This window comes from Folsomia candida, unplaced genomic scaffold (genome assembly GCF_002217175.1).
Source record: "Folsomia candida strain VU population unplaced genomic scaffold, ASM221717v1 Fcan01_Sc001, whole genome shotgun sequence".
In the NCBI taxonomy this organism is placed as follows: domain Eukaryota; kingdom Metazoa; phylum Arthropoda; class Collembola; order Entomobryomorpha; family Isotomidae; genus Folsomia; species Folsomia candida.
Window position 1 is genome coordinate 1,944,741 of NW_019091193.1, and position 117,240 is coordinate 2,061,980.

Genomic DNA, 117,240 nt, shown 5'->3' on the forward strand with positions numbered 1-117,240 from the left:
GCAGGAAATGGTAGGCAATAAAACTTAATATTTGACACTGTTCCATAGATTGTTCTATGCACGTCGTGCTGAGAGTTTGATTCGTGGCTTCTTGCCAAGTTATTGGACAGCTATGTAAAAAAATGCACGGACTGGTTTCCATGATTTACACCATATAAAAACGATTAAATATGGTTAAATTGTGTCATGTACGGAATACTTTTCCCGTTTTATTAACTACACTAACCAATACGGCAAAAATGGTGCCGTGTTTATTGGGGTGGTATAATGTGCTGAGAAAGAATACTCTATAGCTAGAAAACTAATGTACATATGTAGGTATGTAAAAACAAATACGGATGAAAATATTTTGAAACGAAACGAATCCTACCAGCCTGGTTATGATCCTGCCCTGAAAAAAATGAGTAAACAAATATTTGTTAAGAGTAACGAAATATCATTAAATTTAGTATTTTACTAACAGTATGCAAGTTAGTTCGTTCCGTGATTTACAATCTGCTGCTTTTGCTGTTATGCACTTAGCTTCCCCGCAGTGATGTTTTTGTCTGGCTCGAGTTGAAAATTCTTCGCAGTCCAACTCCATTATTGCTCCGAGTTGTCCATTAACGCATCTGTATGCCGCATCATTCAAACAAGTCCCGCCTTGTTTTGGGCGCAAGTCTGGTCCACAAAACATGTAGTAGGACCCCGTAGTATTGAGGGTTTTAGGACACATGCAGCCAGTGTAACTTTCCGGATTTTCAGTTGTTTGGGGTTTTGATTTCCTCTCTAGAGTTTTCTTATCAAGTGGCTTAATTTTCACGTTACTGAAATCCTTATCGCCATGCACGCAATCGGTAATTAGTGCTAAGATGATGACGAGACTCATCCGCGGGACCATTCTCCGTCTTACAAATATATGTAATGTAAAATCGTAGTCATTCACAGGGATTAAATGCAGATATTTCGTCTAATTTGATCAAATTAGACCAGTAAATTTAATAATGTTTTTGTTACCAGCGAAAACACTGTCGCACAAGAAAAGTTTTCTAATTTGATAAATTATTAGGCAACTGAAAATTTGGTAGATATATTTTTCTGGTAAATAGATAGTTAAGAAAAACTGCTTCAAATAGGTTGAAGATTTCACAAGCCTTATTGAGAAAAAATTTTGAACAGCTAAACAAGATGCAGGAAATCATAAGCTGTGAAAACAATTAATATTCCATTGTTTCTTATTGTTCCTGATCGTGGTGACGTTTGCGTATTTGCTCCGGATTTGTTATATTTATTGCTAACAATGCAAGTCTTTTACGTGTACAACTCAGATCAGGTTGGGACCAATTTTATTTTGTTCACCACAAAAAATAAGCCTCCCTGTATTTTTTCATTTTTCATAATGCGCTAATTTGAGCACGAGGCGCGAATTTTAAAACTTTTTTCAGCCAAAACCTCGGTTTTTAAAAATTCTCTAAATTTTCGAATTTTAGCGCGAATCCAAAAATTCGAAAACATGTCTCTTCAGAATGACTTACTTGACTTGTAAAAAATCCACATGCATTATTTTTTGAAAATTTGAAAATTTGAAAGAGCTTATAATTTTAATGAATTTCAAAAACTGGCAAAAAATTTTGAAAATCAAATTTCGAGACAATTGGATTTTTCATAAGTCATGTAACTCATTCTGAAGAGACATGTTTTCGAATTTTTGGATTCGGGCTAAAATTCGAAAATTTACAGAATTTTTAAAAACCTAGGTTTTGGCTGAAAAATGTTTTAAAATTCGCTCCCCGCGCTCACATTAGCGCATTATGAAAAATGAAAAAATACGGGTATGCTTATTTTTTGTGGTGAACAAAATAAAATTGGTCCCAACCTGATCTGAGTTGTACACGTAAAAGACTTGCATTGTAAGTGTTGATACATGCATGTTCATATATATATTTGATATACTTATCGTAGGTATTGTTACGTATATATACAAAAGACTTATAATAGGTGAACTGCAAAATTGTCCGACGAAACGAGGCTTCTAACTATACTTAAGTATAATTTAACGCATACATATGTATACGAATATGTACTCATAATTTTATCTACGTACATATGTATGTATAAATGTATGTACCTACATCGATAATACATAATAGATAGTAGATTTACATATTACATAGTATAAATATAGCAGATTTTAATATCTTGGACAATAAAATTACCATGATACCAAAATTTCTCAAAACTTTTTCTTTGGTTTTTTGTGGAAAACTCTATGGTCAAAGTTGAACATTTTCTTCTCAAATTCTGGAGTTTTCCCAATGTTAAACAGTGATTTTATTTGTATTTTTCATAAACAAACTCAAAAATATGAAACTGATTGAATTATGTGTTTGTTGTACATGACAATTTGAATTTAAATGCGCATTGTAAATACCCAAAGGAAATTTTATTAAAAAATAAAAACTAGCAAAGAGGTTAAATATGTATCTGAGATACTCTATTCTCGTTACGATAACGATCTTTATTGATTATTACTTGCGTATTTTTAACTCCCACATGCCAATAGCAGAAAATAACTTTCTAAAACCAATATTAATAAGAATTATGCATTAAAATATCATCCTATTAAGATCTCATTAAGTTCTGGTAGTTCAGTTGGTACTTTTTGGAAAACCATCCACATTATTTGGCGGTCCTCTTTACAATACTAAACCGAGCTAAAATTCAGTATTTAAATTATTATTCCAGTAATATTGGTCAACAGTACGATAGTTGGTACGATATAAAATATGGAAACAACCTTGTTGTAAGAGGTTACGCGCCAACCCTGTAACAAAAAGAAATATTTTCCTTCAAATAAGTAATGACTACATTTAAATTTTATACTTCACTAACGGTAAGCATGCTTTTGTTTTTTGTAATTTGCACTCTGGTTCACAAGACTCGTTGTCCGCACAGCGAAGTTTTTTCCCCTGCCGAATTGATTCATCTGGGCAGTCAAACACCAATATGGCTTCAGCGTGCCCATCAGTGCAACGATATCCACCTTCCTCTACGCAGGTACCGCCTACTTTTGGCTTCAATTCATGTCCACAGAGCCCATAGAAGGAACCCTTTGTGTTAAGACTGGGCGGACACATGCAGCCTGTGTACCTCTCGTTTGTATTAGGCTGCAATTTCGAATATCTGTCCAGGAATTTCTGAGGCTGTGTTTTTAACTTGACTTTACTATAGTCCATGGTCCCACATGTGTACTTTGCAATCGTTGCAATGATAAGTAATCGAACCAAATACTCCATCTTTTTCTCTAGACAGATATAATTTGCGGTTATTTTCCATGATGCAGGTTATCTTACAATACTTAAAAGTGAGAATTATACATACGACTCAACAAAAGCTTGAATTTCAATAGTAATATCAACATACACATGTTGATGCTCTCCATGTGGTAATAATAAGATTTGAGTAAAAATCAACACCTCTAACAATGTAGACTAAGGAAATTATCGCAGATTTTGACCGGACTAATCTTAAATTGTTCAAGACCAGAAATAAGCGGATCCATATTTTTTTGCGTTTTGCAGAATGCGTATACCGCCCGTAGCGGCATTTTACAAAAACTCGCTCAAAATCATGATTTTTCTAAACGGTGTCACTTTTCGAATTTTAACGCGATTTTAAAAAATAGATAAACGAAATTTATGCTTATAAATTTACTGTCCTCGTACTCTGCTCTGTCACCTCATTTGCATATTTTAACGCATTCGTGAGAGTCATAGAGTTTACTCAACATGGAAAGCCCGTATCGCCGAAAATGGCCTATTGAGATTTATGCAAATGAGGTGACACGCCTAAATGCGAGGATACATGTATGCTTATACAGTTGTATGGGCTACATATAACCTCGCTGCCCAAAAAGTCCTGTTTTAATGGGAATCGAGCGTGCACGCGCTCGTCCCTACTTTTGCACTTATTCATGTGAAGTTTTAAAATTTGTCCTAGAGATGCGAAATCTGGCATGCACATGCACCAACATATGCATGCTGCATCATAATATAATATCAATCCCCGTTCCGTTCGCTATAAATTTTTCAGGAAAAATCAAAAACCAAATATTACCCCTATTCCATTTGCTTAGCTCCCAACCCGTTCCGGTTGGTGAAATTACACCCCAATGACCATATTGTCATTGTCAATGACTTCAATAAGTCTAATAACCCCCAGGAGAAATTCCAAGTCCTACTCAAATCTCTACTCAATTCGTTTGACATGGCGAATACAACATAACGAAACAGACAGATTCTTCCCTATTGGAAATGCATTGATGCCTTTGTCGAGTCCTATAATTCCTTCCCTTAAGCAATTTAGTTATTCAAGAACAAAATATTCCATTACCCAATACAGACAAGGTACAAAGGTGCCTTTATATGGAAAGGTTTCTTCTACGAGAATTAATGGAAGACTGAGAATATGCACATCCAAAAAATCTTCAACAACTGTACGTTGGGATATAGTGATATGAAAATGAAAATCAATATCACGGATAAATCTATTTTCCAATTAATTCGTACATATAAACCAGGAAACCGTATGCCATAAAGTTTTTATTGTTCTATTGTTCCAGGTTGTTTTACGTAGTGATGACGTTGATAGGTTTGATTGTCGGCTTCCTGCTAATTTATTGGGCAACTATGGAGACCATAGACGAACCGCTCGCAATGATCTACGATCCACAGGAAATCGACACCGGACTCATCCTTTTTCCAGGGACAACTTTAGTTCCACCTGGCAGTTTAAAACGATCAATGATTAACAAGATACCATGGTTAGCAAATCTATTCTAATTCATCTCATTAAGAATATTTTTAGTATCTACACTTCGGCATAGTTTATTAGTTTCCATAAATAGAGCATGATCTTTAAAATGTAATATCATCAATATCATGCCCATTTGAATGCAGATTTTGGCTGATTTGTTTGCATGTAAATGTTGCGTAACTAATAGAATTTAAATTTGAAAATAACGATGTCTATTTAATAATCTTAACTTGACTCGAGTTTAGGAAAGGGTAGCCTTGATAATATCTTAATCAGTCCTTTTAAATAGTCCGTGTTTGTGAGTTGTTTATTGCGACGTATTTGTATAGAAATTTTTGTTCCCCAACAATATGACTCACAACGCAAGTCTTTTACGTGTACAACTCAGATCTGCTTGGATTATTTTTTAGAGTTTATAATTTTAATGTATTTCAAAAACTGGCAAAAAATTTTGAAATTCAAATTTTGAGACAATTGGATTTTTCATAAGTCAGGGAAGTCATTCTGAAGAGACATGTTTTTCTTAGATGAGGCCATAGTTACTATATCGAAAAAAATCATCTAAGTAAGCATTCACAACAGGTTTGAAAAGCTTAATTTTTTCAGATCTCGGTCGATTTCCAACCGATTTTAATGAAATTTTGACCAGAGTTAATTATGGTTATATCGAGTATAGCCCTGATTTGGCCGCCTTAACCATCCAACGGTTTATGAGATATTCAATAAAAACCCCACCAATAGTGTGTTTTTTGGTGATTAGAAAAAAATTAAGGCATATATGAAAAATGTACACGGATAAAAAGTTGATACATACTTTATATAAAAATACAAAATAAAAATTTTCCAAATCGGTTTAAAACTGAAATAGTTTTGATGGTGGTGAAATGTTACCACATCCACCGCCGCCTAAAGTTGCTAAGGTCGGCCCAGCAACTTTTCAATTCAGAACACGATTGTTTGAAATTTAATATCTAGGCGACGCTTTCGTCTCTTGAACAGTGATATAGAATGATGAAGTCTCAATGAATTTCATCGTTGTTTGGGAAAAAGTTGTCGGAAATGTAGGGTACCCAGTCTGATTTTTGGCATATGACATGGGACCTTCGACCTTACTTTTCAATACAAATAAAAACTAATAAATAAAAGAAACCCAAAAAAGGAAAGCTTAGATGAGGCGAAGAAGTGCGATAAAAAGTTAGTTAATAAATTTCTTCTCCAGTCAAGGATATAAAATTTTAGTATTTCCAGCATCAGCGCCCCATTTCACTACCATATACATACAAATATGCATCAAATCTCAAATATGATGCAGAGATAATTTTTAAAATCTGGTGTTCTTGTCATTAAAAATTATCAATGCTTGCAACTACCTGCCTGGTAGGGCCAATTGTAATGACCAACGATTTCCGTGTCCAAAAAAAATGAGTAGAAGTTAATTTAGACAGTTGTACTATTTTGTATTGAAATCCCCATGCGATTGAAACCATGTTCCGCTTTTTTGTGACCCAAGGTGCCAAAGTGACAGAGTAGGAGAAACAACGTGTTGCAATTTTTGAGCAACATTTTGGTAAACAAAAACATCCGGCATTTTTCAATTGCTGAATAATAATCGGAACTGAACGCATGATGGTCGACCGTACCACAAAATGATCCACTGACACTGGCAGTGACGACTGCTGAAAAAGAAGTGGAAGAAATGAAATTCGACATTTTCACCTGGATAGACTATATGGGGTGACCCATACCAATTTTTCAAATTCGTCAAATCGGGCCGAAATTTGGTAGACAAGTTGGTAATAGCTCCTAATGGAACAGTATGAAGTAAAATAAGAAATTTTCATCTGGAGGACCTTATTGGGCGACCCAATAAGGTGACCAGGGAGAAAAATATGTGTGCACCAGCAAATGTATACAAACCTAGTCACCCGCGCGGCTGGAATTTACATATGTTACGTCTAGTATTACTAGGATAATATCCTGAAAGTTTTAGGAAAAACTATACACTCGTTTCAAAGTTATGTATGGTCATGGTCAATACTGGTGACCAGGGAGAAAAATATGTGCACTAACAAAAGCATATGGCCCTAGTCACCCGCATACCTCGAATTTACATATGTTACATCGAATATTGGTAACATAATATCCTGAACGTTTAAGAAAAAATATACACTCTTTTCAAAGTTATGGTCACATTTGATTTGATTTGGTAACCTTTATTCATGTGTCATTAAATATATGTATGTATACATATATGTATGTATGTACATATGTACATATGTATGTAAGTGTATATTAGATAATAATATTCCATAAATTAATCATCACGGCAACAACAATATAGATAATTTAATTAATCCATTATCAAAAGAACATGCAAACCTAAATATCTGTCATAATACCAGCCCGTAATCTTCCTTGTTCCCTGTAATGTTTAATTTAGCTCTACGAATTAGTAATCTGGAGTCCAGATTCTGGACTATGGATAAACAACTAAAATAATTTTCTAGCTGAAAATATAAATCTAACACAATCATCTTAAGTTAATTAACTTTACCAAAACTAATTATTGCCATATGTATTAGAAAATAAATTAAGTATGTAAATACCAAGAGCCCATCATGTTCTCTGGAATGGGAGATAATTAAAATATATTACAAATTTCTGTGGAAAATAATATATTTGAAGGGGCATGGTTAGGAAACACCCGGGGTGTTACCTTGAAGACAACTACCCTTGGATTTACTAGTTTACTCAATACCTTCCGTAAAGTAACATTAATTACAACAGCGTAACTATTTAGGGTTTAGTCTTATTTAAAGATTTACCATGAAACCAAACTGCAAACCAACAAAAAGACGCAGAATAATACTATCATAAATGAGCGGCAGCTTAGCTGTACATTGCGATTTTCAGATCATAAAGAAAGTTTCATAAAGAAAGATAAATTCAAAGAATACGACTTGAATAGAGTTACTAAATTCTACTTGAATTTTAAACGGAATTAAAAAAACCTCACCAGACCTCAGAAAAATTAAGGTTCGGAATTCCTGGTTATTGCGTTATAATAAATACCTGTCAGTATAATACCTGAGCTACATGATTTATTGGGACCACATACATACACAGACGTGATAATAGACGGGTAAACTTATCCTTAGCTGTAGCACAGAATGTTATTTTGCGTACGCCTATGTTCTCGCCATGATAAATGAAGAGATAAAGTTACTATAAATTTTTTAATTAGTCTTCTGTTTTACATAATGTTCCTCTTGTGTTAGATCGATTTATAGTCTAATTTGGACCGAAATCCGATTTAACCAGAAAATGTACACAACTCACTTTATGCCTTTTCTTCTGCGTCATTTAAAATTATGCCGAAGACTGAACTCCGTTCTGTTTGATTTTGACCGAAAATCTGGAAACCTTGTGATGACCAAGAATCCCGCTCAGATACGGATGTTTCGTCTACAAATTGTTTTCCATTTAGCGTACTGCATTATCATCGTGGGCCATCTCAGCTTTAGCGCATTAACAAAGGCTAAACAGTTCCAAGGTTTTGTCATCTTGTGTATGTACATTATCATTTTGTGTGGGCGCTGGAACTATGATTTGGACGTCGCGATTGTGCAGATAATCAATTCAGCTATAACATTTGAAAATAAAATCTTTCAAGGTAGGAGAAATTGAAAAATCCTAAATTCTTCGAAATTCTAGCATTAATGAAAAGATACCTCATATCTAACCTGTGAATATACTGATTTCCTAGAGACACGTGCTTTGGGGGCAAATATAGAGACGAAACTGATGAAACTGTTCCTTCACGTCACCTTTTATAGCGTAATTGCAGTGATTGTTGCAATTCCTGGACTAATATTGTTGGATCCTTGCTCACCTCCGTTTCTTCTCTCGATAAGAGAAGATTGTGCCTCTATGACCTGGACGACGTCCATAGGAGTTCAACATCTTGCTGTCCTTTACGAAACGTGGATGCTTATGCATGTCATAATGGGTGGAACGATGGAAATCATCTACATCCTGTTCGCCGGAATTGTCAGCTTATTGAACTACTTTGCTGAATTGAACCGGTAAATCCAAATACTGGGTCGCCATACTGCAGAATAAGTTTAAATTAAGGATCTTAGAAACCTAATTTTTATTCTGTTTTGTAAGAAAAATTCGAGTGTCTGAAACAGCCGCCGACTTCAAAACATGCACCAAACTCTATCGAAGTATTCAAATTCTGGAAAAAATGTTCAACGGATTTCTCATGGTTCGCCTCGTTCCGGTCTATATGCTTCTGATGCCGACATTACAGATTCTTACGCAGTACGTGTCCATTATGATGCATGACGAAATACCAATGCCAGCTTTTCTTATTTTTCCCCTTGTTTGGGGGAATGTCTTCGTCAATAATATTTTCGTCTTCACCCTAGCCTCCTGGGTAAATAATATCTCGACTAAGATTTTGAGGGAGACGGTGAACGCTATGGTACGCTATGGATGGGGTGGGAGGAGATCTGCCATAATTAAAGGGGCTAAGGCTTGTACTGTTCTAAAAATTAAATTCTGCTCCAATTTCATCGACAGCGGGACACCGCTTGTAATTCAAAATTTTTGCCTAGCCCAAACGATGTCCCTCATTCTGATCAGTGGGTCACGGAAGGGACGCTAATGCTAATGCTCCTAGGGGAAAGTAAAATATCATTATTTACTGTTTTTCAATATTTTCACCGCAGATTTCCTCGATATCAGATTTCTGATTTTCTCATTTGTACATATTTCTTCATATGAGTATACATACCTACATACATATGCACATACACCGCAAATGATATTCATTATTTCCATTTTATTGGAATGACGATCATGTTGTCCAGGCTAGTTTCTCCATATTAATCTCCAGTCCATTCAAAGCGGGCAAAGCGAAGGCTATGTATGAGTTCGCGTCCCCCTGTCGGGGCTGGAAATGTGTTTTTATATACTTAAATGTGAACAAGTTGAGACATGGGTACCTTCCACAATATAATTTCTATGTACATAGGAACTATTTATCTCAATAAGTACCAAGCATATTAGGAAACTCTTTTGTTGGTCGCCATGCGATATAAAAATAAGAGGCTTGCATACTTATTACATTAATCATTTGCTGGGTAAAAAACTAGCTCGTCTCATATTTCTAATGTAGGGAAGTGAGCATAAATTAGGTTTTAGCTTCTTGAGGCTGACTTGCAAAATTTTGGATTAGAAAAAAGTGCTCATGAATAACCGATTATCTGTAAACACGTATGTACACGTATGTATGTACCTACTGAATTTCATGCCAAACGAAGACGTACTTAGATAATTGCGTTTTACATACATATTGACACACCTGTTCGAGTGATATAATTTAAAGCAGATACGGCTCGTACATAGTTTATAGTTGGTGAAGGACTCTTGGCCGTGTTTCTGTGCCAACCTACATATGTACAAATTTGCTTAAATATTTATACATTCATTAACAAAAACATGCAAACTAATGTAATACTTGATTACTTTAAAGCCGTAATGTTCACGAATGACGCCGCAAAAATAATATGTATGTAGAGTTTCTCACTTGGCCACAGTGGAATAAATCCATTCTCATCACTTTCAATTTAATCTAAACATTTTTATAACTCCGTGTATAAATTATTATATTTGTCAATCTTGCGGTAATTCCGCAAATTTAAGTTCAGAGAACTGCACAATAATGAAATCAAATTTCCTATCTGCAACCTTATTGTTCCTGTATTTTACCGGAAATTCGACTTTCCTTCCAAAAACTATAGGGTTTTCTACCGTAAATTTGACGTCTGTCTTAACACCTAACGATCCTTGTCGATACCACCTCGTGTTCAACAATATTTGCCCCTCGAGTCTACCAACCACTCGGAATGTGCCCCTCAAACTCACCAAACGGAACTTTCTTGACAATTTTGGCGCTCAAAGCGACGACACCGTTCGTTTTGACATCTCCCAAGATAAAGGCTGGCTTTGCGAAATTGTCATTCTATTTGTCACCATGAGTTCACAAAATTTTACAAAATCCGACGCAAAAGGAGTCGCACATTGGATCACTACTCAAAGTAGGAATTATTTCAGGCTGAATCAGGAAATCAAATTGGACATTTATCCAGATAATTTGTACTTTCTCTTAATTCCAAGGCCATCCGGAATATTGTTATCCCACATTATTTCACCCCTGTCTTTAGAACACTACGCATTTATGATAGAACTACCCGTCAAATTTTCAATTTTGTTATTTCTCGCGGAAACCAAGGTCGAATTGTGTCACAAAATTGGAGGAAGATCCCCAAACCTGGAAAATTTCGTGTGTCATGTTACACCCTCCACCGTTGATATAGTAATTTTCTCTTCTTTCAACTACCCGCCATCCACGGAATCGAATTGGGTCCAGTTCACTTATACTCAACACGAATTATCCGACATTTTAGCATCCTTGGTAATAAGTAGACTTAATGCAACCAGACATTTAGCAAGCGTTATCGATGCATGTTTAACTTATCCTAAGGAGCCCTGTTTCTACCCGTCCTTTACTTTCGAAGGTCTTGTCGATGGGATATTTCAGAGCCAAATTGTCATAACAACTATTCCCGGGTTGTCGTTCTTCTCGTGCTATTTGGTTTCGAGAGGGGTTACGTTTTCCCTGTATTTAGCTCCATACGACGCAACCGTGTGGATCGTTACGGTTATCATGGTTCTCTTATCTTCCTCCCTCCTTTATCTAAGATTTTATCTTTTAAACAAGAAAATCTATCTGGTAAACATTCTCTTATACTTTTTCGGTTGTCTGATTGACGAGGTTTGCCACCTCCCGGCAAAATTAAGCGCTTTCCTTCCCTTCAGACTCTTAAGTATTCCGTGGCTCGTCCCAAGTAGCCTCTGTGCAGATCTTGTGCAAGTCACAATGAAAATTTATGCAGATTTTGTGCAGATATTTTAGTACAATAAAATTTGTGCATGAAAAGTAAACATTATGCACTAACACATATTTACAAGTCTATTTGTACAAAATGTTTACCAACTTTGTACGTATTTCTGGGCATCTACTTAGTAATTAAATATATGTATAAGTTTTATGCAAACTTATCTACATTAAAATTGTACCATAAAATCTGTATCAAATATGCACCAAATATGCACCAAATAATATATGAATTCTGCTGCAGATTTCCATGCACCAAACTAGCATCAAATATGCACAAAGAAAAAAAGGGTGATCAGGCGCCATCTTCATGCTACACAGTTCTCTACTCATTTCCTACAGCCGTCAAAACGTGGTTTTCTTCTTTCTTAAAATATTAAATAATTAATTAATATGGAAAAATTGGTTCAAAGTGCAGACCAAAGTGATAAAACTTTCACGGTGGTCGAGTTTCACTTAGATAATGGAGTAAGTGTTGTTCCAAGTTCTTGGATATCGGAAAAAGTAGGAAAAAAGTTTTGTCCGTTTCCTGATCCGATTCCGAAGGATTTTGAAAGTATTCAATCCAACCTAAATAGTGTTCCTGGCCAGGATTGGATTACTTATGAAGTCACTTGTGTCAGAGTTCATGGTAAATTTATTCTAGTCCAACCTACTGAATTAAAATTACTGGTAAATTTTCATTCTTAACATATTTTGTTTATCTAATTTTTAGATAACTACAAAAGAGCACAGGGAAAAGCAAAAAAGCACATTAGGAATCAACAGGTTGACTCGACTGATGCAGAATCAGGACGAGGAAAACGATTTCGAAAAAATGAAGAAGTCCTTGTCACCCCGGCCGTATCAGAACCACCTCCGTCGTTGCTTCATCAAATAAATAGTGGTGAGAACTTTAAAAAAAGTACATTTTATATTGATCTTAAAATGTATAAAAATATCAATTGTGGTTTAGGCTCGAGTCGGCAAGTGAACGGTCCTGCTGAAATCCCAAACGATCAACAGCTGCAGACCCTACAAATTCCATACATACGAGTTGAGGCGGATCAGCAACTCTCAGAGCTATTTTCAGAATTTAGAAGTACTTATTAAATAATATTACTTGGTTATATTTTGCATTGTAAAAATACTTTTTCTGAACTTGCAGATTTTCAAGAAGAATCATTACGAAACCAAGCATTTTTACTGGAACGAGTGCAAAATTTGGAGAATCTTCTATTGAACTCATTACAAAATCGAGGTGCCAACTCCCGCTGGGCTGGATGGAAATGGCCAATTAAAACAACAGCTGACGTGGATGCAGTCGAATTATGGTTATTGGACCCACGCAACTACCAGGAAGAAGTATGTACTATATATGTTTTTCAAATTCTATTTTGCTTGCTTTATATTGATAACTGTTGTAGGAAATAAGAATATATATTGCTTATGTGTTTCAGGTTTTGATATTGTCAAAAGTTGGTGGTAATTCCGGTGGCACAAAGTGTGTTTACGACACCCTTGATTGGATGATTTGTCATCAACTGGCGCTGACCCTTCGCTATACCAGTAAGAGTGGAAAAACAGCTATTCGTAAAACTTACTCGTGGTAAACAAACCAAGTCATACACATTAGAATACAAATTGTAGTATTTTTTTAAATAATAATAATTATTTTTCACTTTCAGAGTCCGTCAGACTATCAAATCCTGGATTAACGGATCGCCAGATCAATCGCTTCATTGCTTCCTGGTTTCGACAGTCCTCACAACGTGATAAATCGAGAAATGAAAACAAAACTGGTCACCCCACGCAGAACACTGCAACGGCGAGCGGAGAGGGTGGTCACCGCGGCACTCAAGAGAATTCGAACTCAACGAACTCAACGTACGACAACGATTCTGGCAGAGACGAGTAATGAAGACGAATCAAACAACCAGCATTCTCGTCACATCGCTAATTTAGAACATGTAGAAAGTAATTTGCAAATTGAGGAAGCTGAAAATCTTATGCCAACTTGTTCTGTTATCCCACCAATTAATAATAAGTCTAAATTAATTCAGTTAGGTAAATGGGCAACCGAGTTTAATATTAGTCATATCGCTCTGTCAAAACTATTATATTTAGCCCGTGAATGGCTGCCTCATGAGGGGTTTCCAATGGATCCTAGAACACTTTTAAAAACTAAACGGGTCATAGAAATTAGGGATATTGAAGGGGGAAAATTTTATCACTTCGGAATCCTCAAACATATTAATGAAGTAATAGAATCGGGGAACTTATTAGATTTTACAATTCCCAATTTGAGCAATTTTCTAGAATTACGGAATCTTTTAACACTTAAAATTGGAATAGATGGGTTGCCAATTTCCAGAAGTTCAAACAAGCAATTTTGGCCAATTTTAGGGAAGCTGGATCAAGATCCAAGATCGAGAGTTTTTATAATTAGTTTATTTTATGGATCTCAAAAGCCACAAAGTTTAGAAACCTTCTTGGGTCCATTTGTCAAAGAAATGCTAAAATTGGAGCAAAATGGTGTGCACGCTAAAGGCTGTCATTATTCAGTTAGGATTCGCTGTCTTGTAGCTGATGCGCCGGCTCGCAGCTTTCTTAAGCGAATAAAAGCCCACAAGGGAAAGGTATTACGCCAGGCATAACATGGAGGAAGGCAGCGTCGCAAATTTAGTCATTCCACACTTCGTAAAGGAATTAGGAGGATTTTGTTACACAGTTTTGTCCCGATTTTATACATTTATTCCGGTAAAGTTTCACATTTTGAATTACAAATCTTCAGATTATTTCCACCCAGAAGCTGCCTTTTACGCCGACAAATTTCCACAACATGTACAACATTTATTATATTCCGTGATGAATCCAAGGGTTCGATGGAATCCGGAAAAATTGCCGTTGTCGGAAGATTTTACATAAAAAGGAGTAAATCAGATGGTCGAGGAGGAAATTTTAAAGTGTCATAGATCCGCTTATATCGGACCATCGAGGGAGGTGGATGTCTACTATGAATATTTGAAGAGACATTTTCCCACCAAAAAGTGGTATCGTGGAGGGAAAACGATTTTTGAAAGGCGGTTCGGATTTATGTTCACCGTGTGGCGGGAATCGCGGATGGTCCGATATTTTAAATTGTTCGTGGATTCTGGGATTTACAACCGGGTTTCTAATCAGGTCGCGCTCAATGCGAACATCCTTCGAGAAAGGGAGGCGAATTTAGGGAAAAGTGAGAAATTTCGGTATGCCGAAATGTCCTTCAAGGTGGTGCAGCTTGGTGATAGTATTCAAACTGTTTTCATTCTGCTCGCCATCTGTTTAGGGGTCTCTTGTTGTGTCGTCGTTTTCGAATGCGGGAAATATAATCGGGCAGCCATTGCGAAAAGGGGTGCACTAATTTGTGCTAGAATTATAAAAACTGTGCAAAGATGTCGGAAGAAAACACGGCCCGCAGTGTGATCCCACAGTTTTTAGCATTCGGTGCAAGATGATTACCATGCGGTTTACATGAAAAATGTTTATATATGTATCCTTAGGTAACATGTATCCTTAATATGATAATTTTTATAATAATGTGTGCATAATAATAATATGATAATATGTATCCTTAGATACAAACATATATTTGTATGTATCATCCTGCCCATCCATATTAGTAGTGCACACTACTACGTTTGGTTTATCAGCATGGCTGGTTATCTAATCATGTGGAAAACCGAGCCACATTTGTCTCATTTTTCCACCTCAGCTTATGCATAAGCTGAATTTTGTATAGTATCGTCGCCGGGCTATTAACGTCTGTGGATCTGGCAAAAGTCCGGCATATCTACGGATAATTATATGCTCTTAAATATGTACAGTATCCAATTCACGAATAAGACTAACTCAGATCTTAAGTTTATGCTTAAACTCCACGAAGTAGAAATTAGATATTGCAAATTTACACTTGCAGATTATGTAAAAAATTTTGCATAATAATAACTTGATAATTCGCACAGTGTTTTACAGTCAAATTTTTATTGTTTAGTTAATATGCAAGCAAAATTTATTTTGAAATAAATAAGTTCATATTACTTATAAAACATTGACTTTGAATTTACCTGTCGCGTAAAGTATTTAAATATTTAAAACTATTAAAGTCGAACTTTGTAATGGAAGTGGTGTGACCAACAATAATTATGCAACATTGCGTAAGAACCAATGCAAATTGGCGAGATATACTTTTATGCATGCACAAATGATAAGATATGATGACAGAGTGATAAACTAATTAACTTCGTCTATCCCTGCTGATTGTGAGCATTAATTGCTAAACGGATCCAATTTGAGGAACATGCTGACTTCTACGTGGGCAGTTTCTTTGGTGGCCTGCATTGTTCTGGTGGCCCTGTACAAGGCCACACAGGCCACGGTTTACTACGTCAAGTGGATCGGGTTCGTGCTCCTCTTCTCACTTTTGGCGTTGGTCTCAATTCCAATAAATATTTTGAAGGGAGGGAGACGACCAGACGGGACGAATGTGTTGTAAGGAATTTAATACTACCGTAATTAGAGAGAAAATAATTAACGTAAGCTTTGCATATTTAGTGATGTATGTAATAGTATGGGCGTACAAAGTTGGAATAGAGTCAATGTATAATTTAGGATAGAGATTTTGAAAAAAAGTGTAAAACTTGAGACCTTACTCATAAATATGCAAAAACTTGTGTGAACTGTACGTATAAACTTATGTACATACGTATGCAGAATTGTGCGTATAAAATTGTTGATAACCACATACTTATACACATGAATTAACGATTACATATAAAGTGAACGAAGTAAGCTTAGGATCAGATTAGCAAGTGTATTAAGCTTACTTGTATGTATATGCATGTATGTATGCATGTATTTAATTTATTCATTGGAATATAAATTGTACTCACAGAGTGCGCATTCTTACATTTTACTTTTTTTAAGCGAAACGACCAGCGTAATTTCCCCTATCTGAAATTTGAAAAATTATGTACGCATGTATGTATATACATATGTACGTATGTATCGTCATCGTCCCTGGTTAAGCAATAGGCGTGGATACCATTGTAAAAATGAAATGGAGTATATGTACATATATTCCATTTCATATACATATATGTACCTCTAGGTTATTTATTTCGAATCAAGATATTATTTTTTAGTCAGTTTAGTTCTGGATAATTTGAAATTTAGTCAAATATTTAATTTCCAAATATGCATAATTATTGACAGAGGTTTCATCCCAGCCATTCGAGTCATATCGTGGATCGTGGGAGTCGAGTGGGTAATTGAAGGAAGGGAGCGTCTCGCCAAAAATGGGGGTTGCGTCGTAGTAGCAAATCATCAGAGTGCATTGGACTCGCTATGTAAATTAATGAATATACATGGCTATAAATTTATTTTGACTATGTAGAACGCCTCAGTAAACTAAACTCTATTAAATCCAGTAATCGCCGAACTATGGCCGACAATGAGGAAGACAAGCGTTCTCGTGAAGAAGAGCATCTTGTGGGTGTTTCCGTTCGGAATTGGGGTATGGTGAGATTCATACGAATAAATAGACATTTAGCAAACGAGTGTGGTATTTAGATTAGACAAGGTCATGACCTTTTACAAAGGGGTCAAGGTTAACCAAGACATTATTTGACACGTTCACATAGAAGACAGTTCATTTCTCCACAATTCTACTAAATAAATAAAACTCAACTATAGCATATTTTTGGCCCTTTCTACCAAAAAATGCTTGATGCACTGTCCTTTATCTCCAGGTGTGGTTAGCCGGCTACATTTTTATTGACCGTAGTAGCGCTGCAAGTTGTCGGGAAGGCATGAAGGAGGCGGGACAAGTAATGACAAAAACCGGAACAAAAATCTGGATATTTCCGGAAGGAACTAGATCAAAAAAGGGGGAACTGCAAGTATTCAAGAGGGGAGCATTCAAACTCGCCTTGGAAAATAAAGTACCAATAATTCCCGTAGTTATCGGACCCTACACTTTTATCCGGGACGAGGATAAGTGGTTTGGTCGAGGTGAGTTGGTTTAATTAAATTAATGGTTGATTAATTAAATTCTTACTTAAGTTAATTCAAATTGGTGTGAATTCTTGTATGCCAGGAAGAGTACACGTCTCTATCTTACCAGCAGTTGAGACTGGAAGTTATCAAAGAAAGGACGGGACACTGGAAATTGATAAGTTGTCCGATAACGTGCGAGATAAGATGAACTTGGCTTTTGCCCAGTTAACAAAACAGTTCGATCCGTTAAATTGCAATAATAATAATAACAATAATAAATGAACAGGAGATTCACGATTGAAATGAAAATATCCTATTCTTTTATGATGAGTGAAAAATTTTATTTATCAGAAATGCTCGTTGGATAATGTATGTACATATATTACGCATTCATGCCATTCATGCGTAATTTACACAGATATATATACTTATCAGCCTCCAAGTTCAGGCTAAAGTTTACCCCCATAGAATTTTCACGTTGTACCTACATAATGAGCAATAGTTTTAATTTAACACGATGACTACCTAATTTTCAGCAAACTACACACAACTCATCGAGCGTTTTATCATTAAACGTATGCATTTCTTACATAAATAATTTAGCTCGGCCCATCGGTCAGCTTATCATTTTATAAATTGTGATAATACCAGATAACACATTGACACCTCTCTCCCCAGCAATGCAACACAAACTTAACATAAGTTCAGTCATTCACCTAAAATCCTCGCAAAAAATCCTCTTCATCCAAACAATTTATTCTATTTGATCACCATGGCAGCAGGCCCAGATTTTCTTGGAAGTATAACCAAGTACAAATCCTACTTGGGCCATGGTTCCTTCGGATTTGTATTAATGGCAGAACACAAAGACAAAACTTGCACCGCAATAAAATTCATCTATCCTTCAGTCGACGACAAACAGAGACTTCAAAACGAACGTGAGTGCGGTGTAACAACCAATTTTCCCACACATGAGAACATCGTCACAGTTAAGAGTTCTATGGACAAAAAGACTCTGGACTCCACCACGCTAAAGACAATTTTCAGCCTTTGTCCAAAAAAAGTTCAAGCTGAATGGGACGATATGCCAAAACAAGTAAAAGACGTGGGATGGACTTGTATTCAGATGGAGCTCTGCGGAAAAAATTTGTCAGACTGGTTACGCCAACCGGAAACCACGATGGACTCAATATTCATCCAACTTAAGCAACTCCAAATTATTCAGGATTTAATTTCCGGTCTGAAGTTTCTACACACAAATAAAATTATTCACCGCGACTTGAAGCCGGGTAACGTCATGTTCACCTCGGAATACAAGCTCCCCATAAAAATAGGAGATTTCGGCCAGTGTCGCATCGTTCCGAGTCACGACAACCCTACTTTGACCGGAAGTAGCATAGGAACTAGATTTTACACCGCGCCGGAAGTTCGAAGTGGAAAATATTCCTATCAATCTGACCTGCTCTCGTTGGGATTAATAATTTGGGAAGTGGTCGCCTTAATTAAACCGGGTGAAAGAAGTACTCTATTCGACAGATTAGTTTTAGACGGAGAGACGCATCTAGTCGCAGAAAATCATCCCCTCATCGGAAACATTGCTGACCAACTTGTCATAAATTTAACTAGAAAGAAAGTTGAGGAAAGATTAAAGAATATTTATGATGTCGATAAAATTATTGATGTCTGGAAATCAGTACAAATTCCAGAGAAAACATTAACATGCCGGAATGGGGAAGATTTAGAGCTCTGTTTACGATTTGTGTCACCGGATTCAATCATAATCTTGGAAGAAGGTGTTTACGAGGGTCGTTTCACCCTTTTCCAAAGTAACGTAAAAATCGTGGGGAAAGGAGTAGGCAAAACGGAGATTAGAACAGCGAGTTATTTTGTAGGAAATGGAAATGACTGTTCAGTTTGCAATTTATCAGTGCATACAACAAACTCGGAGGGATTTGGCCTTTACATCAGTGGTTCGCGTAACGAATTGGATAGTATCAGTTCTAATGGAATCAATGTGCTTGGGGATGGTTGCAGGTTAACAAATATAAGTGTTAACAATACTACTACTGGAATAAAAGTGAATGGAAATGACAACCGTATTAATTGCGTAAAATTGACTAACATTGTGCATTGGTGCATTGTGCTGGAAAAGAGGTCAAGGAACTGTACCATTTCTGATCTAATTAGTGAAAATAATAAGCGAGGAATTTTAGTACGTGGAGAACATCATACTCTGAACGGGATAAACTTTGCAAATAGTGGTGAACCCAATAATCGCTACTTGTCGTCTGTTTGCTTTGAGGGAGGTGGCAATCACACAATTGATAAATTGACTTGCACCGGATACAGGGCTGACACTGGTTGGAATTTAGAAATCAAATCTTCCAATATTACTGTTCAAAACTGTACCTGTTTCGACGTGTTGGTTTTGGGAAGCAGTGTGACATTGAGCAAGGTTAACAGCAGAGATTTAATTAGAATTGAAGGGAATCCTAAAAATGTTGAGTTGGTGAAATGTGAGTCTAAAAAGTTGGAGTCAAAGGGTACCCTTACAATGACCGAGTGTGACTTTGGGAGTGTCAGTAGTAAGATGCGTCTGAGAACGGGGTCATTATAACTATGATTTTTGTCATCATTAAATTAAGTAGCTGTGTAGAAGACAAGAATGATAAAATATTTAAAATTAATAAATATTTAATTAAAGTTTTGTAATATTTATCTCTGATGCAAATATTTAAGTGAATTTATTTAATTGTGTATTGTGTATTATGCAATGCATGATATGTATATTATTCATATGATGCCTAAATATGTTAATACATACGCTCGAATAACAATTTATATAACCGAGCTGCATATAGGTGGCAGATAAGGAAGTTTGATATGATTAATCGATATTGGAGAATGAATTAAGTAACTAATTCTTTGTAACGAGTGCGGTAATTAATGTATTTAACAAATGCATGATGTAACAGGATACAAGTTATTATTACCAAAAAAGATTTATCCAGTCATGGTGATGATATCTGCAATTTACATACGTACTTAGCAATTCCAAATATATTTATGCAGTTGTGCTGCTTGTGCGATGATAAGAATTATTTATCTTCTCATTTAATGCAGTATAATTTACAAATGATGATTTGATCATTTTAATGTGTTTGAACAAACATGTTGTCATAAACGTTTAAGCCTGCCCATGAAGAGTAATAAGTATGATAGAGGGTGTTCCGGAAGTAATGCAACTTTGGTCAAATGCACATATAAACTCAACGAATGAATTTTTTAAAGCGAAATTTTGGCCAGAAAGGGACAAAGGTTAAAGCTAATTAAGTTTTGCTTCCAATGGTCCGTACACCCCTTCCGCCAAATTTGGAGACGTTTTTGTTGGGCGCTCACAATTAGTGCTTCGCCACTGTTTTTGGTCACCTTTTTTGAGATTTTTGACCACATGTGTTGAAATAAGTTCAAATTTTTGACTGAAGTTTTTCGATTACAATATTTTTTCTAGGATAGGAACTAAAATTTTTCAATAGGTCTTGTATTTGGCAAATTTGGGAACGTTGTTCACCTATCCCATGTTAATTGCATTTGATCCGTTTTAAGGCGGAGCGTGATACTTTGGCTTATATTTAATTTCCAGTTTTGCATAAATGGTTTTCTTGAAGGTGGGAGAGTTGTACTATGTGCAAATAAAAGCATTTTGATAATCTGAGCAGTAAATCGTCTTGTACAGGACGATCAATTTTGGTTAATTTTAATTACTTCAGGTCAAGGATTTTTTCTGCCCTCCTGCTTGCTACTTTTATTTTACTCTTGACTATATTTATAAGCTTCTAGAACCTTCTAGGATTTGATGTCCAACTTCTAAGCTTTCAAATAATGTATGGTGTTCGGTGAGAACTTGAAGTACTTCAGCGAATTTCGCTCCGACATAACAAATTTCTATCTACACGAAGTTTATTACTTTCGGGGCTGCCACACGAATGTACCGACCAGATATTTTTTGCGATTAGTCGTTTTTTGCAGCTCATGCCTTAGTATAACACAACAAATCGTCACTTTTGGAATTTCTTATTTTTTAAAGTGAACACAGCTCAATTTCTTGGAGCGCGTAACCACTTTTTCGAGGTAGTGGCAGACGATGGTTGCGAGTTGCTTGGTGGTATTTGACCTCATTTTGGAACGGATAGAGATATCGACTTCTGGTTTTCGGATTCTACTAGAATGTGTGGACTACAATATTCACCCAATTTCGAATTTGGGGCAAATTGATACCCTTGCATATATGCATTTTACCAAAGTTGCATTACTTCCGGAACACCCTCTAGTGTACAAATGAATAGTTTCGTACCTGTGATCACCTTTAAATATTTCGGACAATCTATAATATGGAGGAAAAACGCTTCCCATATCGAGTATCTTCGATCACCTTATCGACAGCAATTTTAGTGACATCGTGCATCCTAGCGATCACTCTATTTGCTAATCAACGGAGTTCAAACGTACTTGGAAGTTATTTTGGGTAATTTACTAGTTCAATAACTAATCCTAAGAACAATTGTAAATCAGTTAGCTGATTGCTTGTATCTTCCAGCACCTTGATTTATCTGGGGAGCTGTGTTTTGCTAATATTCGAGCTATGGAAAACGGACATTCTTCCAAAGTTTCTGGAAACATTGAAGGCAAAGATAATTCCATGTACAGGAGTGGAAAGGGATAATTCATTACTTAATTATGAAGTAATTCGACCCAGCAAAATCCATAATTATCTTGCATGGGGTAAGTTGCGACGAGTAGAATAGTCTACAGCGGAATTGTTTGCGCGTGTAACCTCATTTGCACATTAAATCTGCCATATTTTGACCAATTACCAAGGGACATAGAGTTTATACAACTTGGAAAGTCCATATAAAATGGGGATAGTGAGATTTATGCAACATTCGCAAATAATTACACTGTACGTTAGTTAATATAAGTCATATTTAGTGTCTACAATTCTTAGGTTTTTCCGTTGGCTATTTCCTCTTCCATTCGTGGCGAATTGCGAACGACTTTTATTACCTGTTCGATGACCGAATCGAATGTTTCAATGTATTTAATGTACTTCAAGACATAGCAAAACTGGTAATAGCGGCTTTAATATTATTGGCGATGGTTAACAAGGTCCGTAATATTTTTAACAATCGGAATTTAGACAAAAAAGCTAAAAACATACAATTTTTCAGGAACGTATATCTCAAAGCAATAATCTATCGTCATACTTCGTCTGGCCCATCGTTGGCGCGACCTGTTTCTACGCCGCGTTCAGCTACATCGTTGAGGAGATGGTGTGGGCCTATATCAGCATAATTCAAAAGTCCATAGACGACCCTGGATTCGGTTTGGACATTCCCGCTAACATTACACGGGGGGAGGATTATATTGAAGAGCTTTTCAAAATGAAGGCAATCTGTTTACAGCACAGTTTATGGGCTCGTGTATCCTTCAGGATTCTGACCATGGTGCCCTTCTCGGCGCAGTATTTTTCCCTAGCGTGCTTCTTTTCGTATATGGTTTGGCGCAATTTGGATTACGAAGGTATATACATATGCAAATTTGGAACGGCAAAAACAATTATTTTTCATATTGCATATCATCGTTGAAGAACCAATGGGGTATTCACGTTAATTTATTTATATGCGTCGCTTAGGAACATATGTATCTCCCCAACTGCGAAGAAGAGTTGCTATGCCAAAAACTATGAATCCTTGACTTTTAAGGAATATCAGACACAACAAGGCATCTATTATCGCCGTAACTACTTTTTTCGAAAATTCATTGTCAAGAGGAATTTTAATTTGCTTGCTCCCCTCATTTTCAATTCATGTATTTTCAATGCAAAGTATGTACCTAAGTCGTATGCACCTGATTTCGCAAACACCGAGAAGCCTTTTTGAGTGACGTGAATATCCACATTATCAGACATTAATTTTTTCCTCACAGATTTTTAAATACAGAATAAATATATTGAACGTGTATTTGAAAATCTGTAAGGTTGAAAACTTGTCTGATATTGGTTCTTAAACATCTATAATGAGGGTATTCATTACGAGTTCGCATGTTCGCATCGCAACATAACTTTTTCGAAATTGCGAATTTTGCGAAGCAACGAAGTGAAGACACTTTGCAAATGAAAAAGTTCGTAAAATTTTATTAAAATGTCTCGAATTTTGCAATGGGAAAAATACGTTAATTTCCATTAGTTACCGAAATTTTGCATCTGAAATTTACCAAATAAGAAAATTCAAAAATTTGAATGGCACAACTTTGGTAACTAATGGAGATTTATGGACTTTTCCCATTGCGAAATTTGTGAAAAATATTTTGCGAACTAAATACTAGCCTTGGAGATGCGCAAGTTCGCAAATCAATTTTCAAGCCAAATTGTTTTGCGAACTTGCGAACTTTATTTTTTTGCGAACGTTGCCAACGATGCGAACTCGAAATGAATACCCTCATTATATGTCAGTTCCAGAATTTCATGACCAACACGACTTGGACAGTCCACTGCTTGATGATAATTCTAGTCAAGAAAACAACGAAGCTATCCAAGATAGAGATGATGAAATTCGTCCTGCGACAAGTCTTCAACGACACAACTACCAGAATTTGCCACAACCACAGGATCTCTTACTATCATTTAGTGGTGCCGTTACAATAATCTTCTCTATTTCCTTAGTTATTATTGCAACTATTACCATATTCCATATCGGCATGGAAAAGGGATACAGATCTGAGTCAATTTGGCTGTACCACGGACAGGTTTCGATACTCCGTCTTATCATATTTATAATAGAGTGGACTTGAGTGGAGGCTATCCTGCTGGTGTAATGGGCAAAATTTAAGACCTGATCCATATCCGCGAGACATATTCCGATGGGATGTAACCTTACTAATTTTGCCTTTAATTCCGCTCGGAATTTTGTACACGTTACGGGCAGCCCCAGAACTAATGTTTTTGTCGGAAGTACCAAGAGAAAGTGTAATATCGATAGTTTTGAATGTATTTTTGGCCCTGCTAAATTGGGGTTTGGCTGCAAGTCATTCTTTTTTTACTGCACAATTATTTTGCAGATTACATTACTCTGTGCAACTTGAGAGAATCAAGTATATCATTTTGACATTTGGGATACTCAACTTGAGTTTGTGGTTTTGCTGGATATTGGAATGCAGACTGGTTACGATATATTTGGCAAGTACTCGAATTTATGGGGTGGTTAATTGGAGTATCATTGCATATTGTACGATTCCTTTTATACAGTTTGGCATAGCGCATAGTGCCACTTGTTTTTTTGAAATATATAGTAATATTAGGCTAGTACATACTCGTAGATAAATTGATACCCAGCCTATACAGTTATGTATGCATATACATACTTATCCTTCGATACACAATAAATAGATTTCAGAAGATGTAGTATCTAACAAGAATTTCCACAGGGATATTTATACTACTTTAATGTAAATATGTATACAAGTACATATGTACATACGTACGTGCATAGGTAACTGTTAAATTAGACAAAATAAAATACATAAATTTTTATTTTTATAAAAATAATGACTTTTAATTTAGACATTATTTTTTTAATGCGTGTGCACTTTTACATATGTATGAGTATTAAAAAGTGGAATTACATAGAATTATGTATTTCATATTAAACTGCATACTGATTAATGTATGCAGGGGAAAATCTTCGTAACTTCCTCCTCGTCGTCCGATTACAAAAATATGTTTCTATATTTAGTCGACATGATCATTATTGTACGTAAATACAATAAAGTATAGTAGCTACTTAATTTATATTCATGCCAGCGTTGGGAGCCGCATTTCCTTTAACATGGCATAAAATTTCTATGTCGTCATCCTTATTTTCCATCGTTTTTTGTGCGAGTATTTTAGCGGCTAAATTCCCCAGCAGGGTTGACACCACGCCCTCATTGGTACGACGATGTCGTAAGACATGCCTACAAGATTTTTAAATATCCAAAGTTCCAAACCAAAGGTTTAATTAATTGAGATACGTAATTAAAAAATAATGTCCTTAAAAATCGCTTTCCTCACCTATCTAACTCCACTTTAAGTAAGAAGACTCGAGTACATTCGGGTGAAATGCAGGGGTGCAGTGTAATATCCATTTTCTGCAATTCGTTCTTGCTGTACGCTATTTTGCAAATTTCTATTTCGTGTTTGACCAAGTTGAACTTTCGAGTAAACAGATTTTTGCAATTAGAGCATCTAAATTCTAATGGTTTCCTTAAACTGAGACGTGCTTTGGAATTTAACTTCTTGCTTGACTTTTTGGTGTATTTTCTGTCAAAAAAGGATAATTCAAGTAAAGTTTTTCTAAAATTGGAAATTTCTGAAGTACAAAATGGTACAAAGATTGCACTCACCTTTTGGGTTTGGTAACGGATTTTGAATTTGCTTTAGTTGTGGGAGGAGTTAAACTGGTTTGAATCTGGGGCTCGACATTGGCGTCATCCTCGGTTACCATGTCCTCCGTAATTTCTGTATCACCATCCGTTTCCCTGAATTCTGAAGTGCAATCGGAATCGAAATAATCTCCGGCGGAGTAATTGAATTCTTCGTCTTTGATGTCAATCATCGCCTCACTCTTTAAATCGGTTCTCTTTTTCGCGAGATTTTTTGAAGAATTTCCCGTGAAAATAATCGGAGGCAGTTGGATCTCACAGTTATCGTCTTGTGGGAGTTCCTCTTTAATTAGCTTTTCACTTTTCGCCAGTGCTGTTGTCGACGTAATGTCGGAGTTCAAATTGGATTCAGAATAATGGTTGATTACTGTAATAACGCCTTTTTTCTCTTCGTTGATGTCAGTCTTAACAATTTCGCTCCTCGTTTTCACCAAATTTGGTACGGAAGTTTCTGCGATATTCGGCACCTGAGTATTTGTAGATTTGCCTACAATTAATCCATTTAACTTAATTATTTCTACAAATTATTATCATTTTTATAAAATTCTCCTCACTTTTCGAAGTCACACTCTTATCTGCCGTTATCATACTTTCCCTCGCCTTTGTTATCAGATCATCTAGAGATTTTTGAAGCCAGACTATTTCATAATGCATGGCCCCCGCCTCCTCCACGATGGTTAAACAGGTCACACAAGTCTGGATATTCTTGATGAAATAGGTGTACGACTGAGGGGAAACTTTCTCTCGAAAGGGGGCCGTCATCAGTAAGTCCTTAAATGTGACTGCGACCTCCTCGTAGTCGGGAGACGACTCGCTTTCCGGTGCGATGTCGACGTTTCCGCAGACGATACATTTCGCAGGGGAAGGTTCGAGATCTGAGAGGTATTTTTCCACGACGGGATCCCGTTCCAAGGAGACGAAGGGGGAGCCATTTTTTGGAAAAGTTGTCATTTATGGGGCTGAAATAAATAAGACTTTCAAATTTCAATATTTATTTATATACTAACTTCAAATTATAATGCTAAAGGTGAACTAAAAATTCGAAAATTTAACTTTACCTTAACCTTTACCTGTGATTCAATCACAGATGATTGAATAATTTCTAAACAGATGTATTACGAATTACAATCGAATTTTGAATTTGAAGACAATTTTGTGAAAATCTGTAGAAAAACCAGTAAGTACGATATTTTCGTACTTGTGAAGTGAAAAAGTATACCACATCTGTATGAGATTTCAATTTTGAAATATTAATTACCACTGTGAACTAAAATTTAATTGGGAAATTAAAAATTAAATATGCGAAATAAATTTTCATAACAGAAATGATTCATTCGAGTGACATTTGTTTTCTTGCCGGGTTAAATCTCAATTCATCCTGAATCTTTGTTCATTTCCATGCAAAATGTTACAGTAGATTTCCATGCGTCCGAGTTTGAATGCAAACGTCGATAATATATATTTTTACTAAATGTATAAATAACTTTGAATTGTAGTTTGTAGTAAGTTGATAGAAATATTAATTTATGATATGATCGTGATTATGATTTAGTTATGAGATATGTAAATGTGTTTTGAGATGTTGTATCATATTCATCCTCAGTAATGTTGAACATTTTAAAAGTTTAACTTTTCAAACGGCAATAACGTAATAAATCAACACAAGTACACACTTAAAAAAATGGTATTGAATCATTACCGTTAAGTAATGTTGTGATAATTTTAAAAAAATCACTCAGAAATATATGGGTACCAATCCGGTAGTAAGTTATTACCAAATCAATACCAGTATAGAGTATACATATATACGTATTTATGTGACTCTACAATATTTTTACAGTGTTTATGCATACTTGATTTGAATTGTGGAATCTTATCGCTACATATAAACCATCGTGGTGTATGCATGTCTGTTGGCTAAAATTCTGTGAGGAGACAACTAAGCACAAAACTTGTGCCAATAAACTCGTCATATGTGACAAGATATAGTGCTTGATTATACGCTTTACTGGAGATCGACTTCGTATGAGTTACATATAAGAGCTCTTGTTTCATGAGGTCCATGAGAATTTCAGCTTGAACTTCGCACAAGAACCTCATCTCAATAACTTAAACTGTATAAAAACTCGTTGTACACTCATACATTTTCATGAACCCTCATGAAATGACTTGATCTTAAAACCTATTTAAGCCGCTTTCTTATCATTATTATTACTGAGGGTATTTCCATTTTATAGTCCGAGTCACTAACCTTAAGTTTCTGGGCGAAATACGTGTCGCCGAATATTTTACGTATTTTCATCGTAATCCTCACCCATTTCTGCTGAGGAGTGAAGTTCTAAATTCTAAGAAGTGATTTTTCAAGCCGTCAGCAGAGTTTCTTCGAACTGCTTTTTATCTGAAAGTTTGCAAAACACATCGAAAAATTTTGATGGCAATTTACAAATAGTGTGAATCTGAAGGTGGAAATCAAAAATAATGCAATCAAGGCACATAATTGGACGTAACTAGTTTGGATTTATGTAAAATAGCTCAAATTCCGAATATTAAAGAAAAATTGGCTGCGTACTGGGTGATGATTCAACCGGCGTCGGAGAAAAAGTTTCATGAACAGCACATATCTACTGATTCTCGCCGAAGTAGTGCATATCTTGTTGAGTAATTGACTTCAGTGTACGCCCATGGACCGTATAACTCTTTGCGAGTTGATTTTTGTTTCAACAATTTTCAATTGCCGTGTCCACATCAATTTTTCTTACGATCATCAGTTTTCTGATTTTTCGGGGGGCCTGCTTTGGGCGGCCATGGCACCTCCAGATTTAAGGCCTGCTGCCTTTTTACAACATAATTCTTTATTGCAGACACTATGGCTTTAGAAACAGTAATTCTTTCATCCCCGAATTGATTTGCTACTTTTTTATATGCCATTATAGCCTGGCAAACTGCTTCCACGCCATGTAACACTTTGGGGTAAATTTTAGGATCCACTTTTGGAATCTCGAAATGGAGCAAGCAGGAATTGGTTCAACTTGAACTAAGCTTTCCAAAGCACACGCAATATTTTATTTAGCGCTGTTGTTTCAAAAACTACGAGAAATTTGCGACTCGGACTATAAAATGGAAATACCCTGTATTAGAGAACTCTCAGCAGCCGAACACAAAGTTAACCATACACACACATAATAATCGTCAAACCAAGTAAGTAATACAGATTGTATCCAGTATTTTACGTATAATACCTTTAATTATTTTTAAATATCATTTTACACACATTGTAAAATTACAGCTAAATTTGTGAATTTGAATTTTTTGCAGGTATCAAACTCGTCAATTTTAATTTTCATATTTTTTTAAATGAAGACTGGAAACGGATATTTGGCCCTCATCCTGGCCACTTTGGTCCTGCTGACAAGCGCCCCAAGTCAGGTTGAGGGCGGTCCCGTCTCGGCCTCCCTTTGCATTGCGGGATGTAACGTGGCGCTCGGTGGGTGTGCCACGTGCGGCGTGGCTGCCGCCACCGTGACGGGAGGCGCCGCTGCACCAGCCGCTGGTTGGGCGTGCACGGTAGCGTACACCGCGTGCGTTGGGGCTTGTACTGCATCCACCGTTTTGCCCACGCCGTAAAAAATGGCAGCTCTAATTATGAATCGAATTGGAAGAGGTAAAAACTTAAATTTGTTGTATGTATTGCTAAACAGGAATTTAAAGTAATGAGGATAAAATTCATCCTTAGAAATCCATCCGTGTCTTCAATTCCATCGTCATTGTTATGGAAACAAGTCGACTAGTGAGGATCAGAATTTCGAATTACATATTTATTAATCAAATTTTATATTACTTACAAAATTCCAAAGTAGCAACATGCAGTTTATGCAACGAATCGTTTACATAGATGTGTTAATAAATAAATAAAACCTAGAAAATCACTTTTCGACATGGTTCATTTTTTTATGAAAATAATAAGGAATAAGTAAAATTTATTTTTTGAATATTTTATTTTATTTCATAACGTTTTGTGGCACGTATTAAAATATGACAAAAATACCCTACGTTAGCATCTCGTAATAATTCATTCTCAAATATCCACGATAGCCGAACTTGTTTCTAAATCAAATTACCAATCAGAATGAACTAAACTCGATAACAAACTGTCAACTTTGTGTGTAACATTACTACCAGCCTGGTAAGTGAAGAAACACTTGCATAATTGGAGTAGTGAGTTGTTGATGAATTAATGTGTGCAATTATATATTAATGTCAGGCATGGGATTGCGCTACAGTTGATTATATTCTTCATTATGTACATAAATATATGAGCATACATATATAGTACAATATCACATATACGCACATACATGCCAGCGTATCTACATACACATGCATATATTAACCAAATATTTAAAAAAGGTACATTGCCTACATAAAAATATTTTGAAAATTTTGCACCGTTTTTATAGAAACTAAAATTTTACAAACCTGTGTCCCTGCCCGTCATACTTATTTACTTAATCATGTCCCTTAATTAATATTATCATCACGATGTTCCATATCAAACTCGAATCTGCTTGATTTGCAAGCAAATGATAAATGTCACGCCAATTAAAAATTCATTAACTCTGGAAAATAAATCATAGGACTCTTTAATTAACGTTGAATCTTCCCAGTCTGACCTATTTATCTACATAATACGTAGTGTTTCATATTCCTGATATCGATATGAGTTTTACGTCGAAGCTTAACGTAATGAATATTATTTGAATAATTACATCCATATCTTCCGAAAATTATTCTACAAAGTATTTATGTTTCTAAATTTAACAGACACACTTTGTTAATATCGAATTGATTTTCCCTCCTTAATTAATGTGAGCGATGCAGTCTGATTGATGCAGAATGTCTGCACGACCAATGGAGTCCCGCGATCGATATAGTTCGACCCAAATTTTACCTGGAGGGCGGTACAGCCTCGAAGTTGTCGTTTCATCAAGGCTTTCTTCCCCCTTAACTGGCTCGATTTTTTCCTCAAGGTCGCCATGACCTTTTCCGACCCTGAGTTAACGAATGACGCCAACGTGAAGGCGAGCACATTGTTCGCCCCACAATTCAGCCCGATAAGGGGAAAGATCAGAAAGCCAGGCATCGTGATGTCCGAGTGGTGATCGATCGTCACGTACTGCGCGATTACCTGGATCCCTGGGACGAAGAGCATCATCACTGGAAGCAATCGGTCACGGAGGAAGGAATTCATTAACGTTTGCAGGATTTGGATGCGCTGGTAAAATTTTATGCAGGAGTTCATATTCGCTTCGGTTTGGATTGTCTTGATTTTCCTGGCGGAATGATATAAAATTTTAGTTTTTAAAGATAGTAGAAAGTATTTTCTTGTTGTTTATAGGGTAGAGTGGAATTTTTATAGCCGGTCACCTTATTTGCATATTTTGACGCATTAGCGAGAGACATAGAGTTTACTTATTAGCTCACCCTGCGTAGCATGAGAGCTATTGAATTCCTCTTGTCCGTCCGTCTGTCTGTCTGTCCGTCTGTTAACGAGTTTTTTGCATCAATTGATGCTAATTAATAAGTCCCAAGACTATTTTAACCCTAATTTGTAGCACAATTGGTATCAAAAAATCGTTAAGGCAAAATGGTACGAAATAATTGGAGAAATCGATGTATTCTGCACCAATTGTTAGAATTAACTGAAAGTTCTAGTTAGCGATGGACTCAACCTCGAAATCGTGTCAAAATTTAGTCCCAATTTTTACCATTTTGGCTGCACCATTGGTACAACATTATAGCAAATTTCTTTTATTTCCCGTTTATTCTGTACCATTGATGCAAAACTATGTAAAAATTATGCATCTATTTTGTCCGCTTATTTTGCACCTTCGGTGCAAAATTATAACCAACACATTATTCCAGGGTGAGCTACTTCTAACGTTACCACGGTTTATTAGCTCGCCCTGCGTAGCACGAGAGCTATTGAATTCCTCATTTCCGTCCGTCTGTCCGTCTGTCTGTTAACGAGTTTTTTTGCATGAATTGATGCTAATTAAAAATCCCCTTGACAATTATTGAATATGTTAGGCGCACCATTGGTATTGAACAAACCGAATCAAATTTTTTAATAAATTAATAGCACCATTGATATCTAACAATCGGGAACACAAAATGATGCGAAATAATTGGAGGCAAGGACGCAAAACGCACCAATAATGCAGAATATCCGGGAGAAATGATCATACAATTTTGACATAAATTTTTCAAAATTATCGTTGATCGTTGGTAGGTAATTCTGCACCAGTGATGCACAATTTTTGGACTCTTCTCGATGCATAATACTTATTGATCTATTTTGTTTAATTTTTCTGCACCATTGGTGCAACATTGCATAAAAATTATTGATCCACTTTGTTGGATTTTTCTGCACCATTGGTGCATAATTGCAAAAAATTATGTATCTATTTTGTTGCATTTTTCTGCACCTTTGGGGCAAGTTATAACCAAATCATTATTACAGGGTGAGCTACTTCTAACGTTACTACGGTTTATTCAACATGAAAAGCCCGTATCTCCGAAAATGGGCAATGTGAGATTTATGCAAATGAGGTGCAACAATAAGTGTACACAGTCCAACCATAAGTTCTCGTGAATGCATTTCCGGTGATAGATTGCAAAGTACTAAAGCTATCTGATAGAAATTTTTGTGGATGAACAAGGTATTAATATTGTTTATAAATCATAACTTCTTTTTCACAATTTCCTCCTCGGGCTTGTACACAACGCATAAGTCGTGGCGGAAACTGCTCGATCTCGGCACGCGCGGATTTCGTGGGAAAAGCGCCCAGATCTTAAGTAAGTGTGACCTCAGGCCTTGCACACTTGGGTGAGATTTAGAGCATATCTATATCTATTATTTTGATCACCAGTCATAATTTAGCGCATGAAGATCTGCAGATGCTGAGCACCGTTCTACGGATAAAAAAAGTCATGAAAATTCGTCTGAAGCAAGTTTTGGACAATTTTGGACCTTGCGCAGGAACTTAGTCTTATTGAAAGGTCCAATGTTGATTTTCGGAGGGTCCAGGGTACAGATTATTAACGTTTGGCTCTAGGACACTCTGAAAATAATTCTTGGCTCCAACTTTTACACTTTGCGGTAAAAAACAGAGATTTCCTTTCTCCAGGCAACTTGCTCCCATTCACACCATGGTGATGACTTCGTATTGACTTCCGCATACTTAAACGGATGTCAGACTTCCGTAGAACAAATATCTGGCCATTTTTTCTATTTAATTTTTCGCCAACGCTGAAAAGTCTGAAATACTTTTGGCACGAAAATTGGCGCGTACCACGATCGAGCAGTGGCCGTCACGAGTTATGTCTTATCTAAAAAGCCCTTGGACGAAATCTTGAAAAAGAAGTTATGATTTCTAAACAATATTAATACCTTGTTAATCCATAAAAATTTCGAACCGATAGCTTTAATACTTTGATATTTATCACCGGAAATGCATTCAGGGGAACTTATGACCCCACTATGTACATATACATTTCGCTTAACCGTCTTATTTATAACCTTACCCCTCCAGGATCCCGACGATGCTCAATATGGCCACGACTCCGGTAAGAAATGCGTAGATGATCCAGGTCCCTCCAGCCATCAGGATATGCCAAACCATCCACGCTTCGAATAGATGCAAGGTCAACCGTACTGCACTGAATTGCATCCCATTGTTGCAGTATTGTTGCATCGACACGATGAATGGAGCCGTACAAGGGGCATACGTCAGTAGTGAGAATAGCAGGAGGACAATTACAGGTAGAGAGAATTCCGCCGTAGGTATGAAAATCCGCATCATTTTAGCGCCAAGGGTCAGCAGCGGGGGTTGGTTGTCTAGTAAATAATTCGAAAATTGTACTGCACTCTTAGAAGTCCAATATTAAACTAATATGACGCTGTAGTCATATGTGTATTACTCCGCCAAAGCGGTATGACAAGTAAAACTAGGTACTAATAGACTGGTATTAAAGTTTTACCGCATCGGTGGTAAATTTGTATCGAGCGGTATAATTTTCATACCAAACGGTGGCAACTTTAATACCGAGAAGCCAATACCTGCCTAAATATACCAGATTTCTAATAGTGCATCCGATTTCATAAAATTCGGATCACCTTACCCACTAAAACGTATTTCTCATAGTCCAGAAACGAGTTGAACATTTGAATCCCTGAAATATCCAGGTTCCAATTCCACCTTTGAATGCAACAAAAGAAAAACAGAGAAAAGAAGACGAAGCCCTGAAATTTTTCACTTAACGAGAGCCACCCGAAGCAAATATTGACAAACATTGCCCCCACATAGGTAAAGGAGAGTACACATTGGAAACGAAATGTGCGAATTTGACGTACATTTTTGGTCAGAATGACACGTCCCGACCTCTTGTCAAACTCTAGCGGTAGACATTGTGTAAATTTACAAGCGCGAAGATGGAATTTCAGGAATTTGAGGTATGCTGTGTACATCTTGGGAGCTACGGGCGTACTGCAAATTTAGAATTGGTGATGAACTTTTGTTGTACGTACGTAGTTTTTGTCCCTTTAATTAAGGATACTTGGTGTTTAATTCGCCTTATTTTTCCCGTTATCAACAAGTAAATATACAATCGTAACGAGGTAGACGGCATAAATAGAGTAGTGTTGATTCTATAAGTGATTGGGTGATTATTCATAGAGCCAATTTAGCTGTTCGTATGTATCGACCAAGGAAACAAAACACTTATTTGCATATTTCAAACGGGGGGAGAATTTGCTTGTAGAATTAATGTTATAGGGATGTCGTTGTGAGAAACTTCGGGTTTTCGCGAATCGCAAGTGATACTCGGACTAACGAACGGATAGATTCATTTATCGATCTTACAATTTAATTAATTAAGATGGCATCGACCTAGGATTAAATCTTAGACTTTCTTAGAATAGAATCGCCGCAAAAGCATCTTTTTGCTGGCAAAACAACTCGGGATGTTTTTATTTCACAAAATCAGCCTCTCCATCAAAAGCGATAGAAATTACAGAACTATGTAAATACATCGAAATAAAATCATAATATCATAAAAGGACTGTGATTATTTTACCTTTGAGAAACAATATTTACAGAATACTCTCACCACACAAATGTTAAACCTTCGCTTTGTATCATCAATAATCATTTTTTACAACTTTTCAGAAAAATTGGTGTCGTCTTTAGAACATGGTAAACATTGTATATATACTATAAAAAATATTAAATGTAGAAAAACCAATATTCGGAAATCGCCTTAGCAATCAGTAAGATTATTTGTAATTTGTATAACAATATGTGCATGCCAAATGTGAAGATTCTTTATGTATATTAAAAATATCCTAAATAGAAAAATATGTAGTCGCATTATGTCAAGGAGCAATTTTTCACTGTAGGTAATTACAGGAAAACATGAAGTAATTGCATGAAATCATTAGGGCTTCATGCACATTAAGGCACTACAAGATACCTACTTAATTTTGTATGACACGTCAAGCCATAACTCAAAAGCTCTGAGGTTTATGTATGTCCATGCAATAAATTGTTGTGAGGACAAAGTGCATGCAATGTTGCATAGGTACATATGTATGCAAATTAAATGCATATATAAGCTAGTTTGGCTGCATACGTTTAAAGACAACCTGTTTGATTTTTTGATACCTTCAAAATTGGAGAGCTGGAAGCTTGCATAACCTAATTAAAATCGTCAAAAATTACCTTGATGAGTAATGACTCGAATATCTTTAACGATATCATTAATGGATGGTCAAGATATTATAATTATCTAATATCTAATTCTTATATTTATATATGTATAACTACAGATAGAATTTGTATCTTGTATATTTATTAATTAGATCTGTCGGTCCTTCATTGTTTCTTAAAACTACGCACGTACACACATACTATCCTCGCATTTAGGCGTGTCACCTCAAATCTCAATAGCCAATTTTCGGCGATACAGACTTTCCATGTTGAGTAAACTCTATGACTCACGAATGCGTTAAAATATGCAAATGAGGTGACAGAGCAGAGTACGAGGACAGTACATACATACATAATTGTGTTATTTGATCGAATTAAATTTGAGTACGCATTCAAATTGGGTTCAAATAGGGAATAAAGTTTGCACTGAGGTGTCTAGATCCACTTGTCTAGAGATTCATAGTACACAAGTGTAATTTTGAAGGTACATACATACATAGAAAATAAAAATGGTGGGTAATAAATTGATGACCATAGCAGTAAAGTCACGTCAGATATGCACTTCGGTAAGTCCTTAATTCTCTGTTACTGGATTATTTAGAGTATGTATACATACTCATTAATGATTAAGTAAATAAGGTGGCATGATATTTTCATGGGACTGGTATGCAAATCAGGTACCTGTATTTCTACCACAAGTGCTCCAAACTTAGCAATTAAGCCATACATATTTCCAGAATATACATTTCCTTAATATATATTTGTATATCCTATCTAACACTTTGTTGGCAGTTTTAATAGAATTCAGATTTACAGTACTTTCTGGGGGTACATACAGCGAAATAATTGGACCCAATCCCCTCGTTGAATAATTAGTCTCTATGAATGCATTAATTAAACCTGATGAGAGCATAATTATTTACATAAGTTGACTTTTCGGTACCTTAAAATGCGGAAAACATTTAAGGGGACGTTCATAAATTCGAGAGGGGGAGGGGGGATATAAAGCTCCAATGATGCCTATGTGACACGCGTTAGAAAGGTCTAGAAAATAGCCATTTTTACGTTTCATAATTTATGAACGTCCCCTAATACGTCTCACGTTGTCAACCACATTTGCATACTGACTGACAAGGGACACTCACGACCTGTCGTTTGAGTCCAGAGTACCCACTATGTTTTTTAGAATCTAGTAGGACCCCAGATGAAGGATCCATTCATATTTCCGTGTAAAACTCATATTTGGCGTCGTTCCGTGGCGCCAAATTCGCCAAATTTGAATGTTTTTATTTTTGAAACCGCCATAACTTTTGAAATCCTGGACAGATTTTCAAAATTTTTGGCAAAAATCATGACAAGGAGTTCAACTTTCTTACCCCATGAAATTTTTTCCAAAATTATCGCTTTTAACTTTTCGCAAAATTTCGTAATTTTCATAGAAATGGGCCCAGCCAACAATTCGGCCAAAATTCTTTGAAATAATTCTGTACGAACAGGTCGAAATTACACCGAGCTCGAAAGCTGCCAGAATTCTTGACGAATTCGATACGATTTCACTGCGAATTCGCACAGAAAAATCTTCAACGAATGTAGGCCGAAAGGTGACCGAAATTCGTTCCGATTTCTTTGTGATTTCACTCCGAATTCTTAAAAGAAAATCTTGATCGAATTTAGACAGAAAGATAGCCCGAGTTCGTCACGATTTCTTGGAGATTTCGGTAATCTCAATTAGAGTGTACGAATTTTTAAGGAATTCTAACTAAGGCCGCAGTCTGTTCTTCGAGGTGGCCATGAGGCCACGCAATTTATTACTGCTCTCCATCAGACAGAAACAGGATTTTAAAGAACAACTATAATTTGGAAATTTATCTGAATAATAAATCCTCTCTCCAAATTCGGACCTGGTAAGTATTTGATTTTGTAAAATGTTGTAGCAAGTTTTATCTCTATTTCGTTTTGCTTTTGGTAATTGTTCTCTGGGGTATTCAGATCACCATCGTCTCTGGAGGAGTGAGAGGATAAGAGGAAGTCGATGTAATTTGCAAGATGCCGAAAAAATTGCTGACTGACGATTTATTGCCAAAATATAGTCTACAAGGAATGAAGAAAAAGCTTTCGCTTTCTACGCCGGCAGATATCAAAGATATCCTTTACAGTAAGTAGGAATAACTAAGGAGAATCATATTATGTGTATATAATTAGGATAGATTTCTTCCCTTGAATTTATTACAATTTTTTAATTATTAGGGGGTGCAGCAAATCTGATGAGCCCTTTGCTACCTGACTTTGCAAAATTTGATGACGGAATCTCGAAGGAGTTGACTTAGGACCGTGATCATATGTATAAAAGCAATAAGTGAGTTTTATGTTCTTTGCCATTAAATTTTGCAATAAAATTTTGCTTCAAATTTTCAAGTTTTTTGCTATTATCAATATATTGTGCAAAATATTTAAAACCTGTTTTAATTTCACAGGAAACAGCCAGTCAGCAACAACCTGTCCTCGCCATCATCACAGAATTAATTTACAAATAATTAGCTTATTTTTTGTTATGGTCATCTAAGCAATAAAATAATTCAAAAGAACAAATCATTTATCCAATTTTTCATTTCAATGTAAATCGTAGTGATTTCGGGCAGAATTCGTACAAAATTCATTAGGATTTCTATCAGAAATCAACACGAAGTCTTGCAAGAATCGCAAAGAATTCGTACAGAATTCGGCGTAAAAATTCGTGACGAATCGTCAAGAAATCTGTAAGATTCTGCGGACATTTCCCACCGATTTCTTCGGGATTTCTGCACGAATCGTCAAGAAATCGATCCCGAATAGGTCGAAAATTGTGGCCGAATTGATCCCGAAAACACAAAGAATTGTTGGCTGGGGGGGTTCGTCGAAAAAATGCTAAAAATATTTCAAAAATTGAAAATTTTTTATTTTAATTTTTTTCTCAAAAATGTCGACTTTTGTGATCATTTTAAGCATAAAATTTTGAAAATCCGACATAAACTTCAAAAGTTATGGGGGTTTGAAATTGGTCGAAAATGCAAATTTTTAAGTTTGGCGCCGCGCCATGGCGCCAAATATGAGTTTTACACGGAAATAAGAATGAATCCTTCATCTGGGGTCCTAGTAGATTCTAAAAAACATAGTGGGTACTCTCGACTCAAACGACAGGTCGTGAGTGTCCCTTGTGAGACGTATTCAACTGCAATAATTGAAAATTTTTGAGTTTCTTCTCCAGTCAAACTTTTCCGATGCATTCTATTTATAATAACGTTAAGCATGCCGTCTTGTTAGGTAGATGCATACGTATGTATTTGCATATCACTTACATAAACCTTGTTAAGGTTACATTTTACTTAATGTTATACAATTTGTGTAGGAATTTTCCACACATCTTTGGCATATAAGGACCTCTAAATAAGTAAAACATTAACCAAAAATCGCATTACATATTAAGTTTCGGTGTCGGCCACACAAACAAAATGGGTCCGTCCAACTCAATTTTACAATTTCTGAACACCATTCCAACACCGACGATAGTGATTGCCAACTTGAAAAACTTAGTTGTCAGAATTACGACAGTTTTAGCCTTGTTTAATCACGGTTATGATTCCGTGGTGAATCCCAACCCATTGCTTCGTTCGTGTAATAATTATGACTTCATTGTTGGTTTGTCTTAAATAAATATGTTCAAATTTAAAATTATATATTCAGAAATTGAGTGTGATCTTAATCTGTATTTTTTAAAGTGGGAGGAAGTTCAGCAGGAGCAGTCGTGGCGAATCGACTCTCAGCAAATCCAAATTTCACAGGTAGTCTTTAAAAAATACACTCCGGTAGCAAAGTACCACCTGGATTGTATATATGCGTCGGTATATGTGACTCTATAGTTTTAAATAAAAATGTGGTGCAGCCACATATATCCTCCGTACTAGTATTGATTTAATAATAACTTGTTACCCTATTGGTAATGGTTTCGTTTCTGAGTGGTGAGTTTTTCCATCGTTAATGGACGTTATTTAATACCAGTGTTGACTGAATCATATACCTAGTACCGGCTAAAGTTCTGTTATAAGATTTCCCGGGTAAATTAAGCAGGCGAACAATTTTTTTTAGAAAGTTGTACTATTTTTTATTGAAATCTCCATGCAGTTGTCCTTCAGAAACTATGTTTCAAAAATTTTTGCGACCCAGATCTGAGAACTTGGCCTGTTTCTATTTTTCAGCAACATTTTAGTGAGCATGACAATCGACATTTTTAAATTGTTCAGTAAAAATCGGAATTGATTGTAAGATGGTCGACCGTACCATAAAATGATGCAGTGACACTGGCAGTGTCGATGACCGCAAAAGAAGTGGAAGGGGACGGCCAAAAAGGTTACCAAAATTAACCAAGGCGCAAAAAACTGGATTCGTCCGAATCTATGCCGAGCCCTAAGAATATTTCCCTCACAAATGAATGGATCAAGTAAAAGTAAGTCCCGGGCCCATAAACTGGACCTTGGACTTATGCCTTCAAGACATGAGGAGAAACACTTCCTAACTACACGCCAAGTATAAACAGACCCATCAGAACCCGGGCGCTGATCATGCGGTACGAGCTTGAAAAATGGAAACGGATATTTTCAACAAATGAGCCAAACTTTATGGGTGAGGCCAAATAAAATAGCAGAAATACCGTTTCTACACCCCAGCAGTCTAGACTATTCGTTAAAATTTCAAAAATGTTCACCGTACCTACCATTCTGGTTTTACGATTTTTTGATTGGACATGCGTTGGACTGGGTCGAAAAAGTGGATTTTCTTCCTCTGGGGGTAAAATGTCGTATCAAAAATTTTTTTTTCAGTTTTCAAGCGAGTTGCGAGACCCGTGAACCACAACCTATTCAAAAACAGCGAAGTGACATTCAAGCAGGGCTCTCGTCCTATTCATGAGGCCAAGATGTTAATTGGGTGGTTGAAATCAAAAATTCCTAACTCCAGTTCGGATCAAGAAAAAAAATCACTGCCGCCGAAGCTTAGGCTTCTGAACTATGACATATTTTCCAAACTGGAGCTAGGGGTGTGTGTAAAACTCCACACAAGTTTGGAATCCATAAAAAATTCAACGGTCTAGAAATAAGGCCAATCTCCCCTGGAACGCTTGCGTACTCCGATCGAGTGGTTGATACCAAGACTTCTGGCTCGTGTAGCCTGAAAGATTGACATTTTGAAAAGTGAATAGTGTTTCTTATACGAAATTTCATTGGCTTTTCAATTTTATACTTATTTTTTCGAAATTCAATAAATTGGGTTAGCTACAATGGGTTTTCCTTATGACAGTTCTTTTGCGGGTACTGGGTATGTACATATGTACTCCGGAGAGTAATGATTCAATACCATTTTTCTAAAAGAGTATACAGCCATGGCAGTAAATTTATTATTGACTGGTTGAAATTTGTTACCAAACTGAAAATATTTTGAAGTCCCATACATTAAAAATCAACTTATTACCAGCGTGGTAGTAAACTTATGTACTACCACAAATTTATTTCCATGACGGTAGAGTCACATACACACACATATACTCTAGCTGGTAATACTTTTTTACCGGATTATTTATAGTGTAAAAAATTGTTTTTTGAGATTATGAAATTATTTATCAGTCCTGCTACTGGAGGCTGGTGGTAATCCCACCCTGTTAAATTCAATCCCAGCCTTGTCGTTGTACAACATACATCATCCTGCCACCGACTGGCTCACGGCTTCCGAGCCATCAACTACTTCCTGTCAAGCGTGCAAAAATTACGTAAGAAAATTCAGTATTTGCATCTGATGCGTGGGTTCGATTTATGGTACAAATGCCTTTGCTGGGAAAGCGGGGGACGAAAACAAGAAAAAAATTGCGTCAGATATCCTGCGGAAATTTGTTTTAATTTCCGAGACTTTCCGAGCATATTTTTTTAGGAAATTACGAACTTTTTTGGGAATTTTCGAGGACTTTTGATGGACCTCGTTTGGGTCTATTTTTAGGAATTTCCCGGGATTTCCCCCCGCGTTTTCTGGGATTTTACTTCCACCATTATCTGGAATTTTATTTCCCCATTTTCCGGGATCTTATTCCTCCCATTTCCCCGAAAACAAATCGAACCTACGATTTGAAATGAAATATCATAAACAGTTCATATGTGGCACGCATTATTTAGTCGGTCCAAATGCCGAGGGGGAAAATGCTGGGTGGTACGAGCAGCTTGAATGTCATGGCGTACATGAGAGGAAATCCGAATGACTTTGACAACTGGGCGAAGCTTACCGGAGATCTGTCCTGGTCGTATGAAAATGTGCTGCCATACTTCAAAAAGTCGGAGGATTACAGTGGAAATTATCCTGACCGTATGTCCTTAATTCTACGCTGGGATGAGACGCGTAGCTCACGAAGAAATTTGTAATCCAGTAATCTCTCAATTTTTCAAAAGTTATTTTTTTTAGTTTACAAATATCACAGAGTTTACTGGGTTACAAAAACCAGACTGAATTAGAGAGGGTATTCAGAATTTCCTTCATATGTACATATCCTTCGTATCGTAAAATAGTATACGAAGAAAAACAAGGGGTAAAAATCGTAACCTTTTTAGTGACGGAATTTTTCTTACATACAAAATCTCGTCACCATCGTAACTTCATATTTTACAATGGGAAAAATACTAAGGAATACTGAATACCCTTAGAGTTCGTTAAAGTGATAAATTCAGATATTTATTTATCCCCCTAAATTTGTATGTAGCCAAGTACCATGGAACTGGGGGACCCTTAGCGGTCACTCCTCCACTTGATGAACCCATAATAAAAGATTGGATGTCCGCCGCGAGAGAGTTGGGATTCCAGAATTCGGATCCAAATGCGTACCAGACATCAAGTGAGTTTGAATAATGAATCAATTGAGGTATTGACGAGTTCGCATTGTTACATAGTAACATAAACGTTTGCAAAAAAATTGGCTTGAAAATTCATTCACGAACTTGCAAATTTCCAGGCCTAGTATTTACAGTGGAAGTATTTGTGCGTGTCACCTAATTTCCATAAATCTTACTTTGCCCATTTTCGACGATACGGGGTTTCCATGTTCAATAGCATATTTCTCTTGCGTAAAAATGTGCAAATTTTTATGTAGGTGACAGACACAAATAATGTCACTGTTCATTTTCAAAAGTAAATTTGTTTGTTGCTATACTAACATGCCACCTCGTAATGGACACCCTCAGTAATTTGCATAATTTCAATTTACTATTATGTAAATATAATAAATGAATTTGTTACTCAAGCATTTACCCCTGTCGACCGAAACACATGTATAGGAAGTTAGCCCGGCCCAGCCCAGAATTTAAATTTTTTAATTTTTAAGCTTTCCCGCTGTCGCTGGGGATGATTTGACGACTGAAATGTGTTCCCTAACACTTCTAAATAATTCCCTAAAATTTTCAGCCAAATCGGTGGCGGGAAACTTTTGAAAAATACGAAAATGTCGTTTTTTGCCCTGCACCCTCGATTTTAATGAATTTTCATAATTTGTAAAGTGCGCGCGGGCGTGTTCTGATTGCTGAAATATCTTCAGGGATACTTGGAGAGTATTTCCTGAAAGTTTCAAGAAAATCGAACGTCGGGGACCCCTTCCAAAATAGACAAATGTCCTATTTTTATCCCCCCAAACCCTGCTTTCTCTTTTCTAATGAATTTTAACAATTTCAAAAGTGCGTGTGGCCGTGTTCGGATTTCTGAAATATCTTCAGGGATAACTGACGTGTATTTCCTCAAGGTTTCAAAAAAATCGTACGTCATGGACCCCTTCCAAAATCGACGAATGACATTTTTATCCTCTCTGTCCCAGCTTTCTCTTGTTTAATTTATTATGACAAAAACTATGCTAATAATTGTTTCCCATTTTTTGAAATAGTTACATCACGGGCAAATAACTTCAGAGCTAAGCCATATTTCTTTAAAAATGATGTTGTTAACGTAATTTATATAAATTTGTTCAAGCTGTAATATATAGTATTTTACGATTTTGGCAGTAATGTTATTTGAACCCTTTACCAACAGCAACGCAAAATTAAACAAGTGTTGCCCGAGTTGGAACTTGACAAGGTTCCCAATGGCAACGGGTCGTCATGTTTAGGCAATCTATTAATGCTCAACTCGGGTTTTTGACTTTACATATGCATGCACGTGTATGAAAAGTACATACGTAGTCCATTAACGTTGTCATGGAGACGGACTGACTTGGCTGTTTACCGTCTTGCTGTTATATTTATGGTAGATTTACATATAAACAGTCATCGTAGTATTATGCATGTTGTAATATTTCACCTACCGAATTGGCATTCTCTGGGTTCTGAGTGGTAAATTTTTTATTACCACGACATTTCTACACGGTAATGTTCGTTATTGTCCTGCGGATAGAGTCATACTGATAGGTAGTGCGGTGAGTAATGATTTATTGGTTCTTTTTTAATAGTGCGTTTAGGTGTGGGGCCTTATATTAGTCATGTGATCTATTGGGAAACTATGACCACTACCCCTTGTGTGTGACCTCTGTGGAGGGGCCTAGACCCTTGGTTTCTCCACAGTACTCGGGAAGAGATATAATAACTATTTCTCGCACGTACAAGGATAACCACCCGGATATCCAAGCTCAAGATGGAAACACTTTTTACGTATTTTCCCAGCTTGCACGTTGATAATCACATCGCTGCTATTTTTTATAATTTTGAAAGTTGCTTGCCTATATGAATTACTTTGCCGTGCTTCAGAAATTATGCCTGCGTTTAACAGAATTAAAATACTTAATTAATTTACAACTTAGATAAATAGTTACATACATACATAGTTTATTATTATCAATAAAATTTTCTCATTTATTTAAGTATCATTTTGTCGTGTCAATTTTATTTGTTTAATATTCTGAATTTAATACATACACTATAAATACTATATAATATTTAGAATTCTTTCAGAATAACTGTAAATTAATAGAAGAATTTTGGCGAAGGAAACAAAATCACGGCAAGGATGCCTGAGCACTATGTATTTAATTTAGACAAAGCTGTAAAATTGAATACAAATAAAAAGTTTGTGACGATATCAAAAGATCCAATTTAAACTCTAAATTCTATTATTAAGTTTGGAGCATTTTAGAAGAAAATTCTTCAGTGTGACTAACTGAATTTAAAATGTAATTTACAAAATATAAAACTTCATGAAACGATTTTATAATGGCATAAATTAACAATATACATGTTCAATGTGTGAATAAAACGTTGACGTGAATAAAATGTTGTATAAAACTATTATCTGCATATGCACATATTCATATGTAATTTTTTTACGCAAGTAATAATTTTAATCCCACAAGAACGACCAAACCTTGAGAAGGCGACGAAGGAACCGAGGTGTTTTCTTCTTCCCATATTTCGTGCACCTCTTGCACTCGACCTCAACATAAATAGGGTCCTGCAATTGAAGGGGGTCCACTTGAAGGATCCGAAAAATTTCTTCTGAATTTGCATTCAGGCGAGAAAGAAGCTTTGTCCTACTAGGTTCGCCTAATATGGAGAGGTCCGGACGGATTTGATGTACTACAAGGTAAATAATGTCAGGATTAGGATTTGAAATTATTATACAGGATTTAAAAATATCTGTCACATGCGAAATACAGTTAGCCAACTTTTATGATGTATGCAAATTACACGATTTAACTTACAAATCTCGAAGCAGTCCATCGCACTTGATGCATGAAAATATTTTAGGAGATTCCTATGAGCCACATCGTAATGTGAAATAAAATGGTACGTTAAAATCCCACATAATGCTTGTGTCTGGTCGTCTAGGTCAGACAGGTTGATCGCAGAATTTTGGAGGGAGAATACAGAATCCATATTTAAAAAAACTGGGACTGAAATCTCCAATGAGTGCGTGAAAAATAATTGCGAGTCGTCAGAAAAATTAATCTGGATGTGGCTACTCCGTAGCTTAACAATCTGTAAACTCAGATATTTTCTTCTTACAACCTACATACATTGTTAGCCGAGTAATCGTAAAATATATTACGTGCCTGCCTGCAAAATGTGCAATTGCATCACATATTATTAAAACTAATTTACCGTGTGCTTGAATCTGAGACATAAAACTGATCTAATTTTAGTGGTAGCATGTATGCATATCAATATAATTTCATAATAATGAAGATGATGATGACACTAATGTAATGGCAGATTGAGAATGTATGGGTAAGTTTGCTTGCAAAACATTCTTAGAAATAATGTTGCCCTTTTGAAAAGTGAATGCACTTTGCATTCTATATTAAGTAACCAACACTCTAAAAAATCCAGTAACAAGGCAATTGCCAGTTGATCATGATGACGTTACCGCCATGGTAATAATTGAGAGTGGTAGTAAATTTGTTACCGCGCAGGTAATGAGTGCACCCAAAAATATTACCAGAGTGGTATAAATTTACTATAACCTGGTAACAAATTTATTGACATGGCAGTAGTCGCATCTGGGTTATGGCAGAGTTTATTAAATTTTACGGGATATAGAACTGAGGCTCTGTTTTAGTTTGAAAATTGTGACATTGCTTTTAAGTGTGCAGGGATGCGTCACACCAGACTATGTGAAATCCTACTTTAATAAATGTATTTAATGTTTGCTATGTTAGATACATATGTATATGTATGCATATATCTTTATAAACGGATTTTCGTAGGTGAACCAATTTATAAAATAATCGCTACCGGCGTACCCTTGTTAAACAGTCCAGTGAACTACAACCTCCAAGGTAAATCGCCATTAAATAATTACAAATTCTAGTAAATATTTAAAAGAACATTAACCTTTTCAAATATGACTCTAATGAGTGTGCGATTTCGACCTCCATAAAACGGCTTCAAACGGAGATGTGAGCAATGGGACGAACGGATTATATTAGAAGGATCCGTGTCATCTCTAAATTAATGAGCAATGCAATTTTTGAGTAACCAACGAATATTGCACTCGGATGCAATAATATGAAACTTCTTATATGTGTATAAACAGCATGCTACATAACTCCATTTAAGCAATTTATGCAAGGAGAGTTCCTATCCAGTCAAAAGTTGGCATCTACATTAGAATCTTCACGTCAAACATGTTTTCGCCAAAGTCCCCAAATTTTAAAATTGATTTTCCGGAATTAATTTCCGAGAAAAAAATAATATTCCCACAAGTTTTCATCCATCGTCGGAAGGAACAAAGTGGATTGAAGAAACATATTCTAAAGTGCCACGTGGAAAAATCAAACGTCGAGAGTGAACTTCAGGTAAGTTGAAATATGAAATAATGAGCCCGGTTATTCCTTCTAAGTTTATAAAATTTTGCCAATAGATATCCCATAAAATTTCAGGGTTTTCGAAAAAAAGTGAAATACTTTGCAAATAATGAGAAACAAAATTTCAACTATTTTTCAAAAACATAAAATAACATTTCGTATTTTTTGTGTTAAAAAATACTTGGAAATATTGCTTTACTCTTTAATATTTCACAAAAACTCGACCAGCCTGAACAAAATGATTTTTATTACATAGATACAAAATAACAAAAATTTAACAATGAATTAAAAAAAAATATGCAGGTCCCTCAGCCAGCTACCGAAGATATACAATCGTATACAGGACACCAACCAGTTAACACTCCAGGAACTTTGAAGTCACCGGAGAGACGTTACAAAGTAACGCAATTAAGAACCCATGCACCTCCATTTCAAGCCCCAAAAATACCAGCAACCACTTTTAAGACGCGTGGTTCCTTCAGTGCTTTCGTATCAACAGAAAGAAAACCTACATATGCAACCAAACAATTGCCACCAGTTTTTGGGTGTGGCTCAGAATCTGCCAAATCAATGGCATTTTGTAAATCCCATAAATCTACAGCGTACGCCGACTGGATTTCGTCCCTAAACTCCCCTTCCAATACATACCAACCTTTGGAAATTGTGGACAAGCCCAAAGAAAAAACTCTCCCCAAGATTCACCGATCCTTTGGCAAAATGTCGAAGGATCGGTATGACGACGACGTTGAGTCGTATGTTGACTACAAGGGCAGGTTCCGACAGCCAGCCGGATTGCCCTTCCCTTTCTTATTCTACGGGGGCTGTCCACCTTCGGGCGCACCAGACGACGCTCCCGAGAGGAGAGGCACAGGACGATCTCGTCCGGGCGGTGAGCCTGCTGCCAGAAACTCCGCAAATGAAACCCCCACTAGCGCTGCACCACAAAATGGGGCACAAGTGCCCTCTCCTGACCTGGAGCAACCTTCCCCGGCAACAGCAGATGTGCAAGACCCTTCTGTTACAGTAGGTCAACTTCCAGAAGACTGCACATTGTTCTTTCAAGAACGGCAAATGTCAACGAATACGCTCGGAAATTTGAATGGTAAGATTATTTCTGTTCTTTGACCAGCAAAAATAGTCGACTTGATTTAGTAATAGAGCAGCAATAATGTAAACCAGAGAAAATTGATTTTGTTAAGATTTGCACATTATGTAGAAGTGATTTTTGTGAGTCCAACGGTATAAATAATTTGGTTCCTCTCCTCCCCTTACCCCAGGGGGAGGGGTCCAAATTTGCTAAAACTGCAAACGGGGACGCGGATTTCCAGATGATGCAAAAAGATATCAAAATGCTAAATACTTTCACCAAAATGTTCCTAATTTTTTTCTACAACCCCAAAGCGCTTTTTGGAAATTAAAAAAATTCAAAAAAATGTCTCGAAATTCCGGTTTACATTATTGTTACTCAGTAAGGTTTCAAGTAAAATCATATTCAACGACGGTATCAAAGTTATTTAATAAACAATGTTGCTAAAAAAGAAGTCTAGATTATTAATCGAAAATTATCGTTAAAAAGCAGCTCGTAATTAAATCTATATCAATTCCCTTATTTTGACCTTGCAAATGTTTTCATTGTAAAGATGACCTTTCATGAAATAATACTATTTTTAATAGTTTTTCTAAACAAAATTAAAATAGAAACTGCAAAAATAGCATTTTGAAGATTTGTAGAGGATTAGATTCTGGGGGAATTTTAATCTTAATATGTATGTATGTATGTCTGCATAATATAATCAGGATATTCGTCATTGGTTTGCATAGTGTCAAACGTTACCAAAATAGGTTGGATTTAAAATTAAGTTGCAAAATTATGCATCCCGAGGGCCAGTATACAGTACCTATTTCTTAAACATAAGAATACGATGCGAACATGCTAATTTGTAATGAATACCCCCAATGTGTCCAGTTATTATTATGTTACACATTTATTCAAAATCCATTGATATTGATGTTTCGTAGCTTAATTGTAGAGTGGTTTAAGGGTAAAATCGAAGTAAAGTAAATAATAAAGGGTTTTATGAATTTTTACAGTCTATCGAAGAATCCAAAGGGTCACACGATTACTGGACAACATCGTCAACCGTGAAGAATGTATGGAAAACCTTGATGACGCCCGAGTTCTATACGAACATTATCGGGAAAATAAATCCTTCAAAGAATTTACAGACTTGCTGGGACAATTACACCAGCCAGTGTACACTGATTTCGTTCGGTTTTATTTCGGGAGGCGCCCTGATGTACAACCATATTTCGAAAGAGTGTCAGGCGCCCTGAGTCATTACGGGTGCAAATACACTTCAAAAAAGACAGGTTAGATTTTCAGATGATTTCACATTTAAACCCTTCCGGGGATACATTTGATATTGTAAAGTTTTAAATATGCCAGGTCACTTGCCCGGTTGCACGAGACAATATACCACCCCCACCACACATGATTCGAAGATAAGTGTTAGCAATAATACGACACCAGAGCCATCGGAATTTGAGGGAAAGATAAGAACAACGAACAGGTCTCGTAGAACCGAGTCCGGTGTGCGACAGGCATCAAGCCCACTTACAGGTATGCTGCCTATATTTCTAATAAACGATAATGATAAAAATACGTAGCATAGTTGCGCTAATTTTGACAGATTATTGTACGTTTGTAATGCTATTATTCTGTCCGTTTTACTCTTAATTAATAGTTGTGAAAGCAACCATAACCGTTGCTGATACTACCTCGGGGTTTGGTTTAGATCGTTTTTTTAGATTGATATGTATTTTAGGTTTGTTATCTAAATGCATATTAATATAGCACAATTGGTGCCGTGTATGTACAAATCTCGGTAAAAATTACCGCGTGACCTTAGGCATCGGGTCGTTCCCTTGAAAAAATAAGGAGAAATAGTGTTACAGTTTGGTAATTGTATTAAAAGTTTTTTATCTCCTTTGGGATAATAATGATATCGAGAAATTGCAGGTCAGTTTTTAAATTTTGAACTGGTTAATATTTCTGTGAGGTCCAAGTTCCGGAACTGTTTAAGTTTACGAAATTTAACACTTTTTTACTACATAGGTGAGACACAAAATGCATAAAGATGGGTATTTATGTACATCAATTAGAAGGGTCACATCGCAATACATACATCTGTAAGTGCAATTTTGCAGTGTTTATGAAATCCGTGAAAGGAGCAACCAATTTTAAATGAAAATGCGTAAACCTCAAATCAATGGACAGGTGAAACTTCATTTTATGACCAGTTTTCGTCGTAATAGTTCACAGTGTCAATGGATACCCCTTTACTTCGTATATTTCATGAAAAAGTAAAGGAACGCCTCGGCAATATCGCAAACTTTCGAAGGTATATCTCCTACAGAACAACGGTTGTTAAGTTTACCTAGTAGACGTGCATACTCACAATATTTTGCTCCCCCAAATTAAAATATATTTACCTATATATGTATATATGTACATGAGAATGCTAAATACCGCATGGTAAATTTCGATTCCCAAAATGCGAACTTCCATATTTTAAAATCTCACGCCATACTCGGCAGAGTTTTGCACAACATTATTTCCACATTTGCAATTAGGTTTACATATCTTTAAAATATACAGATGTGGACCTATGTATGTTAAAAGCTACGTAAAATAAGGCGTTTTTATACTCGTTCTTTTTAGTAGCATAAGCTTGTATTCTCCTGGACAAAATTTTACGTTTCTTTAGACTTAAGTTTAAGAACGAATATAAGATCAGAATATTAAAAGCCGAATTTAATTATCGTGACCTGCTTCAATATGCAAAAAATAAATTTACAAGAGGGTCGGTAGATTAAATAAAAAATCTGCCACATTACTAAAAAGTCGGCAACATTATATTGGGCGTACTCACGACAACTTCTTATTTCGCATCGCAACTCATTTAGCAAACTTGCGAAGATCAAAATTTTTCTGTCGTGAGGGAATTCGCAAAATATAACTTCGCAAATCTCTCCAATCTCGCAAATCTACTGAAAAATGTCTATCTTGGTATTGTTTCCATGGATTTCTTTCATTTCCCTTGCTAGCGATGATGAGGATGAGTTTGCGAAGTAATTTTGCGAAATAAGAACATGCCCAATTGCTGGGTAAATTTGCGAAAAAAAATCCCATGGTTTTCCAGCAAATTTTTTGCGAAATCTCGCATATCTCGCAAAACTTCGCAAGTTATGTTGCTATGCTCACTTTGCGAGATATGCGAGATATGCGAAGGTTGACGTGAGTACGCTCATTAGTTACTGCAACATTATTGGTACAAGATTGACAACATTTTAGGAAAACCAGATTCGTCCTTTTTTATCTTTCCAAATCTAATATTACATCATGTATTTACTTTTTAGTTGAAAACAGTTCTCCGGACTTTTGTGGTAAGAGAATTTTGTAGTACGCGACGTTGCGAAATTGCACATATGTACATACTAAATTCATTTTAATTATAAAGATACAACAATTTCTATGACCCCGGATTCAGAACCCTCTGTGCCATCAAAAAGAAGTTCATCTGCACGCGAGAAAAATAGTGGTAAGGGTAAGATGGATACATATGATTAAAACTAATATTTGCAAAGAAAGGGTCAAAAAAAATTGATTTTGACAATTTCAGATAACCTTGCCACTGCGGGAAAAAATCACAATTTAAGGAACACAGATATAACGCAATCCGATAATGGTGATAAATAAATTCATAATTTTATTAAGATAAGCTCAAAAAATTAATGGTCTGAAATTACTATACGCAGCAGTACCAACACATAAGCCGACGTCGGATTATGCAAAAGGGAGAGAGCGCGTCGAGCGACGGGGGTACTCACGTCAAAGTTCCAGTAGGACTGAAATGGGCATATCATCAAGTTCAAGTAATATCACACTTGTTAAAAATAATTTTTGACAAAATCTCCCCAAATGGGCGATATTCTGGTAGAAATCAATTAAATTTTAATGATTTCCCATAAAAAACTCAATATTTATTTCTACCAGTTTTGACTGGATTGACGAGAAAATGAAAAAAGTTTTACCATAGGGTTTCCGACAAAATATCAAACAAACTCTAGTATTTTTAGTGTCACAGTAATGACAGAATTATTCTTCGGGATGTTTTAAATTTTCGATTTTTTCGAAGTTTAGCGAAATTTAATCATATAATTCGGAAGTATTCGGAAGTAGTTCTTCAGAAGGACTTACCTGATTGATTAAAAACTAATTGCCGCGAAATTGTAATCTTAATCTTGTCAGTTTCTGAAATCTTTAAAATTAGCTCAAATTGGAAACAGGTTAAGATTATTGGAGGTATTTTATCCACAGAAAATACATGTATATTAGTTTTCTAAATAAGCAACCAAGTTAAGATTTTTACCCATCAAATTTTCTTCACGATTACCATATTTGATGTTTTGTCTTGATGAATAGGTGAAAGCAGTTGGCCGGAATATTGTGGTAAGGAACTTTTTACACGTAACGTGGCATAATAGCATACACTTATTACATAATTGATTCTATTTTTACAGATAAAACAATTTCCATGAGCCCCAATTCTGAACCATCTATGCCATCAAGAAAAACTGCGACTGCAGGCAAAAAGAAAAATTGTGAGCTGGATATAAACATACAAATTAAATTCATATATGTGCATACATAGATATGGAAAGAAGGGTTTATAAAAAAGTGATTTTTCCAGCTAAGTTTATGGATGCATCAAGAGGCCTAAATTTAACAAGGACAGCTATAAACTCTTCCGATAGTGGAAATAAAATAAATAAATATGTAATTTGGTTACAATAATTACATCAATTTGATGAAATGAAATTATTAGAAGACGAAATAGCGACGCATAAGCCGACGAACTCACTACGCAGGGAAATGACGGGATCATCGTCGGGATCATCATCGGGTAATTTCATAATTGCTAAACGCAACTCAAAATAAAATATCCCTTGGGCACGATATTTATTTCGTGACTACGACCAGTTAAATTGCCATTACTTCTGATGAAAAATATTCATTTCCAAATTTTGTGTTCCGCGACGGAAGACTTACGAAGTTCACTTTTTACCATTGGTCGGTATAAGGAAACTATAAGAGGATAAATATCCAGAAACATAAACTTTCTACTATGGAGTTTCGCACGAAATACCAAAGAAATGATTCTATTTTGAAACATTTTTCTATAGTAATCCTCTGATTTTTAAAATCCAAAATATTTTTAATTTTTGCGCGATTTGAAATATTCAAAAGCGTATTTCGCCAGGACTAATTTGATTGATTAAAAAAGGCAATTATCGCAAAATTTTTATTTTATTATCCGTAAAAAAATCTTACCTTTCTCTTTGTCCATTTTCTTCACGATTAACTAATCTGATGTTATGTCTATATTATTAGATGAAAGCGATTCGCTGCATTATTTTGGTGAGGAAACTTGTTTGTACCAACGTGGCACAATATCATATATGTGCTTATGACATTAGTTGATTTTATTGAACAGATGCAACAAAATCTATGACTTCTGATTCCGAACCATCCACATCATTTAAAAGTAGAACTGCAGGCCAGAAGAATACTGGCCTAACCTATGCAAATAATGATTTCTAATAAAAATGATTTTTTCCAGATAATTTAATTGGTCCATCAAAAGATCTCAATTTAACAAGCACAGCTATAAACTCTTCGAATGATGGTAACAAATAAATACGTAATTTGATTAAAATCATCACCTCGATTATTATTAATCATAATGAAATGGAATTATTAGAGCCGAAAATAACCAGACATAAGAGAAAGCCAAAGCCTCGAGTCCGCTATTCACCGTCCGACTTTGAACGTGTAAGAGACAATTCACGCAGAACAGAAGTGACCAGATTACCTGCTGCTGGTAATTCAAAACTTGTTCCTAATAATTGTAAAACAATTGGTGTTCAACCAGATAAATTTCTCGTTGCATAAAACTGGATGAACTTATTTATTCAATCGGGTAAAGCGTGTCTGTCAAATCCAAATGCCGAGATCCAGATTGCAATCTTTTATTGTCAATATGTAAAATTTGTGACAGGAAATACACATGTGCATGTCCTAAATTAAATACTGAATCCTTGATACTTAATCCCAGCACAAATTTGTATGCAATTAATTGGTAATCCCTAATCCTGAGCAAAATTTTCACGCCATTATTTGCCGATTTTTAATGACATACATGTCTAAGGTAAATTTTTAACCTTGCGAATCTATTTTCGAAATCTACATATACATCGAAAATAAGTAAGTTAGCGTGCGACCCTGCACAATTTTTCTTTTTCCAAGCGAGCCACGCGATTTTTTGCCAAGAGCAGATTTGCGGCCTGAAATCACCACCGCCGAGAAACATCGAAAATTGATATATACGTTTGCACATAAATAGCCTGAATATGTACCGAGGAAATTGTCCGCAGATACTTTTCAGCTTTGTGTGAAAAGTCTTAAATTTTACAATTACCGGATTATATCGAAATACAAATTTTGACATCATAGCATTAAATCACTTGTACATTCTAGCTGCAAATATTTGCAGGTCCCACAGATGACACTAATTTGCAAATCGGGACGCCCATAGTGAAGCCTTCTCGAGTGAGAAAACCAAAAATAAGGTTCACCCCTTCGGATTATCAAACAAAACCACGTGCAACAACTCAAAGTTCAAGCACAAATGACATTTCCCCAGTTCCATCCAATTCTGGTACATTGATTTTATTAAAATTTTAGTATTCTTAACCATTCACCTGCAGACATTTAATTTAAAGTTACTTGCAAACGTTGCAGGAGTTGTTTCAAAGTCAACTACTCGAAGGAAACTTGACTTCGCAGACGTAAAAACACAAGTTTCGCAAGGCTCCAAAATTCTCCACGCTGATGATTCTGATGATTCGTCCAGTTCCAGTTCATCATCTTCCCAAAAAGGTAAGTGGCATTATTCGTTTGGCTAGTAATTCGTTTGGCTAGATATACATATATGTAAGTATATATGCATAAAACACAATTTTCACACATTTTATAACCACACGCACTTTATAATTAATGAAATGATTATAAACATATGTATGTATGTATGTACATCGGATTAGAATCATACAATAAATGAAATCTCAAAATATACCTGAAAAATGACCGTACCAATCCCTAAAATATGGCCATAAAAATTTTTTGGGCTTGATCGGGAATAAGAATATGTCCTACATACAATTCGATAATCTGACTGACCCATGTGAGAAAATATTACCCACCTCCCTTCATTGAATCCTACAACAAATTCTAAAAATAAATCTCATACGGAAAGGACTGAAAGAGAAACTAAAAGGACCCAGGTCAAAAGATTCGTCCCTTGAAAAATCGACATCACCAGAGATTCCAACAGGTACTCCAGGAGACGACAATAAAGTCGACTCTCCAGAAACGTCTGATCGATCATCTCCTGGTTTCTACCCGAATGAGTACAATTGCTTTTTAGTTCAAGCGGATTCCGAAGGTCCAGATTTATATGACCCCTTGGAAATTACGACTCGAATTTGGTACACAGAAATGGAAGTCTTAAATGTCTTTGATGAGACAGATTTTGGTTTTACTGGAGTGGAAACCGAAATTTTATCCTTGGCCCCCAACACTTGTGTGACATCTGGAATTGCAGTGCCCTATGCTCTTAAAATTATGCAGGACTGCATTATAGATTACCAAGATCAGAAAAAGAAAAAATTGGTTTCTGGCATAATTTACCACTCCAACCACAACGACAAAGTGGCACCCGTGCCAATATTCACTACTTCTCCGGTTTGCCTGCCAAACGAGGGTGATTTCGATGACGACTGGGGAATATTATACACCGTGATATTCTTTAAAGTTCACGCCTTTCTTGTTGAGATGGATTTTGCCAAGCACAAAATTAGGTTTATGGACTCATTAGCTGATTACCTGAGTCAAGTGCAAAAGAAGGCCATCTTCAATGCAATCCGTGACGTTCTCAGGGAGAGATATTCAATCGTTGATTGGGTGTTTGAAGACAAGGGATCAGCGCGGCAAGGTATAAATGATTGCGTCATCCTATCCCTGATGAACCTAAAAGCCAGGTTACTGGATTTGGATCACATGCTCCCTCAGCATGTTAACCCGTACGATGCCGGAGAATATCGGGACAACATGATTGAAGAGCTGATGAAGACGACGGACATTGGAAGCACGTTTTTTGCAAAATGTAAAAGCTCAAAGGCGGTGCTGAATCAAATAAATAGGCGAGAAGTTCAAAGGAAGAAGATCTTTGAACTTTTGACAAAAAGGAACCTGATTGCGAAAATTTATAACCGGATGGAAAACATCCAAGCACAACTGGACGATGGGACCACAAACCCATACTTTACACAACTCGAGGTCAGACTTAATCGACTACAAGGCGAACTGGAGAAAGACGTGGAGGAACATGAGCTTGACTTTGCAAGAAATAGAGCTTTGCGCAATTCGCAAGTTACGTAACTTGCAATTTTTGGAATTTCGTAAGTTCACAAAAAATCATTTGTATGTTACGTAATTTAGTTTGATAAATGTGTGTTTATGAAATTTTTCAAATTAACCTTTTCCTTTACAGCCATTGATTCTGAAATGAAACATGGATCTATCTAATATGCTTTAATTTTTTCAGCTCTCCTAGCTGGGTCTCCTATTCATCATCAATGCCAAAGTGGGGCCAAATCTGAACCAATCATCACTTTTATGCAGTCTGCACCTCGACAATAATACAGATGTAATATAATTTTCAAGTTTTTCCAACATTTTGACAGTTTTCATAAACAATCTCACAATGCATGGCTTTTACATGCAAAACTCAGATCTCATGGAATTAAATTTCGTTCATTACAAAAAATAAGCATACCGTTATCTTTCAATTTACATAATGGGCTAATTTGAGCGCGAGGGGCGAATTTTAAACTCTTTTCTAGCAACAACTTTGGTTTTTAAAAATTCTACAAAATTTCCAATTATGGTGCGAATTATGGCGCAAACCAAAAATTCGATAACATGTTCCACCAGAATGACTTGCCTGACTTGCAAAAAATCAAATTCTCTCAAAATATGAATTTGAGAAATTCTTGCCAGTTTATGAAATTTATTGAAATTATCAACTCTATCAAAAATATTGCATGCGCTTTTTCCATAAACATGTCAAATTTTTAGAGTTTTGCTAAAATTCGAAAATTTACAGAATTTTTAAGAAATGAAGTTTTGGCTATAGAAGAATTTAAAATTCGCGCCTCGTGATCAAATTATGAAAAACTTCGAGTATGCTTATTTCTTGTGGTGACCAAAATAAAATTGATCCCATGGAGATCTGAGTTTTATATGTAAAAGGCATGAATTGTCAGAGGAATTCATCGAAAACAAATTTTAAACTTAAATACAGAATTATTGGTAAACCCTGTAATAAGAGAACAAATTATTTTTGAACTTTTTGAGTTTTTTTTATTTCTCATTAAAAGGACAGTTTAAGTTTATTATTTTTCAGTACATGACTTCTCGGGTGAATTGTTTTTAAGTTGACATGGCGATTTTATATCTGGAGTTTTGTTAAATTTCAGCAAATCTGTTTCCTTTACAATGTTTCTTAATTACCCTGTTCACACAATAATCCAAGTATTATGGTAAATATACGACATTTTTTATTAAGGTTAGGGGTTTGAATGTTCGACTCCTTTGTAGTCAGCTTTTCTTATCTATGTATGTGTGTGATACAATAATGTATGTATTCATAAAGTAATAACCTTTTAGACTTTTATATTGATGTACAGAACTCATGCAAGCATTTAATCCGTTTAAAAAGTTTAGGTCTAAACGTAAAAATTCATTTTTTTAGAAACAGCAAGAACGATCATGATTACTTTTAATACACGTATAAACATAATTAGATCAATTTATAGACTTAGATCCACGATTAAACTCATGTTTAATTTCTATTGTATCAAGGAAATTATTGTTTGCATTTATAATTATCCAATAAAATAAAATTTTTAACCTCAATTATTTAGCCATGTCCAAATTATCGATGAGATGCATAATTTTTTATAATTAATTACGCAACATACAGCTGGAAACTTTCAAATTACTCATCATCTATAACCGAGAAAATGCAGTACTATTAAGTAGTGTCCTTAACGTAAGATTAGGTGACTCATCGTCACAGGTCTAAAAATCTGAATACTTTTACGCATTTCTCCGTTCTGGGAATTTATTTTTAAATTCTATCAGATCCATTTGTAGACCAGGTCAGTACCAATTTATTAAAAATATGCACTCCAGAGTTTATCAAGCTTTGAAGGAGAAGACCCAAGATAAGCCCTCTAGTTAAAAGGCCTTCAGAAAAATTTGGTGTCAAAAAAATTGGCTTATGCTTTTTTAAAAAAATCATCGCCATCCTATTAATCAGCTTATTGACTACAACTGGATCAGATAGATTTTCTATTTTCTATTGCATTCCTCTAGAAAACAATTTTGAAATCATGGTGTAGAAAGTAACCTAAACTCCGTTTCACGTTACATGGAGTACATTACCCGAATGAGCCGAATTATTAGCTCACCCTGCGTAGCATGAGAGCTATTGAATTCCTCTTGTCCGTCTGTCTGTCCGTCCGTGTGTTCACGAGTTTTTTGTATCAATTGATGCTAATTAATAATCCCCATGTCCATTATTGAGCATCTTAATCGCACCATTTGTATCGAACAATCCATGACGGAATTGGTGCGAATCAATTCAGAAACTCGATAGAGAAAAGACAACAATTTTGGAATTACTAGCACCTTTGGGGTCGAATAATCGGTTATCGAAAATGATGCGAAATAATTGGGATCATATATGCAAAACGCACCAAAAATGCAGAATAGCTGGAAGAAATAATTGCCCAATTTTGATCAATCAGTATGCAAATGGTGCGAATCGGCTGGGAAAATTGACCGACGGAGGATTACAATTTTGGAATTAATATCACTGTTAGTATGGAACAATCGGTTCTCCAAAATGGTGCGAAACAATTGGAACAATCGATGAAAAATGCACCAAAAGTGCAGAATAACTGGAAGAAATAATTACAAAAATTTGGCATCACGATTTAATTGCCACGTGCCAAAAGTCGAAATTATGTCGAAAGTAAATGTTTATTTTCTCGCGTTATCCTACACTATTTGTGCAAAATTATATGATTATAATTTATCTACTTTCACCGATTTTTCTGCACCAGTGGTGCAAAATTGTATAACATTTATGCACTTATTTTGTCAGCTTATTCTGCACCTTTGGTGCAAAGTTATATCAAATCATTATTGCAGGGTGAGCTACTTCTATCGTTACTACGGTTTATTTTATTATTTGGTACCACTTTTATTTTGGCGTAAAAATCATACGAAATTGACTAATGTAAACGCCAAAATAAGAATAACTGTACCAAATAATACAATAATTCGGCTCATTCGGCTAATTTACTCCATGTTAAAAAGCTGTCTTGTGCCGTGAGATTTTTTGAGACGATGAGTCACCTATCGTCATCTTAATGACGTGAATTTGAACTTCAGAGTATAGACCCATTATTACACCACGACTAATTGTAGGACACAGCTTCATTTTTGTCTATTGCAAATTCGGAGATTTTCGGACATATCAAGTGGATACTATTCAGTTGAAAGTCGCTGTTTTTGTTGACGTCGAGTGCAAAAAGTGCACGACATAACAAGCACGCCGTTTTCTTCGACGTCTTCTCAAGGGATGGTCGTTTTTGCGGAATTGAGATTTTCTCACATGCAAATATCATAATTTTACATTGCTACATATAAAATTGAAAAGTCATAAAACATATTTGTAATTACCTAAATAGGTCACGCTGTAATGATATCAAACCTGATCTATTTATAAAACCAGACCCCTAAATTAATACTTGATTCTAAAGTTAATAACTATATTTTTATATTTGAAAATTTTGCAATCGTGGGATGACAATGTGTTGTTCTTTTATCTATTGAATACTGTCCAGGAACACTTGATGCGATTTTTCTCCAAAGTTGTGTCCCCTTCAATTTACTAACCTGTTACTTCGACAAACGTTTAAAGGCCTGAAACTATTATAATATAAATTGTATGTACAACAAACTTAACAAATATGTGAAATGTACCGGTCGTGACAAAACAGAATTCATTATTATAACCGTTTTAGAAATACAGGCACAATGTTAATTATTTTTGACGCCTTATCAGCTAATAAAATATTTATTTCAGAGGAAAAAACTACGAACAGCCGGTATACATACATATATATATGTATCTGTAGGACGTACATATGTACGTTTAAACAAGCAAATCCCAACGGCGATAATATTTGCAGCGTAATAACATGACTAAACGGAGTTGAGTATTATTATTATTCAACCTGTAACTATGGCAACCGCATCAGCATCTCCCTACCCTTCGATCAGCACGTATCCACGCGTTGCTATTGGCAACCACTCTAAATTGAGTACAAAATTTCTCGGTTTATCGATCTGAATTTACCACAACCTTTTTCAACTTTTCGTGCATAGAGACAAACAACTCATCGCATTAAGAGTAGGTCATATGGCGATCAAATATCCCAAAATTTTGTAGGAAAAATAATTCTATAATTTTTCTCAACTCCTGCAAAGTGTATTTTTGTATTTCCAGCGAAAAAAATTCAATTGTTCCACATAAGCGCACTTTTGAGCCTTGTTCAACCCGCATGTTTTGCCGGTGGGGGAATTTTTAAACAAAATTTCTTCTGAAATAAGAATATCTCAATGCACTAAGGTTTCAAATTTTCACATTTTTTGATAAAAATAATGATTAAACAAAAACATTAAACAAAAACAGACCCAAAAATTTACAATTGAGTTTTAAATCAAAAATTAGTCTTTTCCTGTAAGCATAAACTTTTGAATTGTGGGATGACAATGCATTAGTATTCTAAATATCATACATGTAGTACCAAGGTATGTATACTTTGATTTATGTATTCTCTAAACTTGCATCGCGTTTAATTTATTTACTGTTGTTATATTTCGATAGACGTTAATATTATAAACTAAATAGATGGAAAAAAATTCAAAGATTTCAAAGAATAAAATATACTGGTTATGAAAAATTGTATTTTAATTATTACTACTACAGTCGAAGAACTGACATAACGCTCATTATCTTCGACGGCCTTATAATCTAGTGAAATATATTTTGTTAGATATTACCTAACCCATACCACTCCGGTGACTGTTTATATGCAAATCTACCATAAATGTATTTAATAGCAAAAGGATAAACAGCCAAGTCTCTATGACAACGCAAATGGACTACGTATGTACATACTTCTCATACATTTGCATGCATATGTAAAGTGCAAAATCCTAAGTGAGCATTAATAGATTGCCTAAACATGACGACCCGTTGCCATTGGCAACCTTGTCAAGTTCCAACTCGGGCAACACTTGTTTAATTTTGCGTTGCTGTTGGTAAAGGGTCCAAATAGCATTACTGCCAAAATCGTAAAATACTATATATTACAGCTTGAACAAATTTATATAAATTACGTTAACAACATCATTTTTAAAGAAATATGGCTTACCTCTTAAGTTATTTGCCCGTGATGTAACTATTTCAAAAAATGGGAAACAATTATTAGCATAGATTTTGTCATAATAAATTAAACAAGAGAAAGCTGGGACAGAGAGGATAAAAATGTCATTCGTCGATTTTGGAAGGGGTCCATGACGTACGATTTTTTTGAAACCTTGAGGAAATACACGTCAGTTATCCCTGAAGATATTTCAGAAATCCGAACACGGCCACACGCACTTTTGAAATTGTCAAAATTCATTAAAAAAGAGAAAGCTGAGACAGAGAGGATAAAAAATATAGAAACTTGTCAATTTTCAAAGGGGTCCCCGACGTACGATTTTTTTGAAACTTTGATGAAATACTCACCAAGTATCCCTGAAGATATTTCAGAAATCAGAACTCGCCCGCACGCACCTTTGAAATTGTTAAAATTCATTAGAAAAGAGAAAGCAGGGTTTGGGGGGATATAAATATAAACTTGTCGATTTTTGAATGGGTCCCCGACGTACGATTTTCTTGAAACTTACATAAAATACTCGCCAAGTATCCCTGAAGATACTTCAGAAATCCGAACACGCCCGCACGCACTTTTGAAATTGTTAAAATTCATCAAAGTTGAGAAAACTGGGACGGGAGGGATAAAAATAGACATTTGTCAATTTTGGAAGGGGTCCCCGACGTACGATTTTTTTGAAACTTTCAGGAAATACTCGCCAAGTATCCCTGAAGATATTTCAGAAATCAGAACTCGCCCGCACGCACTTTTGAAATTGTCAAAATTCATTAAAAAAGAGAAAACTGGGGCGGAGAGGAGAAAAATGCAAACTTGTCCATTTTGGAAGGGGTCCCCGACGTACGATTTTCTTGAAACTTTCAGGAAATACTCGTCAAGTATCCCTGAAGACATTTCAGAAATCAGAACTCGCCCGCACGCACTTTTGAAATTGTCAAAATTCATCAAAATTGAGAAAACTGGGACGGGAAGGATAAAAATAGACATTTGTCAATTTTGGAATTGGTCCCCGACGTACGATTTTCTTGAAACTTTGAGGAAATACTCTCCAAGTATCCTTGAAGATATTTCAGCAATCAGAACACGCCCGGGCGCACCTTACAAATTATGAAAATTCATTAAAATCGAGGGTGCGGGGCAAAAAACGACATTTTCGTATTTTTCAAAAGTTTCCCGCCACCGATTTGGCTGAAAATTTTAGGGAATTATTTAGAAGTGTTAGGGAACACATTTCAGTCGTCAAATCATCCCCAGCGACAGCGGGAAAGCTTAAAAATTAAAAAATTTAAATTCTGGGGTGGGCTGGGCTAACTTCCTATACATCCGAAACACGAAGGATGGGCGAAGGTGGAGCACGTACAAAGCCTTCATTCAACCTGCGCTGAATCGGAGTAACTTTCATGTAATTCGTTACGCGCATGTCACTAAGGTAACGATGCCGATAAATTATTTAATAGAGCAATTTCTGTAGCATGTTTGGAAAATAGGTAAACTTTGATTCGTCCAAGCGTGCCGTGGGGGTCACGTACACCAAGAATGGGCGCACATTCACTGCCACAGGAAGTTATCCTATCGGCAGGTGCGATAGGAAGTCCGCATCTTCTCATGTTATCCGGAATCGGGCATTCTGACCATTTGGCGTCGTTTGGGGTATGAACGAAGAAGTCGAATGTTACAAATTTCCTATGAAAATTCGAATATTTCGGATTTTTTACAAAGATTTCGAATCCAAAATTAATTATTCAGAACTCACTAAATAGATCCCAACCATATCAAACCTCGCTGTTGGGGATAACCTCCAAGATCACGTCTTATCCATAGCTGGGCCCATCCTAGTCAACGCTTCTGTGTCCTACATTTCTGACAGAGATTTGACTATGGGATCAATAAAGCAGTACCTTCGCAATCATACGGGTAAGTAGTTTTGCTAAATCCCCGATCCGCAGTTCGGATCGGATTTTTTTTATCCGACCATTTGCATATTATGAAAGATGCGGATCGGATCCATGTTATAGTAAATTGGGTCATAAAAAATAATCCGATACAATCCGATCTGGTCCTACCATTATGGTCGGATAATTCGGTTACATAAAATGCATCCGATAAGGTCGGATCCGATCCGTGGTCAGAAACTTCGGTCGGATCGGATCGTTTCTGATTATCACACAAAAATCAAGCTACAAAAGTTACGAACAACGAAAAATAATATCGCGCATTAAATTTAATTACCAGGACCCCTTTCCTCCAGTGCCGTTCCGGCCATTGGACTGTTTAGCACGACCCAACCTCCTGAACCGAATTGGCCCAACTTGTACGCAATCCTGCACCCGATCGGGATCCACACGGCTTTCGGGAAAGACTTTGATTTTTTCTTTGGGCTTAAAGACATGAGATCATGGGTGGACGGATTTATTGGAAGGGACGCACATATTGTCAGATTTAATCTGGGACTCCCAAAAAGTACGGGAACAGTTCGCCTCCGTTCAGTAAATCCGATAGATCAACCGGTCGTTGATTTGAACTTTTTCAGTGATTCGGACGATCTTAAGGATATGATTAGTGGTAAGCTTGCGATGTGATTATTATGCGTATGGGGACTTTCATAAATTATGTAACGCCAAAATTGCGACGTTTTAACCCCCCCTCCCCTTGTCCCCTCTTGTGTTACATAATTTATGAACCCCTAATACATATACCTATGCAAATAAGGCGGGGTGATGTAAGATATATTTTTAATTTGTCAGGGCTGAAAATGTTAATTAAACTTTACGAGAAAACTAAAGCTTTTGGAAAATATAATGCAACCTTAATGCCAAAACATTTTCCCGGGTGTGAACGCCACAAGTTCCGAAGTGATGAGTATTTCGAGTGTTTCGTGAGACATTGGTCAGGTAAGATTTACAATATCCATGTAACATGTTTATAGTACAATAATTATCGAAAAGAATGTGCTACATATTTTAATAACGTGACTTAACGTATATTTTTAACGTGATATAAATTTATTATGTATACGTAAGTGACGACGTGGCATCAGTGCTGTACTGCAAAAATGGGACATGCGAATGATCCGAAGGCCGTATTAGATTCACGATTAAGGTTCGTAATATGATACAAGTTTTACAACTTTAATTGATCCTAAACTTATTGCGGTTTTGAAATTGAAGGGTGCGTGGCGTGAAGGGACTACGAGTTGCGGACGCGTCCATAATGCCCAAAATTACAAATGCTAACCCCAACGCGCCAGTTATTATGATTGGAGAGAAAGCTGCGAGTATGATATTGGATGATTGGGAGAAAAGTACAGAATTTTAAAAATTTTGAAGTATTCATAGATTTAACCCCCAACTTGGTTCAATACACTTTTTTTAATTTAATTTAATTTAATTTTAATTTATTTCATTTTTCATTTCATTTTTTTAAATTGCATATTCTATTTCACCAATTTCGGGAATTTATAATAACCAGTTTTAATCCAAAACTTTTAATATCTATCTAAAAAGTGCTTCTATGAAGTATCAAATCAGTATATGTAGAAGTTTAGATAACTGAATTCCCCTTCCCCAATTTTGCAGGTTAGAAAAATATAAAATTTCTTGAAAATATGAGCTTCCTTACACAAATTGTATTTTATTCGCATTGTATGCGTCTTTATACACTTTTATGGACCATGTATGCATAAAAATAGTAATTGTGAGCACAAGAAAAAACAATTGAGATTTATAGACTATCATATAAATACCTATTTAATGAAGCATACTTATCCTTAGATGAGGCTTCCTTCAGAAGTTAACTTCCAAATACATGCGTGCATAATTGAATGCATATAAGGCTTGATCGATTAAAATTTTTCGATGACATAATTAGTCTGTCACACTCGTTGGCAAATATTGATGTTGCACAATCAGTGATTTCAAGCCTGAGCAATCTGGAATAACATGTAATTTCGACGCATTTACCTAAGATATTATTTATGACCATTCTTCATTTAAAGGAACCTGTTTGATTTTTAATGCCTTCTAAATTAGAGAGCTGGAAGCTAGAATAACCTAATTAGAATCGTCAAAAATTAACTTGATGGAATTCCGAGTATTTATGTAATAGCTCGAATGTCTTTCAGACATCAATAAATGAACCCTAAAAAACTACACCAAAGAATTCTACTGAATCTTGGACAATTCATGCGTAGATGGTCAATACATTAAATTCCTTGCAAATTCCTTGCAAATTCATCATTGTACATATGTAAGTAAATATACACAACTGCAAATATGTATGCAATATAAAAAATGTTAAAAACGCAGGCTCGGGCCAAACGAATACGACTGCCTATAAGCGAAGTTAGGCTGTTAAAGTGGTAGTTTATTTTTTAAAGAGGAAGAACATTCATTAAGGATTAAAGTGAATGAAATTGTCATGGGACTGGTATGCAAATCAAGTACCTGCACTTCTACCAGTAGTACTCGAAATTAAGCAATAAAACTGCACGTAAATACTGAAAAATGTTAAAAAAGGTTTATTATGGAGCTAGATTTAGCCACAGCTCAAAGTTGCATGGATAAAGAGTATACATAGGTACTTTTGTATCATATTTGTACTACATTTTTTAGTGTGCAGTGTAGTTTTCAGATTTACGATACTTTGTACAAATTGGACGTCGTTATACAAGCCTTAAAATTTAAAAAGTCATCCATTCCGTATTGGAGAATTAAGGACACTGATCAAAGCATGATTAGATAAGCCAACTTTTGGTACCTTAACACGAGGAAATAATGCGTCTCGCTATTGTCTATACTCGTTTCATGAGAATTATGCTCTGTTGCAGACTGGAACTTCCAGTGAAATGGCCTAAAGTCATTGATTGCCTTCTCCAATAAATTTTTTTTGTATATTTATAACATTAAATATGTCACCTACTAATACAATCTCTGTATCTACATGCACAAACATTGTTGATCACATCTCTAATAAATATAAAATCTATTTCCTTGCAATTACAATGTTATACAATTTGCACGTGTATTTGCATATTAAGGAATTTTCCTCAACCTTTTTGCTATAAAAGGCCCTCTCGATGAAGCATTTGACAGAAGGAACATTTTTCAGTGTTGGCTATACAAATAAAATGGATCCATCCAACACAATTTTGAATTTTCTGAACACAATTCCAATTCCAAGGATAGTAATTGCAAATTTGAAGAACTTCATTGTTAGAATTACAACAGTTTTGGCCTTGTTTAATCATGGTTTTGATTCTGCCATGGATCCCAACCCACTATTTCGTTCGTCTAATAATTATGACTTCATTATTGGTTGGTTTTAAGTACAAATTTTAAATTATTCAGGAATAGACGTTCAGATTAATATGTATTTTTTCAAGTGGGCGGAGGTTCGGCGGGAGCAGTCGTGGCTAATCGACTATCAGCAAATCCAAATTTCAAAGGTTGCCCGTAACAAATAAAAAAATTATGGGGTGGTTTTAGTATATCTATTTTTATCGCTTATCAGTCCTGCTACTTGAGGCTGGTGGCAATCCCACCGTGCTAAATTCAATCCCAGCCATGGCGACGTACAACTTGCATCATCCTGACACCGACTGGATGACACCCTCGGAGCCATTAACCACTTCCTGTCTTGCGTGCAAGGATAACGTGAGGAAATTTACAATTTGAAAACTAGTGCTCGGCGCGAGACGAGACCATCTCGAAAATTTCGAGACGAGACGAGATACGAGACGAGACCAAGGCCATCTCGTCTCGACAAATCTCGGTCGAGACGAGACGTCTCGATACATCAAAAATTTAGAAATTTAGCAACAAATTCTCCGTCCTCTAGCCTTCTGCACGGAGCGAGGAGCAAGGTCTGTGCAGATGAATTCATCTCCAAAGCAACCCCCAAGTGCACAGACCTTGAGCGAGCAGCCTTGGGAAATGCAGTATCCTTCATAATTTTTTTAGGGACAATAGCTAAAACGAATAATTATGATCAAAACTTTAACCAATCTGCAAATATCCTGATTTTTACGTAAAAGACACTCAAATATGACACTAACTATATAACTCCAATTATAAATTGTATATACTGTGGGTAACGATTCCTTCGTATCCATATCCCAAGTATTCTTTGTATATGTAGTAACATAAGCTATGACGGTTACGAGTCATTCAGGTATTTCATGTTAGCCTTCGTAAGCTCGTAACCACGTTCATAAGCCTGCGAAGATCATCTTACGAACCAAAAATTTGACTTATCTGGGTAAAAATCACATACAAGAGATATTCGTACGTTTTGTCATAAGCTCGTAAGGTTAGTAAGTGTACGTGTTTACGTATTAACGAAAATTGACTTGAAATGACTCAATGGAAGCGTCGTAAAATTTTGTCGTCCCGTTACAAGCTTACGATTAAGATTTATCCTTTATTTTTTGTGTAAACTATGTAGTTTACTATACAAAGAATACAAGGCCAATTATTAATATTCTAAATATTTGCAGTTTGTATATTTGTATTTTGTAATTACCTGAAGAATACAAAAGATATTTTGAAAATCATGGATGAATGTCGAGACATCTCGTCTCGTCTCGACCGAGACGAGATTCGAGACGAGACGAGATGACAGAATCGTCATCTCGTCTCGTCTCGATTACTTCGTCCCGAGTCACTTTCGAGACGAGACAAGGCAATCTCGTCTCGTCTCGTCTCGTGCCGAGCACTATTGAAAACGTGAGAAAAATTTAAAGTTTGACATGAATTATTTAGTTGATTACAATCGCGAGAGGGAAAATTCTTGGTGGTTCGAGCAGCTTAAATTTTATGGTTTACATGAGAGGGAATCCGAATGACTTTAACAATTGGGCGAAGCTTACCGGAGATGCGTCCTGGTCTTATGCAAATGTGCTGCCCTACTTCAAAAAGTCGGAAAATTACACTGGAAATTATCTTGACCGTATGTAAATAATTCTACATACATTGAGATATGCGAAAGTATGTACATATTATAGTTTACAAAAAATTGCAAACCGATGAACTCTATAAGCTGTAACTTTTGGTAAGGTTTTTAGTCAACAGATTTGACAAGGTTAACTGAGTTGCTAGGCTAGTGGTCAAGTCTCAATCCGGGACAAACAGAGATGGACGAAGCCAGGAAAGGGCCTGTTCTATACCACTTAATAAATTTGAAACTTGCAAAAATTTAGAAAACATTAATAGAAAATTATTTTCTCTATAATTGTTTTTATATGTGACCTCTGTGACCTGTTATTAAGGGATGAAACCCATCCATTAATAGGAATACGTTATTTGTCTGTGTGCATAAGTTAAGAACGATTATAGTCAAATTCAGATGTTGTGCCAGTGTGGCCAAGTAGTGGTTTCTCCTAAGCTCTCCCTTAGCAAAGAGTACAAGCTGAGGGTTTCTCAATATTAGGCTCCACTCGCACAGTACACGTCTTTCTAAATTTGCCTACAATCGTTCTCAACTTATCGTGCATGCATTCATACAACATATTCCCATTAACGAGTTTCACCACGTATAATTAGCAACAAGTCGCACAGGTCAGCTATAAAAATATTTTATAGGGAAATACTTTTCTACTAATGTTATCTAAATTTTTGCAAGTTTCAAATTTTTTTACGTAGTATCCAACAGACCCCTATCTGGCTTCACCAATCCCTGGTTCTGCCGGGTAAAGACTTGGATGTGGTGTAAGGTATGTCATAGAGTATAGCATATTTCTGTATCTCTGACTGTGCTCGTCTCACTTGCCCAGTCAGTCACCAACTGCTACTTGGAGAATAAAGACATGTATATAGTAACTCTCCAGTGCCTGCTCTCTGACTGATTTCGACATCGGTGTTAATGGTGTGTCGATGGCCAACGCTACCTTAATAGCATCTCACATGCATTACACTACATTGGACACTAGCAGTACCAAGTTCTTTTACGCCGTAAATCAAAATCTTTAATTATGTAGCCAAATACCATGGAACTGGGGGACCCTTATCGGTGACTTCTAAACCTGATGATCCAATAATAAAGGATTGGATGTCTGCCGCGAAAGAGATGGGATTCAAAAATTCGGATGCAAATGCGTACCAGACATCAAGTGAGCTTGAAGAATGACTCAATGGGGGTATTCACTACGAGTTGTAGCGTAATTATAAAATAAATTGCGAATTAATAGTAGCCTACGATATGCGTAAGTTTGCATAAGAATTTTCAAGCCAATTTTTTTGTGAACTTGCTAACTTTGTTTATTTGCTAACTCGCCATTCGAACTCGTTCATTCCAGAATTCCAACTTGTAATGAATATCCCCAGAAATTTGCAGAATTACAATTCACTATAATAATAAATTTGCTAACAAGCATTTGTTCCTGCCGACCTAACCACGAAGGATGGGCGACGGTGGAGCACGTATAAAGCCTTCATCCAACCTGCGCTGGATCGGAACAATTTTAAAGTAATTCGTTACGCGCATGTCACAAAGGTAACGACATGGCGACAAATTAACATGACAACAGGTGGAGCAAATTAATAGATATGTTTGGAAATCAGGTAAATTTTGATTCGTCCAAACGTGCCATGGGGGTCTCGTATATCAAAAATGGTCGCACATTCACTGCCACAGCGTCAAAAGAAGTTATCCTGTCGGCAGGTGCGATAGGAAGTCCACATATCCTGATGTGGTCCGGAATCGGGCATTATGACCATTTGAAGTCCTTTGGGGTATGTAAAAATGCCTAAAAATTAAACCCTGACTAGCAGAAGTCTAACCTAAGAAATTTCGGATTACAATTGGAATATTTCGGATTTGGAACAAAGGTTTCGAATCCAAATAATAAAAGCAAATTAATAATAGATCCGAGCCATATCAAACCTCGCTGTTGGAGATAATCTACAAGATCACGTCTTATCACTGGCTGGACCTTTCATTTTGAACGATACTGTGTCCTATATTTCCGATAGAGATTTAAGTGTGGGAGCTGCGGAGCTGTACCTTCGGAATCATACAGGTAAAAGTAAGCTATTGCGGTGCATCGAAGTCAACCGGATGGATTTGATTTGAATTTCGGCCCGCCTCCAATGTTAATCAAATGGGCACGTGATTTTGGCGCGTAGAAATTCTGTCCGGTTGACTTCGATCCACCGCAATACATACAAAGCATTGATCGGACAAACATTGAACATATTTCAAATCAAATATCAAGGGCCCTTAGCGTCCGATGCCATGGCCGCAATTGGACTGTTTAGCACGACCCAACCGCCAGAACCGGATTGGCCGAACTTCAATGCACTATTGTATCCGGTCGGGATCCACAAGTCATTCGGGGAAGACTTTGATTTTATTTTTGGGTTGAAGAATGGAACCATAAAATCATATGTAAATGGATTTATTGGACGGGACGCAAATCTTCTCGGATTTAATTTGGGACTCCCAAAAAGTAGAGGAACAGTTCGTCTACGTTCAGCAAATCCGCTCGATAAACCAGTCGTTGATTTAAACTATTACAGTCATCCGGACGATATGAAGCAGACGATTAGTGGTAATGTATTATTAATAATTAGTGGTAATGCGTGATTATGCATGTAAACAAATCGTAGTTACGTGACATATTTTCAAATTGATTAGGGTTGAAAATGCTAATTAAGCTTTACGAGGAAACTGAAGCTTTTGGGAAATACAATGCAACGCTAATACCAAATCATTTCCCTGGATGTGAACACCACATTTTGAGAAGTGACGAGTATTATGAGTGTTTCTTGAGACATTTAACAGGTAAAATATTGGCAATAGGCGTAGAAAAAAATGTTTGACTTTAATCGATCATGACATAAATTTATAAGGGACGACGTGGCATCTGAGCTGTAGCGCAAAAATGGGAAGTGATGATCATTCCCCGGACAAATATTTTTTTATCCTACCCTACTCGTGTTGAGCTCAACATGAGTAGGGTAGGATAAAAAAATATTTGTCCGGGATCATCACTGATGATGATCCGAATGCTGTATTAGATTCACGATTGAGGTTCGTAATATGATACAAGTTTTACAACTTTAATTGATCCTAAACTTATCGCGGTTTTGAAATTGAAGGGTGCGTGGCGTGAAGGGACTACGAGTTGCGGACGCGTCCATAATGCCAAAAATTACTAATGCTAACTTGAACGCACCAGTTATCATGATTGGAGAGAAAGCTGCGAGTATGATATTAGATGATTGGAGTTGAAGAACATAATTTCTAACAAGGGACACTCATGACCTGTCGTTTGAGTCCAGGGTACCCATTATGTTTTTTAGAATCTACTAGGACCCCAGATGAAGGATTCATTCATATTTCCGTGTAAAACTCATATTTGGCGCCATGGCGTGGCGCCAAACTTCAAAATTTGCATTTTCGACCAGTTTCAAACCCCCATAACTTTTGCAGTTTATGTCGGATTTTCAAAATTTTATACGTAAAATGATCACAAAAGTCGAAATTTTTGAGAAAAAAATAAAAATAAAAAATTTCTAATTTTTGAAATATTTTTAGCATTTTTTCGACGAACCCCCGTTTATAAGAAAATTACGAAATTTTGCGAAAAGTTAAAAGTGATAATTTTGGAAAAAATTTCATTGGATACGAAAGTTGAACTCCTTGTCATGATTTTTGCCAAAAATTTTGAAAATCCGTACAGGTTTTCAAAAGTTATGGCGGTTTCAAAAATAAAAATATGCAAATTTGGCGAATTTGGCGCCACGCCATGGCGCCAAATATGAGTTTTACACGGAAATATGAATGAATCCTTCATCTGGGGTCCTAGTAGATTCTGAAAAACATAGTGGGTACCCTGGACTCAAACGACAGGTCGTGAGTGTCCCTTGTAAGATTTAAAGCTTTCCATGAGTACAATCTCTACTATAACTATTAGTAAAAATCATTTCATTTACATTTGAATGATTACATAAATGTTGTAACTTTAGAGGTAGATGTTTATTTTGCAAATACCCATGTGTGTACATTTAAATGGAAGCCATGTATTTGAGTGCATTGATTCAATAACCTACTGTATTGATGTCTATTTTACGTACATACGCGTAAAAATTACGGCCCTGGTGAAAATTAAATAACTTCGGCCCTTTTTCAGTTTTTTTTGTAATTTTTGAACCCAAATAAATTCGCTTGAAAACTGTTAACTGTGTGTATAATAAGGTTTGTTGTATGATGTTATTTACGATGGCGCTTTGGAGATCAATTTTTTATTATCTCCCAAAATAACGAATTTTTAACTTGTATGTACTTGTATGTCTCTTTCAGTAATTGCTCAAGTAATCAATTTGGCTGTTGAATCAAATCCATAAATTGGGAATATATGTACAAAATAATTTCGGGTTGGTAAACGGACTATGCATTTTTAATGAAATATACGTACTTCTTTACATTCATTTTTCCAACCTAGTCAGTTGGACAAATGGTAGTACACAACTTGATTTTAACAGTCCAATTTGTTTTCACTTTGCCAAAAAATTTTACTACATATTGAAGAACACTAATCTGAATTAAATCTTTGCATAATTAAGACTTGTCTTCGGTCATACTTTCCTCTCCAACCAGTAAGCAGTAGTAAGCACACTCTTAGAAAACGGGTATTAAATTACTACTGGCTGGGGTACATGACTCTACCGGCACGGTGATAACGAGCATTAATGTTGCTCAGTAATGTTGTGCTAATGAAAAACTTGCAACTCAGAAAGTTTCTGACAGTAGTAAACTACCTAGTACCAACCAGGTAGGAAATTATCACCAAATCAATACCAGTACGGAGTACATATATATATATGTACATATATGTACATATATATATTTATATATACTCTGCCAGATTTTTAAGAGTGTAGTCTTATTTCGTGGGTGACCTTTATTCAGACAAAATTGTACCTACGTATATATTTTCATATAAATTGCGAAGTAACGCTTAAATTTTGTCATTTGGAGTTCTCCCCTCATCTCGGAGACAACAAGTATGATTAGCAATCAACATGAAAGTTGAACAAGTTTGGTTTGCGATTTCAACGTATTCCAAACTGTTTGAGGATTTTTTGTGGTACAGATTTTGGTGGAAGTTTCCAATACAATTTGACGCAGAAAATTGGAAAATGATGTATGACGAAAATTCTACCTCTTTTATCTCAACATTCCTCGGCACAGCGACCCTGACGGTATCCATGCTGTCGTGCTTTGTCCTAATAATCTGGGCAAATTTCGTCCCCAAAGGAATCTCGGCACTGGATGCGATCCACTGTGTGCTAGGCGGACTTTGTGCAACTTCTTGTAATATATTTCTCGCTTTAGTGTTGCACCACGGGAAAAGTCTGGTGGCTAGTTCGAATCAATTACTGCAAGATTATAGAGCAAACGCGGGTGAGTCTGAAAGTATTGGTAATGTAATTTATGCAAATACATTATGCGAAAAATTCTGATAGATTTCAAGCAGAAATCTCCAAGATTTTAGCATAAACAATCACAGCATTTTGGACAGCACCTCGTACGGATTGTCGGCAAGATGGAGCTTAATTTTTGGCATTTCTTACACCCATGCTAGAAATTGTGCCCCTAAGAAAATAATTTCTTGCAGCTGTTTTTATGAAACACTAGTCTATCAAAATGCCGGATCTTTACACTTAAACTTGTTTCTTTCAGGAATTGATAGCTCCACCAAAAAATCGTCAACATCCACGAAATTTTTGCAACTCTTTATCCTTCAGTTTTCTCTGTGTCCCTTAGTCCTGCCAATATTTTTCTTCAAAACGGGTGGAGATCCGCAAAATCTTTTTTTGAATTTTGCCCTTCCAGGCTGGAATTCTGTCGTATCTTTCAAGGCGATTGCGCTGCACGGTTTCCGACTCGTGACCATAATCCCCTGTGCCCTTAATGGAAGTCGTCTCACTACTTTTTTCTGTTTATACTCCGTCCTTCGCCTCTCCTCGTATACAATGTTTTTGAACCTATTGCTATCCAAAAAGTGGAGCTCTAAATTTGAAAGCAGCGTCGCAATCTATAACCGCATCAGAATTAACAAGTCGTCCATTCGCCACGTGGAGATGACGTGTTGCGGATTTTTTTCTTTGGTCGCATTTATACTTATGATTCTGTATAATTATGCAAGCCTCGTGCTGCACAAGGTATTGCCGATGAATGTTTACATACTTTTTCCGTATATGTCCCTCACGATGATTGTTGCGGTGGATGTGATCATGCAACAAATGGTCCCGACGGCGGAAACGTCGAAGAAATTGGTTAGTCACTGGGCAGATTTGGCGAAAAATCGGTCCTGGATGAAGAGGGTGGTTAAATCGTTGCCAATTATAGGAATTGAGGGGGGATTGCGAGGGTTGAAAATGTTTGTGGTGGGTAAGGACGCAAAATCGATGTTTCTTCAGACTAATTTAGACTACACGATTAATGCTGTGTTATCTTTGTAATGAAAAGCAAAAACAGTATGAAAATTATTAAGGTATGGTATGGGTAATTTAGAAATTGTTTTGGAAAGTTGTAAAAAAATAGTTGAACTATTTACGGGTTTAGTCAATACAGTCTGGTTCAAGTGCTGGGGGATTGGAACTTAGTACCTGGGTAACGTCACCCAAAAGTTCCGATTCCCTGGACTTTTTAGTTATGCAAGTTACAGGGAAACGGAACCCACTTGTCGCAGGATTTAGCGGGCCTCGATTCCCCGGTACCCTCTTACGCAAAAGTTACGATTCCCCGGAACCCAACATTTTTCTTCCATTTTTCATAAATTGGATAAATTTCCGCAGAAAATTTGGATTATCTCAAATTAACCTCCCACAAATGAAGAACATTAGATAAAAAAATTAGAATTTTTTATTTGGGCGAAGTTTTATAAATCGCAAATATCTGACAAATTTGAGGAGCGGCAAGCTCAAAAAGGTACGGGGAATCGTCACCCAACAATTATTTTTAGGGAAAAATTCAATTATTTTTATGGGAAAATAATTATAACATAATAATAACGTAATAATTGTAACAATAACTGCAAAATAACTGTATTTTTCCCTGAAAATAATTTTTGGGTGACTATTCCCCGTACCTTTTTGAGCTTGCCGCTCCTCAAATTTGTCAGATATTTGCGATTTATAAAACTTCGCCCAAATAAAAAATTCTAATTTTTTTATCTAATGTTCTTCATTTGTGGGAGTTAATTTGAGATAATCCAAATTTTCTGCGGAAATTAATCCAATTTATGAAAAATGGAAGAAAAATGTTGGGTTCCGGGGAATCGTAACTTTTGCGTAAGAGGGTACCGGGGAATCGAGGCCCGCTAAATCCTGCGACAAGTGGGTTCCGTTTCCCTGTAACTTGCATAACTAAAAAGTCCAGGGAATCGGAACTTTTGGGTGACGTTACCCAGGTACTAAGTTCCAATCCCCCGGCACTTGAACCAGACTGCAATAAGCGAATTGTTGTTACATAAGTACATTTTTGAATTGAGTTAAATTACATAGTCTGGTTAATAAAATTGATTTCCAAAGGGTTGTCTTTAATGAGCGATTCGACGGAGGTGTCGTCTTGGGGGCCATCCGATTTATTGGACTGTTCTTGTTCCCACTCGCATTCACACATGTGATAGTATTTCTCCCTACAATGCAACAATTTTGATGATATTATTACGGTTTCTTAAAAAAATAGCATCATAAAACTAGCATTACCGGTCCTTAGTTACTAGTTCCTTCTGCTCCTTCAAGTAGTTGAGGACGACCGGATCGTTTGCGATATCCTTGGAGTCACGGATATGCCGGAGAGACAATTTTCGGCCTTGGTGACGTTTGAACTGGGCATCCTGCTCTTCAACATCCTTGGGGGTCAGAAATACAGCTTGTAATTTGGTCAGGAGAGCGTCCTCTTTATATTGGCAAGTCTCCTTGTGTTTGAAGGGGACAGGCGGAGGTTGAATCGGTTTAGTGGGAGGGGGAGTAACAGGTTGTGAGAGTACGGGTTCCACGGGGGGAGAAAGTTTCATCTCAGAGAGAGTGGAAGGCACAACGGAATTCATTCTCCTAAATTGATCTAATCAAGACAAGATATTTTTGAAAGCTCATCTAAGAAAAAATAAATAGGGGACCGTCCATAAATTATGTCACGTGAGAGGAGGGTTCAATGCTTTAATGATACCATCCCCCCTTTAACATGTGACACATTTTAAAGGGTCTAGAAATTAGCAATTTCCGGTGACATAATTTATGGATGTCCCCTAATCAATTAGTTTTTTTCTCTGGTCTATTCACTATTCCTGACTAATTAAAAAATTATCGCCCAAGTAGAGTGAGAAAAGTATTCGAACCTTTGGCATCCTTACCTTAAAAATCCTTAGCCAGTTATCAAGTTTAAAAAAAACAGTAAGGTTGAGGTTGGCCAGTACGAATTTGGAATTAAAATAAAAACGAAAAAATGAGAATGAGAATTATTCTCGTCGGTTTGGCGCTCAGCCTAAGTTTGCATTGCATATTTTTTTATTTCCCACCTTTTCACTTTTGCACGTTTTTATTATTATTTTTTAAACATTTCTCGATATTTTAAGTTTTTTAGTTGAGTTAAAAAGGTGACAAGGGTTTTAAAACGTAAGATTTCAACGAAATCGTTCTCACAGGAAGGATGGTTTACGGCCCCAGAATTGGTTTGTATTTTATATTCTTGTCGAGTTATTCCGATGGTTGAATGATAATCAATTAATTAACTGGTTACTTTTAAATTTTGTACAGGTGGGCAGCCTGACCCTGCAAATGGGGGAAGTGGCGATGCTCGAATTTTTGTCCCACCCACCCCGACCATGCCACCACCAGGATTAAATTATCAACCCTGTGAGTTATTTTTTAAATAGTTGGTACAAAATGAGCCAAAAGTGCAAGGCTTTTTCGCATCGATTTCACCAAATTGCACATAAAAAATTACAAATTCAGTTTTGGGTGGGGGGGATTAATATAGCATAGCTTTTTTGAATTATATTCAACCACACCCCCTTCAAAAATTGGGGAAGAAAATTGAGAAAAATGAGAAGGTCAATGTACACTCGGTACAGAAAGAAGTAGATACCAACTTGCATTTGACATTTGACTTCCCTCATGAGTATGAACATTTTGATGCATCAAGACTTTCAAAATTCGAAAATTGGCGGTTTTTCGACCTACATATAAATCGTTAAAAAAGTGACCTTAGCGGTCATTTTGCGGCTGACAACCTGATGCCAGATTTTTCTTCGTCAGAAGTGCCACATTTTCCGCTTTTGTTGTCCGCTGCGAAATGACCGCTACCATGACTTTTTTGGGGTCAAAGTTTCTGAGGGAGGGGCTTATACAGCAAGAGCCATAACAAACTCTGGCCACTAATGAGTACAGAGAGAGAGAAACAGAGTGAGAAAATGGATCGCGCATACGATCCTAACGCACGATGGTGGTGGATACCCACCGCCAACTACTTTTCTCACTCTGTCTCATCTTCTCCTGCGAAATATGGGAAATGATTTTGTGTTACATTTGGCCTGGTTTTTATCAGTTCCTCTTTGTGTAGGTAAATTAGTCAGATAAATGATTTTTTCCATCTCAGCTCCGCGACCTCAACAACCGGTGCAACAACAAAATGCAGTTTCAAATCCTGCCATTGTCCAGCAGCAGCAACAACAAAATTCCGTCGTCGCTTCGACTTTTGGTCCGGCATTTTCTCAACCAGCGAGAAATGTTGCTGCAAACCCGAATTTGGCACTGGGCAAAGTGAAGGTGAACTACATTTTCATAAATTAATTGGCAAATAAAACAAAATAGAATTCGGTTTTATATAGCCTTTCGGGGATCCAAGATTCCGAGACGTTTGGAGTAGCAATTTAAGGGAAGAATTTCGTAAAATTCGTCAATACGTGAGGAGCGGGTTCAACTATGTGTCCTTGGTGAGTACAAAAAGTAAGACGGGTTTAAATATTTTTTGTACGACCATATACATATTTTTGTTAGGATACCGAATTTCCTGGAGCCCCTCTCAAGCCCGTGGGAGAATTCGTGTCGTATGAAGCTCATACATTTTCGGCCCTTTGGGCCAATTGCAACGCCTTGAAAGTCATACAGATTGGAATTACTCTCTTCGACGAGAAGGGGAACGTGCCAATGGGGGTGTCAACTTGGCAGTTCAATTTTAAGTTTAGTCTGGCGTGAGTACATATTCTTATTTTTATTAATTAACTGAACCATGAAATTCTGAGGACCATTTTTTTACTCCCTTCTTTAGTGACGATATGTGGGCAGAGGACAGCATCGATCTTCTGAGGAAGTGTGGAATTCCATTTAACCGGATGGAAGTCGAAGGAATTGATCATTTTGAATTTTCAGAATACTTGAACTCATCCAACCTCGTCTTGAATGAGGATGTAACATGGATCTCGTTTCATAGGTATTTAATAAATACAGTAGATTAATAAAATGCAATAAATATTCTTCTTGTATGATTTTATTCTAGTGGGTACGACTTGGGATATTTATATCGCATCTTGCGAAACGACTCGGTTCCCTCCACTGTTGAAAGTTTCTTTGAAATCTTGCAACTTTATTTTCCAGTATTGTACGACATTAAGGTGAGTCTTTGTGACCACTTGTCGAAGCGTCGACAATAATATTTTAATATTTTACTGTTTTGCAGTATCTCGTGAAGGACTGTAACTTTGTGCCAAGTGGACTTGCGGATTTGGCTAGTTCGCTTGGGGTGGCGCGAATTGGTCAGTCCCACCAATCTGGAAGTGACTCGCTCTTAACGGGTCAGGTGTTTTTCAAAATTCGTGAGGTATATATTTGTAACGTTTATCTCCTAAATTCCCTTACCAATTTATGTATCCTGTCTTTTTTACAGATGTTCTTTAAGAACTCGATTGACGAGGTGCTGTACAACGGTCGCGTGTACGGATTGAGCGGTCACTACTACTCGGAGGATACAGTGGACGCTGTCTTGCCCGACCGTATTGTTGAAGCCACTGGAGGGAAGAAAAAAGATGGAGATCAAGAAGCTACTCTTGACAAAGTAAAATCTCTTCCTGTCCTAGAAGGACAAGAAGAACCGGAAGAATCAGAAGAATCCGAAGAATTGGAAGAATTGGAAGAATCTTCTGATTCTTCTGATTCTTGGTGAATAAAATCCGAAGAATCTGAGCCGAACGAATGAAGCTACAACTTCTTTACCCCTTTAATCACTCATTAATGTTACATTTAGAGAAGACAAAAATCCATAAATATATACGATTAGATCCTTAGGGTTCATAGTTTAAAAAATATTGAAATAACACGTACATATGTATGTAGGTATGTACTACATCATTGAATTTTTAAGGTAAAATTAAATGTTAATGCATTGCATTGTTAATTGTTAATGTCTTGTCTTCGTTTTTTTCTTAAGCTGGTGGTCGCATGCATCGACTAAAAGATAGTATAAAACAACATTGATTTAAATTCAGATTGCTAGTGGTGCATAAATTGGTTGACAATAAATGCAATTTTTACAGAAATTTGTTATTTAGCTTGTAAATTTTTTAATTTGAAATTAATATTTTGGACTGCAACTGTTTTTGATTTGTGAAATTTGAATGAAAAAATAATAATTTTAAATCCTGACCCTTTTTATTGCAACTTTCACTTTTACATAGTGCTGCATTTTTAATACTAATTTTGTATGTATCAAATGAATTAGTGATAAATGCGGTAATTAAACTGCTCCATGAAAATTAGGTAAATTAAGCAAACCAGAGTCATAAAGCAAAATGACCGGCGCGACACGAATTTTGTATTTTGTTATTGTTTTTAATTCATTGCATTTAATTATCAATTGTATCGACTTCAGATTAAAGTATTTAATTAATAATTATTTGAACATCAAATATGTCCCCCGAGAGAAGATGGGCGACTCTTCCTCAGTCATCACCTTATCGTCATCATCATTACAACTTGCTCGTCGTCGTCATCTATATTCTCCATCTTCCACAAGAAGAACAAGACATCATACATCGGCTTATCCTCCTTTACAACAGCAACTTTTCCCCCTCCGCCATCTTGTTTCCCACCTTCTCGTGCCCCCTCGAAATCTCACGACACACGACTCATCTCATTTGCATCCCCTCATATGCCTATCGCTCGCTCGCTCAACTGTCCCCCTTCTCCTCGACCAACTCGACGTCCTATGCACTCGAGCCCGAGCGATAAGGAAATGAGGATATGCAAATGAGATAAGACAAAGGAGTCGTGAGAACTCGAGGGGGCACGCGAGGGTGGAAAGCAACATGGCGGAGGGGAATAAGTTGCTCGGCTGTCTTCCCCTCACCTCGACCCACTCGACGTCCATATAGCGGTGAGGATGATATACCTTATCCACGCTGTCTGGCTTTGTATAGCCAGGCTTATCATGACGCGTCCTTCTCCTTCTTCCTCTCCACCCACGCCGGAGAGACTGAAGATCTCTCACTCTTCGTTCTCGTCTCGACAGGATAACAGGTTGCTTAAATTTGTGGGTAAATAATTAAGCGGAAATACATTTACAAAAGTATTACTAACTAGCAATTACCCAATTACAAAACTAGTCACCAATTGCTGGTCTTTCTTTAGTCGTTTTCTTTAAGGAGAGAATAGGTAAGTGTTAAAAACTAAGAAAAACTAAATTTATTTGAGCAGAGTTCAACAAAATGTTCGATATTTCCATGATTAATTAATACACCGGGTCAAATCACTTATCATGTGCATGATTCCTGCGTGTAATTCTACTTTGAAGTAGTTTAACAATTTTTCTTAATTACTGATTTATCTTTAATTATTGCAGTGAATCGCCTATCATCATCATTATGAGTGCCATTTGCTCAACGTGTCGTAACCCCTTCAACGATGCAGTCGTTTCAATTAGATGCAGCCACTCCCCATGCGAGGCCTTGACCGCCATCTTTGTGAAGCCCCCCGTAAAGGAAGCATCCACCAGAATGCAGACCAGATCTTCGTCCCGCAAGGAGTTTGAAGAGAATTTGTTTGAAAATACCATCAAGATGTGTCCCAATTGCGACGAAATGCTGGCAATACTTTACGATAGGTATAAAGGATTCGTTAACCTGATTCATCCTGAATCGGATGTCGGGAAGAAGCTGGGACATCTTGTAAGTGAGGAGAAGAAGGACGATTCGCCACCAACACCACCAATTTCTCCCCCTTGTTTTACGGATGAGTCTTCAATTTCTCCCCTTTGTTTTACCGAGGAATCTTTATTGCCTCCGCCGACGGCGGCACGCAAAATTAGTGTCGCTTGCAGGAATGGTCGCCCAAGGAAAGTGGGGAAAACGATTATTGGTGAATTTTACTTAAATTTTAACGACTTTATTTGACCCAATAATTTGACATTTAATTAATTTTATTTTTTACAGTAGATGATAAGTCTTCCTCATTCACCACATTCCGTGACCCTACTTCAACTAAGAAAGAGAAAAAAGCTGCAAAACGTCAAATAAGCCCGGAAAGGTGTGAAACTCCAACCCATGAAAGTCCATATGTATCGCTTCCCGGTAAGATTAAGTCACAAATTAGTAAATTTTAAAAAAAATTGTGACATTTTAACGTATGAAATTATGCAAACAAATTGCAGATTCGCCTCCTTCATCAGGCTCACAGCAAAAACGACAACGTCCCCAACCCATTGACCACCATGACGAGCCAGACATGTTACACGATCCTTATTTCAACATCCCAGATTGTAGGATAATTCCCAACCAGGCAATTTTGTTGCCAAAACTCGACTGGATTGAGGAGCAACTCATATACGACTGTGGGAACGTGGTTGTTACAAAACCAGAAATTCCTATCGAGGAAGGGCCTGACGGGCCCAATGTCTGTAACTCCGACGATGACGAGGGTAAGTGATCGTGATTTAATTCAAAATTTATCAATTTCCCAAATGAATACATAACTTAAATATTCCTGGCTTATTAGAAATGACCCCGGTTATGAGCACGAGGGAACTCTTTGCTACGGAGTGGTATCGTAACGACTACTTTATTCGAAAGTGGAAAGCTGCAGAAAGACGAAAGATGAAAGAACAAAGCAATTCTCTTCCTACCAACAAAGACAAATTCGTCCAACTAATGAACGTCGTCGTCGAGGAAGTCGATGAAGGTCCGCTCAAGGAGGGTCGACATGACAATTCACCCGTCCCTTCCCTCTGCAGCGACACGTTAAGTGAAGGAGTATGCGATGGGGATGACGAAGACTCGGACTGTGAGTGAATCACAATGATTCTGATAAGGTACGGAATATGTCTAATTTAATATAATAATGATGATTTTAAATAATTAATTAATAGATAGATAGATAGATAGATAGCTTTATTTCTCATTTGATATGGCCGGGGCCCTCATCATTACATTATCGTGTTACATACTAGTTAATTGAAGGAATGGGGGTCATTAGTGATGGGATATATACATACATATTATGCACAGCGCATGATAAATAATTATTTTGTACAGTTTAGTCTGGAAGTAAGTTAAAGGCTGCTGACCAGAAGATAAAAATAGATTTGTAGATTGCTTCGGGTGTTTTATAATTAATTAATAAGTTTGGTTAATTGCAGGCGTTATTATCCACTCAAAAGAATAAAGGCGAAGGATTAATTTATTATTATGCTTAAACAGTTTTTAACGATAACAAGTAACAGACTTTTTATACCGTTGTAAATTAGTGTATAATTTTACATACATTTTTATATATCGAATATTTTGTTTTAACACTTTAATGTGTACTTATGTAGTTTTTAACAGTAACAAATATGTAGCAGACATTTTTATTCCGTTATAATTTACTTATAATTCTACATACATTTGTATATATTTAATATGTTGTTTTAACACTTTAAAAAGTACATAATTTTAAGACTGATTTTATAATATGTATACGTTTTTATTTAACTATCCAAAAATAAATATAATATTTGATTTATAATTACTTTTTTAGCGATTATCTTTAAAATTAAGATACATTTTCATTACATTATCAAGTATAATAAGCAAAAATGAATGTGCATACATACATAAATATGTAGTTATATGTGTTTGTACACATAGATGTATAGATAGTAGAAGTAGATATTTATCCTACGAAGAGGCCAACATAAATACATACATAAATATGTACACACAGATGTATGTACATATGTATTATGTATGAAATTCTTAATATGAAAAATGTGCAGTGAAGGTATAATAATAAAAGGAGAGGGGCACACTTTTTTTAGTATTTTTGAACGTCCCAAGCAGCCGTTTTAGTCGACGTTTCGACCTCAGAGGTTTTCTTCAGGACGGCGAAATGGTGGTCATTCCCATTCGTATATGAATCCGGTTTCATATATCCGGTTGACAAATGCAAGTATTGTGTACAAGTACAACTCTATAGAATTCCATTCTAATTCCTTTCTTTTTATGATCTTCATGACTTTTGTAAGTACAACTAAATGGGACAATACTGCTGGAAATTATCATTTATTATGCCGTGGAAACTTTATTGCATATGTATGTACATTTACTCCAAATTTTAGTCCAGACGGTGTTTTATGCAATTTTTTTTGCAAAATATTAAATTGACATAATTACAATAAACTAATTTTACATGGTTTACAACCAAAATGTAGCTCGATTTTGCATGCGTTCATAATATTTATTAAAAGCGATGCTGGTAATTAATTTTAATTTTCTCAAGTTCAAAAAGTCATGCCATTAATTCAATGCAAATCAACATCTTACTTTTTAGCTCGAATTTTATTTTTACATTCTCTTTAAATATTTATTAAGTGGATTAATCATTAAAATCAATCATCTCTTAAAACTGCAACAAATTACTCAACGCACAGGACACCAAGTTCAAAAAGTTACAAATCCTCAAAACCGGATCGAAATAGAGGGGCGCCGGGCACTGGAGGATGCTCGTGATGCTGTTCGCGCAACTTAGGAATTTCGTGCAGTCGTTGGGATGGGGGAAAAGGCCGGTGCCTTTGCCACAACAATACGCCGGGGTGAGGTCAATGTACCAAATATTATTCTTCTGAGTACCCGGATCGGCCGGAATGCTCGAGTCGCGCATTAACCCGCCAAAGAAATAAATCCTGTAGCGACCCTGCGCATAAATGGCGGATGACGCGGCTAACCAGTTATTCCCGATGGAGGGGAAATTAGCCACGGGGTAAAATTGGACGGCCAACGTGGCCATGTCGATTTGGTAGATGCCATTAATCGGCTGACCCGCCTCTCCATTGTATCCACCAATGATCCAGAGGACGTTGTTGTCGTAGTCGTATGCGGATGTGTGATGGTCGAGGTCGGGAAGGTCCTGGATCGTGGCGAGGAAGTCGGACGTGTAGGCAGAGGGGTGAAACGAGAGGACGCGGGAATCTAATTGGGTGTCTGTCACGGCAGCGCCGACAATGGTGATGTTGCTTCCGCCCGTGGGATTGACGGCGGTTCCCTTGTTCGCCATTCCGATGAGAAGGTCACCGACGACGGAGTTGTTTCCGTACCTTAATTTAATAAGAAATTCGATAAGGATGTTTTTCGTTTTTTGGAGATTTTTGAAATTTTTACTTTTCGGAAATTATTTATTTTTAAATTTCTAGTCCCACTTGACGATAAATTCGGAATAAGATAACTAAATTTGATAAAATTCGTATTTCCGATAAATATAATTATTAAATATCGTCGCTGTAGATCCATAACCTGCCAAGTTGAAAACCAGTTGGAAGCATAAAATGCCAAGTTGAAAACCAGTTGGAACCATAACCTGCCAAGTCTGTTTTGGGGTGTATTGCGATTTAGTCTATACAAATTTGGCATTTAGCTAGCGATAAAATGGCCCTTTCAAAAAAATTATTGACCACCTAGTTCCGGAGATATAAAAGTTCAAAAACTGATAAAATTTATAAGATTTGGCTTTCTCTTGCTCGAAAAACTCGTGGAAAGATGGCTAATCTATGCGATCTAGGAACTGTTTAATGTTGAATGCAAATTTCAATTTCATCCAAACAATTTCAAATTTGGCATGAACATGCATAAATATATTGTTAATCATAACATGGCATCAATTCCCGCTCCGATCGCTATAAATTTTTCAGGAAAAATCAAAAACCGTAAAAAATTTGGTTTTATATTTTTCCTGAAAAATTTATAGCGATCGAAACGGGAATTGATGCCATGTTATGATTGACAATATATTTATGCATGTTCATGCCAAATTTGAAATTGTTTGGATGAAATTTAAATTTACATTCAGCATTAAACAGTGAAAAAATCAATTACTGCGATTCCTTCAACTAACAATCATGTGGTTCGGGTTTTTACGCTCTCCTGAAAAATCACGAAAACAGACTTGGCAGGTTATGGTTCCAACTGGTTTTCAACTTGGCAGGTTATGGATCTACAGCGACGATATTGAATTTAAAAATTTGTAAAGTTTTACTGAATTACAAATTTCCATAAAACCAAAAAAAATCATACACGTATCTATTGAATTTAGCATTTAAAAAATTTGCAAAAATTGTTGATAAATATTAAATATAGTCATTAAACTTTATAAATTTCCACTTTCTAAATACGGGACAAATTTTAATTCTTTCAAACCCCAAACATTTTAATATTTCATGAACTTACCTTGCAAAAATTCAAGCATTTACAATTTTAAAAAAATATTCCAAAAAAATTCTCAAAACTACAAATAATTTTTCCTCACCTCATATCCATTTGCGTAATATTCGTCCAGGGATAATTCGGCCCCCCAAAAACGAACGCCTGGCTCCCCGTGGACTCCACCGCGGCGAGGTTTTCCGTCACCGTCTGAATCAATCCAATCTCCGATAACGCGTTATTATTAAACGAATCAAATTTGAAAATCGGATCCTGCGCTGATCCGTCCCCGTCCACCCCGAGGAAGATGAATTTCGGGAAAGTGACCCCATCTTTCAGCACGACCCCGCCGTACCGCGTGCTTCCTAACGTTCCAACCTGCGTGACCGCTTGCGTGGACATGGAGTACTTGTAAATCTGATTCATCTGGGTGGTTCCGGATCTCAGCCCGCCGAAGAGGTAGATCGAATTGTAATTGTTGTAAACCGCGGCGGTGTGCGACATCGCGTAAGGCAACGTTCCCGCCGACGTGACGGACAGCGTGACCGACCCGCATTGCTGAATTGTCGCCGACCCCAGCGAGGCGGCGGTGAGGATGATAAATATGGCGAAAAGTGGGCGCCCCATTATTTTAAGGTAAAAAAAATTGGCGAAAATATTGCGAAAATTTCCCCTGCTTGTTCTCCTCAACGCCTGAGTGAGGAATGGACCAGGTCGCCAAGGCAACTTTGACTTCACCTCCTCGAATAGTCGAAGCGATTGGGGATCTAATTAAAGCAAGTGCCGCATGCAATAATTGGATGGGTGGATGGGTGGATGAGATTAAGCAATAAATTAGTTAAAGGAGGTATAAAGACGATAAGCCTTTTACCCTGGCGTGATGAATTGATTATGCAAATAAAAATCATAATTTTATGGACAGGATTTATTGCTTAAAATGTAACTTATTTATGACATTGACGCAGGCGAGACAAGGATTAACGTGGATTGACAGCATGTTAAGTTGAACAAGAAGCAATTTGTACAAGTATGAATAGAGTCAAAGTTCAATGATAAATTAGTTTGTACTTATGTATGGTTTACGTAACGGTGTGATTGCTAGGGTAAAAATAGAAAGAAATTTGGGGAACAATGGGACTTGTTTCTTAAAAACTGGAAATTATATTTCTTCTCAAAAAATTTTTATGCAATATCTCTCACAAAATTTGTTTATGTACATATGTATATATTTGGCATGAACTTCGAATCCTACTAATTTGCTGTTACATAAATGTTCCCCGTTCAAAATCATTAGTGATTTGTTTAGTAAATATTTATGTTTATACATATGTATTTATGTACACAATTTCAGAAATATGGTCACGTTTCTGGTCTTGTTTTTTCGTAAAATCCATTCAAAAGCGGAGAAATAATTTATTTAAACTGCGTACCTAAAAAATGTTCCTATTCTCCATCAACTTTGACATTTGTAACTTGATTAAATATGTAAGACGACGTACATAATTTGAGAACATTGATCTCTTCACCTTACATTGTTCCATTTTAAATACGTACTCGAATATTTACACACACAAATTGTTACTTTTATAAAAATTATACAAGTGCGAATCGCACATTTTTTTCTGCGATTGACGCAAATCGCCTCACGTGTTGTACTTATGTTGGCAAGATTTAAGCAAGATTTTATTGGACATGTCCAGGCCGACAGTTCCATTTAATTTGTTATACAACTAAACATTTTTATTTATTTATGTCACTATTCATTCGATCAATTGAATGGAACTTGAGTAAGTATTTTATGGCTCACTGACATCGCCGACCCCACGTGTAAGATAATCCAGCCAGGCATGACTTATCAATACCTGACAAAGTTGGACTTTTGTACAACCAGCCATTCTCTGAACCTTCGGTAAGAGAAGAAATGTTAAGCAATTCCCTCGGCGTCACGGGCAGGTCAAGCTATTCATTCCCTCTCTGCTTAAAACGTTTAAGTTAAAAGTTACGTACTCCTCATACAGATAATCCATATCATTTGCATAAATAAGTTGTACGTACAATTTTTGCAATTATATAAGCGCAATTATGTAACCATGGTCATTTTAATGAAGGATTAAAGCCATAACTGCTAATGGCATGGATACAACGGCATGTCTCCAATTTAGTCGAGATGCCGATAAGCCTTTCCCCTCCCCCGAACCGACCTGACCACCAAACTTGGAACAAGGTAATGATTTCGAGTCAGTGTCGCACCAGCAGGGCAACGAAATCCAGCTTGCCAATTTATTTGCAAAATATTTAGGAAACAAAATGAAGCTGACAATTTGGGCAAGTTTTGGCCTGGTGGCGTTGATCTCGGTCCAGGTGACGAACGCGTTCCTCTTCCCATCCTGCAGCAATATACCGTTCAAGCCAGGGTGCACGAATACTCCGAGGTGAGTAGATTTTGATAATAAAAAGTAATTAATAAAAAGTAATTGTGTGAAAATTTGGGGAAAATATTTTTTGGAAAAAAATTAGTGAGGAAAGATTTATAGAAACTAATTTTTACAACAATCTGAATTAATTGTATTGAAGGTTCTGAAATTTACAACGTATTTTTTACATTAATTGGTCTATATCTTAATTAAAGTTTAATATTTAACGTCTCCACATATTTAGTTTATGTACAAATTTCGACAGTATTTAATTTTTCATGGGACTCTCGTTACAGATTTACAAAAATTTAAAATATATATTTTTATTTCGAAAATTTAAAAAAAAAACTAATTTACGTATTTTTTAACTATTTCAAAAACATTTCCTAAAAACTCCTCCCCCTTTTTCCAGCCTCGTCTCCCCCACCCTGCCCGCCTGCCCGCTCCCCTTCGAACAATGGGCCACCGCCGCCCGCGCCGCCCCAGGAAATTCTCCCCGCCCCAACGGCGTCATCCCCACCTGGTTCAACCAACAACTCGCCCTGCGAGGTCAACAGGTCACCTCGGAGTACCGCTTCCCCTGGTACATCGTCATGTTCTTCGGTCTCCTCATCGAAATCAACATGCCCGACATCCGCAACCCCATCATGTTCAACAAGAAGAACACGAACGGCCCCGACAACGCGAGGAGAGACATCGCCACCATTATGCAAGGCTTGGTCTGGACGAAGGACTACTTCTACCGCCTCCCCGTCGAGGGCCACTCCTCCTTCATCGTTTCCATCAAGAACGTTCGCGCCACCCATATTGACGTCCAGACGCGCGCCAATGCAAAAATCGCCTCCACCGGATGCATCATAACGCCCGACGAGTACGAAAACCAGGCGACGAACGACGCTTTGTGGAATGCTTTTGAGTGGGATATAGGAAATTCAAGTATCCCGCTGTCTCAGCGGACCGAATCGCCCACTAATTGGCTCACCTGCCCGCCCGAGACGGACTGCGGGTCCTGCGGCGGCTGCGCGAACTGCGTCCCCGTCTATAATTTCGAAAACTGTACTGGGGTCAATAATGTCAACTGTACCGTGCTCAATACCACCTGTACGGATTACCTGGACGAACCCTGCATTTCTGGGAGTGTTAATTGCACCTGCGTGTACGAGTACAACCTGCCGGAACCCGAGTGCATTCAGGCGAACGAAAATTGCACAATTGTTCAAACTAATTGCACGGATTGTTCGGCCTGTGGGGCGGCCACGTGCACGCAGAATGCCGTCCCGGCCTGTCAGTACATGCAGCCGAGCACGTATCACTGCGACACGTGCATTTGTGACCCGGAAGAGGAGAATTGCGGGCAGTGTGAGACGTGTACGAATTCCACGAGCTGTCTGAGCTTCATTCCGCCGCTGTATAATCAACAAGGGATGAATTTGGTGCTGTACAATTTGATCGCGTATCCCATCTTGTTTTCCCAGGATTTGGCGATTAACGCGTGCGACGCGGATTTATGGGCGTTTAATCATCTATGGGCTTCGATTGGGTAGGATTTAATGGGTGGGATAATTTTGGGGGATTAATTTTAATTGTGATTTGATTATGTATTTATGTAGGTACGCGTTGGGGATTGATGATCAGTACAATGTCATGCTGCAGCCGGATTTGGCGTCGGCGAAGGTGTACTACAACAAGATTTTTGATAATATTATCATTCCCGGGTTGTTTAGTTTCACTAAGCAGACGAGGCTTATGATGGATAATGTTTTTAAGGTGAGGATTAAATAAATAAAAATAAGTTTTATGATTATTGAGATAAGAAATTTGATATTTTTTTGATCAAAAATTGAGCTTTTTAGACTACAATTCTGAGATTTCCTAGAATATCTATGAAGCTCAGATTTCTCAAAATAAAAATCTCATTTTTCCCGTAATGAGAGTCTTAGATTTCTCATAATAGGAATCTCAGATTTCCCATAATACATAAGAATCTTAGGATTATACTTGAAGTGAGTTAGTTATGTGCTGTGCGAATGGAGCTAAACTCACGAGAAACCCTAGTCTCAGCACAAGGTACTTCAGGAGGCCGTAGGTTTAAGCTCCACCCGCACAGTACATAACTCGTTCACTTTATGTATAGTCTGATCTTAAGATTAGTGTTACACAAGAGTAAAGTCTGACATATACGTCCTTTCTCGACCCTCGTTACGTGTCTCACCTTACCCCATATTTACTAACCAATTAACTGTACCATTTAATTTCAGGGTCTTTCCACCGCCACGGCTGGATTCTTAAGTCCCACCTTTTTGCTGCATCGTTTCGTCAACAACTTTTTGAACAAGGACGCCCCTCGTCTGCAAGCTTTAATGAGTGTACAAGAGCTCGCTCTTGACCAAGCGTTTGATTTCGCCTACATCCCACAATTCATGAACAATGCGATCTATCGGGCTTTCCTGAATGCGGCGATAAATGATTACTCCTACAGCGCTTCAGCTCTCCTATTCCCAGGAAATTGTACGAGTTATACGACCATTTCACAGAAATGTTTTGTTTACTGAATATTATATGTATGTAAAAAAATAACTTTTCCCATGTGAAATAATAACTGTCGAAATTATTTAAGTCAAAATTTTGTGGAATAAAGTTTAAAATGGATAGAGAAGATTTAAATCATGGTTAATTGTCTTTATAATTATCTCATTGTGAGAAATCTGGTGTAGTCAGGCAGGTATTGATTTCTGGGTGATAAAGTTGCTATCGCTTGGTATGAAAATTATACCGGTCCGTAAAAATTTGCTACCGATATGCGTAGTAGAATTTTAATCCCTGTAACGACTAATCAATGCCAGTTTGGCATCTATGAATACTGCTTGGTATTAATTTAATACTGGATTTCTAAAAGTATGTATGTTCATGCATATGCAGCAGATTATTGATTTTAGGGTGATGTACTTAATCGTAAAAAACAGTCCCACAATTATTAAGTTTTTTTGACAAGTAACTAATAAATAACTTTATTCTTCAATGATTTTGCTGATATTTTGTGCAGAGAGTTAATCGTAATTAAATAATTATCTTACATCTGTAGTACTCTACCTACATAAATATTTTCGGCGTCCAATCGAATAAAATACGCTGAGAAATTAACTCATTTGAAAATCGTGACATTTTATGAAGCAACTTCAACTATTTCATAATTAGCCTATTTTTCCTCTGCTATAATCAAATTGATAACTTGTTCCACGCATAAACTTCCTATGATCATGGGCGTACTACTTTCGAAATAGTTGGTCGCCCCGACACGCACTTTCAGCGGGGTGCAGCTTTTCAACCATCGCTTTGATAATTTAACATTGGCGCTCTTTCCGATCGAATAGCGCCAAGCGGACAACAAGTTCAATGAAACGTCGTACGAATCGCCGGCAATTTTGAATTCCGTCAAAAGACAGACCATCCCGTTGATGGCGAATTGGGCGTGGATCGTGTAAAGGGCGAAGGACACCCGGCCAAAGTAGCGGAGCAAGGTGTACCAGCTGACGATGAGGATGGTCGTCCAGGCCCAAATCATGGCGGGGGTGATGACATGTGACATACAGTAGTTCACAAGAGTACTGTACACTTGATAGCGCCGGTAATATTGAAGCGTCACTTCGCTGAATGAGGCGATTTTTGTCCTGGAACGAAATATATATTTACTTATGACGTATTAAACAACAATATTTAAATAATAACTCTATCTGGAATAGGCTCAAGGTTTATGGCTCATGTCGTGGGGCCTTATCTAATTAAGTGTCAACCACTAGCTAATTAAGTGGTTCCAAAATCATAAATAGTGGAAAGTTCAGCCGGTGGGGTGGGAGGTCCTATCTTATCAAGTGCCAAATTTCAGCTAAATAAGTGGGGCGTTAAATTTAACCCAAAATTTAATTGTTGAACAGTGCAAGGCTCGTCCATATATTACGTATCACTTTCAACACGGGAGGATAGGAAATTTTCCTATCACCCCATGTTGAAAATAATACAATACATACATACACATGGACGAGCCCGTAGGAAAAATTTGGGCTGTGGAAATAGTTTCCTCATAGATCTAAATGACGCGGTTGATCTTACTTTGTCGCCCTGAGCATAAACGTCTTCAAGGAGAATGCCATATAAAATATGGTCGCCAAATTCGCCAAGACTCCAACACCCATGACCTGATACCAAAACATGGTTTCGATAAAGCCAGAGATCAGCAAGATGCTTCTTTCATCTGTCGTAGATGGCGCCCACGTGGTCGATTCGCAGGCAAGGAACTGCCACGAAATGAAGCAGGGTTCGCACGGATTTAACATTGAGAATATTCCGACGGTCATGGGAGCCGAAAACAGGGCTAAATAGATCATTAAGGTGTGGATTTGCCACGCCTTGCCGAAAAAACCTTCCGTGTAGACGGTATTCAAACCTGAAATAAGATAGGAAGCAAAGAGACAAATATAAAACTGATTGTAATGAAAAAAATAGAAAATTTCTGACACTTCAAAGTTTGAAGTTCAAACACATTTCGATCCGCATTAAAATTATCAATCCACAAATTGTATTAAGGTGCTATTAGATGACGCGTTAATAAGCCGTCGATTTTTCATCTCACCCAACGCCTGTGCACTGCCTTCAAATTCAAACCTGAAATAATATGGGAAGTAAAAACCTAAAATGGTTTGTGATGAAAGCAATGGAAAGTTTTTAAAAGTTTAATAGATTTTGTGAATTGATAATTTTAATGCGGTTCGAAATTTTAAAGTGATATTGGATGACGCATTAATTAGTCATCGATTGTTCATCTTATTCAACAATTATTCAATCTCTTTAAACGCAAATTTATAAAATGCATAAATTCCTTGAATTTTGAAGCTTTCAAGAGTTTTGCCTTTGTGGCTTAAATGTAAAATAAATTGTTGGTAACACTTAGAAAGCCATGTCCTTGAAAAAAACTAGTTGATTTTACCCTGTTGGTCACAATAAGTTTCAGGGAAACCTATTCCTACTTTTTTCAGGCACATGTAATTTGCCATAACTTACCATTAAACGAAAATAGTTGAATTTAGATATGTATTTTTAAACTTTCATTCAGTTGTCGAAATTTGCATTTAAAACGTATTGAACATGCGAAATAAGGCGTGGCGTTTAAAAGAATCCATTTTCTCCATTTTTGTTTAACAAAATTGCAGTGAAAGCCAGGCTCCTGCTTTCGCAAATAATGTTCGAATTGCAATGAACGAAAGTTCGTCTGTACGAGAGGAATGTTGTTTTTAAGGCAAATATTCCACCCGACCGTAAATACGTATGTACGTACATAGCAGAACATAATAACGTACACAACATACGTACATATATGTATTTCAGAATAGGGGAATTAAATAGTTGTTACTGGTACAAAATAACCAGCATAAAACGTATAATAAGCAAATTGGCATAATTTAATATTTTCGTACTCTTGAATTCATGCTCTGTAATGCACATGCATGTCTTTTAGGAGGCCAAAATTACTCGAATAGGTCACCTGAAAATTTTAAGATTAATGTGCAAGCATGTGACGCTTCGAAATTTCAGCATTAAACATATGTAAATACAGCACACTGTTAGACAGCAATTGCTACATTGCAGGTATAGTCAAATTATTTGTGCTGGTCACCTCATTTGCATGTTTTGACGAATTCGCGAGAGACATAGAGTTTATTCAACGTGGCCGGCTCGTATAGCCCAGAATTGGCATAGCGAGATTTATGCAAATGAGGTGACACGCCTATAAGTAAGAAGGTATGTAGTACTTACATTGCATGCAGCTCGTGCAATTTATGTACAAATGCTTAATTAAGAAAATAATTAAGTGGGATGTATGTAGCGACGTGTCAATCATGAAATACAATTAAAACATAGTCAGACATGTTCAGGCATAATTATATACTTTGTGGATCTGTCCAAAGTATTTACATGGTTAAATATAGGAGCTGGGTTGACGTAGGGAGGTTTAAGGAAAGTGAATTAGCCGATACTTACATAAGTACTTATTCAATTGGTCCGTGTCGATTTGATAGAATGATGACGCAAATGTTCACAATTTTACAGAATATGTACATATGCTGTACATACATATATGTATATAAGTATCCACTCGTACATAATAGTAGTAGCTGTATATTTATATCTTGCTGGATAATAAATAAAATAATCTCTGGTCTACGGAGGAGGATAGAGATTCTGCATACTTCCTTGTGTCCCATGCTAGATATTTTAATTAGGTAAGAAATGTAAGAATATATAGATTTACATACGTACTTACATAAATGCATGCATGTTGTCGTCTGAAATACATATTTATGTGCAAATTAAGCTAGACATATCTAATAAATTAAAATCCATAAGACGAGGGTATAATACATACTTATCTAAAACTAAAGTACCAAACACTTTATCCATTTGAAACTTTTTCTGTTTTTCCAGTAGTGCCATGGCACAATTAAATAGATATTTTTGCAGAAGCTTGTTAATTAAAAATTTGTTACGAAAGGTAAAATGAATTCGTCACATTTTAAAATAAACATGTTATGTTTAAATCTGCAGGTAATCATGATTACACAAGTTATGCAGTGAAACACATAAATTTGTTCCGAAATTCGAGGTGTTAAAAGAAAACTTAAGACCGGATTAGTAATTAATTTCACGTCAAGAAGGTGCTACTCAAAAAAGTGAAAACTTTAAAATTTGTGAACGAAGCAACCTAACTGTTATGCATAATTGTCATCACATTTTGTTGAAGTAAGACGACACAGAAACGTTTTTAATATAAATACTAGCGTATAGCCCGGCCAAGGCCGGGTTCTAGAGTTCCAGTGGGGGGTGTGCCCAAAGCGAAAAATCCGTCATACTATACTTTAAATAATTCCCAGTGGAGACTTTGTCATACCACATACATACATCAGAGTGAGGGTTTGCCCAAGTTATACTGCATTTTAATTAATCTGGTCACAGTACAATTTGATTTCCCTCTGTGGGAGTAGTTGAATAGCTAATTACTTAAATTCCCGTCGCGTGGGAGTAACTGCATAGCTAACTATTTAAATTCCCACGCTCCCGTTAAGTTCCATAAACCCCGTTAACTTCTACAATTAACGCCAAGCTATTGACGGATTCGGATTCAGCGTCAAAAATACATTCGAATTGATGTGCGACATCACTAATAAGCCATATTTGGACACCACGGTCACGGCAAGGTCACGGGGGTCTCGCAGGTTGAAACCATTGGCGTTGGATTCACCGTCAAAAATACATTCGAATTGATATGCCACTCGCTGTGGGTGGAGTTTCTCAAACTAAAATAATTAATTAATAGTGTTTATCACGATCACTTATCATGATAACCACCATTGATGAGTGATGTATGTATGTGGGGTAGCAGTATGTACATGTTCATGCATGCATTCATTCATGCAGTATAGTGCATGCATGCAGTGGTCCGCTTCCTTCTTTGTCTCCTCTATGGGGCAACTTGCATTACGAAGACGGACCCAGGGACCCAGGGATCATACTAACACTTTATTAGAGTTGATTACAAACGTTTGTAAATTTACGTATGTACATAGATGCATGATTTGTATTTATTATCTATAAAAATATGTAGTACACACGTACGACGATTGTGGTCCCCACTTCTGCGGAGTTCTGCCCGGTTTTAGGTAAATATACATACATGTGCCCAACCGTCACGACTTATAGCTGATCAAGTTACCTCGCCTGTCCTCTTAGTCGGATGAAAATATGTATCTCCGCCAAACTTGAACATTTGAAGATAATGGCATTTGCAGACGTCATATTAAATAAATTTGTGATCGATTGACACCAATTGTGTCAAAATCGGAGTTAATAGGTATGTACGCTGGAACACCTACATACATTGAACGGCATTAAATATTTACAACTTGCAGCAAATTGGGATAATTTAGTAATTTTGGGAAGAAGCAAACATATTAAGGACACCTACTACATAACCATTGAAATTGCTTTAAGCAAGGATATTTCTGAAGAGGTGAAAATTGCTCGAATATGTGACAATAAACAATTAATTGAGACCTGGCGAACTCTAAATCATCGCACAAAAACATGGTCTTGAAGGTTGAGACATGCATAATTACATAATTGTGGATTATGTGCTATTAACATAATTCTGGGTTGACTTACGTACATACATATTTAAGTGTAAGGAAAGTGAATTAACAGATACTTACGTACACATGTATGTAGGTACTAGGTACCTGTGCAAACTTGTCTGTGTCGATAGAACGGCACCAATTTTGGGACAATTTTATAGTGTGACAGAAAAGTAGAATCATATTCGTTACTTACCCATACAAAATTTGTATTACAAATAATTCATTGTGAACCAAATTGTTGTTAAATATATAACGAAAGAATTCAACTTAAGTATGTACGTATGTGTACACATAAAATCAAATTATACGTAGAATTTCAGACAAAGTTGCATTAACTGAATAATTTATACGTTCGTATAATATAATTCGTTTTTGTACGTTCCGACGATCCTGGAAAATTATTAGAAAGCTTTTACCACATGTGTTATGTGTGCATATGAGGCCAGAGTAAAATTAGGCTTTTAACAAACATTTCCATTTCCCTGGAATGGAAGCAATAGAACAATAATTTATCGCGATGAAAATAAATATTTTAAACTTCACAACATGCTAAATTAAGGTCAATAAGTTAATTTGCAAATACGTGTTCATCCGTTATTTATGTACATACTATCCCTTTCAGCTACGCACATGCTACCAATGAAATTGGACAGCCTTAAGTTCAAGAACACAGTTTTGATCGCGTCATACAAAATTTATGATTATAATTTATACATATGTATGTATGTACATGAGTTATTACTTTTAACATTTACAATGAAGGTCTCCATGCGTATATTCACCGATTTTGACCAAACTATCACAAATTTAATGTGACTTGAGCATTGGCAGACAATGTATTTTGCAAATGTCATAAATATTATAGAAATACAATTATATTTGTGATCGATTGACCTTAATTTGGTCTAAATCGGAGAATGTACACTTGGAGACCTTGGAGACCTTAATTAGACTGCTGTAACAGGCAAATTGTATAATTTAATAATTTTGTAACGTACGCGAACTTATTAAGCATACGATTACAGAATATTTAAATTAGGGAAAGTGCGCATATTTTTGAAGAGGAAAAACGACCTGAATGGGTGACAATACATAAACAATTAATTAGAGTGTAGAGATCTGTAAATCATTTAATAAATAAACAAGGTCCCAAAAAATGGGAAATCTTAGTGAGGCAGTGCAACCACAAATAGTAAATAAAATTAGATTGCGGAATTTTTGCATACTCATCTAAATTTGTGTTAACCACCATCGTAATATATGCCAGCGTTGGAAAAAATTCATCCGGTGGCGAATTCAGCTAAAATTTGTTGTAAATTTCAGCTTATTCGGTGGTGCATTAATTTAACCCATGTGCCATGAACATCTATGCAAATATGATTGATATCAGTTTCTCAAAATTATAATTTCAACGTATTTTAAATTCAAGACAGTTGTGAACCCTGAAATTATGAATATTATAAATACTTTGCTGGATATCTCTTATCAAAAGAGCATGTTTTACTGATACGGCTCGAGTTAGGGTGAGAATCTAACTATAAAAGTTTGCCCGATGATTCAACACATTACCAGCCAAGTATTTACTAGGGGAGTGGTCAAATACGTTAAATATTTGCATATGTTACATATTATTTAAACATACATACTTATTTAACACCAAATTTGGAAAAGTAAGTGAAAGTTTACCTGTATGCACATACATAGTTATTTAAAAAATGCAAAATTAATAATCTATTGAACAAATTGCTTTCATAAATGACCTTGCATGCATACATATTTACAATGTACATAAATCCAAAAATTATAAATTGAAATAAAAATTGATTTTGCATTATATATGTACTTAAATATGTATCATAACGCCACTGTAATTTTAAATAATTTAATAAAAAACAGATACATACGCGAGAAATTCAGATTCAATTACACACAACGCAATTTAGCAATTCATATTACAGTCCATCACCTACGGCACCTATCTACTTTCTCATGAGATTATTTACCAGTACCAGTGACTATCTAAAAGTTAAATTTTTGCCTCGATTTGACATAACATCGCTCCTTCGTTTTATTAAATCATTGATCAACAACTCTTGATTTTGCAAGCAATTCCCGTGATATATACAAAAGTTTGACAGATGGTTCCAAATGAATTAAAATATTTCCATACATCCTGCCGATTATATATGCAACTGTTTGAATCCGGCAAACTCTAGTTCCAAAGTCAACGAAAAACCAACACTCGTTAATTTATCTAGTTCAATTTGCACTACAATGTCGTATTAATTTATGCTTCATGGGAATTTGAGAATTTGGATAAATTCCTGCACCTAATGACATCACTGGAGATGAATCTCATTTACGAAACACATTTTGGATACATTTATATATACAATAAACAAGGCCCCAAAAAATGGGAAATCTTAGTGAGTCAGCGCAATCACAGTTAATAAATAAAATTAGATTGAATAATTTTTTCATCACCGCTCTCGGGATAATTTTTCCTGGAAGCATTAATTAATCATTTAGAATAATTGCCCCCCCCCTCAAAGGCAGGGTTCGCTACCCCGGGTTTTTGTGGGTTGGGGTTTTTGGGGTTTTTGTGGGTTTTTGGGGTATCATGCGTATGCAAAACTAAATTTACAGTGGACCCAGTAAAAATTATCCCGAGAGCGGTGATGCAAAAGTTATTCAATCTAATTTTATTTATTAACTGTGATTGTGCTGACTCACTAAGATTTCCCATTTTTTGGGGCCTTGTTTATTTAAAACTTGTAATTTGGTTGTCAAAGACATTATTTTTACTGCACAACCGCCGTTATTATCGGCACCTTGAATATTTTTATTAAATTTTTGATTTTCAAACTTGAATAACGCCCTTATTTCTCAACCGATTTAGGTCATTTTGCGCTTAAAATGTCCGGAATGATTTTGACTAAAATATTTTCAATAAGCGAGCATGCTGGGATACACCACTTATGAGTCATAAAAATAAATATGTTTTCAGAGGAAAATTTTTGCACATTTTGGCACATAACTTGGGTAAAAATCAAAAATTCGCCAAGTCGACCAGCACATCTTTTCTAAATTACCTAACAATGATCTGTGCAAAATTTCATCAAAATCGGTTGAGAAATGGCTGAGAAATCGACTTATGTCACTTTTTTTGGGTGGGGTAAATGCATACTTAGCAAATTTTTTTCGTTGTCAGGTATTTGCCTCACTAAGAAAAAGTGTATAAGTTGATCCACAATTCGAAATCATGAATCACAAGTCCCTCTCCTTCCATAGTCCATACAACCATGGCTAGCTTCACTAATTCGGCAGTTTTCCTTACCCTATTCCTGGCTTATTACGGGAATACTATTTCCGCAAGAATCTTGTCCAAAAACAATACTATTCCTGCAACCCGAGCGTCTTCATGTTCCTGCGGAATGGTAGGTTGCAGCTACGTACGTAAACCCAATTTTTTACTAATTTGTCCATATGCAATCATCATTTTAGTCCACGGCCCGAAAAACCGCTCGAATAATTAACGGCACTTCCGCCTTCGTCGGGGAATTTCCATGGCGTTGCATTGTATACACGACTAAATCCAATTCCTTCTGTACCGGCACCATAATCAGTCGCGGCATCGTCATGATTGCGGCCCACTGCTTGGATCCCCTCGTCCCCACGGATGGTATTGTCGTCGACGTGGGTGACCTCGACATGGGGTCAACCACCGAAACTCCCAGCTTCTGGACGGCGGCACGCGCCTACGCCAAACATCCATCCTACGACAGGGCAACACTTAAGAATGACATTGCCTTGGTCTACCTGCAAACGCCGCTCACATTTTCGCCCACCATCCAACCCACTTGTCTCCCATTTCCTCTCAAAGGACTAAACTTGGTCTTGAGTAGGGTCAGCGTTTCCCGATGGGGAATGACCTCGTATGGCGGATCTGTCTCGGAAAAGCTGATGAAAGCTGAGATGCTCGTTCTGCCAGAGTTTATGTGCAGAAGCTCTTTTGGTACTGCATGGCCGGAAACTAATCTCTGGGTTGGGAAGCAAGGGAAATCTGCGTGCAGTGGGGATAGTGGTGGTGGTGCGGACCTCTTTAACCCAGCGAATAGGAGATGGTCACCATCGGGGTGACAAGTGCCGTTGCTCCAGGTTGCGATACTAATGCTCCAAACATTTTTACAAGAGTTACAAACCATTTGGATTGGATTCTTACAATGTCGAGTAAGTTGTGGGATGTCGGAGGATTAGTTTATGGGAATAATAAGTGAGTTTTATTTTTTAGAAGGACAGGAATTTTGTCATGTCAACCATTGGGATGAGATCGGAACTATGATAATCGCTTAAAAGGGATAAAAGATATGCAGAATAGAATGTACTAAATTTAATCCGATTGTATTTGACTAGATAATTTGTAGCTGATGCTTAAAAATAATAAATTCTGCTTATGCAAACCTGGTTCATAAATTTTGCAATGTCGGTAAGGAAACTATATTTACCTTAGCGTTATCTCAAACTACATATCAACCTAACTGAGCAAATAATTGATCAAATCAAATTTATTCAGAAGGTTGGTTAGTTTTTAAATTAATTTTCTTAACGGGTAGCGGGTACCCGAACACGTAGTTGTGCCGCGAGTAGCGGATCGGGTGACGGGTAGTATTTTCGCTACACGCGGCAATTCTGGTACCAGCCTTCGAATCCTAATTAATGGAAGGACGACGCACATTGCGTTCAAAATAAATAAGAAACATAGGATGGTTTTGTTCCTTAAATTTTTGAATGAGAATATTTATGTATATACAATTAACAACACGCTTAAGAAAAACGAAATATATACATACACTCATGCGAACAATTATGGTGACATTGCTATAAATGTTAATGCACTTTTCTCAAGAACTACGAATGATATTCAAGCGATTCTTTTTGCAATTAGTAGATAAACTTTAGTGGGTATATACGCCCAATGTAACGTCCATACAGTGAACAACGGATTTGCAATTTTTCATGGCTGGAACCGATATACATATAGCGTGTGCGCAATTTGTATAATCCCTTTTCCATTATGGTAGTATAGAATAATTTTATATTAAAACATAAAAGCATAAAAGCCACATGCTATAAACAAACCGTTTTGCACAATAAAGATACATTTTTTCATAAATTAAGAGTTACATTTTCTGGGTAGCAATTGACATAAAGTGCGACTTGTTTAATCAGAATTAGTGGATGTGAATTATTTAGCATAGAACACGACTTGTTAAATGAGAATTGCTTAACGTGAAGTCGGTGGGTCATAGTGTTAATTAGAGTGCGAATTAGTGTGTGAAAAGGTGCCCATTCCGAAATTTTACAATAAATTTTAAAGCAGTAATGAATTTTCAAACTAATTGAATCTTTTTCAGAAATTTTTGTGTGCCTTATTTTTACTCTGCAATAATCAGATTTATAACTTTTTCCACGCAATAACCTCCTATGATCATGGGCGTGCTACGTTCAAAATAATTGGTCGCACCGATTCGCACTTTCAGCGGGGTGCAGCTTTTTAACCATCTCTTCGATACTTTAATATTGGCGCTCTGTCCCACCGAGTAGCGCCAAGCGGTCAACAAGTTTAATGAAGCATCATACGAATCGCCAGCAAGCTTTCATGCCGTCAAAAGGAGAACAATCCCGTTGACGGCGAGTTGAGCGTGGATCGAGTACAGAGTGAACGAAATCCGGCCAAAGTAACGGAGCAAAGTGTACCAGCTGGCGATGAGGTTGGTCGTCCAGGCGCAAAGCATGGCGGGTGTCACGACGTGTGACATGCAGTAGTTCATCAGGGTGTTGTACACTTGATAGCGGCGGTAGTAGTGAAGCGTCACTTCGTTAAATGAGGCGATTTTTGTTCTGAAATGACATCATAAAATATTTATGTAAGACGTAAAATTTGTTTTACAAAGGGTGACAAAGTAGAAATGTGTACATATGTATATGCAGCACGCTCATATGTGCAAAACTTGATTGACAGTGGAATACCAATCTACAGTCAATGGAAAAAGTATTGGCAACCCCCACGCTAGCTAAATAAAATTGGCTATAACCTTGGAATGCATTATACAATTGGCATGCAAATTTGTAAGCATTTAGCAAATATAATGTAGTTTTCGATTATAATCATGTTTTAATGATTCAAATTGGATAAACACAGTTTTTAAATAATTTGTTGGAAAATTTGCGAAATTAACCCGCAAGAAGTATTGGCAACCCTTAACTTTAAAAGTCATTATCAAAGACACGGCAATTTTGTTTCGATAAACTGCTTCCAGTACCGCGTAGCACCTCGTCTCGATGCAATAAGAGCAGAAATAAGCCTTGGAATTGACTGGACAGATTTCTTTATAACGCTTTTGGATATTATGGTTTCCCAATCTTCTTTCGAACTTTTGACAAGCTCGTTTCTTGTAGAGTGATTTCCCACCAGTCTCTCTTTTCTCATCCCGGACAATCAGAATCACATCGGGAGACTGTGCAGCTAACGAAAGAAGCTTAGTCTTTTCTGTCTCCAAAAATGTGCATCGTTAATGTGGATGCATGTTTTGGGGCCACCGCATTTTTGTAATATGAAATTACTTCCTAGGTCAGGTTTTTGTGAAATGTTTTCAAATTATCGTTTCGAATGATTAATTAGACCTCATTGGTCATAACTTCATCGATAGTGACCAGCTAACTACGCAACGACCTAGTCATTCAACCCCAAACCATAATCGATCCTTCTCCGAGCTTGACTACCAGACGGCAGCATTCATTTTGAGAGCCTCATTTTGCACCCTCCAAACTCTAACCATCCAACCCGCACCGAATAAGTTAAATTTACTTATGTGAGACCACTAGACCCTTCTTCATCCATTGGAAGTCTATTTAGGGTGGTATTTAGCTGATTTAAATACCTTGAGTTGGTTCGTTTCGGGAGCCTTCCCTTTTATGGGGCTACTGGACCCGGAAACTCCATGACGTGATTTTTGATTGATCACCATATTGTATGAAATATTGACTCCACAGTTGGTTCTCAATTTCTAAGTGGTTTTGGGTGTTGAAATCTTCGGATTTCAAGTAATTTGTTTTTTGATTCATCATTTGCGGTCGGGCGTAGGTGACTTTTTTTCCTCTGCATCATGGAAAAGCAGAAACTAAGATTGCCATTTTATATTTCTTGGCTACATTTCCAACAGTAAATATGGAAAAGTATGTTTTCCATTGATTTTTCGATGTCCAAGTTTTTTTTGCGAAAAAGAAATGAATATTTCTCACCGCACCAAATACAGTTCGTTAGGTGTCGCCATTTTGGTTCCAGACAACACAACTGCTGACTTAAAATGTAGCTATCGTCGTATTTTGTCACCTAATTAACTTACCGTAATGAAGTGTGGTAGTTGATTAAGAAAGTTGTTTCGCGTAATTAATTTGGCCACATGTTGCCAATACTTTTTGCTGGTGAATTTTGCAAATTTTCCAATAACTTATTTAAAAACTGTGTTTATTTAATTTTAATTAATAAATCATGATTATAATCGAAAACTACGTTATATTTGCTAAATGCGAACAAATTTTCATGCCAATTGTATAATGCATTACAAGGTTACAGCCAATTTTATTTAGCTGGCGTGGGGGTTGCCAATACTTTTTCCATTGACTGTAATTGCATCCTATACATATTGCTGACTCGTGTATTTCTGTATGTACTGCTGGTTACACCTTGCTCACTTTTGTATTCTTTCATGAGAAACCATTACGCATCACCGTGCAGAATTTCATATTTTTAAGACAATTTCTAAAAATCAGTATAGCTCACCTCATAGGGTTGCTCCAAATAAAAGAAATGTCGTTTCATATTGTTTCACTAAGACCTATACATAAGCAACTGTCTACCAAATTTCAACTCGATTTGACGATTTTTAAAAGTCGGTATGGGTCACACCCTGGGGTCCCCCCAGACAAGTTCTTCAAACATCAATCAATATTCTTCTGCTAAGAACCATCAGCAACCTATCTATCAAATTTCAGCTTTCTTCGATGTTTGTGAAATTTTGGAGCAGAATCCCTTTAGGGCAGAATTATTTCTTAGCGTGGACAATTTAAAATTAGTCCGGTCAAAATCGATACCCACCTAACACCTCCTCATGGTGAGTATGTATTTAATATAGTCAAAAGAGTAACATTTTACGATATCTCAGCCATTTCTCAACCGAATATCTCTCGCATGTGGCAAACGGTTTGTCGCAAACCCCAAAGTTACGGGCAACAATATCTGATCTCGGAATTTCGAGTAAAATTCACGAGAACGTATGTTTACGAATGATGGAAATATTTGTTTACCTTCTGACCTTGACGTTAATTGGGTCACACTTAAAAAAAATGTAACATAGGATAATGTGGTAAGCGGACAAAAGTTTCCAAAACATTTATAATTTTGAAAATTTGCGAAGAATTGCAAGGACTCAAACTCAAAATCCAAACGCATTTAAGCGTTGTGCTCATCCACCAAGTCTATGTTAATTTTGTTCGGAATGATGAGTATATTTAGACCTTGATGAGGGCTTTCAAATGGCATCGAACTGGAGGAGGTAACGCTATAAACAGGATATCACAGAGTATGATTTTTATTCCATGACTGGTAGTGGCCAAGGTTGATGGCCAACTCTAAGAGATTTTAAAAGATCGCGAATGGTAGAGTTTGCACAAGCGTCGTAAGGGAAGTTGGTAACTAGCCTTTAACGTGCTACTGCCGCCAACCCGGCTGTATCCAATATATGTCTGCTCACCCCACAAAGTACATATGTGTATACATACGACGCTAAAAACCAATTAGTAACCTTTGACTAGGTAAGAAATTGAACTTACTTTGCCGCCCTGGCCATACATGTTTTCAGAGAGAGTGGCAGATAAAACATCACCATATTCGCCAAGACTCCAGCACCGATGACCTGATACCAAAACATGGTTTCGATGAAGCCAGAGATTAAAATGATGTTTCTTTCCTCTGTCGTAGATGGTGCCCACTTTGTCGAATTGCAGGTAAGAAACTGCCACGAGATGAAGGCGGGTTCGCACGGATTTAACGTTGAAAACATCCCGGCTAGTATGGGAAGGGAAAAGAGAACTAAATAGATCACAAAGGATTGAATTTGCCACGCCTTGCCGAAAAAATCTTTCGTGTAGACTGTGTTCAAACCTGAAAAAAATATTGGAAGCAAAAATCTGAAACGGTGAGTTAAGGCCACATTACCCATGGGTATATACGTAGTTAAGTTAGATACACTGATGGTTACGAAACTTTACCCCGCCCAGTCTCAAATTCCCGCACGTACAACGACAGGCTGAATCACGCACAATCCGTTAAAAAAGAAGAGGTCCGTTTCGGCCAAAGGTATACCCCTCCCGAACACTTGTGGCACTTTCTCTGGGGTTTCGTGACCATTACTGTCAACTGTAGTTTCTTTACTCTATCTAGTTTTTAGTGTTGATGTAACCCAATCATTAAATTGTACTAATCAAAGAACAATGTGTGAATAGATAAGTGACTACTACCCAACCAACAGATTGTGATGAGATCAATCGAAAATTTATCAACGTTTCAAGCAGGGTTTATCGTGTTGCAAGACACTTCAAGAAATTGGGCATACAAATATTTTGCAAAATTTAATAACGCATACATAGTAGAAAACAGCAAAAGAGCAGGAATTATAAATATGCTAAAGTGCACAAAAATCATTTAAGTGGAAATAATATCCGTAGATGCATACATACATGCATGGGGCAGCCCTGGACCCAAAGCTTAAAATTATCGCGCAACACTTGTTTTAAGTCATGGAGACACCCCATGTCGACTTGAAATGCGATGGTGTGAAGTGTAACCATCTGATTTGGCTGAAATTTTAAAATTATGTGGTCTAAGTCAATACAACCAACGTTTCTTGAGGCAGTTTGTGCGATGGTTTGAATTAGTCGAAATATTTGAGGTCACAATTGAAAAACTGGCGATTTCTCCTTTGAAAAGGAATGGGAATGGGGTTTGCTTCCTCCGCTTGGCAAAAATCGCCCATTTTTCAAATTCGATCTCAAATATTTTGACTAATTCCCACCATCGCACAAACTGCCTCAAAAAACGTTGGTTGTATTGACTCGGACTACATAATTTTAAAATTTCAGCTAAATCCGAGGGTTACACTTTACACCATCGCATTGTTAGATACATATACTTAGCATATACGACTACTCATAAGTACGTCATAATTTTAAGTTCTAAGTTTCGCGTCCATGGCTCGCCGATGTACCTAATATAATACTTAATATTGCATTTTTTTAGCGTTCCTCCCGAATTTAACCAGTTCTTGTAAAACGACAAATCAAAGGGTTAATCCGACTAAACTTTAATCGACTTGAGCTATGGAGAAACTAATTAGTAATTACCAGGCATTTCATCTTAACCTCTTTTCACTTAAATACGTCATATGACGTATTTGTCTTAGGAGGGGGGCTTCACCACCTGCACCTCTCAGATCTTGATGTGCTTTGGATATGTGGTAGTGTCCCATGAGTGTACTAAAACGCTGAAGTGGTTTGCCTCCATGGCCATAGTTACGCCCGCCACACCCACTCAAAGGCGTCAAAAACACGAAAAAAGCCCTGTTTTCACTTGTTCAAACCCTCGCCAAAAATCCAATTTTGCTGAGATTTTGGTGAAATTTACATTTTTGTGATCCAAGATACCTGTGTGCTAATATCCAATAGATATCTCAACTTTTTTGAAATTTTGAATTTTTCGAATAATTCATCAGCAAATGCTCGAAAATTTCGAAAATTTCAAAAAAAGTTGAGATTGCTACTGGATATGATCAAACAAGTATCTGGGATTACAAAAACGTAATTTTATCAAAATCCGATCAAAATTGAATTTTTGGTGGATTTTTGAAGTTGGTAACTTTTGTGGTTTTTATCCCTTTGAGTGGGTGTGCACAATGTATTATTAGACCTTATAGTGTTGCAAAAATACCTGGGGGTGTGCCACTATCAAAATATAATTATGAATGACGAGTAGGACCCAGGAAATTCATTTCAAAAAATTTTATCGACCACACCCCCTGTGGGGGGAGTTTCTCCCCCGGGGGTGTGGTCATCATATTTTTATATTTTTGTACTCAGCAACTCATACTAACTCTGAATTAAAATTTTTGAGGATTAAAAAAATTTTGTGGCCGAGATGTAACCGTTTATATGTACTAAAACGTGGGTTTTCTAGCCATTTTAAGTGGGTGTAACACCGAAGGTCGCAGCTACCCGACCAGGATATTTACGGTTCTTCATTCCTATGGGAGAGTACTACAATCCTGAAAGAAAGGTCCGTCGGGAACCTGCTACCTCCAGAGTTACACCCCATCAAACTTTGTCAGGGAAGTGCAATATTGAAGTTATTAATTAACGTAGTTTTCGAATTTTTTTAAGTACATTTGGGATTAAAAAGAACTTATCCAACTGTGTTTTAAATTTTACATCGCGAATTTGGTTAAATTTATTTTGAAAACTACGTTAATTAATAACTTCAATATAGCACTTCCATAAGAAATTTTGAGGGGGTGTAACTCTGGAGGTAGCAGGTTCCCGACGGATCTTTCTTTAAGGATTGTAGTACCCTCCCATAGGAATGAAGAACCGTAAATATCCTGGTCGGGTAGCTGCGACCTTCGGTGTTACACCCACTTAAAATGGCTAGAAAACCCACGTTTTAGTACATATAAACGGTTACATCTCGGCCACAAAATTTTTTTAATCCTCAAAAATTTTAATTCAGAGTTAGTATGAGTTGCTGAGTACAAAAATATAAAAATATGATGACCACACCCCTGGGGGAGAAACTCCCCCCACAGGGGGTGTGGTCGATAAAATTTTTTGAAATGAATATCCTGGATCCCACTCGTGATTCATAAATATATTTTGATAGTGGCACACCCCCATGTATTTTTGCAACACTATAAGGTCTAATAAACCGTAGTAACGTTAGAAGTAGCTCACCCTGTCATAATTATTTAGACAGAAGTTAGCACTGAAGGTGCAAAATAAGCCGACAAAATAGATCATGACTCTTATACATTCTTGCACCGATGGTGCAATACAAACGGGAAAATATATAAAATGTCGGAATTACTTTCATTTAACTTTAGACCAAATGTGCTGAATAACCGCAAGTATAAAATTTATATATTTTAGCGTCAATGGTACAGAATAATGGAGCAAATAGATTAGAATAGAATTTTCAAATAATTTTGCATTAATGGTGCAGGATAATCGAACAAATAGAACAGAATTCTGACATGATTTTTGGGGGGGAATAGATGGCCCACTTGTTACGCATCATTGATTTTTGGGGGGAAACAGATGGCCCAATTGTTACGCATCATTTTTAATAACCAATTGCTCGGTACTAACGGTGCTACTTATTCCAAAATTATAGTCCTATCTCGATCTATTTGCTGAATTAACTTGCACCATTTGCGCTCGGATTGTTCTATATCAATGGTGGGACCAAACAAGTCTATAATGGACAAGGGGATTTTTAATCAGCATCAATTGATGCAAAAAACTCGTCAACGGACGGACGGACGGACGGACGGACGGACGGACAGACAAGAGGAATTCAATAGCTCCCGTGCTATGCAGGGTGAGCTAATAATACATTGTGGTGTGGCGGGCGCAAATGTGGCCATGGAGTCAAACCACTTTAGGGTTATAGTACACTCATGGGACCCTACCACATATGCAAAGGACATAAAGATCTGAGAGGTGCAGGTGGTGAAGCTCTCCTCCTTAGTGAGGAAAATACCTAACAACGAGAAAATTACTAACAAGGGAGGGTCCTCGACTGCACCCCGAGTTCAGGGTACCCACTATGTTTTTTAGAATCTACTAGGACCCCATATGAAGGATTCATTGATATTTCCGTGTAAAACTCATATTTGGCGCCATGGCGTGACGCCAAACTTAAAAATTTACATTTTCGACCAATTTCAAACCCTCATAACTTTTGCAGTTTATGTCGGATTTTGAAAATTTTATTTTTAAAATGATCACAAAAGTCAACGTTTTTGAGAAAAAAATAAAAATACAAAATTTTTAATTTTTGAGATATTTTTAGTATTTTTTCGACGAACCCCCATTTGTTAGCAAATTACGAAATTTTGCGAAAAGTTAAAAGTGATAATTTTGGGAAAAATTTCATGGAGTACGAAACTTGAACTCCTTATCATGATTTTTTTCAAAAAATTTTAAAATCCGTCCAGGAATTCAAAAGTTATGGCGGTTTTAAAAATAAAAACATTCAAATTTGGCGACTTTGGCGCCACGGCACGACGCGAAATATGAGTTTTACACAGAAATATGAATCAATCCTTCATCTGTGATCCTAGTAGATTCTAAAAAAACATAGTGCGTACCCTGGACACGAGTAGCAGTCGGGGACCTTCCCTTGTAAGTATGCAGTTAATATCGTTAAAAAAGTGACATTTTACGATATCTCAACCATTTCTCAACCGATTTGGATGAAATTTTGCACAGATCATTTTGAGCCAATTTAAAAAAGTTTATCGATTCTACTTAGCGAATTTTTTATTTTTAGCCGACTTATTAACAATAAGTACACGGGATACGGGTTACTTGTCGAATCCTATGTCGTCGAAATCAACTAGTCGAATGGAAAACTCGTCAGAAAGGCAAGTCGTCGAATTTAGGTGGCATGAAACTGGTCGAATTTCATGTAACATTTTTACTGATTTTACCTATATAATGAGTTCACAAGTATGCACAATTCATGTGCATCGTGTGACGGGTATACGCTGCGGACATTCCAAAATACTTAAAACACTATACAGCAGTAGTTGGGAGGATTGTTTTGTTCTTTTTACCCTTCTATTTTACATTAAAAATGTCAAATTAATGTTACGAATTAATGTAACGCAGCAAAGAGAAACTTTAATTTGAAGATAAGCTGTTGTGATGGATTTCGAACAAGCTGAGATAAAAGCTGTACACGACACGTTTCCAGACGCTGTACTTCACGGGTGTCATTTTCACTATACTCAAGCGTTGTTTAGACATTTGACACCCAATTTAAAGAACCAGTACGACCAAGACGTTACAATGGCGTTATTTGATTTGATTTGATTTATTTCAATGAGGCACCCTATCATTATTAATAAAAAATATTCGGTCTCGCATTTGTTCAGCCCGATAATTTAAGAGTTGCATTCCGAGAATTGAAAGTATCGTTCAGTTTTAAGGGTCAAACTAAACTCGAACTGGATGAATTTTTTAGTTATGTTCAAAAAACCTACATGGGTACAGCGTACAATCCACCATTGAACATACATTCATATAGAAGATGTAGAGCAATAAGAATGCATAAGGCCTGGAACAGGGGGTTTGGCATTCTTGCTGAGAGTTCTCATGTAAATGTTATTTTATAAAATTATAATTTATTTAGAATCGTATTTTATTAACAAGTCAACGCGGCATTAACAAAATTCCGAGTGGTTACACTCAAAATAAAAATTTGTTGAATCAACACCGCCGGTGTCAATATATGACTTAACCGCCTTGGTTACAATTGTGATTCCGAGTTGCAATGATTTTGATACCGGTCGTTATAATGTTATGCCCGGACGGATAAAATTCATTACTACTCGGAATCACAATTGTAACCAAGGCGGTTAAGTCATATATTGACACCATTTTGTTTTGAGTGTAACAAAACTTTGCATTAATTTAAAAATTACGAATTGGCAACAGAACATAACAGAAATCCCTTGTAATGTTAAACAGAAACTCCTTATTCATATTCTAATTTCGATTTCGTTAAAATATTTTTCATAAATGTTTTGTAACTGGAGCCCCCCAAATTTAAGGCTGTATAGTTACAAACGTCGAAGAATTACATATTTCCATAATTTCGAATTATTAACAACATTACCAATTGGTTTTAAAAAATCGGAATAAGTAACGGATTCTAATTTAACGATTCCGTTCTATCATTAGACCTATGCGTTACCTTAAAATGCTAATCAAAATTCGATAATTCGATCGTGGCATACTAATACGGAAAATGCAATTATTTTGCAAACTTCAACATATAGGAAACTTGGGGTCCGAAATCGAGGCAGCGGCCAAATTCTAGTGCAAAATAATTTTTAAAATTATTTCCGGTGATATTTGACCACGTTTGAACGATTTTGCCATAAAACCCAAAATTTGCAAAAAAATTCGCACATTTTGGCCCGTATCGCGAAAACTGACCATGCACCCCCCCCCCCCCAATATTATTTCTGATTCTTTATGTACACAAAATTACGGAAATTTTAAGCCATCAAACTTGAAAATCGTTCGAGTGCGAAAAAACACGATCTCATTGTATATATCTATCTTAAAAAAATACTCTCGACAAGTATTATTTTCGACCACTTGCCCAAACGACGAGTTACCCTTCAGACGACTCCTCCTCGACGAGTTACTCTTTGGACCACTATGTTTTCGACGAGCTACCCTAGACCCAAGTACACTTAGAAACACATTTATACTTAATTACTGGCATATCGCAGCAAGAAACCAATTGCACAAAGTTTAGAGTAAATTTTTGTGCAAATTTTAAGGGTAGAGTGATTAAAATCGGGTGATAAATGACAAAGTTTTTCCTATGAGTTTTTCCTATTGGCATAATTTAATATTTTCGTAGTTAAGATTTGAGAATTCACACTCTTGACCGTGCTCTTCACGAGAGGAGGAGAAAGTTGAGTTTTGAGTATTTTCCCAGTCTCAACCTTCCCTCTCGCTTTGAGTAATGTATTGTAGCGCCTATCTCGAATACTCGCATTGACCCTGTGGGCGGAGGAGTCGACATCAGGGTAATAGTGGAATGTTTTGCATTTTTTTCTTCGTGTGATGGTATTTTTTTCAAATTTGTTGGTCGGGCGGAAGGTCCTAACCTAACCAGCCTTCACTCTCTGGTCGGACCGCTGTATCTCGAGTCCGACCAGAATGCAATAAGACTTTTAAGCATGTGGAATTGCGTACTGGGAGTCTAAGGGGACGTTCACATAAGACGTCATCAAAAAGTGACTTAAAAGTACAAAACTCAAAAAATTTTTTTTTCGATATGTGCGTAACATAGCATTGTTAGACAATTACTGAGATAATTGGTCAAAGATAGTGCTGGTATTACATACACTCAGAGCAATCCAAACAGTCCCAAATTAGTTGTGGGAGTTCAGTTTGACGTCAACACACTTTGTAAAGTGTCAAACAATTTTTCCCGACATTAATTACTGAGATAATTGGTCAAAGATAGTGACAAACAAGTTTCGCCGACATTGATGACTGCATAGGTAACATATATAAATCAGCTCAAACAACTTAGTAGTAACATTTCCAATTCGAGGAATTGATACTATTCATTTTCATAGCGCAATGGACAAATTAATACTCGTATTAGCTGCATTCCTGACGGCAAAAATTGTGTTTGGGGCAAATTCGTGTTACATTGTTAACGAAATATTTATTAGCGACGGCCACAATGGACTCCAGGAAGCCGATATAGATAATGATGACATAACGTAAGCTATTTAATTGGTTATAAAATCATTTTCTACTAATTGTCTTTGACATGGTCTATTTTATGCCATTCAGATACCACGGCGACTTCGTTGAGCTCAAAAGGACTTGTGACGAGCCCATTGCCAATTACATAATGATACTAGTAAATACACCAAAAAATAAAGTTGTAACCAAAATCAGTTTCTCTGGGAAAACGATGCATTCCAATTTCTTTGTGGTTGGTTCCAACAACTGGAACATAAATTTGGTTCTAAAATCAGGCTTTCCGTCCGACCTGAACGAATGCACAGCTGTGCTGTTACTGAAAGCTGCAAGCCTGCTAGACAAAGATAAAATTCTACGTATGCAAGAAAACTTGGACCATGACGCAATAAGTATTTTAAAGTCATACATAGCTGACGGACTAATCTACGGCAACAAAGTAACTCCAACATCATTGACCGAAATGCTCTTTCTATTTTCGAACGAGTTTGACAAGAGATTTATGCTACACCCGCACTCGGATGTGTTTGGACACATCAAAATACAGTATATTCGATGTCATAATAATCAACCGTTTAAAACGGATTCATATCAACCGAATCCGAGAATTCCAGGCGTAGAAAATAATTGCTTCGTGAGCTCCAAGGATATTTCATCTAGTACTTCAACTGTTGACGATGTGGAAGCAGATGCAGCCCTTCAGGAACTTGCAGCGGTAGCGTCAGAGGCTCGTTTTAGAATTTATTATTTATCGCGTCAAAGAAACCTAGAAACTTATTCCTGAATAATTTAAGGTATCCGAAGACGATGTAATATGTGAACCACAGAAATATGTTTTCCCTGAAGTTTGGAAACAAGCTATCCGCGAATCTACAGTCCTTGATGAAAAATTTCTTCTGACCGACGAAGTCATGTCTTGACTAGAATTAACAGAGAACTACGGGGAGACCACGTTGAGATGCAAAAGATGTTACGACGCATATACCAGTAACTACTTGCCGCCCTTTGTACAGAAACCGGCGCCACAAAAACCTCCAGCAATAACAACTAAAAGTGGAACCATTAGACCTGAAAAAAAGAAAAACAATGCCCTAATTAGAGAGCATTTACAAGATCATAATCACGATGTTATGACTGAACTTCACGATTGTCCTGCAAAAAAAATCTAGGATTGAAAAAACTGAGTTACAGACCACTGCTAATATGTTCTTGCTGGTTTATATTCAAATTAAGGCAGGAATTTCAATTAATTTTCATACAAAACTGACAAAAGGTATGGAAGCTTTGAACCTCAACATTGGCTCTCATCATCATAGTTTCAACGCTGCCTCACAAATGGTGTCAACTATAAGTGACACAATGCACATATCTCTTTTTGAAAGTCTGATAGAAAACAAAAAGCCGTTCTCGTTATTGCTGGACAGTTCATCCGACATAACAGGAAAACACTTTTTACTCGTATACATTGAAAGTCTGGAAAGTAATGACCCTTGTAGAGGTGAGTCGGGCCTAAGATTTTCAAAGTCTGGCCCGCCCAAGCCCGACTCAAAAACCCTATTCAAAAGCCCGACCCGCCCAAGCCCTATTCAAAGCCCAACTCAAAAGCCCGGGCCCGCCCAAGTCCAGATTTCTAAAGCCCAAGCCCGCCCAAGCCCTATAGGGCTTGGCGTTGAGAAAGCCCGCCCAGGCCCGAGCCCATCGGGCTTTGAGCCCGGGCCCATAGGGCTTAATCAGGCTTTTTTGTTATGGCGTGACAAATTATTTATACAATTAAAAACAAAATTTGTAGTGTTCAAAATTACGCATGATGAAACACGAATTGATAAATGAAGAGTTCAAATTATTTAACAAACACATTTTAAAGGTTTAGTATTCAATAAATTATTTAATTTTCACAGGGTACAAAAATAAATAAACCGTTAGATAAATAAACTGCTAGTGTCAATGAGGTTTAGTAAACAAAAAACGTAGTTTTTATGAGCGAATGTCAGGTTGGATAAACTACTGCCACTAATCCTAAGTTCGGTGCGACTGGCGGTCAACGTTAAACCGGTGCTTTAAAACACTATCATCACTAGCTTATGATGCGGGGATTGATAATATCCTTGAAGTAATTTTCTGCATCAATGGAAATTGTGTGGCGCCACACCAAAATTTCAGGATATGCTGACCTCGCTTGATCCAATTGCCTCACCTTCTTTGAATATGTATCGCCTTGCAGAGTAAGCTTATTTTGTATTCTCCGTCCTTTCACACTTTAGATGTGCAACCCTGCTAGTAATTTTTTATTTTTTCACACCAATAACAACAATCATTTCCATGTTGAAAATTGTTGATATTGGAATTACTTTTTAATGAAAATCCTATGAGAATACAATAATGGATTGCAAGTATAAAATACAAATGGTGCGCTTTTAGCCAAACTTTTGACTCTCATATTACTCCTAACTCCACGAAAAATATTAGTCGGGCTTTTGAGTAAAGCCCGAGCCCGACTCAAGAAAAGCCCGCCCAGGCCCGACCCGATTCATGGGCTCAACTCAAAAGCCCGGGCCCGCCCAAGCCCTACTCAAGTAAAGCCCGCCCAGGCCCGGCCCGACTCAAAGGCCAAACTCAAAAGCCTGGCCCGCCCTTGGTGTCGCAGTGTCTAAACTGTTGGACGGTATCCAGACTACAATGTCTGCTTGGCTACAGGTATGAAACATCACACCTATCCCGAGGTATGAATTATCACACCAATTACACTATCTTGCAGCAAGCGAATTCGATCCGGCGCACTCGCATCCAACTGGATTATGAGGGACCCAAGGGGGCTAAAGTGAAGAACAAAGCTCCCAGGTTGCAAGTTACTGCGCCTCCAGACGACGATGACGGCGAACCCCACGCTCCTCCTCCTCCTGGCCCACAAGAACCACCGATGGATGCCGAAGACAAGTATCACCTTGATATGATCATCGAGCAGGGACTCGTGGCCATGACACAAGAGTTCGTGAGAGCCAGCATGTCGTGTTTCGGCCTTCTAATGGATGCGACATCTTTCAAATCTTTTTTTCTACATCTCAAATTTTGTGGACTGCATTGTCAATGCTATTTACCTAATCCAGCTCTTATCGGTGCATGGGATTATCGTCGCCATCCGCAGAGGTTAAAAATATGTATAAAGTTGTATGCACCATGAATGCATTAAAGTATTGTGCAAACAAAAAAGAAACATCGGTTTGAAGACTCGACCCGCATTAAAATTATCAACAAAATTTAATAAAGATCTATCTATTATAT

General features: G+C 36.7%; 15 protein-coding genes and 4 long non-coding RNA genes across 26 annotated transcripts; 14 read left to right on the forward strand and 5 right to left on the reverse strand.

Moving 5' to 3' along the window:
• The first annotated feature begins 11,722 nt into the window (after positions 1-11,722).
• On the forward strand, positions 11,723-16,017 carry LOC118434013. Its single transcript, XM_035846644.1, has 6 exons — positions 11,723-12,392; positions 12,477-12,647; positions 12,717-12,842; positions 12,909-13,105; positions 13,201-13,349; positions 13,429-16,017. Coding segments are annotated over exons 1-6 (882 nt in total). The 5' UTR covers positions 11,723-12,154; the 3' UTR covers positions 13,430-16,017.
• Positions 16,018-16,034: 17 nt separating this feature from the next.
• LOC110863137 (1-acyl-sn-glycerol-3-phosphate acyltransferase beta) lies at positions 16,035-18,085 on the forward strand. Its single transcript, XM_022112385.2, has 5 exons — positions 16,035-16,270; positions 16,994-17,127; positions 17,209-17,294; positions 17,530-17,791; positions 17,877-18,085. Exons 1-5 carry the CDS (start codon positions 16,080-16,082, stop codon positions 18,056-18,058), a joined length of 855 nt encoding a protein of 284 aa, XP_021968077.1. The 5' UTR covers positions 16,035-16,079; the 3' UTR covers positions 18,059-18,085.
• A 2,552-nt stretch (positions 18,086-20,637) lies between these two features.
• Positions 20,638-25,339, forward strand: LOC118433793. The gene is made up of 6 exons (XM_035846037.1): positions 20,638-20,989; positions 22,123-22,301; positions 22,374-22,558; positions 22,782-22,942; positions 23,005-23,356; positions 24,288-25,339. The coding sequence occupies exons 2-6, from the start codon at positions 22,168-22,170 to the stop codon at positions 24,623-24,625; spliced, it is 1,170 nt and encodes a 389-aa protein (XP_035701930.1). The 5' UTR covers positions 20,638-20,989; positions 22,123-22,167; the 3' UTR covers positions 24,626-25,339.
• Positions 25,340-25,587: 248 nt separating this feature from the next.
• On the reverse strand, positions 25,588-27,639 carry LOC110842408. 2 transcript variants are annotated; one of them, XM_035846038.1, is made up of 5 exons: positions 27,325-27,639; positions 26,809-27,213; positions 26,216-26,741; positions 25,884-26,132; positions 25,588-25,786 (listed from the first exon to the last, which is right to left on the reverse strand). In XM_035846038.1, exons 2-5 carry the CDS (start codon positions 27,203-27,205, stop codon positions 25,615-25,617), a joined length of 1,344 nt encoding a protein of 447 aa, XP_035701931.1. In that variant the 5' UTR covers positions 27,206-27,213; positions 27,325-27,639; the 3' UTR covers positions 25,588-25,614. The 2 variants fall into 2 exon arrangements, with proteins under 2 accessions (XP_035701931.1, XP_021943840.1); XM_022088148.2 differs by having other exon boundaries at positions 27,313-27,638.
• A 934-nt stretch (positions 27,640-28,573) lies between these two features.
• On the forward strand, positions 28,574-30,180 carry LOC118433924. Its single transcript, XR_004833674.1, has 3 exons — positions 28,574-29,452; positions 29,570-29,915; positions 29,988-30,180. It is a non-coding gene; the product is annotated as an uncharacterized LOC118433924 (long non-coding RNA).
• Positions 30,181-30,290: 110 nt separating this feature from the next.
• LOC118433837 lies at positions 30,291-34,120 on the reverse strand. The gene is made up of 2 exons (XM_035846154.1): positions 33,839-34,120; positions 30,291-31,584 (listed from the first exon to the last, which is right to left on the reverse strand). The coding sequence occupies exons 1-2, from the start codon at positions 34,114-34,116 to the stop codon at positions 31,086-31,088; spliced, it is 777 nt and encodes a 258-aa protein (XP_035702047.1). The 5' UTR covers positions 34,117-34,120; the 3' UTR covers positions 30,291-31,085.
• Positions 34,121-39,367: 5,247 nt separating this feature from the next.
• LOC110850535 (glucose dehydrogenase [FAD, quinone]) lies at positions 39,368-45,150 on the forward strand. 2 transcript variants are annotated; one of them, XM_035858135.1, is made up of 6 exons: positions 39,368-39,696; positions 39,777-39,839; positions 41,673-41,815; positions 42,213-42,399; positions 42,791-42,922; positions 43,329-45,150. In XM_035858135.1, the coding sequence occupies exons 1-6, from the start codon at positions 39,510-39,512 to the stop codon at positions 43,367-43,369; spliced, it is 753 nt and encodes a 250-aa protein (XP_035714028.1). In that variant the 5' UTR covers positions 39,368-39,509; the 3' UTR covers positions 43,370-45,150. The 2 variants fall into 2 exon arrangements, with proteins under 2 accessions (XP_035714028.1, XP_021953661.1); XM_022097969.2 differs by having other exon boundaries at positions 39,394-39,696; positions 44,519-45,150.
• Positions 39,853-41,330, forward strand: LOC118438238. Its single transcript, XR_004836668.1, has 2 exons — positions 39,853-40,677; positions 40,875-41,330. It is a non-coding gene; the product is annotated as an uncharacterized LOC118438238 (long non-coding RNA).
• LOC118438234 lies at positions 44,446-46,021 on the reverse strand. Its single transcript, XR_004836667.1, has 2 exons — positions 45,764-46,021; positions 44,446-45,638 (listed from the first exon to the last, which is right to left on the reverse strand). It is a non-coding gene; the product is annotated as an uncharacterized LOC118438234 (long non-coding RNA).
• Positions 46,022-47,106: 1,085 nt separating this feature from the next.
• On the forward strand, positions 47,107-59,009 carry LOC118438222. Its single transcript, XM_035858122.1, has 17 exons — positions 47,107-47,359; positions 47,672-48,470; positions 49,460-49,738; positions 49,815-49,988; positions 51,788-51,814; positions 51,889-51,969; positions 52,051-52,116; positions 52,187-52,303; positions 52,854-52,880; positions 52,952-53,032; positions 53,122-53,334; positions 54,052-54,117; positions 54,193-54,312; positions 54,985-55,149; positions 55,233-56,950; positions 57,097-57,198; positions 58,031-59,009. The coding sequence occupies exons 1-11, from the start codon at positions 47,189-47,191 to the stop codon at positions 53,223-53,225; spliced, it is 1,926 nt and encodes a 641-aa protein (XP_035714015.1). The 5' UTR covers positions 47,107-47,188; the 3' UTR covers positions 53,226-53,334; positions 54,052-54,117; positions 54,193-54,312; positions 54,985-55,149; positions 55,233-56,950; positions 57,097-57,198; positions 58,031-59,009.
• A 4,385-nt stretch (positions 59,010-63,394) lies between these two features.
• Positions 63,395-63,976, forward strand: LOC118438233. The gene is made up of 3 exons (XR_004836664.1): positions 63,395-63,500; positions 63,559-63,721; positions 63,832-63,976. It is a non-coding gene; the product is annotated as an uncharacterized LOC118438233 (long non-coding RNA).
• A 332-nt stretch (positions 63,977-64,308) lies between these two features.
• Positions 64,309-65,386, forward strand: LOC110842416 (glucose dehydrogenase [FAD, quinone]). Its single transcript, XM_035846502.1, has 4 exons — positions 64,309-64,633; positions 64,816-64,962; positions 65,092-65,170; positions 65,239-65,386. The coding sequence occupies exons 1-4, from the start codon at positions 64,459-64,461 to the stop codon at positions 65,384-65,386; spliced, it is 549 nt and encodes a 182-aa protein (XP_035702395.1). The 5' UTR covers positions 64,309-64,458.
• A 1,805-nt stretch (positions 65,387-67,191) lies between these two features.
• LOC110842418 (glucose dehydrogenase [FAD, quinone]) lies at positions 67,192-72,300 on the forward strand. The gene is made up of 12 exons (XM_035858129.1): positions 67,192-67,383; positions 67,452-67,514; positions 67,580-67,722; positions 68,830-69,016; positions 70,044-70,175; positions 70,437-70,558; positions 70,627-70,797; positions 70,931-71,084; positions 71,280-71,615; positions 71,702-71,848; positions 71,917-72,097; positions 72,166-72,300. The coding sequence occupies exons 1-11, from the start codon at positions 67,197-67,199 to the stop codon at positions 72,006-72,008; spliced, it is 1,734 nt and encodes a 577-aa protein (XP_035714022.1). The 5' UTR covers positions 67,192-67,196; the 3' UTR covers positions 72,009-72,097; positions 72,166-72,300.
• Positions 72,301-76,525: 4,225 nt separating this feature from the next.
• On the reverse strand, positions 76,526-77,543 carry LOC118434194. Its single transcript, XM_035847077.1, has 3 exons — positions 77,430-77,543; positions 76,783-77,140; positions 76,526-76,712 (listed from the first exon to the last, which is right to left on the reverse strand). Exons 2-3 carry the CDS (start codon positions 77,124-77,126, stop codon positions 76,571-76,573), a joined length of 486 nt encoding a protein of 161 aa, XP_035702970.1. The 5' UTR covers positions 77,127-77,140; positions 77,430-77,543; the 3' UTR covers positions 76,526-76,570.
• Positions 77,544-77,609: 66 nt separating this feature from the next.
• On the forward strand, positions 77,610-80,649 carry LOC118434193 (CCR4-NOT transcription complex subunit 7-like). The gene is made up of 9 exons (XM_035847076.1): positions 77,610-77,747; positions 77,833-77,931; positions 78,674-78,843; positions 78,906-79,010; positions 79,075-79,268; positions 79,346-79,507; positions 79,574-79,688; positions 79,754-79,894; positions 79,961-80,649. The coding sequence occupies exons 1-9, from the start codon at positions 77,726-77,728 to the stop codon at positions 80,234-80,236; spliced, it is 1,284 nt and encodes a 427-aa protein (XP_035702969.1). The 5' UTR covers positions 77,610-77,725; the 3' UTR covers positions 80,237-80,649.
• A 244-nt stretch (positions 80,650-80,893) lies between these two features.
• On the forward strand, positions 80,894-84,010 carry LOC118434066. 6 transcript variants are annotated; one of them, XM_035846800.1, is made up of 7 exons: positions 80,899-81,605; positions 81,700-81,723; positions 81,911-82,425; positions 82,500-82,637; positions 82,718-82,984; positions 83,062-83,374; positions 83,702-84,009. In XM_035846800.1, exons 3-6 carry the CDS (start codon positions 81,933-81,935, stop codon positions 83,352-83,354), a joined length of 1,191 nt encoding a protein of 396 aa, XP_035702693.1. In that variant the 5' UTR covers positions 80,899-81,605; positions 81,700-81,723; positions 81,911-81,932; the 3' UTR covers positions 83,355-83,374; positions 83,702-84,009. The 6 variants fall into 6 exon arrangements, with proteins under 6 accessions (XP_035702696.1, XP_035702695.1, XP_035702693.1 ...); XM_035846799.1 differs by having other exon boundaries at positions 80,899-81,588; positions 81,675-81,723; XM_035846803.1 differs by lacking the exon at positions 83,702-84,009 and having other exon boundaries at positions 80,894-81,723; positions 83,062-83,107; positions 83,197-83,313.
• Positions 84,011-84,862: 852 nt separating this feature from the next.
• LOC110863009 lies at positions 84,863-87,460 on the reverse strand. Its single transcript, XM_022112219.2, has 2 exons — positions 86,842-87,460; positions 84,863-85,636 (listed from the first exon to the last, which is right to left on the reverse strand). The coding sequence occupies exons 1-2, from the start codon at positions 87,360-87,362 to the stop codon at positions 84,943-84,945; spliced, it is 1,215 nt and encodes a 404-aa protein (XP_021967911.1). The 5' UTR covers positions 87,363-87,460; the 3' UTR covers positions 84,863-84,942.
• Positions 87,461-88,966: 1,506 nt separating this feature from the next.
• LOC110853482 lies at positions 88,967-92,171 on the forward strand. The gene is made up of 4 exons (XM_022101752.2): positions 88,967-89,167; positions 89,562-90,689; positions 90,760-90,916; positions 91,408-92,171. The coding sequence occupies exons 1-4, from the start codon at positions 89,043-89,045 to the stop codon at positions 91,699-91,701; spliced, it is 1,704 nt and encodes a 567-aa protein (XP_021957444.1). The 5' UTR covers positions 88,967-89,042; the 3' UTR covers positions 91,702-92,171.
• Positions 92,172-100,634: 8,463 nt separating this feature from the next.
• Positions 100,635-101,634, forward strand: LOC110842419 (chymotrypsinogen B). The gene is given in 3 exon segments (XM_035846509.1): positions 100,635-100,769; positions 100,837-101,463; positions 101,466-101,634. Coding segments are annotated over 3 exon segments (906 nt in total). The 3' UTR covers positions 101,610-101,634.
• The last annotated feature ends 15,606 nt before the right edge of the window (positions 101,635-117,240 follow it).

Bases quoted from the DNA above. Each gene is read 5' to 3' on its own strand.
- LOC118434013 (XM_035846644.1), top strand. From the start codon at position 12,155: ATGGAAAAATTGGTTCAAAGTGCAGACCAAAGTGATAAAACTTTCACG. The intron at 12,648-12,716 runs GTGAGAACTTTA...ATTGTGGTTTAG, and splicing joins GCTTCATCAAATAAATAGTG to GCTCGAGTCGGCAAGTGAAC. The intron at 13,106-13,200 runs GTATGTACTATA...TATGTGTTTCAG, and splicing joins CACGCAACTACCAGGAAGAA to GTTTTGATATTGTCAAAAGT.
- LOC110863137 (XM_022112385.2), top strand. From the start codon at position 16,080: ATGCTGACTTCTACGTGGGCAGTTTCTTTGGTGGCCTGCATTGTTCTG. The intron at 16,271-16,993 runs GTAAGGAATTTA...AATTATTGACAG, and splicing joins CCAGACGGGACGAATGTGTT to AGGTTTCATCCCAGCCATTC. The intron at 17,295-17,529 runs GTATGGTGAGAT...CTTTATCTCCAG, and splicing joins TGTTTCCGTTCGGAATTGGG to GTGTGGTTAGCCGGCTACAT.
- LOC118433793 (XM_035846037.1), top strand. From the start codon at position 22,168: ATGGAGGAAAAACGCTTCCCATATCGAGTATCTTCGATCACCTTATCG. The intron at 22,302-22,373 runs GTAATTTACTAG...TGTATCTTCCAG, and splicing joins GTACTTGGAAGTTATTTTGG to CACCTTGATTTATCTGGGGA. The intron at 22,943-23,004 runs GTCCGTAATATT...ACAATTTTTCAG, and splicing joins TATTGGCGATGGTTAACAAG to GAACGTATATCTCAAAGCAA.
- LOC110842408 (XM_035846038.1), bottom strand. From the start codon at position 27,205: ATGACAACTTTTCCAAAAAATGGCTCCCCCTTCGTCTCCTTGGAACGG. The intron at 26,742-26,808 runs GTGAGGAGAATT...GATTAATTGTAG, and splicing joins TAAGAGTGTGACTTCGAAAA to GCAAATCTACAAATACTCAG. The intron at 25,787-25,883 runs GTGAGGAAAGCG...AAAATCTTGTAG, and splicing joins CTTAAAGTGGAGTTAGATAG to GCATGTCTTACGACATCGTC.
- LOC118433837 (XM_035846154.1), bottom strand. From the start codon at position 34,116: ATGATGCGGATTTTCATACCTACGGCGGAATTCTCTCTACCTGTAATT. The intron at 31,585-33,838 runs GTAAGGTTATAA...TCATTCCGCCAG, and splicing joins ATCGTCGGGATCCTGGAGGG to GAAAATCAAGACAATCCAAA.
- LOC110850535 (XM_022097969.2), top strand. From the start codon at position 39,510: ATGGGTCCGTCCAACTCAATTTTACAATTTCTGAACACCATTCCAACA. The intron at 39,697-39,776 runs GTTTGTCTTAAA...TATTTTTTAAAG, and splicing joins TAATTATGACTTCATTGTTG to TGGGAGGAAGTTCAGCAGGA. The intron at 41,816-42,212 runs GTAAGAAAATTC...CGCATTATTTAG, and splicing joins GTCAAGCGTGCAAAAATTAC to TCGGTCCAAATGCCGAGGGG.
- LOC118438222 (XM_035858122.1), top strand. From the start codon at position 47,189: ATGTTTTCGCCAAAGTCCCCAAATTTTAAAATTGATTTTCCGGAATTA. The intron at 51,970-52,050 runs GTAAGGGTAAGA...TGACAATTTCAG, and splicing joins TGCACGCGAGAAAAATAGTG to ATAACCTTGCCACTGCGGGA. The intron at 52,117-52,186 runs GTGATAAATAAA...TACTATACGCAG, and splicing joins TATAACGCAATCCGATAATG to CAGTACCAACACATAAGCCG.
- LOC110842416 (XM_035846502.1), top strand. From the start codon at position 64,459: ATGAGATCATGGGTGGACGGATTTATTGGAAGGGACGCACATATTGTC. The intron at 64,634-64,815 runs GTAAGCTTGCGA...TTAATTTGTCAG, and splicing joins TCTTAAGGATATGATTAGTG to GGCTGAAAATGTTAATTAAA. The intron at 65,171-65,238 runs GTTCGTAATATG...TTGAAATTGAAG, and splicing joins GTATTAGATTCACGATTAAG to GGTGCGTGGCGTGAAGGGAC.
- LOC110842418 (XM_035858129.1), top strand. From the start codon at position 67,197: ATGGATCCATCCAACACAATTTTGAATTTTCTGAACACAATTCCAATT. The intron at 67,515-67,579 runs GTTGCCCGTAAC...ATCGCTTATCAG, and splicing joins AGCAAATCCAAATTTCAAAG to TCCTGCTACTTGAGGCTGGT. The intron at 70,176-70,436 runs GTGAGCTTGAAG...TTTGCTAACAAG, and splicing joins AAATGCGTACCAGACATCAA to CATTTGTTCCTGCCGACCTA.
- LOC118434194 (XM_035847077.1), bottom strand. From the start codon at position 77,126: ATGAATTCCGTTGTGCCTTCCACTCTCTCTGAGATGAAACTTTCTCCC. The intron at 76,713-76,782 runs GTAATGCTAGTT...GTTGCATTGTAG, and splicing joins GAACTAGTAACTAAGGACCG to GGAGAAATACTATCACATGT.
- LOC118434193 (XM_035847076.1), top strand. From the start codon at position 77,726: ATGGTTTACGGCCCCAGAATTG. The intron at 78,844-78,905 runs GTGAACTACATT...GGTTTTATATAG, and splicing joins TGGCACTGGGCAAAGTGAAG to CCTTTCGGGGATCCAAGATT. The intron at 79,895-79,960 runs GTATATATTTGT...TCTTTTTTACAG, and splicing joins TGTTTTTCAAAATTCGTGAG to ATGTTCTTTAAGAACTCGAT.
- LOC118434066 (XM_035846798.1), top strand. From the start codon at position 81,933: ATGAGTGCCATTTGCTCAACGTGTCGTAACCCCTTCAACGATGCAGTC. The intron at 82,426-82,499 runs GTGAATTTTACT...TATTTTTTACAG, and splicing joins AGTGGGGAAAACGATTATTG to TAGATGATAAGTCTTCCTCA. The intron at 82,985-83,061 runs GTAAGTGATCGT...CTGGCTTATTAG, and splicing joins TAACTCCGACGATGACGAGG to AAATGACCCCGGTTATGAGC.
- LOC110863009 (XM_022112219.2), bottom strand. From the start codon at position 87,362: ATGGGGCGCCCACTTTTCGCCATATTTATCATCCTCACCGCCGCCTCG. The intron at 85,637-86,841 runs GTGAGGAAAAAT...TATTAAATTAAG, and splicing joins ATTACGCAAATGGATATGAG to GTACGGAAACAACTCCGTCG.
- LOC110853482 (XM_022101752.2), top strand. From the start codon at position 89,043: ATGAAGCTGACAATTTGGGCAAGTTTTGGCCTGGTGGCGTTGATCTCG. The intron at 90,690-90,759 runs GTAGGATTTAAT...GTATTTATGTAG, and splicing joins CATCTATGGGCTTCGATTGG to GTACGCGTTGGGGATTGATG. The intron at 90,917-91,407 runs GTGAGGATTAAA...ATTTAATTTCAG, and splicing joins TGATGGATAATGTTTTTAAG to GGTCTTTCCACCGCCACGGC.